This window comes from Musa acuminata, chromosome BXJ2-5, assembly GCF_036884655.1.
Source record: "Musa acuminata AAA Group cultivar baxijiao chromosome BXJ2-5, Cavendish_Baxijiao_AAA, whole genome shotgun sequence".
Taxonomy (NCBI): Eukaryota; Viridiplantae; Streptophyta; class Magnoliopsida; order Zingiberales; family Musaceae; genus Musa; species Musa acuminata.
In genome coordinates this window covers 20,584,503-20,728,681 of record NC_088342.1, presented here as the reverse complement: position 1 = coordinate 20,728,681, position 144,179 = coordinate 20,584,503, and the positions used below count along the sequence as shown (strand labels likewise).

General features: G+C 37.9%; 5 protein-coding genes and 1 long non-coding RNA gene across 9 annotated transcripts; 5 read left to right on the top strand and 1 right to left on the bottom strand.

Moving 5' to 3' along the window:
• The first annotated feature begins 69,652 nt into the window (after window positions 1-69,652).
• LOC103972946 (cullin-3A) lies at window positions 69,653-78,052 on the top strand. Of its 2 annotated transcripts, XM_065109036.1 has the most exons (3): window positions 69,708-70,053; window positions 72,586-72,630; window positions 75,926-78,052. In XM_065109036.1, the coding sequence occupies exons 1-3, from the start codon at window positions 69,893-69,895 to the stop codon at window positions 77,964-77,966; spliced, it is 2,247 nt and encodes a 748-aa protein (XP_064965108.1). In that variant the 5' UTR covers window positions 69,708-69,892; the 3' UTR covers window positions 77,967-78,052. The 2 variants fall into 2 exon arrangements, with proteins under 2 accessions (XP_009385642.2, XP_064965108.1); XM_009387367.3 differs by lacking the exon at window positions 72,586-72,630 and having other exon boundaries at window positions 69,653-70,053.
• An 851-nt stretch (window positions 78,053-78,903) lies between these two features.
• LOC135582684 (uncharacterized) lies at window positions 78,904-86,792 on the top strand. 3 transcript variants are annotated; one of them, XM_065109033.1, is made up of 8 exons: window positions 78,904-78,972; window positions 79,037-79,360; window positions 80,787-80,868; window positions 81,451-81,596; window positions 82,944-83,057; window positions 84,444-84,575; window positions 85,027-85,140; window positions 86,455-86,792. In XM_065109033.1, exons 1-8 carry the CDS (start codon window positions 78,919-78,921, stop codon window positions 86,482-86,484), a joined length of 996 nt encoding a protein of 331 aa, XP_064965105.1. In that variant the 5' UTR covers window positions 78,904-78,918; the 3' UTR covers window positions 86,485-86,792. The 3 variants fall into 3 exon arrangements, with proteins under 3 accessions (XP_064965105.1, XP_064965104.1, XP_064965106.1); XM_065109032.1 differs by having other exon boundaries at window positions 81,448-81,596; XM_065109034.1 differs by having other exon boundaries at window positions 81,448-81,596; window positions 85,007-85,140.
• A 1,465-nt stretch (window positions 86,793-88,257) lies between these two features.
• On the bottom strand, window positions 88,258-89,894 carry LOC135612575 (myb-related protein 306-like). The gene is made up of 3 exons (XM_065109035.1): window positions 89,224-89,894; window positions 89,014-89,143; window positions 88,258-88,937 (listed from the first exon to the last, which is right to left on the bottom strand). The coding sequence occupies exons 1-3, from the start codon at window positions 89,354-89,356 to the stop codon at window positions 88,418-88,420; spliced, it is 783 nt and encodes a 260-aa protein (XP_064965107.1). The 5' UTR covers window positions 89,357-89,894; the 3' UTR covers window positions 88,258-88,417.
• On the top strand, window positions 89,723-90,097 carry LOC135612576 (uncharacterized). The gene is made up of 2 exons (XR_010487005.1): window positions 89,723-89,862; window positions 89,945-90,097. It is a non-coding gene; the product is annotated as an uncharacterized LOC135612576 (long non-coding RNA).
• A 7,975-nt stretch (window positions 90,098-98,072) lies between these two features.
• Window positions 98,073-99,088, top strand: LOC103972949 (non-specific lipid transfer protein GPI-anchored 23). Its single transcript, XM_018821222.2, has 3 exons — window positions 98,073-98,447; window positions 98,529-98,555; window positions 98,662-99,088. Exons 1-3 carry the CDS (start codon window positions 98,105-98,107, stop codon window positions 98,967-98,969), a joined length of 678 nt encoding a protein of 225 aa, XP_018676767.2. The 5' UTR covers window positions 98,073-98,104; the 3' UTR covers window positions 98,970-99,088.
• A 7,994-nt stretch (window positions 99,089-107,082) lies between these two features.
• Window positions 107,083-108,870, top strand: LOC103972948 (pentatricopeptide repeat-containing protein At2g29760, chloroplastic-like). Its single transcript, XM_009387369.3, has one exon. The coding sequence runs from the start codon at window positions 107,083-107,085 to the stop codon at window positions 108,868-108,870; it is 1,788 nt and encodes a 595-aa protein (XP_009385644.2).
• The last annotated feature ends 35,309 nt before the right edge of the window (window positions 108,871-144,179 follow it).

Sequence of the window (144,179 nt, the reverse complement as noted above, 5' to 3'; positions counted from 1 at the left end):
TACTTTTTCTATCTATCCTATATCTGCCAAAGTCGACATCTGCATAAGCTATTAAATCAAATTTTTTAAATTTTGGATAACATAATCCTAAATTTGGAGTTCCTTTAAGATACCTAAATATTCTTTTAACACTCTTAAGATGAGATAATTTAGGATTAGATTGAAACCTAGCGCAAAGTCCTACACTAAACATAATATCCGGTATAGTTGCGATGAGGTAGAGTAGACTACCTATCATTTCCCTATATGTTTTTTGATCGAAATTTTCACTATTTTCATCCATATCTAACTTAGTCGAAGTACTCATAGGGGTGTTTGTTGCTTTTGAATTATCCATGTTAAATCATTTTAACAATTCTAATGTATATTTAGATTGGTTAAGAAATATACCATCACTAAGTTGTTTGATTTGTAATCCCAAAAAGAAAGTTAATTCACCCATTAAACTCATTTCAAATTCATGACTCATACATTTGGCAAATGATTCACATAGTGATTCATCCGAAGAGCCAAAAATAATATCGTCAACATAAATTTGCACAATAAGAAAATTATTTTCAAAATGTTTGATAAACAATGTAGCATCAACCTTGCCTTTGGTAAAATTATTTAAAATAAGAAAGGAACTAAGCCTTTCATACCAAGCTCTAGGAGCTTGTTTCAAGCCATAGAGAGCCTTAGTCAATTTGAATACATGATTAGGAAGAAGAGAATTTTCAAATCCGGGAGGTTGTTCGACATACACTTCTTCGGAAATAAAACTATTCAAGAAAGCACTTTTGACATCCATTTGAAATAGTTTAAAATTATTACTACTAGCATAGGCAAGGAGCATCCTTATGGCTTCTAATCGAGCCACGGGAGCAAAGGTTTCTTCGTAATCGATACCTTCTTCTTGGTTGAAACCTTTGGCCACTAATCTAACCTTGTTTCTAACCATGATACCATTTTTGTCTTGCTTGTTTCTAAAGACCCATTTAGTACCAATGACTAAATGGTCACTAGGTCTAGGAACAAGCTTCCAAACCTTATTCCTCTCAAATTGATTCGATTCCTCTTGCATTGCAATAACCCAAAAATCATCTTTTAAGGCCTCGTCAATACATTTAGGTTCGATTTGAGAAAGGAGGGCGGTGTTAGCACAAAAATTCTTGAAAGAGGAACGGGTTTGAACCCCTTTTGATGTATCTCCTATAATTAGCTCCTTTGGATGAGCATCTATATACTTCCATTCCTTGGGTAAGGAAATTTCGGAAGAAGGTGCATCCAAGTTGCTATTTTGAGGAGGGGGTTCATTTAAATTCAAATTATCAAAACAAAGATCATCATCAAAATCATTTTTCTTTAAATTAGAAATTTCATTAAAAACTACATGAATAGACTCTTCTATTACTAAGGTTCTTTTGTTAAAAACCCGAAAAGCCTTAGAAACGGAAGAGTAACCAAGAAAGATACCTTCATCGGATTTAGCATCAAATTTTCCTAAGGCATCCCTTTCATTCAAAATAAATCATTTACAACCAAAAACTTTAAAATAGGAAATATTTGGTTTTTTGTTATTCCATAATTCATAGGGAGTTTTTGATAGGGATGGTCTTATTAGGACTCTATTCATGATGTAGCAAGTCGTATTTACGGCTTCGGCCCAAAAATACTTAGGTAAACTATCTTTATTTAACATCGTTCTTGCCATTTCTTGTAGGTTTCTATTTTTTCTTTCAACTACTTCATTTTGTTGGGGATTACTCGGAGTGGAGAAGTTGTGATTGTATCCATTAACTTCACAAAAATTTTGAAAGTCATGGTTTTGAAATTCACCACCGTGATCACTCCGAATTGATGAAATCATGAAACCTTTTTCGTTTTGAGTGAATTTACAAAATTTAGAGAAACACTTGAAACAATCACTTTTGTGAGTTAAGAAATATGTCCAAGTGTATCTAGTATAGTCATCCACAATTACAAACGCATATTTGCTTCCTCTAGACTTGTCGTGTCAATTGGTCCAAATAAGTCCAAATGAATCAATTGTAATAGTCTAGTGGTGCTAATTTGAGTTTTTGGTTTGAAACTAGTTTTTATTTGTTTACCTAGTTGACATGCATCGCATACTTTGTCCTTAATAAACTTTATATTTGGAATTCCTCGCACTAATTCTCTAGATGAGATCTTAGATATTAGTTTCATGCTTGCATGGCCGAGTCTCCTATGCCAAAGCCAAGCATCATCATTTAAAGCGAAGAAGCACATTTCATTACTTAGTTCATCAAGGTTGATGGTGTAGACATTATTTTGTTTTAATGCAATCATAGTTATGTTATGGTTTGGTTTTTCAATAATACACACATTTGATTCAAATCTAACGATATAACCTTTATCGCATAATTGACTAACACTCAAGAGATTATGTTTCAATCCATCAACTAGTAAGACATCATCAATAGAAAATTTTAATTTGTTACCTATGGTTCCCTTGCCAATGATTTTGCCTTGGTTGTTGTCTCCGAAGGTGACGTACCCTTCTTCTTTGCTAGTGAGCATAGAGAAATGAGATGGATCTCCAGTCATATGTCTTGAGCATCAACTATCTAGATACCATCTCTTGCTCCTAGCTTGTGATGGTGTATGTTTCTACAAGAAGGGATTATTTTTAGGTACCCATTTTCTTTTGGGTGCCTTAAAAACTGATTTAACTTGTTCATCATATTGCATAGAATTGATCATAGTTCCTTTAGGAACCCAAATTAGTTTGTTCGGACTAATTTTCTTGAATGGACATTTATAAGTTTTATGTCTATATTTGCAACAAAAGTTACAATTGCTTTGGTGTCGAATATGTAAGATAGGGCCTTTAATGAAGGTGGTTGGATTTTGGTGAAGACTTCTCACAAATCCGATTCCACTTCTTTTAGGAACGTGACCCTTATTTGTAAGGATCATGTCCAAAGACTTGCTACCAACCTCGAATTTCTTCAAGGTGTCCTTAAGTAGCAAGTTCTCCTTTTGGAGAGTTTCTAGATCATGGCATTTTGTACATGGAGCTAAACTATCATGATATTCAATCTTTAATTTATTGACATTACAAGTGAGACATTACAAGTGAGGATAATCGTTCTTGTAGTGTCCCGGTTTTTTGCACTCATAGCAAATCACTTGGTCCTTCTTGTGTTCAAATTTATTTTTTGTATTATTTTTAAATTTGTTCTTTCTTTAAATATTTTTAAATTTTTGAGTCAAAAGTGTAATGTCATTGTCACTGTCCTCATCACTTGAAGTTCCTTTCAAGTGATCTTCTTGTGATGTGAGTGCCATGTCCTTCCTGTTCTTTGGAAGGGGGTTCTCGAGCTCGTCATGAGCTTGACATGTCATTTCGTAGGTCATTAGAGACCCAATAAGTTCTTCAAGAGGGAATGTTTTAAGGTCTTTGGCCTCTTGAATGGCCGTAACTTTTGGATCCCAACTTTTAGGGAGGGATCTTAAGATTTTAGTTACTAGTTCAAAGTTAGTAAAATCTTTACCAAGAGCTTTGAGTCCATTGATGACATCCGTGAACCGGGTGTACATGTCTCCGATGGAGTCACTTGGTTTCATTTAGAAAAGTTCGTAAGAGTGCACAAGGATGTTGATTTTGGACTCTTTCACTCGGCTAGTGCCTTCATGAGTGACCTCAAGAGTTCTCCAAATATCAAAAGCCGAATCACAAATTGAAACACGATTAAATTCATTTTTGTCTAGTGCACAAAACAAGGCATTCATAGCCTTTGCGTTTAAAGCAAAAACCTTTTTCTCCGATTCATTCCATTCGCTCATCGGAAGAGAAGATTTTTGAAATCCGTTTTCAACAATAGTCCAAAGCTCAAAATCCATGGAAATGAGGAAGATCCTCATACGAGCCTTCCAATAAGTGTAATACGACCCATTAAACATGGGTGGACGTGTGATAGAATGACCCTCATGTATGCCGGAGTAAGCCATCTCTCTTGGGTATCAAACCAAATATAAGAGTGAGCCTAGCTCTGATACCAATTATTAGGATCGGAGCGGCACTAAGTGGGGGGGTGAATTAGTGCAGCGGATTAAAACGTCGGTTTTGATCAATCTTTCATACGAAAAAAATCAAACTCGGAAGTGCTTAACTTGAAAGTGTATTCGTAAAGTTGTGCAGCAAAGGTAATGAGAAAATAAAGCACGTAAGAAGGTTTGCAGTAATGTAAATAGCAATAATGAAATGCAAACCAGAGATCACGCCGATTTTAAAGTGGTTCGGTCAAATGACCTACATCCACTTGCGAGGCCCTCTTCGATGAGGCTCCCACCTTCCACCAGCAAATCTCTCGAAAGGGAAGAGCAAATACCCCTCTTACAACTTTTTACAAGTAGTTCACTCTCTTACAGATTTTCAGCAAGAAAGAAGGAGGTGAACACTAGCAAATTGAAAACAAAACTTGCTAAGACTTTTCTAAGACCTTTCTCTCAATCAATTGCTTCTCTAAAAGTTGTTATCTCAGCTAAGATTTGAGGGGTATTTATAGGCCTCAAGAGGATTCAAATTTGGGCTCCAAAATTTGAATTCTCTTTGGTTCCCGATGCTGGCGGTGCCACCGCCTGTCAGTGTCTGACACTGACAGTGGACTAGCGGTGCCACCGCCTGGCTCTCGGGTGCTGGGCGGTGCCACCACCCAACCAAGCGGTGCCACCGCCTAGCTCTCGGGTGCTGGGCGGTGCCACCGCCAGACCCTTCGGTTCACAGGTTAGGCTTTAATTTCAGCCCAAACCAAGTCTAATTTTGGGCCCAGTTCGCCCCTAACCATGATATAGGATTATCTCTTAATACTAATCCTAATTACATGTGAACTACATAACTAAAAACATCCTAAGCAAGTTTTCAACTGTGAACGTCGAGTCTTGTTCCGGCGAGCTTTTCGACGAACTTCTTCCGACGAACTCCCATCAAGCTCCTGATCTTATAATGACTTTAACGAGTAGCCGAGCCTTCTTGGTGATCTCCGCGAACCTCCGACGATCTCTTTGGTGAACTTTCAAAATTTTCGACAGGTTCCCGATTTCTTCTCGGTTGGTTCCGGCAGCATCTCCGACGATTCTTCGGTCTCTTAAACGTCCATCGAACTTAACTCCGGTGTTCTTGCTTTGTGTTTTCTAGTTATCGTAGTTAATCCTACACACTTAACTCAATAATATGGATTATATCAATTAACCCATCAATTGATTTTATCATCAAAATCTGAGATTCAACAAAAGACAGTGCCCCGGGTTGTTTGGGTGATGGTATTGCTAGTAGTGAATGCTGCCAACGGTGGTACCGCTCCTATCAGGGGGTGGTACCACCTAGTGTCAGACCAATGGCGGTAGTACTACCAAGTAATGGCGGTGGTACCACCAGTACCTCAAAATCTAGGGATGTGACACTTTTTTGCTCTTATTTTAAAGCTATTGGGGCCTATAAAAACCCCACCCTTTTCTGCATGAAAGGGTAAGAAAGTGTTAAAACATTCTTGAATTGTTAGGGTGTTTAAGTATTATAAAAGTGAGAGAGAGTCCTCCCCTCTCTCTCTTAGCTTTGTAAACATCCAAGAAAGAGAAGTGAGGCTTGTAAGGGTTATCTCCTAAACCCAGGAAAAGGAGAAACCGCTGTAAAGAGGTGTTTGTTTGGTCTTCACCTATTGAAGGAAAGCCTTTAGTGGACTTCGGTGACCTCGACGGAGGAGGAATCCGAAAGTGGATGTAGGTCACATCGACCGAACCACTCTAAATTCTGGTGTGTTTTTCATTTGTGCAATTTACATTACTGCAAACCTCTTTAATCTTCCTCTTGCACTTTTACGAAAGATTTCAAATTCAATTTCTCTCCAAAACAGATTGTATCGAAATAATTTTCGTTGGAATCGATTTTAATCAAAACAAAGACTTTTGAAAATTGGGAAAGTTTTCCACTGCACTAATTCACCCCCCCCCCCCCCCTCTTAGTGCCGCTCTTGATCCTAATAAAGATTTTTAAAATCCATTTTTAATGACACTAGGTAGTACCACCGCTTGGAAGACTGTGTCTGGGTGGTACCACCACCTGACACTACCACTGGACAGTACCACCACCCAGTCTGGCAGTACTACCGCCTGACACAATCTCAGAGACTATGCCATGATAGTACCACTTGTTGGGTCACTATTTAGGCCTTGCACTTGGCCCAACATAGCCCAAACTTGGACCCAATTGACCCCTAAATGAGTTGGCCCAATTCCAACCCAATTATGTGCTAACTGTTAGGATCAAGAGCACTAAGGGGGGGTGAATTAATGCAACGAAAAACTTTTGACGATTTAAACTACATTCGTACGATAAAAGAGATTTTGGTAAGAAAGCTGATTCATAGATCACTTTAACATGTGATCAAGCGAGATGCAGTTAAAGCAAATATATAGAGGCAGTTTGCAGTTTAAGATAGACAACAGAATATAATAGCAAACTGGAATACGACGTTCGTACGTTAAAAGCGATTTTGGTATGAAAGCCGATTCGTAAATCACTTCAACTTGTGATCAAGCGAGATGCAATTAAAGCAAAGATATAAAGGCAGTTTTCAGTTATGATGGAAGTTAGAATGTAAGCGCAAACTGAAATATGATGTTCGTACGATAAAACTGATTTCCATATTAACGCGGATTTAAAAAATACTTAACTATGAAACACGTTCGTAAATAAGCATAAGGCAGTAAGCTACTGAGGAGCTTTGTAGTAAAGATAAGATGCTCAAAGTAAATGCAAACCGAGATTTAGAGTGGTTCGGTCAATCTTGACCTACATCCACTTTTGGCTTCCTCCACCGACGAGGTCACCGACGTCCACTAGAGGCCTTCCTTCAATAGGCGAAAGCCAACCACCCTTTTACAGTTTCACTCTTTTTGATGGGCTTAGGAGACAACCCTTATAGAATTTCTCTCCTCTCTTGAAAGCTCAAAACTTGGAAGAAAAGAGGGAGGAGAACTTCTAGCCTTTACAACACTTTTGAACTCTAAAAATCATAGAGTAAGATTGCATTTTCGGTGCCTTTTGTTTTCCTTTCATGCAAGAAAGGGTGGGGTTTATATCGGCCCTAAACTGGTTTAAATTTGGAGCTAAAAAGTGTCTTTTCTTGGATTTCTAGGGTCCTGGCGGTACTACCTCCTGACTGGGCAGTACAACCGCTTGGCAGCTTGGAGACTGAGCCTATGGGTGGTGCCACCACTTGACAGGGGTAGTTACACCGCCCAGTCTTGCTCGGAGATTGGGCCCAGGCGATTCCACCGCCTGGCCTGGGCGGTTGCACCGTCTAGCTTTCCTAGGAGACCATCTCATGGGCGATGTCACCGCCTAGCATGAATTCTGGTCCGAATGGGTTGATCCATTTGGCCCAATTTGGGTCTATCAAGGGCCCAATTGCCTCCATATTAAGTTAATGGGATCACCTCCCATTCCTAACTTAATCTACATGCTAACTACGATATTTCTTAAGACATTTACTGCAACTTGCTCCGGTGCGTCAATCGCTTCTTCCGGCGAGCTTCCGGCGAACTTTCGGCAAACTCCTGGACTTGCGACGATCCACTTGGTGAGTTCTAACGAGCTTCTTTGGCAAGCTCTTGGACTTCTCGGATTTGTTCACGCAGAACCTCCGACGACCGTCCAGACTTCCGTCGAACTCTCTAACTCCCAACGTGATCATGGTCTTGACTCCGGTGCAACTCCTGCTGCATGTCTTACTTCCATCGTAGTTAATCTTGCACATGTAAAACAAAATTTCGATCGAGACAATTAATCCTAAGCAATTAACCAAGTTGTCAGGCATGTCATTGGTCCCTCGACGCTTCGTCTGATTATTCGGCGCATCGTCCTCTCCTGCGGCCTATTGCCCAATCGGCCAGTTGACTCTGCAACTCTGATATCCTTGGCACAATACCCGCTCTTCTTGGCCCAATGCCCGAGTCCACGGCCAGAAGCCTTCTGTCGATACGTCCACCGATCCATCGGCCCGACGTCCAATCTTCTGACATGTTCCTCCGGCACAATATGATTTTTCCTGCTTTAATTGTCTCATCCTGATCGAAGCATCCTACGTCACTCGAAACGCAGATTAAAACATAAACACAATTATCAATTGGTTTCATCATCAAAATACGAGATTCAACAATCTCCCCCTTTTTTATGATGACAACCACTTGATGACAGGGTTAACCTTAACTCCCGGAGTTTAAACAAACTCCCCCTATCAATATACTATATTGATAGAACCTTGAATTCAAACTGAATTCAAGTCATTGCAATATTCATCATGAATACTTGCAACACGTCATCATGAACTTATGCATAAACTTATACATAACATGTCATGTCATCAACATACTTCTCCCCCTTTGTCATCAACAAAAAGGAGAAGTACAACTATTCTTGTGTTTGTAATATAAGTTCAACTCATTGCATGAAAAACATAATATCAGGTTTTATCATCATGCAATCTAACAATTAAAGATGTGCAAGTTTAGCATGTTTGCTTTTCATAAGATAGCAACTGTTTGCTTCTCTTTAGACTACAAGCTAGCAATTTTTACGATATGCAAGTTTTACTAAATACAAGCTAGCAAAGATTTCGAAAGCTAATGCAAGATAGCTTTCTTGTGTAAGCTCATGATTCTTGCTTCCTTTGCAATATTTGAGCTCGCAATTTTGCTTTCATTGCAAAGAGCAAGTTTAGCATGTTTTAGCATCTTGAGATAGGCAAGATAAAACATTTTTGCATTTTCTTGAGATTTCAAGATAGCAAGCTCTACATCTTGCAATCTAGCAATGTTACAACATTTTAGAACATGCAAGCTAGCAATTTAGAGATGTTCAAGAAAGCAATTCTTGCCTCTTGAAATATACAAGTTTGCTAGATGTGCACGTTAGCATGTTTTGCTTCTTCTTGAGATTTCAAACTAGCAATTATCGGTAATGTTCAAGATAGCAATTTCTTCTCTTTTGAGAAGTGCAATTTTTGCTTTCATCTTGAATTGTGCAAGCTAGCTAGTTTGTCTCTTTTCATGATGTCAACGCTAGAAATTCTTGCTCCCCCTTTGTCATTGTCAAAAAGAAGGGAAGACCCTTATATCAATTTTCATATTATGACAAAGGTAAGTATCAATCTTATTTGTGCATCATTAAGCGATTTTGGTAAGAAAGCCGATTCGTAGATCACTTTAACTTGTGATCAAGCGAGATGTAGTTAAAGTAAATATATAGAGAAAGTTTGCAGTTTAAGATAGACAACAGAATGTAATGGCAAACTAAAATACGACGTTCGTACGATAAAAGCGATTTCGGTATGAAAACCGATTCGTAAATCACTTTAACTTGTGATCAAGAGAGATGCAGTTAAAGCAAAGATATAAAGGCAGTTTGCAGTTATGATGGAAATCAAAATGTAAGCGCAAACTGAAATATGATGTTCATAAGATAAAACTAATTTCCATCTTAACGCCGATTCGGAAAATACTTAACTATGAAACACATTCGTAAATGAGCAGAAGGCAGTAAGCTATTGAGGAGGTTTGCAGTAAAGATAAGATGCTCAAAGTAAATGCAAACCGAGATTTAGAGTGGTTCGATCAATCTTGACCTACATCCACTTTTGGCTTCCTCCACCGACGAGGTCACCAACGTCCACTAGAGGCCTTCCTTCAATAGGCGAAGGCCAACCACCCTTTTACAGTTTCACTCCTTTTGACGAGCTTAGGAGACAACCCTTATAGAATTTCTCTCTTCTCTTGAAAGCTCAAAACTTGGAAGAAAAGAGGGAGAACTTCTAGCCTTTACAACACTTTTGAACCCTAAAAATTCACATAGTAAGATTGGATTTTCGGTGCCTTTTGTTTTCCTTTCATGCAGGAAAGTGTGGGGTTTATATAGGCCCCAAACTAGTTTAAATTTGGAGCTCAAAAGTGTCTTTTCCCGGATTTCCGGGGTCCTGGTGGTACTACCTCCTGACTGGGGCGGCACAACCGCTTGGTAGCTCGGAGACTGAGCCTCTAGGCGGTGCCACCACCTGACAGGGGCGGTTGCACCACCCAGTCTCCCTTAGAGACTGAGCCCAGGCGGTGCCACCTCCTGACTGGGGCGGTTGCACCGGTGCGTCAATATTTCTTAAGACATTTACTGCAACTTGCTCCGGTGCATCAATCGCTTCTTCCGGCGAGCTTCCAGCGAACTTCCAACAAACTCCTAGACTTGCGACAATTCACTTGGTGAGTTCTGACTAGCTTCTTTGGCAAGCTCCTGGACTTCTCGGATTTGTTCCCGTAGAACCTCCGACGACCGTCCGGACTTCCGTCGAACTCTCAAACTCCCAACGTGATCATGGTCTTGACTCCGGTGCAACTCCTGCTGCATGTCTTACTTCCATCATAGTTAATCCTGCACATGTAAGACAAAACTTCGATCGTGACAATTAATCCTAAGTAATTAACCAAGTTGTCCGGCATGTCATTGGTCCCTCGACGCTTCATCCGATTATTCGGCGCATCGTCCTCTCCTACGACCTATTGCCCAATCGGCCAGTTAACTCCGCAACTCTGATATCTGTGGCACAATACCCGCTCTTCTTAGCCAGATGCCCGAGTCCACGGCCCGAAGCCTTCTGTCGATACATTAACCGATCCATCGGCCAGACGTCCAATCTTTTGACATTTCCTCCGGCACAACATGATTTTTTCTGCTTTAATTGTCTCATCCTGATCGAAGCATCCTGCGTCACTCAAAACATAGATTAAAACATAAACACAATTATCAATTGGTTTCCTCATCAAAATACGAGATTCAACACTAACTACGAATTTTTAAGACATTTACTAAGATAAATAAGTCCGTAAGTCTAGGTTTCTTCCGGCGAGCTTTCGGCGATCTTCCGGCAAACTTCCGACGATCTCTCGGTAATGTTCCAGCGGACTCTCGGCAAGCTCCTGAACTTCATGATAATCTTCTTGATGAGTTTCGATGAGCTTCTTTGGCAAGTTCTTGGACTTCTCGGTCAATTCTGGTAGAACTTTCGACGAACATTTGGACTTCCGATGAACTCTCAAACTCCCAACGAAATCTCATTCTTGACTCCGAGACTTTATTTTGCTTTATGCATTGCTATCGTAGTTAATCCTACACACTTAAAACCCACTTTGATCTAGACAATTATTATAAAGCTAATCAAGTGTTATCCGAAATGTCATTGGTTTATCGATGCTTCGTCCGATTATTCGACGCATCGTTCTCTCCTGTGGCCTATTGCCCAATCGGTCAGTTGACCTCCGTAACTCTGATATCCTTGGTGCAATTTCTACTCTTCTTGGCCCAATGCATGAACCCATGGCCTGAAGCTTTCTATCGATACGTTGACCGATCCTTCGGCTCGACGTCCAATCTTCTAACATATTTTTCTCCGGCCTAACATGATTCTTCCTGCTTTAATTATCTCTCCCTAATCGAAACTTCCTGCATCACTCAAAACGTAAATCAAATCATAAACACTATCAATTGGTTTCATCATCAAAATCTGAGATTCAATAATTATGTGGTGCAAACACTTATTTACGGAAACATCATATCAGGTTATTGAAGTTCTACTTTCGTAAGAGGAGAAAATTCATATGGAAAAATTCATATGGCTCATCAAACATACCATAGATCCATGATTCAAATCTTTTCTTTAGTGAAGAAATAATAGTAAATGATCTCAAAGAAGAGGACTTAATTTAGAAAATCCTGAGAGAAAATTTTAAAGAGGAACTCATCTATCAGAAAAATTTAACATACCTAATTCTCTTCTTATAAAATCAAATTATTCTTTAATCAAAGTGTTTTATAAAAATATCAGCTAATTGATATTTTGTATCAATAAATTCTAGAGATATGTCATGGTTATTAACATGATATCTTATAAAATGATGCCTAATATCAATATGTTTAGTTCTAGAGCGTTGAATAGAATTTTTTGTTAAGCATATTGCACTAGTGTTATCACATTTTATAGGTATGTTTTTCAGGTGAATTCCATAATCCTCTAAATTGTTTTTCATCTATATAACTTGAGCACAACATACACCTGCTACTATATACTCAGCTTCGGTTGTAGATAATATAACGGAGTTTTGTTTCTTGGAAGACCAAGAGACAAGTGTGTGTCCTAAAAGTTGACATATTATGGATGTGTTTTTTCTATCTATTTGACAGCCAACAAAATCGGCATTGGCATAACCAAGTAATTTAAAGTTTTTAGATTCTGGATACCATAATCCTAGTTTAGGAGTTCCCTTTAGGTATCTAAAAATCCTTTTAACAGCTTTTAAGTGAGATTGCTTGAGGTTAGATTGAAACCTAGCATATAGTCCAACACTAAACATAATATCTGGTCTTATTATTGTAAGGTACAGTAAACTACCTATCATAGCCCTATAGGTTTTCTGATTAAAACATTCTCCATTAGTGTCCATATCTAATTTTCTGGAAGTGCTCATTGGTGTATTAATAACTTTACCACTATCCATCTTGAATCGTTTGAGCAAATCTAATACATATTTGGTTTGACTAAGAAAAATTTTATCACTTAATTGCTTGATTTGTAATTCTAAGAAAAAGATTAATTCGCTCATTAAGCTTATTTCAAACTCTTGACTCATACTTTTGGCAAACGATTCACACAAAGATTCACTTGAAGAACCGAAAATGATATCATCAACATAAACTAGGACAATAAGAAAATCATTTTCAAAATGTTTAATAAACAATGTAGTATCAACCTTGCCTTTCATAAAATTATTTTGAATAAAGAAATAACTAAGCCTCTCATACCAAGCTCTAGGGGCTTGTCTTAATCCATAGAGAGCTTTAATCAACTTAAACACAATTCAGAAAATTATCATTCTCAAATCTGGGAAGTTGTTCAATATAAACTTCTTTGGAAATAAAGCTATTAAGAAAAGCGCTTTTGACATCCATTTGAAATACTTAAAATTATTACTACTAGCATAGGCAAGGAGCCTCCTTATGGCTTCTACTATTGCCACAAGAGTGAAAGTTTCTTCATAATCGATACCTTCTTCTTGGTTGAAACCCTTGGCCACTAGTCTAGCTTTGTTTCTAACCACAACACTAAATTCATCTTGCTTGTTTCTAAAGATCCATTTAGTACCAATAACTAAATGGTCACTAGGTCTCGGAACAAGCTCCTGTTGAATCATGTAATTTGATGATGAAACCACTTGATATATGTTTATGATTTAATCTACATTTTGAGTGATGCAGGATGCTTCGATCAGGATGAGACAATTAAAGCAGGAAAAATCATGTTGTGCTGGAGGAAAATATCAGAAGATTGGACGTCGGGCCGGTGGATCGGTCGAAGTATCCACAGAAGGCTTCGGGTCGTGGACTCGGGTATCGGACCAAGAAGAGCGGGTATTGCGCCAAGGATATCAGAGTTGCGGAGTCAACTGGCCAATTGGGCAATAGGCCGCAGGAGAGGACGATGTGCCGAAGAATCGGACGAAGCGTCGAGGGACCAATGACATGCCGGACAACTTGGTAAATTGCTTAGGATTAATTATCTCGATCGAAGTTTTGTTTTACATGTGCAGGATTAACTACGATGGATGTAAGACATGCAGCAAGAGTTGCTCCGAAGTCAAGACTATGATACCGTTGGGAGTTCGAGAGTTTGACGGAAGTCCGGACGGTCGTCGGAGGTTCTACGGGAACAAATCCGAGAAGTTTAGGAATTTGCCAAAAAAAGCTCATCGAAACTCGCCAAGTGGATCGTCGCAAGTCCAGGAGTTTGCCGGAAGTCCGCAGGAGCATCACCGAGGGTTCATTGGATGATCGACGGAAGTTCATCGGAAGCTCGCCGGAAGAAGCGATTGACGCACCGGAGCAAGTTGCAGTAAATGTCTTAAGAAATATCGTAGTTAGCACTATGATTAAGTTAGAAATGGGAGGTGATCCCATTAACTTAATCTTGGGTCAATTGGGCCCTTGACAGACCCAAATTGGGCCGAATGGATCAGCCCATTCGGACCTAGATTTCTTGGCCAGTGGTGGCACCGCTTGGGTCGGCAGTGGCATCGCCCAGAGATCAGTCTCCGAGCAAGACTGGGCGGTGCAACCGCCCTTGACAGGCGGTGGAACTGCTTGTGCTCGGTCTCCGAGCTCTGCCAAGCGGTGCAACCGCCCCAATTAGGCTGTGGCACCGCTTGGGCTCAGTCTCCGAGTGAGACTAGGCGGTGCAACCGCCCTTGTCAGGCGGTGTCACCGCCTAGAGGCTCAGTATCCGAGCTCTGCCAAGCGGTGCAACCGTCCCTGACAGGAGGTGGCACCACCCAGAGGCTCAGTCTCCGAGCTATGCCAAGCGGTGCAACCACCCCAGTCAGGCAGTGCAACCGCTAAACCCCGGAATTCCAGGAGATGACAGTTTTGAGCTCGCAATTCAAACTGGTTTGGGGACTATAAATACCCCACCCTTTCAGCAATGAAAGGGCAACCCAAACCACCGAATGCTTGATCTTTCTCTGTGATTTTGGAGCTCAAAAGTGTTGTAAAGTCTAGAAGTTCTCCCTCTTTTCTTCCAAGTTTTGATCTTTCAAGAGATGAGAGAAATTCTGTAAGGGTTGTCTCCTAAGCCCGTCAAAAGGAGTGAAACTGTAAAAGGGTAGTTGGCCTTCGCCTATTGAAGGAAGGCCTCTAGTGGGCGTCGGTGACCTCATCGGAGAAGGAAACCGAAAGTGGATGTAGGTCAAGTTTGACCGAACCACTCTAAAATCTGGTTTGCACTTCCTTTGTGCTATTTATCTTAACTACAAACTGCCTTCCTTACTTTACTTCAAATACGTTTCCGTAAGCTTTCAAAGTTATTATTTGCACGAAATGACTTTTTCGTCGAAATCAGATTTCAACATACAAACACAGTTTTAATAATCAAAAGTTTTCCGCTACACTAATTCACCCCCTCTTAGTGCTCTTGATCCTAACAATTAGTATCAAAGCCCGGTATTTCTCATTTCAGATTTACACCCGAGAGAAATGGCTCTTCTTGGCTTTAAAGAGGGTTTATCGGTTGTTCGTCCACCGTTGTTTAACGGATTGGACTACACTTATTGGAAAACTCGAATGAGAGTTTTCTTGATTTCTATGAATTTCGATTTATGGAATATTGTTGAGAAAAATTTTCAACTTCCCTCTAAATCGATGAAAGAATGGTCGGATTTGGAGAAGAAGTATTTTTCTTTAAACGCAAAGGCTATGAATGTCTTATTTTGCGCTTTGGACAAAAATGAGTTCAATCAGATTTCTACGTGCAAAACGGCTTTTGATATTTGGCAAACACTTGAAATCATGCACGAGGGAACTAGTAGAGTCAAAGACTCGAAAGCTAACATTTTATTGCGTGATTTTGTGGTTTTTCGAATTAAGTCGAGCGAAACCATTGTTGACATGTACACTCGTTTTATGGATGTCGTCAATGGTTTAAAAGCTCTTGGCAAAGGTTTCTCAAATTTTGAACTTGTTAGTAAAGTTTTACGATCACTTTCTAATGCTTGGGAATCAAAAATAATGGCAATACAAGAAACAAAAAATTTAAATATTTTTTCACTTGTAGAACTAATTGGTTCGTTGATGACATATGAAATGGTGCACAATGCACATGAAGAACAAAACAACCTTCCAAAGAACATGAAGGATTTGGGACATAGAACATTTGAAGACCACTCGAGCATAAGCTCAAGTAATGATGAACAAGAACTATAAATGAAATTTAAAAAATTTAAGAAAAAAAAATTTAAGAACAAAAAGAACGGAACTACTTGCTTTGAACGCAAGAAGAAGAACACAAAGTGGGATAAATGGAGCTCCTCTGAAGACGATGAGAAAATCAAGAAAGGCAATGTGGCAAACTACGCCTTAACGACATTCAACGATGAGGTAATCGAAACCCCCTTAATTTATTTTGAAATTACTTGATATTTTCCATGATGCATTTTCCTTTTTAGAATAATTATTTTTCTTGAAAATTACATATTAAAAAAAATTGAAAATGCAAGAATATGATCATGCTCATAATTTTGAAAATAATAATGAAAATTATATGTTTTATGTTAATGGAATAAAATGTTAGATTTAAATCTAATGATCATATGTATGTTTTTCTTAAGAAGAAAAAATGTGTATCTTGATTATTTTCGATTTTGATTAAAACCATGCTTGATGTCTTAATAAAAATATTAAGAAGTTTAATATCATGCTATATGTGGTTAAGAAGTAATAACATGTATCACGTTGATTTCCATTGTTATTTCTCGATTTTGATTAAATAAAATCATGTTTGATTTGAAGAAATGCATAATGATATAATATTAAATATTTTGATTAACAATTTTATGCATGAGATTTTAAGTTATACATGATGATAAGCATGTGTTATTTTCATGAGCGTATTTGAAAAACTATGGCAAAAATGTGCCCGAATGCATGAACTTGTTAAGATTATTTTTCGGACTTTCTTGATTCAATGATTAAATCACTTAATTGCCATGATGATTTTACACTATTACATGCCTTAATAACATGTTGGAAATTATGTGTTTTGGATACAAAAATTTCCATGATCATGAGCATGTTTTATCTTCATGATTGAACTTGAAAATCTATAGCGAAACCTTGTCTAAATGCATGAAAGTATTAAATTTCATTTTCGGATCTTCTTGATCCTAACAATCGGATTTTCTCGATACATTATTTTCTTTCGGACTTAATAAACAAATGTCATATCGAGTTTGATTCATATCACTGATTTTTGAAATATGGAATCAACTAGCAAATCAATCTCTCATAGACTTATCATGTGAAAAATATCTTTCAAGAAATGGATTTGATGATTCCTTCTTATATCTTTAGAGAAATAGTTTTACATGCAAGGATTTGATTCACACACATATCTTGATCCTTGTAAAAATGAAGTGTGCTTTAATATCTTATCAATTTTAATTTCATTCGAGTAAGCTCACAAGTGACTTTCCTCCATACAAAAAGATAATAACAAATAAAGAGGAAGAAGTAATGAAAGCTATCTCCATGTCATGTTTTTCTTGAGATGTTTGTATAATTGATATCCTATCACTCATTGTTGAAAAATGGCATAAACCTAGTTATGGCATGAATCATCACCGCTCTTATGTTTAAAATTTGTTTATATCATTCTCCTTTTTGTTGATAACAAAGGGGGAGAAATATATGAATTGATACTATTAGTGCTATATTTGAATTTGAATTATGTTAAGATATCAAAAACTTGCATCGTAATTTTACTTGCTGATATCTTGCCATATGATGAAATGCTATGATTTGTTGCTAAAATGATGCATGCAATACTTATGCCTTTTATTATGATGTATGTGATGTATTGCATATAATGTGAATCATGATTAAAATTGCCTTAATTTGAATTCAAGGTTTATCTCAATTATGAAATTTTGAAATAAGAATGATTACTCACCTTTGTCATAATCTGAAAATTGATATAAGGGTCTTCCCTTCTTTTGGACAATGACAAAGGGGGAGCAAGAATTTCTAGCGTGAACATCATGAAAAGAGGCAAACTAGCTAGCTTGCACAATTCAAGACGAAAGCAAAAATTCCACTTCTCGAAAGAGAAGAAATTGCTATCTTGAACTGTTGAATCTCGTATTTTGATGATGAAACCACTTGATATATGTTTATGATTTAATCTATGTATTGAGTGACGCAGGATGCTTCGATCAGGATGAGACAATTAAAGCAGAAAAAATCATGTTGTGCTGGAGGAACATGTCAGAAGATTGGACGTCGGGCCGGTGGATCGGTCGACGTATCGACAGAAGGCTTCGGGCCGTGGACTCGGGCATCGGGCCAAGAAGAGGTGGTATTGTGCCACGGATATCGGAGTTTCAAAGTTAACTGGCCGATTGGGCAATAGATTAATTGCTTAGGATTAATTGTCTCGATCGAAGTTTTGTTTTACATGTGCAGGATTAACTATGATGGAAGTAAGACATGCAGCAGGAGTTACGTCGGAGTCAAGATTATGATCACGTTGGGAGTTCGAGAGTTCGTCGGAAGTCCGGACGGTCATCGAAGGTTCTGCAGGAACAAATCCGAGAAGTCCAGGAGCTTACCAAAAGAAGCTTGTCGGAACTCGCCAAGTGGATCGTCGCAAGTCCAGGAGTTTGCCGGAAGTCCATAGGAGCATCACCGAGGGTTCATCGGATGATCGACGAAAGTTTGCCGGAAGCTCGCCGGAAGAAGCGATTGACGCACTAGAGCAAGTTGTAGTAAATGTCTTAAGAAATGTCGTAGTTAGCATGTAGATTAAGTTAGGAATGGGAGGTGATCCTATTAACTTAATATGGGGGCAATTGAGCCCTTGATAGACCCAAATTGGGCCGAATAGATCAACCCATTCGGACCAGAATTCCTGCCAGGTGGTGGCACCGCCAGGGTCGGCGGTGACACTGCCTAGGAGAGGGTCTCCCAGGAAAGCTAGGCGGTGCAACCGCCCCAGGCAGGAGGTGGCACCGCTTGGGCTCAGTCTCCAAGCGAGACTAGGCGGTGCAACCGCCTGAGCTTGGTCTCCGAGCTCTGCCAAGCGGTGGCACCGCCAGGGCTCAATCTCCGAGCGAGACTGGGCGGTGCAACCGCCCCTGTCAGGTGGTGGCACCACCCAGAGGCTCAGTCTCCGAGCTGCCAAGCGGTTGTACCGCCCCAGTCATGCGGTAGTACTGCTAGAACCCTAGAAATCCTAGAGATGATAGTTTTGAGCTTCAAATTCAAACTGGTTTGGGGCCTATAAATACCCCTCTCATCCCTGGTTAATTTACACAAGCATAGAGAGATTAAAAGAGAGAAAACGCTGCTGCAATCTCTAGAATTTCCCTCCTCTAGCTTAAGTGTTAGAATTCTGTTTAAGAGAGGAGAGTGAGTGCTTGTAAGGGTTGTCTCCTAAACCCAGTAAAAGGAGAAGAGGGGTGTAAGAAGGAGGTTGATCTTCGCCTAGTAAAGGAAGATCGTTAGTGGATGCCGGTGGCCTCGACGGAAGAGGAATCGGAGGAGTGGATGTAGGTCATGATTGATCGAACCACTATAAACTCTCGTCTTCTCTGGGTTACATTTTGTTTCCTGCTATTACCTTACTGCAAACCCCTTCAATAGCTTACTACCTTCAATACATTTACGTATGCTTTCAAGCTAAGTTTCCGAAATCAGTTTTACGTCGGAAACGGTTTTTATAGTACGAGAAATTTAACGAAGTTGACGTTTTTATCCACTGCACTAATTTACCCCACCTCCACCCCCCCCCCCCTCTTAGTGCTCTTGATCCTAACATGAACATCACCGATAATTGCTAGCTTGAAATCTCAAGAAAATGCAAAAATGTTCTATCTCAAGATGCTAAACATGCTAAACTTGCACTTTGCAACGAAAGCAAAATTGCGAGCTCAAACATTGCAAAGGAAGCAAGAATCATGAGCTTACACAAGAAAGCTATCTTGCATTAGCTTTCAAAATCTTTGCTAGCTTGTATTTAGTAAAACTTGCATATCGTAAAAATTGCTAGCTTGTAGTCTAAAGAGAAGCAAACAGTTGCTATCTCATGAAAAGCAAATATGCTAAACTTGCACATCTTTAATTGCTAGATTACATGATGATAAAACCTGATATTATGTTTTTCATGCAATAAGTTGAACCTATATTCCAAACACAAGAATAGTTGGACTTCTTTTTGTTGATGACAAAGGGGAGAAGTACGATGTTATGCATAAGTTCATGATGACATGTTGCAAGTATTCATGATGAATACTGCAATGACTAGAATTCAGTTTAAACTCTGGAGTTAAGGTTAACTTAGTCATCAAGTGATTGTCATCATCAAAAAGGGGGAGATTGTTGAATCTCGTATTTTGATGATGAAACCACTTGATATATGTTTATGATTTAATCTGTATTTTGAGTGACGCAGGATGCTTCGATCCAGATGAGACAATTAAAGTAGGAAAAATCATGTTGTGCTGGAGGAACATGTCAGAAGATTGGACGTCGGGCCGGTGGATCGGTCGATATATCGACAGAAGGCTTTGGGTCGTGGACTCGGGCATCGGGCCAAGAAGAGCGGGTATTGCGCCAAGCATATCGGAGTTGCGGAGTCAACTGGCCGATTGGGCAATAGGCCACAGGAGAGGACGATGCGCCAAAGAATCGGATGAAGCATCGAGGGACCAATGACATGCCGGACAACTTGGTTAATTGCTTATGATTAATTGTCTCGATCGAAGTTTTGTTTTACATGTGCAGGATTAACTACAATGGATGTAAGACATGCAGCAGGAGTTGCTCCGAAGTCAAGACTATGATCACGTCGAGAGTTCGAGAGTTCGACAGAAGTCTGGACGGTCGTCGGAGGTTCTACGGGAACAAATCCGAGAAGTCCAGGAGTTTGCCAAAAGAAGCTCGTCGGAACTCGCCAAGTGGATCGTTGCAAGTCCAGGAGTTTGCCGGAAGTCCATAGGAGCATCACCGAGGGTTCATTGGATGATCGACGGAAGTTCGCCGGAAGAAGCGATTGATGCACCGGAGCAAGTTGTAGTAAACTTAATCTTCCAGTAAACTTAATCGTCTTAAGAAATATCGTAGTTAGCACTATGATGAAGTTAGAAATAGGAGGTGATCCCATTAACTTAATCTTGGGACAATTGGGCCCTTGACAGACCCAAATTGGGCCGAATGGATCAGCCCATTCAGACCCAGATTTCTTGGCCAACGGTGGCACCGCTTGGGTTGGCGGTGGCACCGCCCAGAGCTCAGTCTCCGAGCAAGACTAGGTGGTGCAACCGCCCCTGACAGGCAGTGGAACTGCCTAAGCTCAGTCTCTGAGCTCTACCAAGCGGTGCAACCGCCCCAGTCAAGCGGTGGCACCGCCTGGGCTCAGTCTCCGAGCGAGACTGGGTGGTGCAACCGCCCTTGTCAAGCGGTGGCACCACCCAGAGGCTCAGTCTCTGAGCTCTGCCAAGCGGTGCAACCGCCCCTGACAGGAGGTGGCACCGCCCAAAGGCTCAGTCTCCGAGCTCTGCCAAGCGGTGCAACCGCCCCAGTTAGGCGGTGCAACCGCCAGACCCCAGAATTCTGGGAGATGACAGTTTTGAGCTTGGAATTCAAACTGGTTTGGGGCCTATAAATACCCCACCCTTTCAACAATGAAAGGGCAACCCAAACCACTGAAAGCTTGATCTTTCTCTATGATTTTAGAGCTCAAAAGTGTTGTAAAGTCTAAAAGTTCTCCTCCCTCTTTTCTTCCAAGTTTTGATCTTTCAAGAGAGGAGAGAAATTATGTAAGGGTTGTCTCCTAAGCCCGTCAAAAGGAGTAAAACTGTAAAAGGATGGTTGGCCTTCGCCTATTGAAGGAAGGCCTCTATTGGACGTTAGTGACCTGTCGGAGGAGAAAGCTGAAAGTGGATGTAGGTCACGTTTGACCGAACCACTCTAAAATCTAGTTTGCATTTCCTTTGTGCTATTTATCTTAACTGCAAACTGCCTTCCTTACTTTACTTCAAATACGTTTCCATAAGCTTTCAAAGTTATTATCTGCATTTAATGACTTTTATGTCGAAATCGGATTAATCGTTGAAAGTTTTCCGCTGCACTAATTCACCCCTCTTAGTGCTCTTGATCCTAACAGCTCCCACACCTCATTTCTCTCAAATTGGTTCAACTCTTCTTGCATTGCGATAACCCATGAATCATCTTTCAAGGCCTCGTCAATGCATTTAGGTTTAATTAGAGAAAGAAAAGTGGCGTTGGCACAAAAAATTTTAAGAGAAGAACGAGTTTGAACCTCTTTTGATGTGTCTCCTATGATTAGCTCCTTAGGATGAGCATCTACGTACTTGCATTCCTTGGGTAAGGATGTTTCGGAAGAAGATGTATCCAAGTTGCTAGATGGTGGAGAGGGTAGGGTTCATTTAAATTTAAAGCATCAAAATTAATATCATCTTCAAACTCATTTTTCTTAAATTTAGAGACTTCATTAAAGAAAACATGAATAGACTCTTTTATGACCAAGATTATTTTATTAAAGACACGAAAGGCTTTTGAAATAGAAGAATAACTAAGAAAAATGCCTTCATCGGATTTTGCATCAAACTTTCCTAAGATATATTTTTCATTCAAGATAAAACATTTACAATCGAAAACTTTAAAGTACAAAACATTAGGCTTTTTGTCATTCCACAATTCATAAGAAGTTTTGAAAAGTAATGGTCTTATTAGAATCATATTCATGATATAACATGTTGTATTAATGGCTTCGGCCCAAAAATATTTGGGTATGCTATGTTCGTTAAATATGGTTCTTATCATTTCTTATAAATTTTTATTTTTTCTTTCTACTACTCCATTTTATTGAGGGTTTCTCAGAGCAAAGAAATTATGGTTGTATCTATTAGATTAACAAAAATTTTGGAAATCACCATTTTGAAATTCGCCACCATGATCACTACGAATTGATGAAATCATAAAGCCTTTTTCATTTTGAACAAGTTTACAAAACTTAGAAAAATACCTAAAGCAATCACTTTTGTGTGCCAAGAAGTATGTCCAAGTGTATCTTCTATAATTGTCCATAATTACAAAGGCGTATTTGCTACCTCCTAAGCTTGATGTATTAATTGGTCCAAACAAATCCATATGGATCAATTACAATGGTCTAGAGGTGCTTATTTGATTCTTTGGTTTGAAACCACCTTTTATTTATTTTTCTAGTTGACATGCATCACACACATTATCTTTAACAAACTTAATGTTAGGAATACCTCTTACAAGTTCTTTGGATGAGATTTGAGAGGTTAGTTTCATGCTAGCATGACCTACTCTCCTATGCCAAAGCCAAGCATCGTCATTCAAAATCGAAAAACACATTTCATGACAAAGATCATCAATGTCAATAGTATATATATTAGTTTGTTTTAGGGCAATCATAGAGGTATTTTTGTGTGGTTGTTCAATAATGCAAGCATTGGATTCAAATCTAATGACATATCCTTGATCACCTAATTGACTAATGCTCAAAAGATTATGCTTTAAGCCATCAACCAACAACACATCTTTAATAAAAAAGTTGGATTTGTTACCTATAGTTCATTTGCCAATGATTTTACCTGAGTTGTCATCTCCGAAGGTGACATACCCTTCGTCTAGGCTAGTGAGTTAAGAGAATTAAGATGGATCTCCGGTCATATACCTTAAGCATCCATTATCAAGGTACCATCTCTTACTCCTAGCTTGTGATGGTAAATATTTCTACAAAAAAGGATGATTTTTAGGTACCCATTTGACCTTGGGTGCCTCAAAAATCGATCGACTCAACTTATCAGTTTGCATGGAGTTCTTTACGGTTCCTTTAAGAACCCAAATCAATTTGTGTGGACTATATCTCTTAAACGAACATTTATATGCAACATGTCCAAATTTGTAACAAAAGTTGCATTTGTTTCGGGGTGAAACATACAAAGTTGGGCCTTTAACAAAGATGGTTGGATTTTTATGAGTGTTACTCACAAAGTTGATTCCATCTCTTCTATGAACATGATTCTTACTTGAAAGGATCATGTTTAAGGATTTGCTACCTATTTTAAATTTTTCTAAGGTTTTATGTAGTTGTAAATTCTCCTTTTTAAGCGTTTCTAATTCATCACATTTTGTACAAGGAGCTAAAATATCATCATGCTCAATTTTTAATCTATCAAAATCACTAACAAGATAAGCATGCTCTTTTTTCAATAGTTTATACTTTTTACTAACTAATTTAGATTCATCAAATAAATCATGAAAAAGCACTTAATAATTCATCAAAAGATAAATGAGCTTCGATTGAGTTACATACCTCGTCACTATATGCCATCAATGCGTAGTTAGCAATTTGCTCTTTGTTGGTTGGCTCCTCATCTTTGGATGCACTTAAGTCGTCCCAAGTTGCTTTAAGCACTTTCTTCTTCTTTGGTTACTTCTTCTTTACTTGGAGATATTCACTTTTGAAGTGCCCCGGCCTCTTCCATTTGTAGTAAATGATTTGGTCTTTTTTGAGTTTATTTTTATTTTTATTTTTATTTTTTTCTTATGAATTTTTTAAATTTTCTTGTTAGAAGGGCCAAGTCGTCATCATCATCATCATCATCATCATCATCATCATCATCATCACTTGAGTTTTCTCTCAAGTGATCTTCTTGAGTTCTAAATGTCAAATCCTTCCTGTTCTTTAGAAGGTTGTTCTCATGTTCTTCATGTGCATTGCATGTCATTTCGTAGGTTATCAAAGACCTGATAAGTTCTTCGAGTGGAAAGTTGTTCAAATCTTTTATTTCTTAAATAGTAGTTACTTTAGGATCCCAACTCTTTAGAAGGGATCTTAGTATCTTGTTAATAAGTTCAATATTAGAAAAACTTTTACTAAGGGCTTTTAGACCATTGACGACATCCATAAACTGGGTGTACATGTCTCCAATGGTCTTGCTTGGTTTTATGCGAAACAATTAATAACTATGAACTGAAAGATTATTTTTTTGACTCCTTAACCCTACTTGTGCCTTCATGTGTGATTTCAAGTGTATATCAAATGTTATAAGTCATTTTGCAAATAGAAACTCGATTGAATTCATTTTTATCCAAATCATAAAACAAAGTATTCATAGCTTTGGCAATCAAAGAGAAAGTCTTCTTCTCCAAGTCATTCCATTCATTCATTAGAAGAGAAGACTTTTGAAATCCATTTTCAATGATATTCTGTAACTTGAAATCCATAGAAATTAAGAAGATCTTTATTCTAGTTTTCTAATACGTGTAATATGTCCCATTGAATATAGGAGGACGTGTGATAGAATGACCCTCTTGATTGTTGGTAAAAGCCATCTCTCTTAGGTTTTAAACTAAATTGAGAGTAATCGTGCTCTGACATCAATTGTTAGGATCAAGAGTGACACTAAGAGAGGGGGTGAATTAGTGCAACGAAAAAAATCATTGATTTTGTAAGATATTCATTCGTTGAAAATCAATCTCGAAAAGTGCTTAACTTTAGAGTAAATAAACTAGTCATTAACTTAGAAAGTAATAACAATAATAAAAAGCAGAATGGAAATGAGCACACCGGAATTTATAGTGGTTCAGTCGTTGTGACCTACATCTACTTTTGATTCCCCCTCTGTCAATGTCACTGGCGTCCACTAATGGTCTTCCTTCAATGGGCGAAGACCAACCACCCTCTTTACAACACTTTCTCCTTTTCACGGGTTTCGGAGATAACCCTTATAAGCCTCACACATCTCTTGAATGATCACAAGACTTAGAAAGAGAGGAGGAGGACTCTTAGCACTTTTACAACACTTTTAACGCCCCAAGACTTCAAGATATTATTCACACTTTTGTGCCCTTTCGTGTAGAAAAGGGTGAGGTATTTATAAGCCTCAATAGCTTCAAAAATTAGAGTCAAAAAGTGTCACATCTCTGGTTTCCAAGGTACTAGCGGTACCACCACCATTATTGGGCGGTACCACCGCCTACAGACTGACATTAGGTGGTATCACCACTCAGTCTAGGCAGTACGATAGGCTGACAAAGCTCGAAGACCGAGCTCTGGCAGTACCATTGCTTGACAGGGCAGTACCACCGCCTGGCAGCATTAACTACCAATGGTACCACCACCCAGACCACCTAGGAGGGAGGGTCTTAGTTGGTGCCACCACTGGTCATGACTCCAAGGGGTTGAATGGACCTTCCAACCGGCCCAATTCAGCCATGTTAAGGGCCCAATCAGCCTCTAATTGAGTTAATGGGATTACCTCCCAATCCTAACTCAATATAAAGTCTAACTATGATAATTTAATATATTAACTAAGTAATTATGGTCTAGTATGTCAATTGTTCTTCCGACAAACTTCTCGGTGAACTTCCGGTGAGCTTCCGGTGAAATTCTCGGCAAACTCTTGGTGAACTCTCGAGGGACTCTCGATGAACTCTCAACGAACTCCTGGCGAACTCTTGGTGGACTCCCGATGAACTCTCAATAAACTCCCGATGAACTCTCGGTGAGCTCCTGATGAACTCTCGGCAAACCACCGGCATATAGTTTGAATCTTCGATGTATTGTCCGATATTTGACTCCGGCCCAACATCTTCCTTTATGCCTTCATTGCTATCGTAGTTAATCCTACAACACTTATCTCAATATATGGATTAGTTTAATAATTTACCAATTGATTTCATCATTAAAATCTGAGATTCAATAGGTACCACCGTCGAGCTTTCTAGAAATGTACACTCCATACTTTTCAGCTCATATGCGGTTCCACCACTTGGCCTGCGGTGCCATCGTCTAGCCCAACTTTAGGTAACTAAATGGACCTCCCAATAGGCCTAAATCAACCTTGATTTAGGTCCAATGGGCCCTTAATTGAGTTGGCATTGTTACACCTAAAACCAACTCAATTACAATCTAAACTACTTTGATCAATACACTATTACAAGCATAAATCATATATTGTCCGGCATGTCATTAGTTCATCCAGTGCTTCATCCGATCCTTCAGTGCATCATCCTCTCTTTTGGCGTATTGCCCGATCCATCATTATGTTAACCTCCCGCAACATCCGATCTTTTTGTTGCAATGTCTAATCCTTTTGGCCCGATGCCTAAACTCATGGCATGAAGTCTATCCTTTGGCATGTCAACCAATCTTTGACATAATCCACTCTAACACAATGTCTAATTTTTTTCCTATTTTAATAGATTTGTCTTTCCATGATCGAAGTTAGTTCTGTTAGGAATGAGTCAGCACTAAGAGAGGGGGAGGGGGGGGGGGTTGAATTAATGCAAAAATCATGTCGATTCAAAAATCTTTCGTTCAATTAAAACCGATCTCGAAAGATGTTAACTTGAAAGCATATGAGAGCGTAGTGAGAGTAAGAAATCAATTTGCAATATAAAGTAGATTGCAGTAAAGGTAAATAGCAAAACAGAAATGCAAACCAATTTATAGTAGTTCGGTCGTCGTGACCTACATCCAATCCACCGATTCCTCTTCTGTCGAGGCCACCAACATCCAATAATGATCTTCCTTTGATGGGCGAAGATCAACCACCCTTACAACTCAATTCTCCTTTTGATAGGTTCAAGAGGGAACCTTTATAACCCCCTTACTCCTCTCTCAAACTATAATAACACTTAGAGCTTTGAGAGGAGTTTCTCACAAGATTACAACAATGTTTTTCTTCTATTTTGCTCTCAATTCTTATGTGTGTTAACCAGGGATGAGAGGGGTATTTATAGGCCTCAAGTTTATTCAAACTGGGAGCCTAAAAATGTCTCATCCCAGGTTTCCAGGGTACGGGCGGTACCACTACCTGCACTGGGCAGTACAATCACCTATAGCCTGATATTGGGCGGTACCATTGTCCAGTTTGGTGGTACCACCACCTGACAGTCTCTCAGATAGTATGTCTGGGCGATACCATCACCCAAACTAGTGATACCATCGCCTGACACAGTCTTGGAGATTGTGCCATGATGATTTCACCTGTTTGGTCACTATTTGGGCCTTTCACTTGGCCCAACACAGCCTAAACTTGGGCCCAACTGATCCCTAATTGAGTTGGCCCAATTTCAACCCAATTATGTGCTAACTACGAACTTTAAGGCATACACTAAGCTAAATGAGTCTAGTAAGTCTGGGTTTCTTCCAGCGATCTTCCGACGAACATCCAACGATCTCTCGGCAATGTTCCAGCAGACTCTCGGTAAGCTCCTGGACTTCACGATGATCTACTTGATGAGTTTTGATGAGCTTCTTTGGCAAGCTCTTGGACTTCATGGTCAATTTCGGTAGAACTTCCAATGAACGTCCGGACTTCCGACGAACTCTCGAACTCCCAAAAAAATCTCGTTCTTGACTCTGGGACTTCATTTTGCTTTATGCCTTGATCGCTATTTACTTCAATCTAGACAATTATTACAAAGCTTGAATCATGTTGTCCGGCATGTTATTGGTTCATCGACGCTTCATCCGATTCTTCGGCGCATCGTCCTCTCTCATGGCCTATTGCCCAATCGGCCAGTTGACCTCCGCAACTCCGATTTCCTTGGCATAGTTTTTTCTCTTCTTGGCCCGATGCCCGAACTCATGGCCCAAAGCCTTCTACCGATACGTCAACTGATCCTCCGACTCGACATACAATCTTCTAACTACTAGTCATAGGTGCCCAACAAGCCAATCATGTAAGTGATGGCACGTGTGACTTGACACGGAATCTTTTTACATATTATATTTTGACATTTATCACTTTATATTAACTATTGCATATATGCATGTATATATTGTGATGTCCTTGGATCTGTGCAATGAGAATCGGATCATGATGAGATCACGATAATGAGACCGATTCACCTTTAAACACAAATCCTAAACAATCCTAGTCATAGGTTACTCGAGAGGGACATCAAGATAACCGGATAGACTGGTGTATTGTATACCCATCCATATGATGGATGCAATTGGGCTCATAGTTGCTCGTGTGGGGATACTAGGGATACAGTACAGGTGCTCATTGGAGAATGAGTTCACTGATTGATCCGCTTACGAAATGCTGGATGGTTGATGATGCCTCATTGTCAGACAGTGATTCCGTAGTCCTAGTAGTGTATCTGATCCTTAGACTTGAGACACCAAGGATGTCCTGTATAAGTGCTCCACTCTTTGATACCAAACTTATAGGTTTGAATGTCCCAGATCTAGTACAGCTGGTCATTAAGAGTGACAGTCAACCTTACGAGGGCTATTGAGTGTCGATAGAGGATTATCTACTCTCAGCATCATGAGAGAAATATTCCATGTGTTCTTGCTCAAACAAATCCCTAGTCAGAGTCATTTGGATTGAGAGAGAAAGAGTTCTCCGGGAGAATCCGATTAGAGCGAGACTCGAGTAGAAGCCGTATGTGTTTGACATCACCATGCCCGATATACGATCTTTGGGATATTAGATGTATAAGGGACTATAGATACATAATAACTGAGGACAGATAAGTACAATGGATTGGATTCCTCTATATCATCTGGGGACTATGGCACAATAGCCTAGTACGTCCGTAATCGATAAGTCGAGTGAATTATTATGGAGATAATAATTCATTGAGTCAGAAGGAGTTCTGATAGGTATGACTCACGGCCAGCTCGATATTAAGCCTAGAGAGTCACAAACATATGGTAGGCATTACGATGAGTAAAGGTTCAGATATGAGATATCCGCCGGAGCCCTTGTCTTGTTGGATATCCAATAAGTCGTTGAATTATTGGATCTTATAAATAAGATCCAATAAGAGCTCATAAGAGATTATTTGATAGAGATCCACTAATCTAAGAGGCTTGGGTAGTTGGATGGAGATCCAATACCCAATTGGGGAGGATCCATTAGGGTTTGACAGGGGACCTCTATAAATAGGAGGGATTCAGTGGTTCATAGGCTAGAGCATTTGCTTGTCTCTCCTATTCTCCTCCCCCTCTCCACCTCAGAGCAGGCATGGAGTCTTGAGGAGCATCGTCGCAGCCTTGCTGTGTGGATCACTGCTAGAGAGGAGGACGCTTGACCTCCGTTAATCTCTCATAGAGATCTGTAAGGAAATAAGGATATACGATCTCCTTATGTAACACAAAATATTCTATACGCGATTTGTTTCACGGGTTTTTGCGCACTAATCTTCGCACGACAACGAACATCCTTTTGGGAAATTAAGGATTTTGGTTTCTTGTCGCTGCGCATGTGATGTCGCCCCAAAAATTTCCCAACAGTGGTATCATAGCCAGGTTGTTCGTGCGAATGATTGGTTTTAAACTGTATGTGTTGTATTTAGGAAGAATTTTGATGTCAAATTATTGACGCAATAGACGAGGAAGGGCAGCAACTGTTGCTACCCTTGCCGTGCTCAAAGATGGTTGCTTGCTTGCTGCCATCTTCGTGCAGGCAGGCCGCCTACAGTGGTGGCTCGCAAGGGCGGCGCCGCAAGGCAATGGCGCCTACAACCGCTTCTCCCGCGGGGTGAGGCACCGTAGGGCAGCGGTCGCTGCTCCAGCGGGCAAACCCCCCCCCCCCCAAGGAGCAGTCGCACGGTGGGGCAGCACCGCCTGCGGGCGCTGCCCAACAGGCCGAACCGCCTGTGGAGGCGACGGCGCCCGCGGGGGCACCCACCTACAGGGGCAACGCTGCCATTGGGCTTGCCGCCCGCAAGCGAGGGCAACGCCCTGCCCTCTGTCGTACAACCTGCCGCCGGTAGGGTGGCGGCGGTGGCAGCAGTAGAGGAAAAGGGAGAGGGGCTTAGGGTTTTGGGAAAAAAGATAGTTTTGCCCCCTCGAAATTTAAGAAATCCTAGTTCTGTCCTTTTATCCAAATTACATAAATACCCCTCAAAATTCAAAACTTCTCCACATGTCCTTGATTTCAAAAATATTAATTATTTAAAAGGTTTAATTAATTATTATTTTTATTATTATCTAGTAGTTCTATATGATGATGATTTATACATATGATGTATGATGGGTGGACGGATGATCATGGACCGTGTGATGTGTGTACTTGTGATTATTATTATTGGGGCCTGCGAGCCTCCAATATATTTTTCGTTTATTATCGGGCCTGTATGCCTATGATTAAGTTGTAATCACATGAGTAGGCGTAGCGAGAATGTGGATGTGATAGTGGGACCCACGAGATGGACGATCGCAATGCATGGAGATGCATCGAGATGTCGACGGAACCGACGAGGATGAGATGGATGATCACAGGGCATGGAGATGTACCGTTACACACATAGATCTTGATGTGAGTGATTAGGCCTACTAGCTCGGGCCTGATCATATTAGGTTGTGGTCCATGATCATTTTATGTGATTGCATATACACATACTAGATATATATATATATATTTGCATGCGATGTAGATATATATTAAATATGTATATATGTGACATGTCATATTAGGAGAACAAATCATAGAAATCTCTCTCTCGATAATATTAAGTCGGTAAACGTGAGGCAATTAGATTGACCCACGTGGCCTTCCATCGTTATAGGTAGGAATCGATTCCCGGTATAGGTTGAGTTGGTTGAGTCCCTCGAGGCTCACCTATATCGCGATTCGCTATCTTGCTTACGACATAGAGATGTCACCGATGACCTGAGAACATGGTATGCTTGGTCAAGTCCCTCGAGGGTATATCATCAAATCAAACTCGTCTTGTAACGAATGTGTTGACTTAATTGAGCATCATGGTTGGTCGAGTCCCTCGAGACCATGGTGATTCAAAGGTTGAACAGGACGGGAATCACAAGGAGTTGTGATTGGCAAGAGTTGCCTACCTTTTGGGCTTAGTGTGATTGGTCGAGTCCCTCGAGGTTACACTAAGACATTGATTGGATCCTGATCCTCACTAGAAGTTTGCTGAAGACTTCTGTTTCACATGTTGAGGGTGTCGCATGACTCACAAGTAAAATAGTGGGAGCATATTAAGATAGAAGTTCATATCTTGATTATTTATTTCTTGTAAAATCTGCATGTTATTCATTTCTGCTGTATCTTTATTTTAGAAAATATCGCATTTAAATCCCTTACATGGCATGCTTGATGTCAACTGCCTCACTGGTCCAAATTATACGGATTGACTCCGTAACTTGAGAATTGTTCTCATGGTTAAGAAAATTGCATACGTCCTTGATATAGTGATGCATACGCCCGAGGAAGGGGCAAGCGAGATCGCTTGCTACGTGAAGTACATTGATGACTCCACTCTTGCTCAGTTCTACATGTTGGGCTTTATGACTCCTGAGTTACAAAGACAACATGAAAATATGGATGTCAGATCCATTCTCCTATATGTCCGCAAATTGTTTGAGGAACAGGGAATGATTCAGTGATATGAGATATCCAAGAGCCTCTTCCGTGCTAGGATGACTGAAGGGACACTGGTTCAGAACCATGTCCTAAAGATGATTGAGTGGATAGAGAAACTCACAAGTCTAGGAATGGTCCTAGAGGATAACTTGTGTGTGGACATTGTGCTTCATTCCCTACCAGATTCCTTTTCATAGTTCATAATAAATTTTAATATGAACAAGCTTGAGGTGACTCTCTCAAAGCTCCTTAATATGTTGAGGGAGGCAGAGCGTACTATCAAGAAAGAGAAGCTAGTTCTCTACACTAGTGAGACCAAAAAGAAAAGGAAAGCAGAAAAGTCCCTTAAGAAGGGTAAGGGCAAAGGCAGACCAAGTAAAGCAAAGGTTGTTAAGAAAGACCCAACAAAGGACAAAGGCCAATGCTTCCACTATGGCAAAGATGGGCACTGGAAGAGGAACTACAAAGAGTGCCTAGCAGAGAGGGTGAAACAAAAGCTTGGAGAACCTTAAGGTACATTAATGATTAGTCTTTGTTTTGTCAGACTCTTATGATAACACATGAGTATTGGATACTAGTAGTGCTTATCATATATGCAATTCGTTGCAGGTTCTGGCAAAGCCTAGGAGACTAGAGAGAAGCGAGATGGACCTCAAGATAGGCAATGGAGCAAAAGTTACTATAGTAGCTGTTGGCGAGGTTGCCCTACATCTGCCTAGTGGAGCTTTTATTGCATTAGATACATGTTATTTTGTTCCTTCTATTATCAAAAACACTATCTCCATTTCATATTTGATAGTTAGTAGATATAAATTAGTTTTTGAGAACAATGGTTGTTCGATATTATTAGATGATGAGATTATCACGAAAGAAACATTGTATAATGGTTTGTTTATACTAGACACTACTCCATATATCATGAATGTAGATGTGTCCAAGAGGAAATAAGATGAGGTGAACAGTGCATACCTGTGATATTGTAGGCTAGGTCACATCCATGAGGGAAGGATTCAAAAGTTGTTAAAGGATGGATATCTAGATCCATTCGACTCTGAGTCATATGCAACTTATGAGCCTTGCCTTCGTGGAAAATTAACTAACTCTCCATTTAGTGGAATTGGAGAAAGAGCCACTGAGCTGTTGGAACTCATACATAGTGATGTATGTGGACCCATGTCAACTCATGTCATTGGTGGTTACTCCTACTTCATTACATTTACTAATGATTTCTCAAGGTATGAATATGTGTACTTAATGAAGTACAAGTCCGAGGCCTTTGAGAAATTTAAAGAGTATAAGAATGAAGTGGAGAACCAGACTGGAATGAGTATTAAGACTCTTCGATCAGATCGAGGAGATGAGTACTTAGGTATAGAATTTACTTAGTTCCTCAAGGACCATGGGATATTATCCCAATGGATACCTCCTTATACATCTCAGCTCAATGGTGTGTCTGAAAGGAGAAATCGTATATTGTTAGACATGGTACGATCCATGATGAGTTTCGCTGACCTACCCATCTCATTCTGGGGATATGCCCTAGAGACCGCAGCTTACCTTCTAAACAAAGTTCCAACTAAGTCGGTAGTGTCTACACCATATAAGATATGGAAAGGGAAGAAGCCCAATCTTAAGATTATTAAGATTTGGGGCTACCCTGCCCACGTTAAAAGACACAACCCCGATAAGTTGGAATCAAGGATGGAGCGGTGCAAGTTCGTGGGATACCCCAAGGAAACTTATGGGTATTATTTCTATCATCTCGAGAACCAAAGGTTTTTGTAGCCAAGAGAGCAGTGTTCTTTGAGAAGGAACACATTCTTGGTGGAGACAGTGGGAGCATGATAAAGTTGAGCGAGGTTGGAGAACCTAGCTCAAGCACCACTCTACAGCCCGAGTCTCTTCAGGTACCTAATACACAAGTTCCAACTTTACGTAAGTCCGGCAGAGTATCTCATCCTCCTGAGAGATATATGGGATATATTAAAGGAGAGGATGTTGAGGATATTAATCCTCAGACCTATGAGAATGCCATTATGAGTATAGATTTCGGGAAGTGGCAAGAAGCCATGAATTCTAAGATGGATTCTATGTACACCAATAAGGTTTGAAACCTAGTTAATGCGCCCGAAGGTATTATACCCATCGGTTGCAAGTGGATCTTTAAGAAAAAGATCGGAGTAAATGGAAAGGTAGAGACCTATAAAGCAAGGCTAGTGACTAAGGGGTATCGTCAAAGGCAAGGTGTTGACTTTGATGAAACCTTCTCACCCGTAGTAATGCTAAAATCCATCCGAATTCTATTTGTTGTTGTAGCACACTATGATTATGAGATCTGATAGATGGATGTGAATACCGCATTCCTCAATGGGAACCTCGAGGAGGAGGTGTATATGATACAACCTGAGGGATTCATGTCCAAGAATTGCCCATATAAGGTGTGCAGGTTGCTTAGATCTATTTATGGACTAAAGCAAGCTTCCCGAAGTTGGAACATAAGATTTGATGAGGCAATAAGATCTTATGACTTCGTTAAGAACGAAGATGAGCCATGTATGTACAGGAAGGTAAGTAGGAGCGCTATCACCTTTTTGGTGTTATATGTGGATGACATCCTGATCATTAGGAATGACGTAGGAATGCTATCCATAGTAAAGGCTTGGTTATCTAAACACTTCTCCATGGACTTAGGGAAACCATCCTATATCTTGGGGATTCAGATCTATAGAGATAGATCCAAGAGGATGCTTAGCTTGTCCTAGTCCAAGTATATAGAAACCATTGTCAAAAGGTTTGGCATGGAAAATTCCAAGAGAGGTCTCATACCGATGAGACATAGGATATCGCTTTCTAGAAGTATGTCCCCAAAGACTCCTGAAGAAAGGACAAACATAGATATGATACCTTATGCCTCAGCAATAGGATCTATCATGTATGTCATGCTATGTACTAGGACTGATATAGCGCATGCTCTGAGTGTCACGCGTAGGTTTCAGGCGGATCTAGGCTTGGAACACTGGAAAGCAGTAAAGTGTATCCTTTAAGTACTTGAGAAGGACTAAGGATTTTTTACTAGTATATGGAGGTAGTAGCCTTAGGGTTGAAGGCTACACTAACTCAAGTTTTCAGTCTGATGTCGATGATAGCAAGTCAAATTCGAGGTATGTATACACCTTGAATGGAGGAGCAGTATGCTGGAAGAGTTCTAAGCAAGATATTAATGCTGACTCGACCACATATGCGGAGTATAATGCTGCAACAGAGGCAGCAAAGGAGGGAGTTTGGGTGAAGAAGTTCATCACAGATCTAGGAGTCATGCTAAGTAGCAAGGAGCTGATTCATTATATTGTGACAACTACAGAGAGATTACTCAAATAAGGAAACCCGGGTCTCATCAAAAATGTTCTGAGGATATTCTAACTTATTAGAGGGATCATGACCTGAGAAGATGTAGTAGTGAAAAGAGTTCTATCCGAAGATAACATTGTAGATCCATTGACAAAGTCGTTATCTCATATTATCTTTAAGTGTCATAGGGGTCTGATGGGGATCAGACACATAGGTGATTAGCTTTAGGTCAAGTGAGAGATTATTAGTCATAGGTGCCCAATAAGTCAATCACGTGAGTGATAGCACGTGTGACTTGACACGGAATCTTTTTGCTTATTATATTTTGGCATTTATCACTTTATATTGACTATTGCATATATGCATGTATATATTGTGATGTCCTTGGATCTATACAATGGGAATTAGATCATGATGAGATCATGATAATGAGACTGATTCGCCTTTAAACATAAATCCTAAATAATCCTGGTCATAGGTTACTCAAGAGGGACATCGAGATAACCAGATAAACTGGTGTGGTGTATACCCATCCATATGATGGATGCAGTTGGTCTCATAGCTACTCGTATGGGGACACTAAGGATACAGTACAAGTGCTCATTGGAGAATGAGTTCATTGATTGATCCACTTACGGAATGTTGGATGGTTGATGATGCCTTATTGTCAGACATCAATTTCGTAGTCCTAGTGGTATATTTGGTCCTTAGACTTGAGACACCAAAGATATCTTGTATCAGTGTTCCACTCTTTAATACCAGACTTATAGGTTTAAATGTCCTAGATCTAGTACAACTGGTCATTGGGAATGGTAGTCGACCTTACGAGGGCTATTGAGTGTTAATAGAGGATCATCCACTCTCGATGTCATGAGAGAAATATTTCATGTGTTCTTGCTCAGACAAATCCCTGGCCAGGGTCATTCGGATTGAGAGAGAAAGAGTTCTCCAAGAGAATCCGATTAGAGCGAGACTCGAGTAAAAACCATATGGGTTTGAGAGCACCATGCCCAATATACGGTCTCTAGAATATTAGATAGATGAAAGACTATAGGTACATGGTAACTAAGGACAGATAGGTCCAATGGATTGGATTTCGTTGTATCGTCTAGGGACTACGGTGTAATGACCTAGTACGTCCGTAGTCGATGAGTCGAGTGAATTATTATAGAGATAATAATTCACTGAGTCAGAAGGAGTTCTGATAAGTATAACTCACGGCCAGCTTGATATTGGGCCTAGAGGGTCACACACATATGGTAGGCGTTACGATGAGTAGAGGTTCGGATATTAGATATCCGCTAGAGCCCCTGTCTTATTGGATATCCAATAAGCCCTTGAATTATTGGATCCTATAGATGAGATCCAATAAGAGCCCATAAGAGATTATTGGATAGAGATCCACTAATCTAAGAGGCTTTGGTAGTTGGATGTAGATCCAATACCTAATAGGGGAGGATCCATTAAGGTTTGACAAGGGACCTCTATAAATAGGACGGATTCAGTGGTTCATAGGCTAGAGCTTTTGCTTACCTCTCCTATTCTCCTCCCCCTCTCCACAGTAAGCTTGGAGTCTTGAGGAGCGTCGTCGCAGCCCTACTATGTGGATCACCGCTAGAGAGGAGGACGCTTGACCTCCTTTACCCTCTCCTAGAGATCTACAAGGAAACAGGGATATACGATCTCCCTAGGTAACACAATCTATTCTATACGCAATTTGTTTCACGGATTTTTACGCATCAATCTTCGCACAATGACGAACATCCTTTTGGGAAATTGGGGATTTTGTTTTCTTGTTCTTTCGCTGCGCATGTGATGTCGCCCCCAAGATTTCCCAACTCTAACATGTTCCACTTTGGCCCAACATGATTCTTCTTGCTTTAATTGTCTTTCCCTGATCGAAACTTCCTATGTCACTCAAAACGCAGATTAAATCATAAACACTATTAATTAGTTTTATTATCAAAATCCGAGATTCAATAATCTCCCCCTTTTTTATGACGACAACTAATTGATGACGGAGTTAACTTTAACTCCCCCTATCAATGTGCCATATTGATAGAACTCTTGGATTCAAAAATCTAAGCAACATGTCATGATAAAATCATGTATAACATCATACTTCTCCCCCTTTGTCATCAACAAAAAAGAGATATTCAACTATCAAGTGTTTAGACATACAAGTTTAAATCGTTACATAATAAACATAATCTTATGTTTTATCAACATTCAAGCTAGCAATAATTTTGAGTTTTGCATGTTTATAAATTTTGTTAGATGTGCAAGTTAGCATGTTTTGCTTTTTGAGATAGCAATATTTCTCCCCCCTTTATCATTGTCAAAAAGAAGGGAATAACAATATAATGGTGCAATTCGTTTCCCTTTATTTCAATTTACAAATTATGATAAAGATAAAGTGTCATTTTTATTTCAATATGTCATAATTGAGATAAACCTTGAATTGAAATCAAGGCAATTTTAATCATGATTCACATCATATGCAAGACATCATATACATCATCGTAATAAAATCATAAGTATTGCATACATCATTTCAATTCATAAATATTTCACATCATGATAGTATCAAATATCAAGAAATCAAGATGATGATCCATAAAAAAAATATCATAAATTATAATCAAGAGAAAAATCATCATTCATTTTCAACTCATTCAATTTGTCAAATCAACATTTCTTGAGTATGCATGATATCAAAACATGGTTTCAAATTTTTAACATATAACATGCATAATTTCAAACAATTACAAACCATTATCAAGGTCATAGTTTGTTTGCATAAGTCTCTTATTTAGTAAATGATAAGAAGAAATAATCGAAGATAAAAAAATTTTGATTCGCATAAAAGATAGCTAAAATAGAGAAATCAAAAAGAAAGTTCATGATTCGGTTGAAAATTTTTCATTCAAATTCAAAACATCAAAGTCACTTTTCATAAAATTCAATGAAGGCAACGTAAATAGATAGATTCACATGAGAACTCGATTCATGCATAATGTCTCAATTTTTCATGAATGCCATAAGACATGATTTATTTCAACAAATCTCTTATTTCATAAATGGATAAAAGAAATATAAGAGATCAAATGATAAAATATCTTGATTTATGCATAAGAAATCTCAAGTTATAAATCTTGAAAAATTAAGATAAAGCTCATTTAAATTTAAATCATCAAATCAAGATCAATAAATCATAAAAATCATCATATATAACTTCAAAATCTAATAAAATCATCAATCATGGTATCAAAACATTTAATATTTTCATTACATCATTATGCATCATTAAATCATCAAGCATGATTTTATTAAATATGAAGCATTTTTAATCACAATCGAAAATCATCAATTTAGATACACATTATTTTTTCTTAAAAACATACATAGGATTAATCATTAGATTTAAATCTAACATTTTGTTCCTTTATCATAAAACATGTAATTTTTATTATTATTTTCAAAATTAGCTAGAAAAAGAAAAGCATGGTCCCCTTTTATTTATTTATTTTTTTATATTTTATATACTAATTTAAAAACAACATATGAAATACATCAAATAATTTCAAAATAAATTAAGGGGGTTTCGGGTGAGTCATTTACCTCATTGTCAAGAGCTGTTAAGGCAAAGTTCGTCGTTTTGTCTTCATCGGTTTGCTCCTCATCATCATATGAGCTCGATTCATCATAAAGTGCTTCCTTCTTCTTGTGTTCATAGTAAGTAGTTGCATTCTTTTTATGTTTATTTTTGTTATTTGATTCTTATTTTAAAAACTTTTTAAGCTTTATTGTGAGAAGTACAAGTTCATCATCACTTGAGCTTTCGCTCAAGTGGTCCCTTTTTGTTCTAAGTGCAAAATACTTCATGTTCTTTAGAAAGTTATTCTCGAGTTGTTCATATGCATTGCACATCATTTCATAGGTCATCAAAGACCCTATAAGTTCTTCAATTGGAAAATGGTTCAAATCTTTTTATTCTTGTATTGCTGATACTTTTGAATCCCAATTTTTAGAAGAAGATCATAAAACTTTATTAACAAGTTTAAGATTCGAAAAACTTTTACCAAGTCCTTCTAGACTATTGACGACATTTGTAAAATGGGTATACATGTCTCCAATAGTCTCTCTTGGTTCCATAAGAAACAACTCAAAATTATGCATCAAAATATTAACTTTAGAATCTTTAACCCTACTTGTGCCTTCGTGTGTGATTTCAAGAGTATGCCAAATATCAAAAACCGTTTTGCAAGTAGAAATCCGATTGAATTCATTTTTGTCTAAGGCGTAAAATAAAACGTTCATAGCTCTAGCATTTAAAGAAAAAGTTTTCTTCTCCAAATAATTCCATTCTTTCATTGGAGTTGAAGACTTTTGAAATCTATTTTCAACGATATTCCATAAGTTTAAATCCATAGAAAGCAAGAAAACTCTCATTCGAGTTTTCCAATAAGTGTAGTCCGTCCCATTAAACATGGGAGGACGAACGATAGAAAACCCTCTTGAAAGCCAAAAAGAGCCATTTCTCTTTGTTGTTAAGCCAAACGAGAAAAAACGTGGCTCTGATACCAATTGTTAGGAACGAGTCTGCACTAAGAGAGGGGAGGGGGTGAATTAGTGCGGCGGATAAAATCACGTCGGTTTGAAAATCATTCATTCAATTAAAACCGATCTTGAAAGATGTTAACTTGAAAGCGTATGAGAGCATAGTGAGAGTAAGAAATCAGTTTGCAATATAAAGTAGATTGCAGGTAAATAGCAAAACAGAAATGCAAACTGATTTATAGCGATTCGGTCATCATTATCTACATCCACTCCATCGATTCCTCTTCCGTCAAGGCCACCGGCATCCGCTAATAATCTTCCTTCAATGGGCGAAGATCAACCACCCTTACAACTTGATTCTACTTTTGACAGGTTCATGAGAGAACATTTACAACCCCCTTACTCCTCTCTCAAACTACACTAACACTTAGAGCTTTGAAAGAATTTTATCACAAGATTACAATAGTGTTTTTCTTCTATTTCGCTCTCAATTCTTATGTGTGTTAACCAGGGATGAGAGGGGTATTTATAGCCTTAAGTTGACTCAAACTTAGAGTCTAAAAATGTCTCATTCGGGTTTTCGGGATATGAGCAGTACCACAGCTTGCACTGGGCAGTACCACCGCCAACATTAGGCGGTACCATTGCCTGCATCCTGACATTGGGCAGTACCATTACCCAGTCTGGTGGCACCACCGCCTGACAATCTCTTAGAGACTGTGTCTGGGCAGTACCATTGCCTAGACTGACGGTACCACCGCCTGACATAGTCTCGGAGACTGTGCCATGATGGTTTCCTTATTTGGCCACTATTTGGGCCTTTCACTTGGCCCAACGTAGCCTAAACTTGGGCCCAACTGACCTCTAATTTAGTTGACCCAATTCCAACCCAATTATGTGTCACGCCCCACCCGAATTATCACATTCAGGAGGTATGACCCTGTCTAAAATCAAAAATATTATAATTTCATCATCAATTCAATCCAGGATCCAATCTAACAATTTGAGGATACTAAGAATCATTCAAAATCAACATTCACAATTCATAAACCTGTATGTTACATAAATCATAATCCACTTCACTCAAAGATTCACAAAATCTAAAGGCAACTCAGCTAAACATCAACCACAACACAAATCCATAGTCGTAGAAGTATATACAATCACAAAAAGATAATTATTTACCATGAGTTCTTATCCTTATACAACTTAAACTTATCATTCCATACACATGAGCGGTCCTTTAAAATTTTACAACACATAAGTATCAACAGATTCCTTAACATTACATCAGAAGTAAAGTATACTATACAACAAAAACTTATCATCCAACAAAGATTAGCTCAAAAATCTTCTAGCCTTTCACTGCTTTAACCCAATTCTAGCTTTTCAGTGCGTGACAAGCTACCCTGAAAAATTTATATAACAACGGGGTGAGCATAAAGAGCTCAGCAAGCATCTAACATATCCATGGCGGTAGGAGAAGTTCAAGCAGGCTTAGTATCAAGATACAAAAGTAGAAATACAAGTGTTCATTTAAAATCATCTCATTTGATATGAAATCACAAAGGTTTACCTCATTCAAAAACAAGCATTAGACATAACAATAGGAGAAAGGAAATTGGAGCATTGCATTGGCAAAAGAAGCATTTAGGCATGTATCAAATGACACATGAAGCATTTAGGTACATATCAAAGGCATAAGAGTGTTTGGGAGCATAACAATGACATACGAAACACTTCAAGGTATAACAAGTGAACCGAATAATAAACACAAGCTTGTATATCATTTTTTATGTAGCATGCATTCCATTTTTATCCAAAGCATAATATGAACTCATAAACAAAGCTTTAGATATCATATCAATAAACATAGATGGTGCTGTGGGACTACATACATAATGTGATTCATCCATTTCTGGATGACCACCAAGCATAAGTCTCCCACGTCTGGGAGCTCCATCCACCCATGTCTGAGTGAAGTCAATGGGGCCGGCAGAGCAATCGCGGGCTCTAAGCATAACTCCCTTTACCATTTCTGGCAAAGGTTCACAATATCCCACGAGACACCAAAGTACAAAAGGGTAGTATGAACAATAACATTGACACATATCAGAAGCACATGCGGAACAACGAAGATATGCATGTGCCTTTATCAAACAAGGAAATGCAAACAAAGCATTACATAATAAATTTCAGTTATACAATAATTTCAGGATGAACAATACAAGAACTTCAAAGGACTAATATAAAGCTCAATTGAAGAAGAATTTAGCAGAAATCATATTTCCAATAGGATGATAATTGAATAGGCAAAACCCAACAAAGTTTTCAATTCTGATAGAATTTGAATGGTACATTTCCTGAATTGTTTGAGTAACCAAGCATACTCCAAATCACTAAAAATAGATGTCATTGGAAAGCTGTATCAATCTATTTTCGGATGAACTCAGATTTATAATTTTTTGAGTTCTTAACAGGAAGTTACAACAAATAGAGTAAAGGAAGGTCAGAATTGATCATCTCTGTTTTGCAGAATTGATAGAGTCAATTTAAATAGATGTTTCAGAAGGCAAACGTACTTCAAAATTACTAAATTATTTGTCAAAAGAAAGATATGCGAATCTAGTTTCAAAAGAACTAAGCTTTGTATAATTCAGAATTTTCTCTAGAGAGTTATGAGCAATTTAGTAACGGAAGGTCAGATATTTCAGTCCCTATTTTGCAGAATCTGTAGGGTTAATTGAAATAGAAGTCTTAGTAGGCATTTAAACTCCAAATCATTCAATATTAGTATTAAAATAAAGATATTTGAGTCTACTTTCAAATGGATTGCCTAAATCAGAGTTTAGTGCTAAAAGTTAGATCCAAAACAATGTATAGAAGTCAGATTACCGAAAAAAATTCAGATTCATGGCTTTGTATCAAAAGGAAAGAACGGTTTGGTACTAAGCTGAAATCTTTTGAATTATGAAGAATTAAAAGGAAAACAGAGATTAGGAATTCTGTAGGAAGAGGTTAGGATACTTGCCTTAGATGAGTTTGATTCCCAAATATAGGGAGTTGATGCAAAACCTCAAACAAAGTTTCCTCTTCTTCTTCTTCTTCTTCTTCTTCTTCTCTTCTTCTTCTCCTCAAACTAACGTTGGCTGAAAACTTTCTTTTTAATGGTGCCTTAAATTACTTAGGTTTGGCTCATGCTAAAATAGTGAGGTGGCAAGCATGCATGGGGGTTTAGGTGTCAACTTTAGAATAAATGCTAAGTGGCTCATCCTTGTTAATGACACATGTCCTCCATTTTATTTTATTTTATTTTTTATTTACTCAATTCTGAATATTCTATAAATCATCTCAAACATTTAATATTTACTCTTAGGTCCTTAGCCATAAACTTTAATATAATATTATTTAATAAAAAAATTATTAAATAATCCTCATATTTACAAACAAGCATTTACTAATTTTTTTTTTATAAATGGGGGATGTTACATTGTGTGCTAACTATAAATTTTAAGGCATACACTAAGCTAAATGAGTCTGGTAAGTCTAGGTTTCTTTCAACGAGCTTTCGGCGATCTTCTGGTGAACTTCGGACGATCTCTCGGCAATGTTCCAACGGACTCTCGGCAAGCTCTTGGACTTCACGACGATCTTCTTAGCGAGTTCCGATGAGCTTCTTTGGCAAGCTCTTGGACTTCTCAGTCAATTCGGGTAGAACTTCCGATGAATGCTCAGACTGTTAAAATAAAGAGATAAATGAGTTGTAGAAGAAGAAGTTGAATTTTATTGACATATCCTCCGTCTTTATATACAGGTTAGAAGGAGAAGTTTCCTCAACGGGTTAGAGGATTTCCCTCAACAGAGTAGAGAGATTTCCTCAACAGTTAGGGAAATCTCATCTACTTATCATGCCCCCGCAAGATGGTGCTCCTATCAAGGAGGCCAATCTTGGACTGATGTAATGCAAACAGCTTACGAGCTATAGGCTTCGTAAGTGAGTCGGCCAATTGATCAGCTGTATGAACATGAGAAACACGGAGTTGACGGCGGACAACTTGATCACGTACAAAGTGGAAGTCAATAGCAATATGTTTCATGCGGGAGTGGAATACCGGATTAGCGCATAGATAGGTAGCTCCAATATTATCACAATATATTGTAGGAGTGGAATCGATGTTGAGTTCCTGGAGAAGATTCGTGATCCAATTGAGTTCTGCAGTGGTAGCGGCAATGGCACGATATTCAGCTTCAGTTGTAGACCGGGCGACTGTCTTTTGCTTCTTAGAACTCCAACTGATTGGATGAGCACCAAGGAAGATAATATACCCCGATGTGGATGTTCTATCATCAAGGTTGCCCGCCCAATCAGCATCGGCAAATGCATGAAGACGAAGTGGAGAGTGTTTACGAAAAAAGAGTCCATGATTTAGAGTCCCTTTAAGATATCGTAGAAGTCTCTTAACCGCAGACCAGTGTAGAGTAGATGGTTGCTGCATAAACTGTGATAATTTGTTCACAGCAAATGAGATGTCTGGACGCGTGAGAGCTAAGTATTGTAAAGAGCCAACAACTTGGCGGTATTGAGTGGGTTCCGTAGCAGGACTTCCATCTGATAATTTGAGAGAACCGCTAGTAGAGATGGGGGTTGTAACTGCATTTGCATCCTGCATGTTTGTCTTTAATAACAAATCTTGAATGTACTTGCGTTGTGATAAAAGGAGACCGGAAGATGTGAAGGTAGCTTCGACGCCCAAAAAGTAGCTCAAGGGTCCGAGATCCTTAAGCGAGAATCGAGCTGCCAGCTGTTTGACGAACGCTTGGATGCTGGCGGGATTGTTGCCTGTGACAATAATATCATCCACATATACCAGAATATACACTGTGTTTCCATGATGATGTCGCAGAAACAACGAAGTGTCAGATTTGGAGTTAAGAAAGCCGACAGAAGTCAAAAATGAGCTAAGTTGAGTGTACCAAGCTCTCGGAGCCTGACGAAGTCCATAAATGGCTTTTCGAAGTTTGCAAACATGCTGTGGATACTGAGGATGAGTAAAACCGGGGGGTTGTTGCATAAAAACATCTTCAGATAGAGATCCCTGTAGAAAAGCATTATTAACATCCAATTGTCGTAATTGCCAGCCTTTAGTGGTAGCCAGACTCAAGATAAGCCGGATTGTAGTGGGTTTAACAACAGGACTAAACGTCTCAGTGAAATCAACTCCAGGTCGTTGATGGAACCCTTTGGCGACCAGGCGTGCCTTATATCGAGCAACTGAGCCATCTGGGTTCCGCTTAATTCTAAAGACCCACTTACACCCGATGATGTTTTGTGAAGGATGAAAAGGAATTAGATCCCATGTTGAATTATGGAGGAGGGCATTATATTCCTCGCTCATGGCAATACGCCAATGCAGAGATTTTTGGGCTTGAGTGAAGGTGGTGGGTTCAATGTTGGGGGATGAGGAATTCATGACAGCTTGTAGGTTAAGTACTTGACGAGGTTTAAAAATTCCATGCTTAGAGCGAGTGGTCATAGGATGATTGGAGATGACAGGATTAGGAGGTAATGTTGGGTGAGGATCAGTGGCACAAGCCGGGTCAAGTGGAGACACGTCAGGGGCACTTGGGCGAGAAGGAGGTAAAGAGGATGGTTGTGTTTCGGAACATATTGCCCCATCAATTGGAGAAGAGTGGAGTGGAGTAGGAACAGAGGAAACGGGCAAGTGTTGAACTGGAGTGATATAGTGCGGATCAGGAGGGGAGGAAGTAGACGAAGACATGGGAGGCTCGTCCGATTGATCCGAAGGTATACTCCAGTGAGATAGTGAAGTGGTCCGTATGGCAGGATATGGAAGGGTTTGGAAAGGAAAGTTAGACTCAACAAAGATAACGTGACGTGATACAAAGATTTTGTGAGTGTGGAGATTATAGCAGCGGAAAGCATTATGGTCAAGTGAGTAACCAATAAAGACGCAAGGAGAAGATCGGGATGTTAACTTATGAGAGGCATAGGGACGTAACCAAGGATAACATAAACAACCGAACACGCAGAGTTTACGAAGGTTAGGGGGTTTGTGGAACAGTGTGTCAAAGGGGGACTGGTGTTGTAGAACTGGTGTAGGCATCCGATTAATTAGGTAGACAGCAGTTTGAAAGGCTGCTGTCCAGAAAGTTGAAGGCATGGAAGCCTGATGTAAAAGTGTGAGTCCAGTTTCTACTATATGCCGATGTTTGCGTTCGGCAGAACCAACTAGTTGAGGAGTATGTGGAGGAGACTTGAGGTGTTGAATGCCACAAGCTGAGAGATGAGACGCCAGGGCTTGATATTCACCGCCACCATCAGAGTAGACTGTTTTAATGGTAGACTGAAAATAGTTTTCGACCAACTTCTGGAAAGTGGAAAAAACGCGAGAAACATCAGATTTATGAGAAAGAGGATATATCCATGTGTACTTCGAGAAGTGATCTACAAAAATAACATAAAATCGAAACTTATCAAAAGATAAGATTGGAGCAGGACCCCAAACATCAGTATATATAATTTCAAAAGGTTTAGAGGAGGAAATTGAAGATGAACCAAAAGGCTGCCGATGACTCTTATTACTAAGACAAGCATCACAATGCATCATAGAATTAGGGGACTTAAAAAAAGGAAGAGAGTGACAAGATAATAATTTCTGCTGAATAAAGGGTGAGGGATGGCCAAGCCGACGATGCCACACATCAACTGGAGCCGCAACAGAAGAATGAACAGTGGGCTGGGTCATTCGAGAGGCTGACGGCCATTCATAAATGTTGTCTTTATTCGGGCCTTGGACCAATGATGCCCCCGTGCTCAAATCCTTAACAAGAAATGAATCAGGAAAGAATTCAATGGAAGTATTGTTATGTTTGCAAAATTGAGAAACAGAAATGAGGTTGCGTGTAATATGAGGGGCGCATAAAACTGTTAGGATCGGAGCGGCACTAAGAGGGGGGGGTGAATTAGTGCAGCGGATTAAAACTTCGATTTTAATCAAAATCTTTCGTACGTTAAGAACGAAACTTGAGAAATTTAACTTGAAGGCGTGTTCTTAAAGTTGCGCAGCAAGAGCAATAAGGAACTAAAGCAGTAAGAAGATTTGCAGTAATGTAAATGACAATAATAAAAAGCAAACCAGAGATTACGCCGATTTTTAGAGTGGTTCGGTCAAATGACCTACTCCACTTGCGAGGCCCCTCTTCGATGAGGCTCCCACCTTCCACTAGCAAGTCTCTTGAAATGGAAGGGTAAACACCCCTCTTACAACCTTTTACAAGCAGCTCAACCTCTTACAAATTTTCAATAAGAAAGAAGGAGGAGAACTCTCTAGCAAATTGAAAACAAGACTTGCTAAGACTTTCTAAGACTTTTCTCTCAATCAAAATGCTTCTCAAAAGTTGTAACCTCAGCTGAGATTTGAGGGGTATTTATAGGCCTCAAGAGGATTCAAATTTTGGGCTCCAAAATTTGAATTCTCTTAGGGTTCCCGGTGCTGGTGGTTCCACCGCCCAGCCAGGCGGTGCCACCGCCCAGCGCTCGGGTGCTGGACGGTGCAACCGCCCAGCCAAGGAGGTGTCACCGCCCAGCACTCGGGTGCTGGGCGGTGCCACCGCCCAGCCAGGCGGTTCCACCGCCTGGCTTTCCGATTCATTGGTTTGGCTTATTTTTCGCCCAAACCAAATTTGACTTTGGGCCCAGTTGGCCCCTAACCAGGATATAGGATTATCTCTTAATCCTAATCCTAATTACAGGTGAACTACATAAAAAAAAACATCCTAAGCAAGTTTTTTAACCGCGAACGTCGAGTCTTGTTCCGGCGAGCTTTCCGACGAACTTCTTCCGACGGACTCCCTGCAAGCTCCCAATCTTTGTGATGACTTTAACGAGTAGCCGAGCCTTCTTGGTGATCTCCGCGAGCCTCCGACGATTTCTTCGGCGAACTTCCGACACGTTCCCGATTTCTTCTCGGACGGTTCCGGCAGCATCTCCGATGATTCTTCGGTCTCTTAAACGTCCATCGAGCTCGACTCCGGTATCCTTGCTTTATGTTTTCTGGTTATCGTAGTTAATCCTGCACACTTAACTCAATAATATGGATTAGATCAAATAACCCATCAATTGATTTTATCATCAAAATCCGAGATTCAACAATCTCCCCCTTTTTGATGATGACAATCAATTGATGACGGAGTTAAACGTAACTCCCCCTATCTATATGCCATATTATGAGAAGATAAAACACTTGAATTTCATCATTGAATTCAAGTATAAACCTATAAGCTCTAACCGTAGAACTTATCGTTATTCTCATTAAGCATAATGTAAATGCGAAACTTTGATGAAAATCATAAGTTAAATGATACGGGACGAGTTTTGCCACGATAGAAGATAAAGATTTTCAATATAAATTTCATGATATCAATCTTGTGATATTTTCAGGGATTTGCAAGTTATATAAGACATTCATATCACAAATTCATATTAGCCATGCTATCGTTCTGGTGTAAGTCATCACTTCTCCCCCTTTGTCATCAACAAAAAGAGACAAGCCAGCTAATTGATGATCATAGAAAAAGGTTTAGCATTTATCAAAGTTCTTCATTCAAATTTTCCAGAAATAGTTTGTCCAAAAGACATCATCATCTATGCAGATTAAGACAGTAGTTATCTAAAGGAAAGATCAGTTATCGTACAATCGATGACAAACATGAACTTGTTTTTGAACAGCAAACAGGACAGAATAAAAAGATACATCAATTTAATCCTTAGGAGGTAATCCACAGTGCTGATACATGATATCTATTTTTTCATTCATCTGTCGTAGTGTCTTCAAAATTTCAACTTGTTGATTCTGAATTTGTTCTTGCTGTGATTTGATCTGAGATAGCTCCGCCATAATGATATCTTCAGAGGAGGAAACAGGAGCTGAAGGTGCTGCTCCAAAGGGACTAGGAGGAGGAGATTCATTTCCCATAAGAATTGGTGTTTCGGGTTGTTCTATTTGTGTAGGAATTGGATCCGTTCTTCTAGGCTGCCTAACCCATATGCCATTGCTAAAAGTGCACCTAAGTTTTTTTAGCAGGTTTTTATTTATTATGTTATATCGATCATTTTGAATAGATTCTTCATTGGGTGGAATGCAAATGTCATAGGCATGAAGAATTCTAGTGATTAACCTCCCATATGGCAATATAGTATCCTTAGTCATAATTTCCTGCATGTGTTGGCGAATCAAGTACCCGAAACAATTATGCTGACCGGTCATAATCCAATACATGGTTCCTATCTCTAACTGACTTACTTCGTCAAGATGAAATTGTTTGGGGAATATGATGCTCGTGATAATGTGATGAAGAATTTTAGAGTTGAAAGGCATTAAGTGTTCACAGCTCTTGGGTAGGAAGTCAAGGTTTGGATTTGCAAAAATTGTTTTCACGGCTTCGGAATAGGTTGCTCCTATTTTTTTGACGTCCCATTTACCTTTAAAATAGCAGCCCCTATCTTTTTCAGTTATGCCAATTAGCTCACAAATGGTGCTGTCAAAAATTCTAATGGGTGTTCCTAGAATGTAAGTGCTTAGGCTATCATTGTCTTCATATAGGTTGGTATAGAATAATCTCACTAACCGTGGATAGATTGGTTCATCTATTTGTAGTAGAGGTAGAGCTTCTAGTTGAGCAAACCATTTAATTGGATCTAAGTCTTCTAGTTCATCCAAATCAATGTATTTTCCCTTATGGACACATCGTATTTCAAATTTTGGAAAGCTAAGGGCTACCTCTTTTGATCTAAAAAGGTCATGGTTATATGAATCTCCTTGAATCCTTATTCCTTTTGATCTCTTTGGAGCCATTTTCTAGACAGGATGATGATACCAATTGTTAAAAATAAGCAAGAGAAAGAGAAAAGAAAGGAGGGATTTCAAGAGTTACCTCGTGGAGATTATGTTGAGAGATGGAAGGCTTGGACCACCAAGAATCCTTCTCCAATGTGTCTAAGAGTTAGAATGAGGGTTAGAAGAAATTGGGAGTGGGTTTTGAGAACTCTCTCTTCGGGTTGGGGGCGGTGTCACCGCCGGCCCTAACCCTTTGGGTTAATAAGGGTTGCTCGGTCGGTGCCACCGCCAAACCGAGCGGTGTCACCGCCTGGCGCCCGAGCGCTCAGGCGGTGCAACCGCCAAATCTGGCGGTGCCACCGCTGGCATCCCGTGGAGGAAAAAAATTTTCTTCCTCACCCTCCCCTTTTTTGTTTGCTTCCCTCAAGATAATAGATTATACTTTAATGGATCATTTTGAATTGAAGAAGAAATCAAATCCATAAAGGAAAGGAAAAGAACGAGTCATTTTTCGTGAAGCTCATTTTAGGGACAATTTAACATGCCTAATTCCCTTCTAATGAATTCAAATTGATCTTCGTTCAGAGCTTTTGTGAATATATCTGCTAATTGATGCTTTGTGTCAATGAATTCTAGAACAACATTATTGTTAAGGACATGATCGCGTATGAAATGATGCCTAACGTCGATGTGCTTAGTTCTAGAATGCTGAATTGGATTTTTAGTAAGACATATGGCACTAGTATTATCACATTTTATGGGAATATTTTTAAAGTGAATTCCATAGTCTTCTAATGTATTCTTCATCCAAATGACTTGTGCACAACATGCACTTGCAGCTATGTATTCGGCTTCTGCCGTAGATAGTGCAACTGAATTTTGTTTCTTGGAAGTCCAAGAAACAAGTGCATGTCCTAAAAATTGGCATGTTCCGGATGTACTTTTTCTATCTATTCTGCATCCGCCAAAATCGGCATCCGCATAGGCTATTAAATCAAAATTTTCAGATTTTGGATACCACAATCCTAAATTTGAAGTTCCTTTAAGATACCTAAATATTCTTTTAACACTTTTAAGATGAGATAATTTAGGATTAGATTGAAACCTAGCGCAAAGTCCTACACTAAACATAATATCCGGTCTAGTCGCAGTGAGGTAGAGTAGACTACCTATCATTCCCCTATATGTTTTTTGATCGAAACTTTCACCATTTTCATCCATATCTAACTTAGTCGCAGTACTCATAGGGGTGTTTATTGCTTTTGAATTATCCATGTTAAATCGTTTTAACAATTCTAATGTGTATTTAGATTGGTTAATAAATATACCATCCTTAAGTTGTTTGATTTGTAATCCTAAAAAGAAAGTTAATTCACCCATTAAACTCATTTCAAATTCAAGACTCATACATCTGGCAAATGATTCACATAGTGATTCATCCGAAGAGCCAAACACAATATCATCAACATAAATTTGTACAATAAGAAAATTATTTTCAAAATGTTTAATAAACAATGTAGTATCAACCTTGCCTTTGGTAAAATTATTTAAAATAAGAAAGGAACTAAGCCTTTCATACCAAGCTCTAGGAGCTTGTTTTAAGCCATAGAGAGCTTTAGTCAATTTGAATACATGATTAGGAAGAAGAGAATTTTCAAATCCGGGAGGTTGTTCGACAAATACTTCTTCGGAAATAAAACCATTCAAGAAAGCACTTTTAACATCCATTTGAAATAGTTTAAAATTATTACTACTAGCATAGGCAAGGAGCATCCTTATGGCTTCTAATCGAGCCACGGGAGCGAAGGTTTCTTCGTAATCGATACCTTCTTCTTGGTTGAAACCTTTGGCCACTAATCTAGCCTTGTTTCTAACCACAATACTATTTTCGTCTTGCTTGTTTCTAAAGACCCACTTAGTACCTATGACTAAGTGGTCACTTGGTCTAGGAACAAGCTTCCATACCTCATTCCTCTCAAATTGGTTCAATTCTTCTTGCATTGCAATGATCCAAAAATCATCTTTTAAGGCTTCGTCAATGCATTTAGGTTCAATTTGAGAAAGGAAGGCGGCGTTAGCATAAAAATTTTTGAAAGAAGAACGAGTTTGAACCCCTTTTGATGTATCTCCTATAATTTGCTCTTTTGGATGAGCATCTACATACTTCCATTCTTTTGGTAAAGAAATTTCGGAAGAAGATGCATTCAAATGGCTATTTTGAGGAGAGGGTTCATTTAAATTCAAATTATCAAAACCAAGATCATCATCAAAATCATTTTTCTTTAAATCGGAAATTTCATTAAAAACTACATGAATAGACTCTTCAATTACTAAAGTTCTTTTATTAAAAACCCGAAAAGCTTTAGAAACGGAAGAGTAACCAAGAAAGATGCCTTCATCGGATTTAGCATCAAATTTTCCTAAAGCATCCCTTTCATTTAAAATAAAGCATTTACAACCAAAAACTTTAAAATAGGAGATGTTTGGTTTTTTGTTATTCCATAATTCATAGGGAGTTTTGGATAAGGATGGTCTTATTAGGACTCTATTCATGATGTAGCAAGCCGTATTTACAGCTTCGGCCCAAAAGTACTTAGGTAAACTTTGTTCATTCAACATAGTTCTTGCCATTTCTTGTAGGTTTCTATTTTTCCTTTCAACTACTCCATTTTGTTGAGGATTTCTTGGAGTTGAGAAGTTGTGATTGTACCCATTACTTTCGCAAAAATTTTGAAATTCACGGTTTTGGAATTCACCACCGTGATCACTCCGAATTGATGAAATCATGAAGCCTTTTTCGTTTTGAGTGAGTTTACAAAATTTAGAGAAACACTTGAAGCAATCACTTTTGTGAGCTAAGAAATAGGTCCAAGTATATCTAGAGTAGTCATCCACAATCACAAAAGCATATTTGCTTCCACCTAGACTTGTTGTATCAATTGGTCCAAATAAGTCCAAATGGATCAATTGTAATGGTCTAGTAGTGCTAATTTGATTTTTTGGTTTGAAGCTTGTTTTTATTTGTTTGCCTAGTTGACATGCATCGCATACTTTGTCCTTAATAAACTTTAAATTTGGAATTCCTCGTACTAATTCTTGAGATGAGATCTTAGATATTGTTTTCATGCTTGCATGGCCTAATCTCCTATGCCAAAGCCAAGCATCATCATTTACGACGGAGAAGCACATTTCATTACTTAGTTCATCAAGATTGATGGTATAGACATTATTTTGTTTTAAAGCAATCATAGTCATGTTATGATTTGGTTTTTCAATAATGCACATATTTGATTCAAATCTAACGATGTAACCTTTATCGCATAGTTGACTAATACTCAAGAGATTATGTTTCAATCCATCAACTAGTAAGACATCATCAATGGAAAAATTAAATTTGTTACCAATAGTTCCCTTGCCAATGATTTTGCCCTTGTTGTTGTCTCCGAAGGTAACGTACCCTTCTTCTTTGCTAGTGAGCATAGAGAAATGAGATGGATCTCCAGTCATATGTCTTGAGCATCCACTATCGAGATACCATCTCTTGCTCCTAGCTTGTGGGTTTGTCTACAAAAGAGGATGATTTTTAGGTACCCATTTGATTTTGGGTGCCTCAAAAATTGACCCACTAACTTTGTTATTTATGATTGAATTCTTTATAGTTCCTTTAGGAACCCATATTAATTTTTGTGAACTAATCTTCCTAAATGGGCATTTGTAGGCAATATGTCCGGATTTGCAACAAAAGTTGCATTTCATATAAGAGGAAACATGTAATGTAGGTCCTTTTATGAAAGTGGTAGGATTTTGATGCAATCCTTTTACAAATCCAATTCCATTTCTATTTGCGATGTGACCCTTGTGTGCAAGGATCATATCTAATCCTTTGCTACCAACCTTAAACTTGTTTAAGGTTTCCTTAAGAAGCAAATTTTCATTTTTTATTGCTTCTAAGTGCTCACACTTAGAGCATGGAGGAGTTTGAATATTATCAAACTTATCTTGTAGCAAAGCATGCTCTTTCTTTAAGATACTTAACTTCTTGCTAACAGTTCTACATTCATCAAATAATTCATGAAAAGCGATAGAGAGTTCTTCAAAAGATAAATCTTCATTAAGTAAATCACATACCTCTTCTCCTAAAGCCATTAGCGCGTAATGAGCAACTTGCTCGGTGTTGAACTCCTCTTCTTCGGATGTGCTTGAATCATCCCACGTTGCCTTGAACGCCTTCTTCTTTGATGTCCTCTTTTTGGCTTGAGGACAATCGTTCTTGTAGTGTCCCGGTTTTTTGCATTCATAGCAAATCACTTGGTCCTTCTTTTGTTCAAATTTATTTTTTGTATTATTTTTAAATCTGTTCTTTCTTAAATATTTTTTAAACTTTTGAGTCAAAAGTGCAATGTCATTGTCACTGTCCTCATCACTTGATGTTCCTTTCAAGTGGTCTTCTTGTGATTTGAGTGCCATATCCTTCCTGTTCTTTGGAAGGGGGTTCTCGAGCTCATCATGAGCTTGACATGTCATTTCGTAGGTCATTAGAGACCCAATGAGTTCTTCAAGAGGGAATGCTTTAAGGTCTTTGGCCTCTTGAATGGCCGTAACTTTTGGATCCCAACTTTTAGGGAGGGATCTTAAGATTTTAGTTACTAGTTCAAAGTTAGTAAAATCTTTACCAAGAGCTTTGAGTCCATTGATGACATCCGTAAACCGGGTATACATGTCTCCAATGGACTCACTTGGTTTCATTCGGAAAAGTTCGTAAGAGTGCACAAGGATGTTGATTTTGGACTCTTTCACTCGGCTAGTGCCTTCATGAGTGACCTCAAGAGTTCTCCAAATATCAAAAGCCGAATCACACATTGAAACACGATTAAATTCGTTTTTGTCTAGTGCACAAAACAAGGCATTCATAGCCTTTGCATTTAAAGCAAAAACCTTCTTCTCCGATTCATTCCATTCGCTCATCGGAAGAGAAGATTTTTGAAATCCATTCTCGACAATAGACCAAAGCTCAAAGTCCATAGAAATGAGGAAGATTCTCATGCGAGTCTTCCAATATGTGTAATCCGACCCATTAAACAAAGGTGGTCGTGCAATAGAATGGCCCTCTTGCATGCCGGAGTAAGTCATCTCTCTTGGGTATTAAACCAAATATGAGAGATAACCTTGCTCTGATACCACTTGTTAGGATCGGAGCGGCACTAAGAGGGGGGGGTGAATTAGTGCAGCGGATTAAAACTTCGATTTTAATCAAAATCTTTCGTACGTTAAGAACGAAACTTGAGAAATTTAACTTGAAGGCGTGTTCTTAAAGTTGCGCAGCAAGAGCAATAAGGAACTAAAGCAGTAAGAAGATTTGCAGTAATGTAAATGACAATAATAAAAAGCAAACCAGAGATTACGCCGATTTTTAGAGTGGTTCGGTCAAATGACCTACTCCACTTGCGAGGCCCCTCTTCGATGAGGCTCCCACCTTCCACTAGCAAGTCTCTTGAAATGGAAGGGTAAACACCCCTCTTACAACCTTTTACAAGCAGCTCAACCTCTTACAAATTTTCAATAAGAAAGAAGGAGGAGAACTCTCTAGCAAATTGAAAACAAGACTTGCTAAGACTTTCTAAGACTTTTCTCTCAATCAAAATGCTTCTCAAAAGTTGTAACCTCAGCTGAGATTTGAGGGGTATTTATAGGCCTCAAGAGGATTCAAATTTTGGGCTCCAAAATTTGAATTCTCTTAGGGTTCCCGGTGCTGGTGGTTCCACCGCCCAGCCAGGCGGTGCCACCGCCCAGCGCTCGGGTGCTGGACGGTGCAACCGCCCAGCCAAGGAGGTGTCACCGCCCAGCACTCGGGTGCTGGGCGGTGCCACCGCCCAGCCAGGCGGTTCCACCGCCTGGCTTTCCGATTCATTGGTTTGGCTTATTTTTCGCCCAAACCAAATTTGACTTTGGGCCCAGTTGGCCCCTAACCAGGATATAGGATTATCTCTTAATCCTAATCCTAATTACAGGTGAACTACATAAAAAAAAACATCCTAAGCAAGTTTTTTAACCGCGAACGTCGAGTCTTGTTCCGGCGAGCTTTCCGACGAACTTCTTCCGACGGACTCCCTGCAAGCTCCCAATCTTTGTGATGACTTTAACGAGTAGCCGAGCCTTCTTGGTGATCTCCGCGAGCCTCCGACGATTTCTTCGGCGAACTTCCGACACGTTCCCGATTTCTTCTCGGACGGTTCCGGCAGCATCTCCGATGATTCTTCGGTCTCTTAAACGTCCATCGAGCTCGACTCCGGTATCCTTGCTTTATGTTTTCTGGTTATCGTAGTTAATCCTGCACACTTAACTCAATAATATGGATTAGATCAAATAACCCATCAATTGATTTTATCATCAAAATCCGAGATTCAACAAAAACATCATCGAGAGTAAATGTATTAGAGTCAGAATTAAGCGTTGTGGAACCAGTATGAGTTATAGAAAGTCCTTTACCATCACCGATGATGATATCTTCATTGCCGCCATAGGGATTGTGAAGAGACAAATTCTGAAGATCAGCGGTGATGTGATGAGAGGCACCAGAGTCGACAATCCAATTGGACTGGCTAGGTGTCGGAGTAGTTAGGAGATTTGCCTGTGGCCAGTGTGACGGAGTAGGGAGGCGGAGACGAGACCGGCAAACTTTAGCGGAATGGCCGACTTTGTCACACAGTTGGCAAACGACCCGTCTCTGATGGCTCGGTAGGGCAGGACGCCAAGACGGATGATGGCTGGAGTCGCCACTTTGCGAGAAGGGATGACTAGGAGGATAGGAGGGGTGTTGCATGGAACTCACAGAATCAAGAGGCGTAGTAGCCAAACCTTGGGTGATGTTCGGTGAGTACCGAGCGTTCTTCCGTTTAGACTTGTGACTGACTTGAGCTGTGACAGTTGATCCAGGCAGTTTGTCCGCACGCTTCAAAGACATCTCGTAGTCAGTCAACTTATCATAGAGATCTTCAAAAGAGATTGGCGAGTCGCGTGCCCGAATTGCAGCAGCCAATTCTTTGTAGTCGGTGTCGAGACCATTGAGGGTATGAATGACAACCTCTTCATCACATAGGGAATGACCTATCAAGGCCAAGTCATCGATGATAACCTTGATAAGTTGTAAATAATCAGAGATAGTACTTCCCTCTTGTTTTGTCTCCATAAGCTTGGATAGAAGACTGAGCTTGCGAGTACGCGAATGATTTGCCAGGGTGGTTTGCAGTTTAGACCATGCATCGGCAGCTGTCACACATGAAGATATCAAGGGAGCAACGGATCCAGCAACTGAAGCTTGAATGGCTTGGAGAATGAGACGATCTTGACGTAGCCATAGTTTGTGAGCTGGATTGGGTACTGGATTAGGATCACCGGGGATGTTGAGCATGGCCGGAGGACAACTGAAAGAACCATCAACGTAACCTAACAAATCATATCCAAATAAAAGATTAGAGAATTGAGCTCGCCAGGACGCATAGTTGCCACCCTTTGATAACTTAAAGGGGATTAGCGTGGCGGCATTGATGGAGATAAGCCCTGTAGAAGAACAAGAAGTGGGAGTCCCTACAGGAACTGAAACATCAGAAGAAGTGAACGAAGACATTTTCCTTCTTTTTTTTCTTTTTTTTTTTGTAGAAGAAGGCAGCGAACCTTGTGTGATACTCAGGTCACACAAGGTGGAGAATGAGGGAGGGGGCTGCTGCTATAGATTGCTTGCTGTGGATTGCTGCTTGCTGCAGCAGATTGTAGAGGCTGCAGTTCGCCGGAAAATGACCGCAAAAATCTGCAGCAGTACTCAAGGAAACTGCAGTGAGAGAAATCTGTAGCAATTAGGTGTATAGAGAAAAGCGGCAATGAAAGCTGCTGCGATAGAGGAAGGAAGATGCAGCGGTTGCGGCAAGGAGGAAGACGCGAGAAAGACACCGTCGTTCGCCGTTGTCGCTATGGAGGAGGAAGACACCGCCGTTGAGGAGGCGCCGTTGTGTAGAGGGAAACGGCAACGAAAGCTGCTGTGGTAGAGGAAGATGCAGCAGTTGCGACAGCTACTGGCCGGAGAAGTGCAGGAGGCGGCTGCTGCGATAGAGGAAGATGCAGCAGTTGCGACTGCTACTGGCCGGAGAAGTGCAGGAGGCGGCTGATGTCTTCTCTGGTGCTGCTCAACGTGGGGCTGAAGGACCACGTTGTCCTTCCGGCGAAGAAGAAGGAAGAGGAAGGTGCAGCAAATAGAAGAGGGAGCAAGGCCGGCGAAGAAAGGCAAGACCGGTTAGCACTGGCTCTGAATCCGTGTCTTGGTGCTTCTTCAATGACTCCGCTTGAGGCAGCGTGTTTCTTCAATGACTCCGCTTGAGGCAGCGTGCTACTGTGGCCGCTTGGCTAACACATGGCGATGCTGCTGTCGCCAAGAGGAGCTGCTCTGATACCATGTTAAAATAAAGAGATAAATGAGTTGTAGAAGAAGAAGTTGAATTTTATTGACATATCCTCCGTCTTTATATACAGGTTAGAAGGAGAAGTTTCCTCAACGGGTTAGAGGATTTCCCTCAACAGAGTAGAGAGATTTCCTCAACAGTTAGGGAAATCTCATCTACTTATCACAGACTTCCGACGAACTCTCGAACTCCCAATGGAATCTCGTTCTTGACTCCGGGACTTCATTTTGCTTTATGCCTTGATTGCATCATAGTTAATCCTACACAAATAAAATCTACTTCGATCTAGATAATTATTACAAAGCTTGAATCATGTTGTCCAGCATGTCATTGGTTCATCGATGCTTCGTTCGATTCTTTGGCGTATTGTCCTCTCTTGCGGCCTATTGCCCAATCGGCCAGTTGACCTCCATAATTCTAATTTTCTTAGTGCAATTTCTGCTCTTCTTGGCCCGAAGCCTTCTATCGATACGTCAACCGATCCTCCAGCTTGACATCCAATCTTCTGACATGTTCCACTCCAGCCCAACATGATTCTTCCTGCTTTAATTATCTCTTACTGATCGAAGCTTCCTACATTACTTAAATCGTAGATTAAATCATATACACTTTTAATTGATTTCATTATCAAAATCCGAGATTCAACAAGTCCTACGTCACTCAAACGTTTATTACATCATAACTTCATCAATTGATTTAATAATCAAAATTTGACATTCAATAGTTATGTCATTTTCTATTGATTTTAATTTATTTATTTATTTAAGTGATTCCTACTACGCCACTTAAATGTTTTGACAATTTTTATAAAAGAATATAATTAATTTTTATTTCTTTAAAGTAAATTCTGAAAAAAAAAAATCTCTTTCTTCAAAAGGATCCTTTATTTGTTATAATCCTCGAAGTATCTTTTTGATAATATAACTCGAGAAGTACGTAATTATACCCCATGAATTCATCTAATCCTTTATGTATAAAATTTACAGTATCAATTGCATAATAGGCTTGCAGTGTTTTTTTTGGTACTTCAACCAAATATAATATGTCTTTTCAATATATTGTAACTGTTGCAAATAGACGAAGAAGCCAATAAAAACTAAATCATTTAAAATTAGGGTTTCGAATATGTATCCTTATTAATTTATGAATAAGAATAGAGAAAGATTTAAAAATATATAGATTTTTAAGTCAATTATAATTTTTTTGACACCTCCATCAAGATACTATAAGTTTAATAAAAAACACTATAACTAAAGAATTAGACTGCATACATATTACTCCACTTATCTTGTTACTAAATATTTTAGGGATCACAATAAATAGGGGTGCCCTTTAGGAAATATGAAAAAAGGCACACCCAAAAAAAAGCCCCCTAAAAGATACGTTTTTTTCAAGAATTTATCTTTTTTTTTTCATTTATCACCCTCTAATTATAAACTTTTGATTTTTGTTAAGACATCTGATTAGTTATTACATTATTGTATAAATAATAGGGCTATATTTGAGTCCATACGTGACCGTCATATATGTTATTTAATATAATATTTTTAAAAAATAAAATATTTTTTTTTATTATTTTCTTAATCAATGTAACTCGTCTTCAAAATTTCTTTTATATCCGTAGAAGTTTAGAAAGCCTTCTATAATAATATTCAAGTGATTTTTAGTATAAAGGATGACAAATTCACCTCGTAAAATTTTAAAAAATAATTTAATACTTTGAAGAATTGAAATAAATTATAAAAAAAAAGATAATTTAGACTTAAGTTATATTTAGTGTTCCCTAAAAAATTAATTTTTTAAAGAAAAACTAGAATGTGAGTTATACTATTTTTTGATATGGTTATAGTGTTTTTTAATGTGACCAAAAAACAATATAACCTTACTATGTAACTCAAGCCGCCATTTTTTTTATTTTTCTTAAAATAAGATCTTTAGTAATATTGAAGTGGTTTTTGCCCCAAGAGGGTTATAAATTAACCTTGAATTGGGCAAAATTTAAAAATATCATAATTTAATGATTTTAAGGTCTAGAATAAATAAAATTATCTATTTCAAAAGCTTAGAAATATAATGATCATTTATAATTTTAAAGTTATTTATTTTTTAAAATTTAAGAATTTTTAGATAAAGTGGAATGTAAATTAATTATTTTAGATAGACCAAAACACAATGAATCGTATTTAAGGGCAATAGGCTCAGGTATCCAAAAAAATTTTATATCCTCAAAACTTCAGTGGACTCTTCTATAATAAAATATAAGTGATTTTTATTCCAAAGGGTTGTAAATTAAATTTAAATGAGTAAAATTTAAAATGATATAATTTTCATGCTTTTAAGAGTTAACATAAATAAAAAAATGCCAATTTTAAAGACTTAAAAATAGAAAAAAAAAAAAAAAAAAAAAAAAAAGTCATTTACGTCTTTGCAAGTTATTTATACGGTTTCTTAAAAATTTAATTTTTTTAAAAAAGGTGGAACGTAAGTTATCCTCTTTTTAATTGGGGCTAAACATTTTTCTAATAAGACCCATAAACAATAATTCCATTAAAAAAAAAACGTGACTCAAGTCTCCTTTTTTTTTTTGTATGCTTAAAATTTAGAAGATATTGTATAATAATATTCAAATGGCTTTTGTCTCAAATTTGGACTACATAATTTCATGCTTTCAATGGATGAAACAAATATATAATATATATTTAAAAGTTTAAAAATTAAAAAAATGTTATTCTGACCTTTTTAAGTTATTTCTATGTTTTTTAATTTCAAAAATTTTAAAATTAATATTTAATAGTTATTGAATTGTTTAATCACTTTAATGTTTGTTTATCTAAAATATATAAATAAAACCATTATACTATTTTTTCTTAATATTCAATAATATGATTTTGTTCTATTTGTTTGGAACGAGTTAGCACTCAGAGAGGGGGGGGGGGGTGAATTAGTGCAGTGGAAAAATCACCAGTTTTAAAATTTCTTTATATGATGAAAAACTGATTCCGACGAAAACCGTTTTGTAAAGAGAAATTTAACTTGAAAGCGTATAGAAGAGTATATTGAGAAGGTAAAGCAAGTAAGGCAATTTGCAATATAAATAAAGAGTTTAAAGTAAATGCAAACTATGTTTTATAGTGGTTCAGTCGTCGTGACCTACATCCACTCCGTCGATTCTCTTTCCGTCGAGGCCACCGGCATCCACTAATGATCTTCCTTCAATGAGTGAAGATCAACTACCCTTACAACTCGATTCTCGTTTTAACGAGTTTAGGAGAGACCATTTACACTCTATTTTTACAAAGCTTCCCCCACACTCTCCCATAGTCTCTAAACTTTAAAAGAGTATAACTAAAGCTTTGCCTAAATCAGAATTTAGGCCAAAAGTTAGATCTGAAACAGTGCATGGAGGTCAGATTACCGAAAAATTATAGATTCATAGCTTTGTATCGAAATGAAAGAAATGTTTGGTGCTAAGCTAAAATCTTTCGAATTATGAAGAATTAAAATAAAAATAGAGATTAAAATTTATATAGGAAGGGATTAGAACACTTGCCTTAGAAGAGTTTGATTCTCAAATGTGGGAAAATTGATGCAAAACCTCAAGCAACACTTCTTCTTCTTCTTCTTCTCAAACCCACGCTGGTTGTAGCTAAGTTTTCCTCCTTTAGTTAAGATTTCATTTAGTTTCTTCTCTAATTATATTAGGTTTAGTTAATACAAGGCTTGCAAAGTGGCAAGCATGCATGAAAGAAACCTATGTGTCATCCTTAGAGCAAACATAGGTGGCACCAACCTTAGGTTCGCTAGTGACACATGTCCACCCTTTTTTTTTTCTTTAACTTAAATCTAAATCTTTCATAAATCATATCAAATTTCTAATATTTACTCTTAGGTCCCTAGCCATAAACTTTTAATATAATATCATTTAATATAAAAAATATTAAATAATCCTCATATTTATAAACAAGTATTTACTAAATTTTTAAAAATGAGGGATGTTATAGGTACCATCGCCTAATAGTCTCGGAGATTGAGTCTGAGCGGTACCACCACATAGACTAGCAATACCACTACCTGACATAGTCTCGGAGATTGTGCCATGTCGGTTTCACCTATTAGGTTATTGTTTAGGCCTTTTTACTTAGCCCAACATAGCCTAAACTTGTCCCAATTAGCCCCTAATTGATTTGGCTCAATTCCAACCCAATTATGTGCTAACTATGAATTTTAAGACATTTACTAAGCTAAATAAGTCCGTTAGTCTAGGTTTCTTCCAGCGAGCTTCTAGTGATCGTCCGATGATCTCTCGGCAATGTTCTAGCGGACTCCCGACAAGCTCTTGGACTTCACGATGATCTTCTTGGCGAGTTCTGATGAGCTTCTCTAGCAAGCTCTTGGACTTCTCGGTCAATTCCGACAGAACTTCCGACGAACATATGCACTTCCGACGAACTCTCGAACTCCCAACGAAGTCTCATTCTTGACAACGGGACTTCATTTTGCTTTATGCCTTACTATTATAGTTAATCATGCATACTTAAAACCTACTTCGATCTTAGACAATTATTATAAGGCTTAATTCAAATGTTGTCCGGCATGTCATTAGTTCATCAACGCTTCGTCCGATTCTTCGGTGCATCGTCCTATGTTGCAGCTTATTGCCTAATCGGCAAGTTGACCTCTGCAACTCCGATTTCCTAGGTGCAATTTTCGCTCTTCTTGGTTTGATGCCCAAACCCATAGCCCGAGGCCTTTTGTCGATACGTCGACCGATCCTTCGGCTCAACGTCTAATCTTCTGATATATTTCTCTCCGGCCTAACATGATTCTTCCTGCTTTAATTGTCTCTCCTTGATTAAAGCTTCCTACGTCACTCAAAATGTAGATCAAATCATAAATACTATCAATTGGTTTCATCATCAAAATTCGAGATTCAACAATCTCCCCCTTTTTTATGATGACAACCAATTGATGATGGAGTTAACCTTAACTCCCTCTATCAATATGCCATATTGATAGAACCTTATATTCAAATTGAATTCAAGTGAAAGCAATATTTCATCATGAATATTTATAACATGTGATTATAAAATCATGTATAATCAAATTTTTCAATATATCATTCACGTTATCATCATATCTTCTCCCTCTTTGTCATCAACAAAAAGGAGAAGTGCAAATAGCATTTGTTTTTAAAACGTAATTTCAAATTATTGCATAATAAACATAGTCTTAAGTTTTATCATCATGCAAGCTAGTAAATTTCTTCTCTTTTGAGAAGTATAATTTTTTTGCTTTCTTTGCAAAGTTTGAGGTAGCAATTTTTGCTTGTCTAGCAAGTATTTCACTATGCAATTTGCAAGCTAGCAAATTTAGTAAGTTTTACATAATTTTGGAATATGTAAGCTAGCAAATTTTACAAATATAAAAGTTGACAAAATTTTTACATCTTTTGAGATGAGCAAGCTTTTTGCTTCTCTTTATGATGTACAAACTAGCAACTTTTTCTTTCTTCTTGAAGTATGCAAGCTAGCTAGCAAGCTAGCAATTTGGCAAGTGTTACTTCACTTTAAAGTATGAAGGCTAGCAAGTTTTTGAAAAAAGAATGCAAGATAGCAATGCATCATTTTAGAATATGTAAACTAGTAAATTTTACTCCCTCTTTGTCATTGTCAAATAGAAGGGAAGAATACAAAGTTATAATTCTTTTTCCCTTTATAACAATTTTGAAATTATGACAAAGGTAAAGTATCAATCTTATTTGTGCATCATTATAGTTTCAAATTAAAATATGCATAATTTTAAAACCTTACATATCATCCTTACTTTATGCATAACACCAAAAATAAATCATCACTATGGGCATATTATACATGATACTCAAATATTCATGATACATCATTTTAGCATCAAATCATAGTATTACATGCATCATTCTAAATCATAAATAATTCAAATCATAATGGTATCAAAATGTCAAATTACATTACATCCTACCATGCATGATCATAGCTTCTCATTTGTATGCATCAACATAAATGAGTATTTCATGCATAATTTCATATCATCACATAAAGAATATCAAGAGAATTTTGGTGATGAAATATACTTCATGAATACAAGGAATTATAAAAATCATATCATGAAAGATAAGATTATGTGAATACCAAAAGACATTATTCATATAAAAAATTTTCTATTAACAAAAATGCAAGAATCATATGAAAATAAAGAGTAAGAAACCTTGATTCATAAAAGAAAATCTCAAGTTAAGAAATCAAGAGAAGGTTCATGATTTGATTGGAAAAATCTCATTTAGATTCAAATCATCAAAATCATAAGAGATTCAAAATTGCATTAATTGATTTATCAATAGTGATTTTCTTTCTCCCTTTCGTCATTGTAAACTAGAATGAAGAAGGGAAGAATTGCATAACAAAACTCAAGTCATAAATTCTCAAGATGTCAAGTAGCATATTATGGTTTGTTAGGATAAGTCTTCTTTTTTTGTGAATAGAAAAAAGAAACAAGGAGAAAATGATCTTAATTCTTAGAAAGATTTTAAGTATCAAATATCAAGAAATCAAGATTAGATAAAGACATTCCTATAGCAAAAGGCGTCATAAGAGAACACATAAAGGATCTCGATTCATGTATAATATCTCTCAATTCATTATCAATCATAAAAATTATAATTTCAAGAAATCATGATTCATTTGGATAGTAGATAGCAAAAAGAAACATCGAAGATAAAAGATCTTGATTTATATAGGGTAAATCTCAAGCTATAAATATTGAGAAATCAAGATAAACATCATGGTTAGATGAAACTCATCTAAATTTAAATCAACAAATCATCAAAATCACTTTAAGATATTCAAAATGGCATAAATAACTTTATCAATCTCTTAGTGAAAAATTGATAAAGTAGCGAAATTTTTTAAGGTGAAAGCTTTCCTCTTTTTAGTGTTTCAATTCATATGATTGATTTCATATAATCATGCCCAAATTTTTATGCCAAATAAAAATAAGCATCAATATTTAAAACGAAAAAGAATTTTCATTACGGCAAAGATCCATAAATCACAAGAATCATCATGCATAATTTTGAAAGATAAACTAATTAAGCATGATCATTATGCATCATTGATTAAAATCAAAAAATAAATTTCATTATCGAAATCATCAGGATCAATAAACCATAAAGTATCCAAAAATCATCATTACTTCAAATCCTCATGGATAATATAAAATCATCAAGAATGATACAAAATCTTTTAACATTTTCATTACGTCTTACATTATTATGTCATTAAAATATCAATCGTGATTTCATTGAACAAAAGTATTTTCAATCAAAAATATTTTATTTTTTATATTAATGTATTTTTGTTTTTTAGTGAATCTTAGTGCTAAGAGTTATCATGCAATTGTCATGCTCAAAATTTTCAAGATAACTAGAAAAAGAAACATGAAATAATTTTTTTTTAATTTTTTTTACTAACTAAGTTAAAAATAACTCATGAAAAGCATTATATAATTTCAAAATAAAGTAAAGAAGTTTCGTTTGAGTTGTTTACCTCATTGTCGAGAGTCACAAAGGCGAAGTTTATCGTTTCGTCTTCATTGGTTGGCTCCTCTTCTTCGGATACACTCGTTTCATCCCAAGTCACTTTAAGTGCTCTCTTCTTCTTTGGTAACTTCTTTTTAAGTTCATTTTTATTTTTTAATTCTTGTTTAATGAAATTTTTAAGTTTTATAGTGAGAAGTTCAAGTTCATCATCATTTGAGCTTTCGCTCGAGTGGTCTTCATTTATTCTAAGTGTCAAATCCTTTATGTTCTTTGGAATGTAGTTCTTAAGCTCTTCATGAGCATTGCAAGTCATCTCATAGGTTATTAACGACCCGATAAGTTCTTTAAGTTAAAAAGTATTCAAATCCTTGGCATCTTGAATGGTCATTACTTTAGAGTCCCAAGTTTTAGAAAGAGATCGTAAAATTTTATTAACAAGTTCAAAATTTGAAAAACTTTTACCAAGAGCTTTTAGACTATTGACGACATTCGTAAAACGGGTGTATATGTCTCCAATAGTCTTATTTGGTTTCATTCGAAATAGTTAAAAATCATGCATCAAAATATTTATTTTAAAGTCTTTAACTCTACTAGTGCCTTCGTGTGTGATTTCAAGAGTGTGCTAAATGTCAAAAGTCATTTCGCAAGTAGAAACTCGATTGAATTCATTTTTGTCTGAGGCACAAAATTGAGCATTCATAGCTCTAGCATTTAAAGAAAAAGTTTTTTGCTCTAAATCATTCTATTCGTTCATTGGAGTTGAAGATTTTTAAAATCCATTTTCAATGATATTCCATAAGTTTAAATCCATAGAAAGTAAGAAAACTCTCATTCGATTTTTTCAATAAGTGTAGTTCATCCCATTGAACATAGGAGGATGAACGATTGAAAAGCCCTCTTGAAATCCAAAAAGTGTCATTTCTCTTGGGTGTTAAACCAAATAAGAAATAACATAGCTCTAATACCAACTGTTAGAAATGAGTCGACACTAAGAGGGGAGGGGGTGAATTAGTGTAGCGGAAAAATTACCGGTTTTGAAATTTCTTCGTACGATGAAAAATCGATTCCTACAAAAACCATTTCGTAAAGATAAATTTATCTTGAAAGCATATGGAAGAGTGTATTGAGAGGGTAAAGCAAGTAAGGCAGTTTGCAATGTAAGTAAAGAGCTTAAAGTATATGTAAACCGAGTTTTATAGTGGTTCGATCGTCATGACCTAGATCCACTCCGTCGATTCCCCTTCCATTGAGGCCACTGGCATCCACTAATGATCTTCCTTCAATGGATGAAGATCAATTACCCTTACAACTCGATTCTTCTTTTAACAGGTTTAGGAGAGAACCTTTATACCCCCTTTTTATAAAGCTTCCCTCACACTCTCCCTTAGAATGATCTCTAAATTTTAGAAGGAGGGACTCTATACTTTATAAGGGTTTTCAACTATAGAAACATAGAGTTTTTGTTTATTTTTCTTCTTGCTTCATGTAGGAATAGCTGGGGTATTTATAGACCCCAAATGACTTCAAAACTTGGAGTCAAAATTCAAATCCCCAAAATTTCGGGGTACGGGCAATACCATCGCCTTCACTGGGCGATACCACTGCCTATAGCCTAACACTGGACGATACCACTGCCTGACAATCTCGAAGACTGAATTTGGATGGTACCATTGCCCAGACTGGCAGTACCATCGCCCGACATAGTCTCGGAGACTATGCCATGTCGGTTCCACTTGTTGGGTCATTATTTGGTCCTTTTCACTTGGCTCAACACATTCCAAACTTAGCTCAATTGGCCCCTAACTTAGTTAGCCTAATTCTAACCTAATTATGTGCTAACTATGAATTTTAAGATATTTACTAAGCTAAATAAGTCCGTAAGTCTAGGTTTTTTTCGGTGAGCTTCTAGCGATCTTCCGGCGAACTTCCGATGATCTCTCGGCAATGTTCCAACGGACTCCCGGCAAGCTCTTGGACTTCACGATGATCTTCTTAGTGAGTTCCGACAAGCTTCTATAGTAAGCTCCTAGACTTCTCGATCAATTTCGATAGAACTTTCGACGAACGTCCGGACTTCCGACGAACTCTCGAACTCCCAATGAAGTCTCATTCTTGACTATGGGACTTCATTTTGCTTTATGCCTTACTATCGTAGTTAATTCTACACACTTAAAACCTACTTCGATCTTAGACAATTATTATAAGGCTTAATTCAAATGTTGTGGCATGTCATTGGCTCATCGATGCTTCCTCCGATTCTTCGGTGCATCGTCCTATTTTGCGACTTATTGCCCAAACGGCTAGTTGACCTTTGGAACTCCAATTTCCTTTGCGTAATTTATGCTCTTCTTGGCCTGATGCCCGAACCCATGGCCCGAGACCTTTTGTCGATACGTCGACCGATCCTTTGGCTCGACGTCCAATCTTTTGACCTATTTCTCTCCGGCCCAACATGATTCTTCCTATTTTAATTGTCTCTCCCTGATCGAAGCTTCCTGCGTCACTCAGAATGCAGATCAAATCATAAACACTATCAATTGGTTTCATCATCAAAATCCGAGATTCAATGCTATTTATTTAATGCTACTTTATTTTTAGTTTTGAGATTAATTTTATTCTTAATATTTTAATTTTTATTATACTTTATTTAATTTTATTGATTATTTTAATTTAAGATCGGTTTTCGGTCGAGTCAAACCTGTGCAATATCATGGTTTATTTGGATTTGACTTAAAATAAAGAAAAAGAGAAAGGGGATAAATTAGTCATTGATTGTATTTTTGTCTACCTAAAAAAGGTTGGGGTCTAAGGGGAAAAAAAAAAAAAGGATATTCTCCAAGAAAAATCAAAATATTAAAAATAGAAACTTTTCTGAAAATTTTGCCTTTAAGATTATCCGATCAAGGGGGATCGATAATTATATGTCCTAAACATAAAATAATATTTTTTTTCATGTATTCTAATCAAATTGTTCTTGGATTATTTTGATTTTTAATGACTAGAGAAATGAGCCAAAGAACCTTCTATCATTTTCGTGCATGATTGTTAGAGGTTTTACCGAGTTATCTCCGTTTGTTAATAAAGTATTTTGTTTAGTTATGCTTCTACAAATATGATGTTTACATTTTAGTATAATAATCATGATAATTTATCCATAACTCTTTTTTTTCCCATGCATTTCATGTAGGATTGTACGAACATTATACATTATTGCTAATAGTTTGCATGTATATGTCAAAAGAGTGTACAGCTTAAGCAAAACAGATAGTATCATTATTCAGTCAGTCCATTTCTGTCATTTGTCTTACGAGAGTTTGATGTTTATTTTAATTTTCTTTTACATTTGACATTTTTGTTGGTGTTAATTCGAGTTTGTCCTTAGGCAAATAGAGGTCATTATTGTTTATTCGTACCTTCGTTTATTTATTTATCAGAATTTTTTTTAAAAAATTAATTTAAAAAAAGTTTCTCGTATATTACCTCTTACATTTAGCACATCATGTTGTCCTGGGGCTCTCACTCTTCTTTTGTCTCCTTTATTCACCCCTAATTACTTCTATACCTATAAACCCTCCCTCACTCCTCTCACCCTTATTTGTCTCACATAATTATCCTCATTCCTCTCACATTTTCCTTTAATACTATCATTGTCCCCTTTGCCTAGGTCGATGATGGGGTTGATGGAAACGATAAGCAAAGGAGCAAAGGATGGAGTCTTATATAACCAAGGACAAATAAATTAGAAAAGTAATAATCCCAATTACTTGAATTTTATTGCACTATTATAGTTTATTTTCTCGTATTTCCATCCAATTCAACCTACATATTATATTATTTTGGTTATTTGTTCATTTCCGGGCCAAGAAGCAACCTTCGACTTGACTTAAACATGACAACACAAGAAAGAAAGGAACAACGTGAAGCAATTGCCAACACTTCTCTTCGCCTTCTCTCGCGCTTCTCGATTTCTCCCTTTTGTTTCATCCTCACCACCCGACAAAAAAAGCCGCCGTTTTGCCTCCCCTCTATCTCTTCCCCGAATCCATATCTCGTTCTTGGAACCCTAATACCCTCCCCGCCCTCGTTCTCCAACGATGAGCGCTCAGAGGAAGCGGAACTTCAAGATCGAGGCGTTCAAGCATCGGGTGGATCTCGACCCCAAGTATGCCGAGAAGACATGGAAGGTGCTTGAGCACGCCATCCACGAGATCTACAACCACAACGCCAGCGGCCTTAGCTTTGAAGAGCTCTACAGGTACCTGGCTCGAGTGTATCATCCTTGTTTTTCATTGTTCACCTTGAAGTCCCGTTTTGGTCTGTCAGACGTATCATCGAGCATGTCTCTGATGGTGTGTACTGAGTCAGATTTTACTTTGTTATATTTTCGTGCTGGCTATTAGTTATTGGTATTATTCCTTTATCGGCTTGAGGATATCAAGAAGGTGTCGTATTTGCTTGCTATAGCATTGTATAACATTGCACTGCTTTCCCTTTCTGTAAATTTTGAAAGGTAAAATGAAGGTTTATTTTAACACTGCAAGAATAGCTGCCTTACTACCATTGGTAAATAAGGATGCCACCTTTTCAATAAGCTTGCAACACTTCACAAGCAAGACAATATGAGCGAATTGAGAGTCAAACATGATCCCTGACAAATATGTTCGGAGCAAATGTACTTTGATTTCCATCCTCATGTCTGAGTTTCTTCATCTCGAGAAGACTTTTTTTGGGAACCAAAATGTGTTCCCTGGTTTGCAGTAGTTTGTCAACCTTATCAATAACAATGGCTTGCACCTACCTCTTTGCTTCCTCCTTGTTGTTGAGGTTCTCGTCTAACTTAACTGCTTGCTTATTATTAGAGAAATGAAATCATGTGATAGCGTCTTCCTGTGGCTGTTTTAACCTAGGATGACAAGTACCTAAGCTATATGGCTTTGAAAACTCATTGCAAGGAGTCTGTGCATGTTGATAGTGCAACATGTTGTTGTGCCTTTGTACTCCAACGAAAAGCAGTAGATAGAGAAGACATATATCGAACTGCTTCCTTGTACATTTTGGGATTTCGCCCATTAAGACTTGCCATATCCAATTAACTAAGAGTATTTGGATGAAGGATTAAATGCAACCTGTACTGGTAAGTATGAACCATTATTTATCCGTTGGACAGCCAATCGGAACGTGGACAAGATGATTTTGCCTATTTCGGTCCGGTATGGTTTGTACAGCTTGGTAACCATACTATACCATCTTATTGAGTGATAAGAAGACAAATACTAGTATTCTTATCCTTTTTAAAAAAAAATTAGATAGTTATCCCGATTATATTTTTCTTTTTCTTTTTCTTCTTATTCTTTTCTTTTTCTCTTTTTGTTCATCCTCTCTCCCCTTCCTCTTCCTCCAGCTCGCCACATTGCTGTCTCCTCTCTGCAGTGTCACTTTTGTCTCCTATTGGTGCGCATCACCACTTCCTCATCCTCTGTCGCCTCCACCTCTTCCACCTCCTCCCCTCCCGTTCACTCTCTCTCTCTCTCTCTCTCTCTCTCTCTCTCTCTCTCTCTCTCTTTCTCTCTCTCTCTCACTGATTCAGCTGGTAGCGAACCATTTTGAATGTAGATATGTCAAACTGCATCGGTATTATGCTGGTCTGACTGCTGACTGGTATTAGCATCGGAGCAAGATTTTAATCCTTACTCGCATGTTTGTTGATCAGTGTCGCTAGTACTTTCCATGCATGTCTCACAAAGCCCAATTTCATCTTACATAAGAGACTACCATGAAGGCTTTTGATAGAGGAAACTTCTAAGAAGTTTCATTCTACAAGTTCAGTGTTAAATTTTGTCAGTTTATCAACTATTAATTTCTTAACAGTACTCAGTATAGCTTTTCTGAAATCTGAAAAATCTGTTACCATCTTTCTGCGTCTCAGTGCCCAATGGATAGGGTCTTGATTAACATTTACAATTGAATATTGTTGTCATAACTGACTTTGTGAATTATCTCTACCTCTTTTCTAGCAAGCAGTAAGCATCCACATACATGAAAACATTCAAAATGCTTTTATTCTTTTGTTTCCTGTAAACATATTATACTCGTAGGAACACTTACTAACCTCACTTTCTTGGAGATAGACAAATATTCCATGCTCGAGTGCTTTTTTTCATGTCATAACATATAATGCCTTCATTGATTAATAAATCTTATTATTTAACATAAAAAAATTTCTAGCTGTTACATTTCTACATATACACTTTCTAGATATTTCATTGATAAATGCTATTATGTTCATTTGATGTCTTTTGACTTTAATGTCTTGGAAAAGTTAGTAAACGTTACAAGTGAAGAAGAAGATGGTTGTCAGTAATTTTTGTAGCAGCATATTTACTCATATAAGTTACTGCAAGAGCCTCATTTTGTACCTCCTCAATCTTGCAATCTACTTTCTGGCTTTTGTATATTGTGACTTCACCCAAATTGTAGATGTTGAGATACCTGTGGAGTCGTCATTGATCAATTAATGTAGAAATTAAATGCTAATGTTGAGCATTTATGTTTTCTTGACTTCAAATTTGTTATATTTGAACCCATTCTTTCTGCCTTGTTCTTTGTTCAATTTCATATGACTTTGTCGTTTGACAATACACCCACCTAATCACCACTTTGTCAAATCATTGAGTTGTTTGCATTTGTAAGCCTTTTCCTTCTTATTATTCACCTTGGTCTTTAAATTTCTTTATTTTCTTTTTAGGTTTGGTGGTTATAATATAATCACAATTATTTTTTTTTTCAGTGATTTAAAAGGGTGCTCCAGCGCTCTCCTAAGTACTCGAGCGAGGTAAGGCGAGGCCCGAGCGCCTCGTTTAAGGGCCAGGTGGGGCGCTTAAATGAGGCACCGCCTGGGCGCTTCGGACGAGTGCCCGACTGATATAAGGCGATCGAACCAGACTTAAATATGGTTCAGTTAAATTTTTGTTAGTTGGTTCGATTGAATGAACTAATGCATGCAGTTATAGCAGCACACAACCCCGACTCCCAACTTTATGCACACATCTCTCTTTATTTTTGCCATCGAAGATTTCACCCTTTGAGTTTGTCGCTGATGATTTCTTCCTCTGCTTCCCTACTACTATTAGTAGTAAATATACTATTAACAGTAGATTATTAATTACTATACAAAATAATCTTTATTTATTAGATTAATAATATATTATTTAGATTTTAACATTGCTAATCTTTGTTTATTTAAAATTATTATTAGGGTTTTAGGATAAATGACAAGTATATAAAGCAATTTAATAGATTCTTCAACGAATTCAAAAAAGGATCATGCATAGAAATATAATTATCTAAAGGATCCTAAAAAAGCCTAATGTAGTTATTTATATCTTTTGTGATAAGACTACTAGAGGTGGTATTTTTCATGTAAAGCAGCATCTAGTAGGAAATTTCAAGAATGTAGCAGCCTGTAAGAAGTGACCACTTGAGGTAAAAGAAGAGCTGCTGGCTCATATGAATGAAAAAAGATGCAAAAGAATGGATCTTATGATATTTTACTGGAGAATAATGTTGAACATATCAGGGATGATGAAGAAGATTATTTTGAGAGTGTCAACCCAAGTGGGAAAAAAGTACGTGACAAAAATTGTAAAGAAGCTATGGTTACTAAGAAGGGTAAAAAGAGACTGATGGAGGAGGCTCAAAATTAAGATAAATAAATTAAGTGATGCTTGTGATAAAGAAATAAGGGGAAGAACAATTTAGCACATTGCTCGCTTCTTCTATTAGGCTAGCATTCCCCTTAGTACAACTCGTTTAGACAGTTTTAAGGTGATGATTGAAGTTATTGAAAGATATGATGGGGGATTAAAACCTCTAAGTTATTATGAGATGTGGGTTTCATTGTAGAAAAAAGAGTTGGATTATATAAATAACTTACTAAAGAGCCACAAAGAATCATGAGTAAAACATAGTTGCTCTTTTATGATAGATGTTTGGACTGACAGAAGACGTATGAGTTTAATTAATTTTATGGTTAATAATTCTTTAGGAACCATGTTTGTGAAGTCAATAGATACATCATCCTTTGTGAAATCTAGAGAAAAGATATATGATTTACTTAACAAGTTCGTGGAAGAAATTGGTGAACAAGATATATGATTTACTTAACAAGTTCGTCTAAGTTATAACCGACAAAGGAAGCAACTATGTATTAGATGGTAAGATTCATCTTTTGAATTTTTTAATTACTTTGTCTTTAATTAAATGGAAGATGTATTAAACTCCTAAGTCTTATTATTTTTATTATCTTTTGTCTCAGGTAAATTACTTGAAACAAAAAGATAACACTTATATTGAACTTCATGTGTGGTATATTATATTGATTTAATGTTGGAGGATATTGGAAAGATTTCTGAAATCAAGAAAACTTTAGAAAGGACAATCTTTGTTGTTGGATTTCTCTATAATTATGCTGGGGCTATGAATATGATGAGATAATTCATAGGCAATAAGGAATTGGTGAGATATGGTGTCACCCGATTTGCTACTTCCTCTTGACATTACAGAGTATGCATCGTCAAAAACATAACCTGAGAAACATGTTTACCTTGAAGAAATGGGTGATAAGCAAATGGGCAAAAGAAGCAAAAGGCAAGAGGGCTAGTGATATCATTAATGTCATCCTTTCGGAATCTTATATTTTATATATTAAAGGTAATGAGCCCTCTTGTTCGAGTCATTCAGTTGGCGGAAAATAAAATTGAGCCTGAAATAAGATATATTTTTGAGGCTATAGATAGAGCAAATGAGATGATTCAAAAGTCTTTTAATGGAAATGAAAAAAATATGAGAAAATATTTATAATTATCGACGAAAGATGAAATTGTCAACTTGATTATCCCTTACATGTAGTAGGATATTATTTGAACCCAGAATTCTTTTATAAGAACACATCCGTTGGGTTTGATGGAGAAGTTCTGAATGAGTTATATCAGTGCACTGTAGATTATCCCTTTCGGTGTAAGATAAGATTATTCATAAATTATCTTTATATAAGAATACTGATGGCTTTTTTGGAATTCCAATGGTAATTTGATCAAGGACAATTATATCCCCAGGTATTAATAATTTGATATAATTAATTTCGTTTATAGTATGTTACTATGTTATTGCTAATAATAAAATAAATTTTGCAACCGAATGGTGGAGTTTATTTGGAAATTTCACCCCTAACTTGCAGCAATTTGCTATCTAAATACTTAGTTTGACATGTAATGCTATGGGTTGTGTGCGAAACTGGAGTATCTTTGAGCATGCATTGATCACAGAATATTTTAATTTATTTTTTTAGATAGATGTATTAATATATTTTTACATTATATGACATGACAGATTCACTAAAAGAGAAGAAATCGGTTAGAGGATCAACAAGTACACGATCTTGTTTATATAAAGTATAATCAAGCTTTCAAGGCTCGTCATGATTTGCGAAATAGAATTGATCCAATCTCATTACAAGACATTGATGATGCAAATGAGTAGTTAGTGAGAGATAGGTACGAACTTGCAAGATGTTGAAGATGAGTTTGTATTTAAAGATGATAGTTTGACATGGGGAGATGTAGTAAGAGCTTCAAGTGCTGAAGAATTACAAACATATACAAGACGACAAAGAGAAAAATGAGTGCAACAACATCAAGTTCGGTTCTTGTTATTGCTGAAGAGAATGAAACATATTTTGATAAAAAAGAAGAAGGACAAGAGGAAGAGAATAAATTCATTTAAGGTGAATTGTTTAAAAATGACGACGATGTTGATTATGATGATGAATGACTTTGATGTAAAACTTTATTGTTTGGAATTTTGAGTCTATTGACATTTTTGTTATTACGAGATGGATAATGTGACTTGGTACTTTAAATCTTTTTAATTTAATATCATATTTTTATTTAAATAATTATATTTATTAATTATATTATATATTTTTATATTTTAATATTTTAGAGCGCATCTGCGCTTAGCGCCTCGACCATTTTGGGACCTTGGCGCCTGTTGACACCTAACACTTTTTAAATTATTATTATTTTTTTCATCCAACTGCTTTTTTTAATTTGAGCTTCTTATGAATATAGGAATGCTTACAATATGGTGCTCCACAAACATGGAGAAAAATTGTACTCTGGACTTGTGACCACCATGACATGGCACCTAAAGGAAATATCACAATCAATTGAGGCTGTTCAGGGTGATCTATTTCTTGACGAACTGAACAGAAAATGGGGAGAACACACCAAGGCATTGCAAATGATCCGAGATATACTGATGTACATGGATAGGACATTCATTACCAGTTCCCGTAAGACGCCAGTATATGAACTAGGACTGAATCTGTGGAGAGATAATATCATTCGTTCCAGCAAAATTCAGGACAGGCAACTTAATACAATTCTTGAGCTTATACATAAAGAGCGCACGGGTGAAGTTATTAATCGAGGATTGATGAGGAATATAACAAAGATGCTAATGGATCTGGGATCTTCAGTGTATCAAGAAGATTTTGAGAAGCCCTTTCTGGACGTTTCAGCTAGTTTTTATAGTGGCGAGTCCCAGCAGTTCATTGAGTGCTGCAATTGTGGTGAGTACTTAAAAAAAGCTGAGAGACGGCTCAATGAAGAGATGGAGAGGGTTTCTCAATACTTGGATACTAAAACTGAACCAAAAATTACTTGTGTTGTAGAGAAGGAGATGATTGCTAACCACATGAAACAATTGGTCCATATGGAGAACTCTGGCCTTGTTAATATGCTTGTAGATGATAGGTATGAAGACTTAATCAGAATGTACAATTTGTTCCAGCGAGTTACTGAAGGCCTTCGGTTGATAAGAGATCTCATGACTTCACATCTTCGAGAAACTGGGAAGCAGTTAGTAACAGATCCAGAGAGATTTAAGGATCCTGTGGACTTTGTTCAGCGACTTCTGAATGAAAAGGATAAGTATGATAAGATCATCGCCGCAGCATTTAATAATGACAAGTCTTTCCAAAATGCCTTAAATTCTTCTTTTGAATATTTCATCAATCTCAATAGCCGATCTCCAGAGTTTATTTCCCTATATGTCAATGACAAACTCCATAAAAATTTGAAAGGTGTCAGTGAAGAGGATGTAGAGATTGTTCTCGACAAAGTGATGATGCTCTTTAGGTACTTACAAGAGAAGGACATCTTTGAGAAATATTACAAGCAACACCTGGCAAAGTGGCTCCTTTCTGGGAAGATAGTTTCAGATGATGCCAAGAGAAATCTGATAGTGAAGCTCAAGACCGAATGTGGCTATCAGTTTACCTCTAAACTCGAAGGCATGTTTACAGATATGAAGACCTCCCAGGATACCATGCAAGGATTTTATGCCAGTCAAGGTTTCGAAGCTGGGGAAGGTCCTACCCTGGTCGTGCAGGTTCTCACAACTGGATCGTGGCCAACCCAACCTAGTGCTGCATGTAACCTTCCAGCTGAAATTCTTGGTGTATGTGACAAGTTTCGAGCATATTATCTTGGAACCCATAGTGGCCGGCGGTTGACATGGCAAACCAACATGGGAACAGCTGACCTGAAGGCCACTTTTGCTAAGGGTCAGAAGCATGAGCTGAATGTTTCTACCTATCAGATGTGCATTCTCATGCTGTTCAATTCAGTAGACCGGCTGAGCTGTAAAGAAATTGAACAGGCAACTGCAATACCATCACAAGATCTCAAGCGATGCCTTCAGTCTCTTGCTTGTGTTCTGGGCAAGAATGTTCTCCGTAAGGTTCCAATGAGCAAGGACATAGCCGAGGATGATATCTTCTCCATCAACGACAAGTTCATGAGCAAGTTCTTCAAGATCAAGATTGGCACAGTCACCGCGCAGAAGGAATCAGAGCCAGAGAAGCAGGAGACTCGCCAGCAGGTGGAGGAAGACAGGAAACCTCAGATCGAGGCAGCAATAATCAGGGTCATGAAGGCCCGACGGGTTACGGGTTACAACAGCATTGTGATGGAGGTGACCAAGCAGTTGCAGCCACGTTTCCTGCCGAACCCTGTCGTGATTAAGAAGAGGATCGAGTTTCTGATTGAGCGGGAATTCTTGGAGAGGGACGAGGGTGACAGGAAGTTGTATCGTTATCTCGCCTAGACTTAGATGTGGACTCCATCGAGTATCTAATTGAAATTTCCCATGTCTATATGATTGCTTGTTAATTATGATCTTATTTTCATTCACTTTTGTATTTTTCTTAATTAGTTGCAAAATGTTTATACCCACTAAATTCAGCTCCAATTCTATCTTTTTTTTTAATGAACTACTTTTCTTTGGAAATTATTTTTGATAAAAAGTAATACTCCTTTTTTTGAGTTTTTTCGTCTATTAGTGGGCAGGAGATTTCTCTCTGTTTCTTTCATTCTTCTTAGGGCTATTTTTCTAAAAAATATCTATATTTGAGATATTTTTCAAAAAGTAGCGTATCCCTAATTTAAAAACTATCTAAATTACTTTTACCTGTTTTAATATTTAGGCCTATTATAGTATTTTTTATCTTTTGCAGTATTTTAGTTGTCACAATATTATAAATGAGTAAATGAAATCAAAACACGCTAGAATCATTTGATATATTATGCATATTATGATTTAAATATATATTTATTATAATTTAAGACAAACATCACTCAAATACAAATTAAATATTAACTTGTTATAGTGTTTTGACCACTATAATAAGAATACTGTAAAATCTATTTAAAAATGTTATAAATAATCAAAATAAATTTTTTACCTCAATTAAATCAATTATAAAACTAAAAACATGATATCTTAGTGGTCTTCAAGTAATAACAAATAAAAGACACAATATGATATCATTTATATTTTTTATGTTTATAGTATTTTCGGCATCTCAATAAAACCTGTAAATATTATTTAAAAAATACTATAAATGAGTTAAATAATAATATTATAATAATTAAAAATTAATAAAAAAATGAGCAAATTACAAATATTACGAATACTATACAAGTTATTGAGCCTACCACGGCACAAATATTGCCGACGCCCTGTCTATCTTTCTCTCTCTCTCTCTCTCTCTCTCCATATGGCGACAGAGCTCGACGAACTCCTAGGGTTTCTGTCCGCCCCTTCCCTCCAAGTAATCTCTCTCTCTCTCTCTCTCTCTCTCTCTCTCGTTATCTAATAACGGATTGGTTCTCCAGGTGAAGAAGGCGGCGGTCGACATCGTCCGAGGGCTTACTGGCTCTGATGATGGCCTCGGCCCCCTCGGCGCCCGCGCCGACATCGCCCTGCCTCCGCTCGCTCGCCTCATCCGCGACGCTCCCGAGCTCGCGGCACCGGCTGCCGAAGCCCTCATTAACCTCTCCCAGGATCCTGCTATCGCCGAGAAGCTCATCGCCCTCGGGACGGTTCCGACAGCGTTGGACGTTCTTTACAAGCACGGCGATCCCAATCTCTCACGCCTCCTTGTTATGCTCCTTGCCAATCTCACCCAGGTCGATTCCGGCGCTAGTGCCCTCCTTCAGGTCCATCTCGAACCAAGTCATCCTTGTTTATTTGGAACAAGAATATCCATCTTTTTTAAGCAATATGGCTTGGGTTGGCGGTGATTGGTTTGGTTTTGTATTAGAGATAAGTAGCACCTCGTGGCTCTCAATAGTGGATGGAGCTCTCGGTATGCTTTTGTGCAACGATTGGTGAGTTTGACTGTTGGAGTGTAATGAAAAGGCTATTTTTAAGTGGATACGCAAATGTTGCTTGCTTCTTGACCATGAAAACTAAGATGTCTACAGAAATCAATTCCTGTGATAAATCTGGGGGAGTTCATCAGTTTTTAACATACTTTATGTTGTATTTATGTATAATATAAAGAATATTATCTGATTTCAATACTTTCGTTTCTTTTTATTATTATATATATGTAATGTCAAGAAAAAAAGAAGAATAATGGTATGGGAAATATTTTCAATTGATGAGGTGTGTCCAATTAATAATCATAAATAGACATTGAATGAATCAATGTTATGTATAATGTGAAATGTTAATTATCTTCTTCTAATATTCTCTCTTTATTATCCAAAAGTTGGCTTAAATTAGTGAATAAGATTGGATTGCAGACACTGTTAGTCACATGTTAAACAACTATCCTGGGGATATAATTTCCATGTAGCCTTCTGCTACTTACGTGGGGAAATTGCTATTTTAAAGATAGTTTTTTGGAAAAGCTTGCTTAATATCTTGATTTTTATGTCTTCTAATTCCTTCTAATTTCATATCCTATAAGATGGTAAAATCTTACCATAACAAGTAGCTATTGTGTACCTTTCTTCCAGTAACTCTGCCTCGGAGAGTGTTTTCTTTTACATAAATTATAATACAAATAACAAAGTCATAATGGCGATTCGTACATCAAGAATGTCGTCAGATGTTGTTGAGATGGAGAGCTTAGGTGGTCACGTGGGTTGTTGAACAATAAAAACATTGTTTTGACATGTAAAATAAGAGAGATGTGTAGGGGTTAATTATTGGGGTATTTGTTCCTTATTGGTACACAAAGAGGCAAGGGAGAAAAGGAGACAAATTAAAATAATAAGTGGGATGGGGATATCAAGTGCAAGGCATATAAGCTAAATTCTTTGATTATGAAGAAATCTATTCTGGTGAATAGAACAAACTGGTGCCAAATGGCTCCATCTATTTGTTTTCTGATTGTGATTTTGTACAATTTGACACTTCTCATCTGAATTTATTTTTGCTTATCACTTGAATAATCTTATCATTATTTTGATAAAGAATTCTCATACTATAGTCCACCATATATGCATGACTTTATCCTAATGTTTATTATAATATCAAGGGGAGATGTTATTGCCATGAAATTTTTTCCTTGTTGCATTATTTACTATAGTAGTTTGGATATATATGGCACTTTATACATACTAAACTTTTCAGATTGCAGATGATAAGATGGAGGGTTTGTATATCTCAAAGCTTGTCAGATCATTCTGTAGGTCATCTTCTGGTGAATCAAAAGGTAATTTCTTTCTCTAATGTCATATTTGATGCAGCAAACATTTCTTTACTTCCTTTCATTTTCAATCTTGCTGGTGATCTTGATCATCGGTCGGGTTTTTCGTTTGATGGATAGAATATGCAGCACCTCAGTTCTCTGTAAATTTTTTGAGTCTTTAATTAAGACTTCAGCTTTTTGTGGTGTTCTATTTCTGATAAATGGAACTGGACAATTTTAGTCAGACTCTACTGATTAAATTGTGTTGTGCACAAATCTCATTTTCCTAGTGAATTTGGAGTGAGAAACTGGAAAATTGTCTTAATTTTTCTTGAAGATATAGAAGAATCTATTGTCCTGTTTGTATGGAGGTTTTAATGCTGACTTATGAAGTTCAAATCAACTTTTGTCCTGAAAATTTCTCATCTTAAGTCATGATTTTAAAGTTTTTCTTTCACCTTTTATGTATTGCATTATGGACAACTTTAGTAAGTTATCTTGGCTGCTTGGCCATAATAAGCTGTATTGGTTGCTTTCATGTTATGTGTGCCATTCTTGGTGCAAATCAAAGTTACAGTGGACACCTCTTTGTACTTTCTGCAGCAGAAGATACCTTTGAACATGTTGCTTCAGTACTTGTAAATATATCAAAGGTGGAGTCTGGAAGAAAAATTCTTTTGGAACCCAAGCGAGGTCTTCTTAAGCAGGCCATCTGTCAGTTGGATTCTACGAATCCACTGAGAAAAAAAGGAGTATGTATGAGGATTGTATTATTCTTAAAAATTAAATTAAATCTCCTTTGTGTAGTTTGTCTTTTCATCTTCATTTGGTATTAGTGTTATTTTTTGAAAAAATTAGCACTAAGTCTATGATCCAAAAGTATGCAACAAAATCTTGGAAAATAGCTGCTGCTTCCTGTATCTTGCAGATGCTGCTGAACCTGATTCTCTTAACTACATCCTCATTTATGATACTTGTTTATATTGTTTATACCTCTGTTCTTGTTCAGAAAGTTCAGTAACTATAAATTTGTATCTTAACAGTGCTATTAATTTATAGCACTACGAATTGACAATATTGAACCTTTAATCTGGTGGTGCCAATTATTCCTGGGAATCATAAGACATGCAAAAAAAAAAAAAAAAAAATGCTCATGCATTTGCAAGATAACAAATAACAGAACAACACGTATATGTTCCTAGATTTTCTCTGCATTACCCAATTAACAGAATTATGCTAGAAATTTATCTAAGGTGTTTCTAAATAGTATTCAAGAATCTGATGTTTGAGGTTTTGTGAGTATTCTTCGTTGTAATTTAGGTGAGTATAAGTGTAGCTGTCATGTTGTGCAGGGGGTATGTGATGGTATGATATAGTTTCATTGTTGGTTGGAACATTCTTGTGCCAGTTGGCGCATGCCAAAATTTAACTTATTCATGTTGTGGAACTTCTGTCAAAATTACTCTTGTGCCAATTTGTAATGATTCATTTCATCCTGTGCCTGTATGTGGTGATAGGGATAACAGTCTTTGAGTGGGAGTAACCTCTTTTATTGTAAAGCTTAGTTTATGAAGAAATCTTTTCTTTTATGATGAGAGTTAAGAAAGGAAAAGTATTATAGAACATTTGTTTTTTCCTTCTTTGGCTGAAATTTTCTGAATGTTTTGGTCTTTGGAGTACATTTTGATAAGAATAATGCAGTCAGTTGTATCAAGACTGATCCCGGTTGTTTACTTTTACTAATCCATCAAAATAAGATTCAATTAATTGATACATGTACCAATCTGACTTTGCATTTGTTTCTAGAGATTTTTGTTGAATCATGTGATGAGGGTGTTCACACTTTGAATCAAATTCTTATAGAAAATTTAAAAAGAAAAGGACAATTTCTATCATTTTGAATAATCTGACTTAAGATGGTGATAGGCATATATTTGTGAGGTTGCATATATATTTTTGGTTACTGTCTTACTTGATCTATTCTTTTCTTTTCGGATAGTTGGTTAATGAGTCATATCTGTTTAGTTTTAATAAGTCTTTGCCTTTTTCATTTGGATATTTGTATGTGGAAGAATAAAAAATATGTAAAAAATGTGCAGGTTTCAGGAACCATTCGCAATTGTTGCTTTGAAGCTGACAACCAATTACAAAATTTGCTTTCAGTAGCAGAGTTCCTTTGGCCTGCTCTACTTCTGCCTGTAGCTGGCAATAAGGTAGATGTTAAACCTAGATTGTTGATGATATATGGTTCTCATGTGGAAGCTGAACCTTCTTTTAAACTTTCTTTTCATGTTATGGTCTTCCAAAGTTCCAAGTATCTTTATGCTGAATTTTTGCTCAGTAGAGTTGCTGCTTTAGCTTTAGCAGGCTAAAAGAAGTTGACTTGGTGATATTCTCCAAATGTTGATGTCCACTAGAGGGAAAAATTACCTTTGTTATTGTAAGAGCTAATTAATTTTGTCACATCATAAACTACCAGATGTTATCCTCAGTTAAAACCCTTCGAGCATGATGCCAGTAGATCTCCTTGGCTTTTTTCTTGTGATATAAGTTGTATGATATGTGTAGATGCAGATTGTGTAAGACATGTTAGTTTGACTAGCAAGATGAAAACCTAAATTAGTCGCTCTTCTAGCCAATAATGATTAACCTTTTGAATTTAAAACAAAAGCTTTGAATCTGCCAATGCATATGATTGGAAATGAATATCAGTACTTTGTTTGGACTAATCATGCGCACCTTGTTTAATTAAGGTTTGCGATGTTGGTCTTTAGTTTTAGATTAACATTGGACTTTTAGATCCGACTTGGATGTGATTGGCTTGAATCAGCTGAATTGGACCATTAGTGGGGTCAAAATCAACTCGGATGGGTCTCAACACCAGTTGGAATCTGCTCAATCAGTTGATATCACTTTGTACCCAGCAGAATCTATTGAGAATTTCTCGGCATACACTGAAAAGAGCCTGGAACAGGGAGATGGAATTGGAATGAACAGGATTATCGCAATCACTTGGATTGGTGCTTGTCCTGGATCTCCTAAATCTACCTGAACCTGTCACATCCAGCTAAACATGTGGGCTAACTCCATCCAGCTCGATGAGGTTCACACTAAATCAGTCAATTTTTCAAACCGTGTTTAGATGCATATGAGATTTATGTACTGAATAGAAAATTCCTTATTTGTTAATGAAATTTTAACTTTTCTGGTTGATGTTTAAATGGTCCTGTCATATCTGCCATAAAAAAATAATGAGTTTATCGCAGTAGACACTGCAGCATGCTCATCTTGTTCCAATGCCTTCCATTCAGGGTTATCGGTTTTCTAGTTTAATGTTTGCTTTTAGGTGCTACAGAATATTGATTGTTTACTAAGTGTTTTAGTTTTCTTTTAGTAAGTGACTTTAAACTTTCTGGTGAACAACTCTTTTCTGCTTCTAATTGAGAAGTTTCTTCAAAATTTCATGTATTTAAATTCAATTCTCTTTAACTAACTTCGAATAGCTCTGTTTTGTAAATTTAACAGACTTGTCTCATGGACCTCACAGTACTAAATATGTTGCTGTTTTGTACCTGTTGTTATTGATTGATCAAGTACAGGTTTACAGTGAGCAAGATATATCAAAAATGCCTCTCGAGCTTGGAAATGCACTTTCTCATGAACGAGAACCAGTTGATGATCCTGAAATTCGTAAACAGTCATTGGAAGCTCTCTACTTGATCTCTTTGCAAGTAAGACCTCTACCAATGACTAATGATTTGTGTTCCAAACTTTTGTCGTGAAATATTACACGTTTGATTTTGATATTGTCACCTATTTTAAGAGGTGTATGTCGCAGAATGCTACAATTTTCAAAACCGAACACAACTTGTAACTACGCTTCCATACTTCTATTAGTTCAATTGAGTTATTCTATTAAGTAGAACATAGTCTGGTATGCTTAGATTACAAATTGATATGCGGCAAAAAGTGCCTTGGTGGCATCCTTAAAATATCAGAATCCATAGAACCAAACTGCATACTAATAATGCAGTAACAATACATTGTATTGATGGACAAAATTAGTGTAATAAAGAAATACAACAGACTGGAATTGAAGAAAGCTTTAAGTAACTTTGTGTGGACATATATCAATAAAATATATTTTAAAATTTATATCCAGATTTGTTATTATTTCTCCAGGAAGCCGGAAGAAGAGCACTGTGGTCTGTTAATGGGCCACGAATACTGCAAGTTGGGTATGAAGACGAAGACGATCCTAAAGTAATGGAAGCTTATGAATTGATTGGCTCTCTGGTACTATTTCTGACTTATTTGTTGAAAATAAACAATTTTGCTTTCAAAGTTTTTCTTTCCTATGTATTATTGTTTCTTTTGGCATCTCATTCTGGAAACAATGGGAAAATTGCATCAAGGTGATTGTCAAAGATAGTGTGTTTTGATTGTGTTCATTGAAAGTAAAATCAGAATTTGTTAAATATACATTTTTTCTCATCCTTCAGTAAACAAACTTGAGTTTCCACATGTCGATGTTTACAATTCATGGCCTACCTAAAGAATTGAGCTTGAACAGAATGGTGTTTTCGACTGAACTTCAGGTTCCGTACATCATCACCTATGCCCTGGACTTTGGCCCTAGTGGTTCTGTCGAAACTCAGATTTCCTCTGGTTAACAGACCCAAACTGACAAAGGATCAGTGTTATGTCCCCATGTGGCCCTCATCCCACAATTGTTGTATAACAAGAAGTTATAATGTGCAACTATTTGGGGTCAGCTACATATGTCTTTCGCCATCAGCTACAAAATAATTTATGATTAAATTAACAGTATTTAAATATTTATTATAGTTTTTAGTAAAATCTGTTTAAGCATTCTTTTACATTCTCCTTGCAATTGTCCCACAATTGTTATATATGAGAAAAATATTCTATATTTATAAGATCATGTATCTAAGAAAATTTATTTATAGCTAGCTTTTCAACTGAGATCATGGACTCATCACAAATGAAAGCAAAACAATTTGGATCAAGTTCATGTGTGGCTGTGGGTGCTGTTACAAGTTTTTAGTATGGACTGATGATGGAATGATCATGGTGAGTGGATGAAAAACTGGGGATATAAAAGTAGTATGTTATATCTGCTTAGGAAGCATCCCTATTGAGTGTGCATGGTTAACAATATGGGTAATAATAGTTGCCTAGCTCTTCCAGACGAGATATTGGGCTGTAACAATATACAATTTTCCACAGCTTGGTTCACTATATCTCTTCATATATATATATATATATATATATATATATATATATATATATATAAAAGAGATATATTTGACAAGTTTCACCATGTTCCCTGCAAAGTTGTTGTTCATTGTTAATATTTATTTAAATGGGTTCAGCTTTTCGTTCATGTTGGAACTTTTTCTCTTCATTTTAAGGGGCATTTACTTTTGTTTTGATTCATGATAGTGGTATTGCTACAGAAGGCTGGCAATATTTAATTGCTTGAATCGTGTGTGCGACCTTTTATAATACAGTGCCATTTGGTTTTTGGGTCCCTCGTGAGAATATGATTTTCTTTAATCCTGACCCCTATTCTGTTTGTGCCGACAGCTGGTGAGTAACGTTGAAGCTGAACAATGATCATCCTCATAATCAACATAAGTTGGAGACTTCACTTGTCCACAAGTTCTGTTAATTAGATCTGATATCAGATTCATAATGTGGTTCCTATGGGAAGATGATGATACAGTAGGAAGTTTGGTTTTTACTCCAAATAGCTCGCTCATTGTATTAGTGGAAGATAACACACCATTGGTAGTTTCCTGTAGCTATTTATCTTTAAAATGTCTCATTAAATAATGAAATATTTCTTTTACAACCATTTTGATGACATAATTCTACACTAGTATCTACAAATTGCCTATATATTTATCTGCTGTGTTAAGACATGTTTCTTTGTGAATCTGTCTGATTTATTTATTCTGTGGGACATAAGCTGGTGTTTTTTTTTTGGCTCTATGCCGTTTGACATATAAATAGAAGGCAACTTTTGTAGATAATGGTATGTTCTAAAGCTAGGCCCTGCTTATCTAGCCCTAAAAGCCGATCTCCAAAGTGAACCTAAATCATAATCCACAATGTTCAAACCCAAGTTAATGGTGGTAGAACTATCTAGCCCCATAAATTGATTAAAGTCTTCTCTCATGTCTGATGTTGGATTAAACTCTAGGATTACACTCTTAGCTCTTGTTTTATGCTGTTCAAAGGTATGTTATCTCTTCTTTGAACAACTGCAAGGCCCAAGTCTGCTTAAAAACCGTGGAAGAAGGATATCATTAGTTAGAGTCAGTTGTAATTTGAACCATGAATTTTTTTTTTTTTGTAATGAATTGCCAAGGGAACCATTCACAAGCTGCATGTGGAGGAAGTGTAATCCAAATTATACTGCTTGAGCTGGACCAGTTGGAACTGTTGTCATTAATACTTCCTTATCACTGCAGCCTCTACTGAAACATTCAATTCAATGGGGCCATTGATTAGCTTTCTTCATTTTGAACAGTAGTACTTGGACCCCTAAAGAAACTAATAAATTTCCATGTGAAAGTGGTTTCAGTGGATGTTCTCAATCTAATATATCGTGGAGCTTAGCATTTTCTTTGTTCCCACACTAGCGTACACACAGAACCCAGTTGTATGACTGCTTTAGCTGGGCACTTTGTTATATTTGCTAAAAGGATTGATTGAGATGCACTTCCTATCCCTTCTGCCATGAGCTCAGACCAGTCTTATCCATTCATTTCTCGAGAGAAAGTTGCCTTTCTTAGAGCTCAGATCAGAGCAAAGAAACTTCTTTTCTTCTGAGATGTTGAAAGTTCGATCACAGCTGGATCAAGAAGGGCTGCATTTAATTGCACTTTTTTGGTATGGGTGCATGGAGTGCATGAGAGTATTTTCAGTCCTTTTCTTTGTACAGCACATTTCTGCAAGCACGGATATACCTCTCCACCATCTGGTCAAGTATCGGGAATACTGTGTGGCAGTAAAGCACTGTCTGCAGAACATTTATTTGTTTCGCTTCGTTTTCTATCTCCAGTATGGCAGTATCACTAATGTGAATGTTGTGAACTTGGGAACATAACGAAGGCATTACAGTAAACCAAACGCTATCGCACTTGGAAGATGCTTTTATCCGGATTTAACTGACTCCACTTGGAGTTGTTGAAGAGTCTTAATCGAAACCTCAACTGGTTTGAAAAATGTTTCATCTTCTGAGCTGATGACTTCATGGATCAATACGTACGACAATGTCTTCGTTTTGACTTTTGTCTCTGGGTAAACTGGTGATTGCAGATCATGGAGAAACTAAACTATTTTGGATTCATTACTCCCTCATTCTTCCAATGCACAGCCTCAAGAACCAAGATGATCTCTCCATTTAAGATGATTGATCACAGGAAACAGTCTTCTGCCATAGAATACAATACCTTCTTCTCCCATACCATTGGAGACAGTATACTTTACAATCGAGCTACCTCATATACAGTTTTTGGGCTGCATGAGCACCTACAACAGATCACCACCAGCATCGTCCGTTGCCATGGTTCTCTGACCCTTGCGCAACAGTCTCATCAAACAACCACGACTCCAACAGCGAAAATGGCGTTTGATAAGATGATGGCTGCCGTGACACGACGGAGTTCGATGTGCTGGCCGTTCCTTGGCTCGATGAGGCCGAATCGGCCTGTGTCGTCGTCGACGCCCCGTCGGCTGCGCCGGTAGCCCCGGCTGGATTCCCGGTCCGGCCTTCGAGAAGCCGGGAGATGTTCTCGGCGCTCGACGCGTACGCCGTCCTGCTCGAGTCATCCGACGCGCAATCCGCTGGCTTCTCGATCAACAGGGCCTCGCACAGAGCTCGCCTTGCCTTGTGGATGTCAGTCTGCAGACTCCTCTCCCACTTCCCCCGGGAGATGGATGGCTTCGGGCCGTTCCCGTCGGCTTCGACCTTCCTGAGCTTCTTCTTCAGGTGGGTGTTCCAGTGATTCTTGATATCGTTGTCTGTTCTTTGAGGGAGATAAGAGGCAATGGCTGCCCATCTGCATGGAGCAACACAACAAAGCAGCTAAACTTCAAATCAGGTCAGTATAAGAGACTGTAAGCATAGTGTTCGACCTATTGCCTAGAAGAGCTTGGAGGTGGATTATGATTCTGTTTTCCTGATCGGTGAAGTTGCCGCGCTTGATCCCTGGCCTAAGGTAGTTTGTCCAGCGGAGCCTGCAGCTCTTGCTACATCGCATTAACCCTGGAAGACAGAGAACACAAGGACATGTCAGTAGTTGAACCAAACTATACTGGATGAACACCATAAGCATCCTAGATCACCAGTATTGGCAGGAACAGCCCTCCAGTTTCCAGGACCATGCTCTTGGATGTAGGAGACCAGGCTTATGTCCTCCTCCGGTGTCCAAGGGCCTTTCTTCACGCCAACCTCTTCGCTGCATGTTGGTGTACTCATCTCTTTCTATGCCTTCTCCTCCTTGGCTCCTCGTCTTCCAGAATTGGGAGGCATAGACAAGGGTCACATGGTGTTTCTTCTCCAACCATTGGACACATATTTATGCACAAGATAGCTGCCGTCGTGACCCGCTGACCCAACTTGGCTGCACGGAGAGTCCAAGTGCATTTACTCTGAGGCGCTCTACAAAGTCAGATTGCCGGAGGGAAGCTTCCTATCCTCTCTCTCTCTCTCATACACACCATTTACTACAACTATCATGTGTTTAGCTAGGGATGTCTGTGACAGTTGACTCCAACAGATCGGTGAGGTGAGATGAAGACGAAGAAGAAGAGTGCAGCTTATCTGCCATGACCGAGTCTATGCTCGGACAAGATAGAAGCCATGAACTGGTCAACAGCACGAGCTTCGTGGTTGATAGCGGCTCCGGTAACCTCGCTGTCTTCAACAGTCAGGGACAGGTACGTTGCACCTGGAGGAGAGGTGGCGAAGTCCGAGGGGAAGGGGTACGTGCCTGCTCTTTTTCCGCTAGATAACGTGACAGCGTTGTCAGAGTATCAACCTTCTTCTTCTTCTTGCTGCGTACAGCTACTCTGTGTTACACTTGGGGCCTTGCAACTTGAGCCAGTCTCCCGATAAAATATTGGTGCTATAGTGATTTATCAAATCCATTTGTAGGATAGGATTTGAAATTTCATTAGATAAATTTTAAAAGATGTCAATCAGATAAATTTCAGATGATGTTAATTAGATTGTTTGATAAGGACTTTACAAAAGAAAAGAGATAAAATGTTATTTATTTATTTTACATATAATAATGAAGTTTTAGATGATAAGGACTTTACAAAAGAAAATGTATAAAAGATAAACTCAGATAGGTAATGAATTAATTAGTTATTTAACCCTTTTAAAAATGTATAATTATATGGAAAATTAAATTTCTAAAACAAAAGCTCTAGATTTTCTTTTAGGACATGCAAAATCACTCCTTATTAAACCCTAGAACTGTGAATTATTGTTGTCAGGAATGCAAATTTTAAGCATAATTTCTTGCCTAGGAAAATGAAAAGAAAATTGATGGAAAAATATTCATCTATGAGATAGAGATCGAGATAATATTATCAAGAATTTAATAGGATCAAGTGACTTATGTTTTGGGTGGTACTAGTTTCCCATTCCATATATATATTTGGTCACAACATGAACTAGATAGTCCAAGTCAAATTTGCAATTTGTTTTCTATTTTTAAAATTTTTACAAAAAAGGTAAATGAGGAAGATGAAATTTAAACCCTGGACGTTATGATGAATTATTAATACATCTATAAACTAAGTTAGCTGACATCTTCATTGTCGTTTATTTTTAGTTACATATAAAGAGAAAAATATATTATATGTGAGATAGATTTTGAGATACTATCATGAATAATCTTATGTTGTTAAGAATTAAAAATATTTGAATGATGTATATTGGAGTTAGACCATACTTTAAATGAGTAAGCTTCATGGTATCCAATCTCAAACTCTAGTAATTAAAATCTCAACAAGAACTCTCCCAAATTAATAACCTACTAATTAGAATAATTCTTTTTTAGAGAATTTGAACTCTTATATAGGTCATAAACTTATTTCTTGTTAAGAGTATTTTTGTGTTTCTTCTTCATAAAAATAGAGACTTTTGATACAAGAAGTTTAACCAATTGAAAGATATCCTCATCTTCAAAATAGTCGTGTTTGTTTTGGTTCATAATAAGTGTCTTTCTTTGGAACTTAATAACTTTAGTGTCTAGATTATATTAATTTCCAAGCACCATATATGATAACAAAGTAAACTTCAACAAGTCCGATTGAGTTTTATGATGAGGATGCATTAATTGAGAGAGAGAGAGAGAGAGAGGTATGAAAATTCAAGCTGGGTAGGACCTGATCACTGAATGCCGTCCATGTCAGAATCAAGTGGTCATTTTTCTCGGGCATCAGACTCGATCAACTTATCAGTTGGGGGTGAATAAATTACTCAAGTTCAAGTCAAAAGGCATTAGCAATGTCAACTTTTGGACTAACAAAGATTGAAACAAGAACTAACTAAATATAGCTTCCAACAAGGTGCAATTAACTGATATGGTATGATCACACTTACAATCCTTTTGTGCAATTTGGGAAAACATAATACTGAGGAGATCTTTTAGAGTATACTTAACCTCAAGATTCTATTTTGAAGTTCGTGTCGATTTATTCCACCATCACAGAGAATTATAAAACTTCAATTGTATGATTACAAACAATGGCAAGCCATATAGCTTTCCAAGTAGCTAGGACAAAATACATGAGTTTCATATATATAAAAGTATTCTTAATTAAATTATGAACATTTAAATTTAAATTTTTAACTTTTAATATATATATATATATATATATATATAATAATAATAATTATTATTATTATTATTATTATTATTATTTATTTATGTAATTTTATGAGAATGCATGAAATTTATGTTCTTGAGACAGACGATATAGTTTTACATTTAATGTCAATTGATTTATATTTTTAAATCGATATTTTACATTCAGATTTGAGATGATATTGATGGTGTTAACTGATGATTTTTATTTTTATTTTTCCTCCTCTCAAGAACAGATAATTTAGTGTGTCATATCATCGCTATCTGTGGTGACTACAAGACAATGAATGATGTTCCCCTTAGAGTCAAACATCAACTTGAACCCCATCCAATCCAATGGTGGCTGCATTAAAATTGATGTCAAAACTTTAATGAACGAAGAGACAAATTTGACCACCCACTCAGGTATTGTCAGATTCAGAATTCAATTCATGACATTTTGTGACAAGACGTACGTCATTTTTGACGATTACTTGGACTATGGTTGCCATCCAATTCCAAAGGGATCTTTCCAAGCGTCGTATATGTCCTTGCAAATGTGGATTTACCTCTATCAATTTTTGTATGGGCGATTTCCTTAAAAATGTCTAATGTTGTATGTAATTTACTATTCTTCATTTTTTTTTTTTACTATTATTATTTTAAAAAATAATACTATTTATGATTCTTATATTATCGATTATCATTATTATTTTCTTTTCCATAACTCTATTTTTATCTAATTATCATCAATGTTGCTCTGATGATGATGATGATGATAATTATTATTATTATTTTTATAAAAAAATAAATTGATAATAATAATAATAATAACAACAAGAAGAAGAAGAAGAAGAAAAAGATATTGAGAAAAAAAAAAAAAAAAAAAGGAGGAAGAAGGATATTTATTGTTACTTTTATATATTTATTATTATAAATTGATATATTAATATTATTTATTCTTTTATTTTTTTATTTTTTTTTCTGAATCTGTCCAACATTTGAGTTGATTGAAGATGTTAATTCAATCGAGTGAGTTGAAAATGAGGAAAAGCAAAAAAGATAATTAATCCAACCATTATTAATATTCATCTATAAATAATTAAATATTTTAAAGTTTTATATTTTCATAAGATATCTTTGGTAATCCAACCCTTTTGCCCAAAGCATGCACCGGAGAGCATTTTTCTTACATGGTTGGTTATAAAGAGACATTATGCTTTACCTGATACGAATTGACATGAAAAAATGTTTTTAAATCAAAATAAAAAAATATTCTATCAAATAAAATTATGCAAAAAAAAAAAAACGAACATCATTTATGAAAAATCAAACACCAATAATGAATCATATTTGGTAGCGGAGCTCCACTTTTGACTGAAAAATATTTATTGGCCCTTATATGGCCAGTTAGTTAATTGCTTTAAATTGTTTTATTCGATCGCTTATATGGTCACGAAAGAGTGCGACTTTCATTTGTACATTACTATCATCATATCATGTTTTCTTTCTTTTATTACCACACTGTAAATTAAATCTTTTTTAATGGTGTTATACAAAGAGGAATAAGTAAATTATTGCACAAGAAGATATAATGAATATAATTACAACCTCTTAAGGTGTCATATATGATAAATATTATATTTTGAAAATAATTTTTTTTGTGTGTGTGTAAAGTACAACTAAAAAAATAAGATACCTGAGGGAGTGGGATTTTTCTTAAAGAAGAAAATAGAGTTAAACTAGTTATTGACTCAATAAATTAAATAATGAAAAATAGCAGCAGTAGCAAATTCTAATTTCATCCACCTAAAAATAAGGGAGGTTTTTCGGTGGGCATCAAAGTTTTGTTTAGAGACAAAAGTAGATGTCGACAACATGAATGTGTGTTACTACTTCAATTCAATACAAATCAAGCAGATGCCAGCAGCAACTGATGGTGAAGATAAACTTGTTTCAAATCTTGGACTCAGTTTGGCTTAATTCTGATCTTTAAATCAGACAAGCATTTATTGGCCTGAAAAGGGAGTGCCATCCGATCCGATGACTACTAACTTCACATCGCATCAACCTTATTTTATTCCATAAGAAACTCTCAATCTTTTATCTTATAATTATTTTCAAAGCATATTGTCTGTCTGTCATTTCACGACAAATGACACCTATCCACCATGGTGGTTGAAAGAACATTAAATATCCTAGAAAAAAAAAAAAAAAGAGTATAAATTTGCAGTGTTTAGCCCAGGGATGGTAACCTTCAATAATTCTTAGAGAAGATAATACACGAGGCATTAATCAGAATTTTTATTCTTACTGTCTATCATAATAATTCACAAAAAAAGAATTTATTATTTTGTTTTCGATGTCATGACTAAAATAATAATAATAATAATAATAATAATAATAATAATAATCCAAATATATCTTATTTTTTGTTATGTTGCAAGATGCATATTTGTTTTGTGACACAAGTGTATTCCCAAAATAGAATATCAAAATAGTTCTTGGATTTCTTAATCATAGGAAGGGGGTTGTGATTTACTCTTGATACAATTTCTTGATCCCCTAATAAGCTAAGCATTTATATTTGTTGCGTGGTGCATCTATCTAATCCGTCACCTAATTTCTGAAAACTAAATCTAGTCATTTGCATTGTTTGACTTTTTTTTTATTTATATTTATTTTCTTTGTCTTCGATTAAAATAACAAAAACAAAAACATCAACAAATTAAGAAGAGGAAAATTTGGATCACTTCTCCATTCCTCCACATGTTAGTCCACGTAGCTTTCCACTTGGCAAACAATATAAAGCTTGTGGCGTCAAACTCTCACCACGTTGACGTCTAAAAAGTTGATTAGTTAGTAGTAGTGGGCTTCATTAAAATGATTCTTCTTCATGATGTACGCTTTCAAGTTCATAAGTCGACGACAACAGACTAATTTATGAAGTATATGAGTGTTATTATTGAGGAACTATATGAACTCGAAGGAAAAGCGATTAAGGGCACACCATGTCATCTCTCCACTCTCCCCATTTGAAATGCCAAGGAAGAAAGAGAATGAGTAGATGGATACATCGGAAGATTATGCTGCTGCCTTCTAATTGGGACATACGATCGATGTGGAGTTAACTAATTAATCCAATAATTCTAAAAGGTTCCTCGGAGCACAAGCATCATGATGATGCTGTATCTGTACCCATCAAAATCTAATCTAATCTAATCTAATCTAATGCACGAGGTTTTCATTAATTGGGAGTTTTTCTTTGACGCAAACCATAGTCAATCGGTTTAATGGTTTGTAGGATTGACCCTTAAAAGATGTTTAGAATTTGAATGGAATTTAAAGAAGAAATATATGTAAATGCAAACGATCGCATATAGTGAAGAGCCTTTACATGTCCCGTGTTTAGTGGTTTATCATGTTAATTTCCCGATCCAAAATGATGGGAAAATTATGACAACGGGTTTTCTAGAGATGTTGCGGTACAATTAAGTCAACGGGTTATTAGTACTTGATGGAAAAAGTCATCGTACAAAGTGGACCCTCAATTAATTGTACTTTCTAAAAAAATAGGGTTGCACTTAATGCACAAACAAGTGCGTGCTCGATATATTATCTTTTTATATAGTCATCTAAATTAGTATGACTAATTATATATCTCGGACACCTTATTTGTGGTTGACATGAAGAGACCCAATTTGCATGTTGTTGGGAGATCAATTGCATTGCTTTGGCTTGGCATGAATGCAATGCATGAGATGACAAATATCTTGTGCTAGCATCTGCTCAGAAATATGCCTCGTTGTTCATTGTGTAAATTATGCATGCACTGAGCATCACAGGCAGTCTTAATGCATTTGCAAATCTGATGGTTCTATTGGATCGATCATATACACCCATAGCTAAAGTTTCACAACTAGAATGACACTGAAGAAATACTCTACTCATCCAAGTAGTCATATGATAAGCTTTTAATCCTGAAGTTGACACGCTCGAGAATAATGAATGTTGATCATGTCAAACCATTCATAGCATGGACCCTTCAACTTAGGTTTCAGGATGGCAGTTCATGTCAAGAATTTTGTCACCTGGTTAACAGGTTCTGGGTGACAAGAGTGCCACAGGTCTGTCTCCATTAGAGTTTCCCGTGCATGGTGACAACAACTATTCATTTGTTGCCTCTATCAAGTTTGTGTCGGCCTGACTTCTTTCGGTCTTTCCCTTCATCAGAGTTTCCCGTGCATGGTGACAACAACTATTCATTTGTTGCCTCTATCAAGTTTGTGTCGGCCTGACTTCTTTCGGTCTTTCCCTTCATCAGAGTTTCCCGTGCATGGTGACAACAACTATTCATTTGTTGCCTCTATCAAGTTTGTGTCGGCCTAACTTCTTTCGGTCTTTCCCTTCATCAGAGTTTCCCGTGCATGGTGACAACAACTATTCATTTGTTGCCTCTATCAAGTTTGTGTCGGCCTAACTTCTTTCGGTCTTTCCCTCACCTTCGGTTTGATCAGCGAAGGATGAAAAGTTGTGTCATCTTCCTAAAGGCATCATGATGACCCTTGTAGAAGCTTGTTTATAAACATGACAAGCGATTCCCATGAAGGACAAAAACAAAACATTGGTAAGACAGTTTACCATCCGGTAATGTACACTCGAGTCTCTTGTACCCGAATCAAAGTTGAAAAGTATGCACACGCACTTGGTCTCTTGGGCAACCTAACACATTATACATGAACAAATAGCTTACACCCTTCCCGCATATTACAAGAACCAATCGAAAATATGGAGATCTCCCAACATGATATCGATGTAATCTCATCTCGAATTTGGTGAGGTCACTACTAAGGATTAGCAGCATTGATCTTGATGGATGAATATTAATTCTGAGTTGATGTTTTGATGGAAGGCATCTTTTCTATCATTATAAATTTAGGATTTGATCCTCTCTCCACCCAAACCGACAAATGTAGGATGCTGCTCAGTTGATTTTTATTGATTTGATTAGAAAGATAATCTTTTTTATTTTTAATGCAAGACAATAAATATTGATATTCATTGATTTCCTTCTGAAGTAGATGAGTCTGTGAGTCATATTATGATCCTCAATTATATTATGATATTATATTTTTATTTTACTTATATAATTTTATGAGTAATTTGATATTTATGCATTATGACGCTTGTTAGTCACCAAAGTGGTCAAACATTAAAACTACACAAAAATCAATTATATAAAATTTATAATTCATTACCGATCATTAGTGATGCTTATTAATAAAAGTGACATGATGGTACCATTTGTAATCTTTATTGATGATGTTGATAGATTATAAGAACTTTTGGGATTATCGAAAGTTTGATCAATTATTCTTATAACTAATAAATATAAATATGATAATTGATATATTTACTAAGATTTACTTTTGTTTATCCAACTATAGCAAAATACCTGATTTGAGTATATTCAATTGTCAAATAGAGTGAGACATAAAGAAACATAATTATGGTTGACTATTTTAGTTTCGTCCAAAGGAGAATTTTGATATGCATTTATAATTTATCTACAATATTAAATTTGAATTATGTGTAACATTTACACTCAAAGCATTAATGTAATAGTATTTTATAATATTGTATCCCTTAATTCATAAAGAATAAATATTAAAAAGATCTCAAAGGAAATAGAGACCCTATATTATATATTATATATATATATATATATATATATATATATATATATATATTTATATATATATATATAGTAGATAATCTTTTGGTTTTAATGTAAGACAATATTTAAAATATTGGTCGTGTTACTTGTAATAAATATTTAACGAAAATTAATGTTACTCAAAGTTTTAACTCAAAACCAAATTTTATTTAGCTGAAAGAGATTGACCATTATATATAATTTTTCAGATTTTATAACATTGCAAAACAGAAACATTTCTTCCCACAATCGATTTATCACTAAGCTCAAAACCTTAGCCATTTGCATTACCCAAAAACAGCAACATGTTAAAGAAAACATCGAGAGAAGACGAGTGATTGCCATCAACTGCTACACACATCAATGGTTGACCAACCACAACAACTAATGGTGGAAACACAAAGTGATAACATTCCCTGACGTGCATCAAACGTCACTATTAAACCGCGGACTCGTTAGGTATTTGGGGCACCCAATACGTATCCACATCCAAACTGACCTTAGATCTCGCAACTGTTTCATTGGATCACAAGTCAGCTGCGAGAAATCTTAGAACTGATTCCAAGCTGCTCCATTCTCCTCATCCCTTCTTCTCCCTTCTCTCTCTCTATATATATTCTTGTCATCTGCATGCGCATGTAGTAAAGCAATGGCGAGGATAGTGGTATTGGCCACTGGTTTCATGGCCATATGCGCCTTGTCGTTCTCCCCCGCGGGCGCCGCCTCGCTCTCCCCCGCTCCGCCACCCTCTGATTGCTCGGACATCGTGTCCGCCCTGATGGATTGCTTTTCGTACGTCACCAACGACAGCACCACTCCTTGTCCCAGCAGGTCGTGCTGCGCAGGCGTCGCCGACGTCGTCACGGAGAGCCCGGAGTGCATCTGCCAGACGCTGCAGGAGGCTAACGATCTCGGTGTCGCCGTGAACATGACCCGGGCGCTCGATCTCCCCGCCGCTTGCTCCGTCAAGGCGCCCAAGATCCACTGCGACGGTGAGCTGTGAATGCGTTTGTAGATATTGCCATCTTCACATCTGCAGACCTCAATTGTTTTGTTTGGGATTGAAATTGCAGCTTCTAGTCCTTCGGCTGCACCTCCATGTAAGTGATGATCGCGAAGATGCTAATCGAGTATTCGCTATAATGTCTTGTTGGTGTCCATGATTCAGCGAACGATGTGATCCTAATCCTTCTCGATCAAATGCAGCACCCCCACGGCCATCTCCAGGCCCATCGCCATCCCCGCGGCCATCTCCAGTGCCATCACCGACCCCGCGGCCATCTCCAGTGCCATCACCATCCCCACGGCCATCTCCAGTTCTATCGCCGCCGCCAACTACACCGCCAGCTACTCCATCTCCAACACCGGCAACTCCGCTGCCGAACTCGGCTGTTACTCCATCACCGACTCCTGCTTCAGCACCCATGTCATCCGAAGCACCGAGGCTGGCTTCTGTTGTGGTGGCCATTGCAGGCCTTGCTTCTGCTATTTTCTATCAGATTCATTTCTGTTAATTTAGATCAGTATGATGGCAAATGCATTCTGAGCTTGTTAGGAGGTGTCTAGTTTTAGTTTCCATCAGGAATTAATTGTCCTCTTTTTCCTTCTTTATAATAACAATTCAGGATTATTCTTCCAGTAAAATAATCAACCCTGTTAATTTTAGTTCCTCTGTTTTCTAAGGAATTCAGGAATTTTGTTTTGTTTTTAGATCCATAATTAAAAACTGGAGACCCTAATCGTGTAGGGTTAGTGTATTTTGAAGAAATGATTTCAAGGATAACTTTGTAGATCACTTAAGATCCACTTGTAAAGTTTTTATTGGCCAAGGATGTTGTTACCGTGAAACTTTTCATTGAGGTTAAAACTTGTTTGTTTAACTCGCTTTAGTCCGATCTTTGTTACTACGCCTAAACCAATCGTCGGGTTGGGCCCCGCAAACTTACCCTGACACCGATGCCAACTACATTCCTTGGTGCCTCTTCCGCAGATCCCGTTGCTATCCCGTGACATACCACCACCCCACCTGTAGCCCTGCAATCGAATCTAAACTTCCGACATGTCAGCATTCTCTACCTTTACAGGCTTGACGATAACCACTATATATATATATATTTTTTGATATGGAGATTTTGTTTATATTTTATATGGTATAATTGGCACGTAATACGGAAATGGGCTTGGAAAAGAATAGTAAGCCTTTATCTTCAACAGCTAAGTCACAAAATCTTTGATTATCTAGCACTAATATGTATTACTCCCCGTAAGGGGGTTACTATTTATTGTTGGGCGATTGGTCATGGAAAAAATATTTTTTTGAAAATTTCCCGAATTATACCCCTTTTTAAAATTCTTAAACCACCACTCTCGATTTTTAATATTTCAAAAATATCCCTTAAAAAAGCTGTCATTTTTAACTGCATTTTAAAAACACTGTATATATATCTTTATTTATTTATTTAAACTACTATATAGTATTTTGTTTTAAAAACACTATACAGTGTTTTTGATGGCACAGTGTTTTTGAAACAAAAATACTATACAATACTTAAAAAAAAAAACACTATATTATCTTTTTATAAAAATATAAAAAGATTGGGATTGGATTGGAATCAGACATGGTTATATAAATGTGTGTCCTCTATGCATGCCAATTGTCCTTCATTTTTCAATAATTAGTTGGTTATTGGCCCGGTAATATGTGATGTTTGGATATCTGAAATCAAGTATAGAACTATTATACTAATTTATCTTAACCAAGGAAAAGTATTATGTGATTGGTTTTTTGAAGTTGTTTGTTTTCCATCTTTCTCATTTTTCCTTTAATCATATCCTTCCTCTTTATGAAATATCATTTGTAGGTTAGAGTTAGTTCCTTCATTATTTGCAGTTGATATATATTCTTCATGGTATATTGTCTTCAATTCCTATCAGAAGCCATTTTCATTGCACATCTGGTTCATATTCATGTCACTTATGATTAGTGTCTATTCATATACATTGAGAGTTCATTATGCCCATAGTCTGGAGACCACTTTTTAGAGCGTTGATGCTTTGTATGTTGATTATATATATTCCAACGGCAATATAGAAAATAAAATTAGCTATATATTGGGTATCTTGAGACCACTTTTTACTGTGTTGATGCTTCCTATATTATTATACACAATATAGAATATAAAAACTAGCTAAATATTGGATATCTTTCATAATTTTAAATGCTTGAACCAAGGCCACCCACTTTTCAAATTCACAAGGATGTGGTACCATCATTCTAGTAGACTCATATGTTGAGAATGCTCGTGGTTGAAAATGTTTAGTGTTTGTATTGTTTCAGTAGTAGAGGATGGTGGTTAGATTATTTCAAGTCAATCACGTAGAATGATGATGTGGGGGAGTCAGAGTAAGAGAGAGATGGCAAGGGATGAGTTGTGAACATGATAATAAGTCATAAAATGATTGGTAGGAAATAATGACAAATAACCTTGACAGGAACAGTTGGCAGAAGTATAAGGTGTTGAATTTTGTGCAGGGTGTTCTGTTGATTAAATAATAAACAAAAAGGATTAGCAAAGTGCATGGAGTTGAACCGTGGTGAAGTTGTAAGCATTATTTTGTGTTACTATTGTGCGGAAAGATTATGTCAGTCTAAAAATCTTCGTTTGATTAAAATTGATTTCGACAAAAACCATTTCGGAGAGATATTAACATTGAAATCGTATTCGTAAGCGTAATGGAAGTAAAGCAAGTAAGTAGTTTACAGTGAAGGTAAATAGCAAGAATAGAAATACAAACCAAGTTTTTATAGTGGTTCAATCGCCGTGACCTACATCCACTCCACCGATTCTCCTTCCGTCGAGGCCATCGGTATCCACTAACGATCTTCCTTTAATAGGTGAAGATCAACCTTCTTCTTACAACTCTATTCTCCTTTTGCAGGCTCAAGAGAGAACCTTTACACCTTTTTTTTACAAAGCTTCTCTCACACTCTTCCTTAGAATGATCTCTAAACTTTAGAAGGAGGGACTTTATACTTTATAAGGGTTTTCAACTCTAGAAATATAGAGTTTTTGTTCACTTTTCTTTCTTCTCCATGCAGAAATAGCTAGGTATTTATAGATCCCAAATGACTTCAAAAATGAAACCAAAATTCAAATCCCTTAAAATTTTAAGGTACAGACGGTACCACTGCCTACAGCCTGACACTGGGTGGTACTACCGCCTAGAAGACTAGGTCTGGGCAATACCATTGCCCAGACTGGTGGTACCACCTCCTGACATAGTCTCGGAGACTATGCCACGATGGTTTCACTTGTTTGGTCATTGTTTGAGCCTTTCTCTTGGTCCAACACAGCCCAAACTTGGGCCCAACTATCCTCTAATTAGGTTGGCTCAATTCTACAATTTTGTGCTAACTATGAATTTTAAGATATTTACTAAGTTAAATAAGTTCGTAAGTCACCGGTGAACTTCCGATGATCTCTTGACAATGTTCCAATAGACTCCCAGCAAGCTCCTGGACTTCTCGACGATCTTCTTGGCAGTTTCCGATGAGCTTCTTCAGTAAGCTCCTAGACTTCTCGATTAATTCCTATAGAACTTCCGACAAACGTCCGGACTTCCGACGAACTCTCGAACTCCCAACAAAATCATGTCCTTGACTCCGAGACTTTATTTTGCTTTATGCCTTGCTATCGTAATTAATCCTGCACACATAAAACCTACTTTGAACTAGACAATTAATACTAAGCTAATCAGATGTTGTCCGACATGTCATTGGTTCATCGATGCCTCGTCCGATTGTTCGATGCCTTATCCGATTGTTCGACGCATCATCCTCTCTTATGGCCTATTGCCCAATTGGCCATTTAACCTTTGTAACTCCGATTTCCTTAGCGTAATATCCACTCTTCTTGGCCCGATGCCCGAACTCATGGCCCGAAGTCTTCTGTCGATACATCGACCGATCCTTCGGCTCAATGTTCAATCTTCTGACATATTTTTCTTTAGCCCAAGATGATTCTTCCTGCTTTAATTATCTCTCCTTGATCGAAGCATCCTACGTCACTCAAAACACAGATTCAATCATACACACTATCAATTGGTTTCATCATCAAAATTCGAGATTCAACAATCTCCTCTTTTTTGATGATGACAACCAATTGATGACGAAGTTAACCTGAACTCCCCCTATCAATATATAATATTGATGACGAAGTTAACCTTAACTCCCCCTATCAATATGTAATATTGATAGAACTCTTGGATTCAAAAATCCAAACAATATGTTATCATAAACTTATGCATAATATCATCATATTTCTCCCCCTTTGTTATCAACAAAAAGGAGAAGTTCAACTATCAAGTATTTAGGACATATTACAGTTCAAATCATTGCATTATAAATATAATCTTCAGTTTTATCATCATGCAAGCTAGCAAAAATTTGAGTTTTGCAAGTTTGTAAATTTTGTTATATGTACAAGTTTAGCATGTATTGTTTCTTGATATAGGCAAGATAGCACTATTGCTTCTCTTGAGATTGAAAGCTAGCAAGTCTTGGTGATCTTCAAGATAGCAAGTTCTTTCTTCTCTTTTGAGAAGCGCAAGCTAGCAATTTTGCTTCCTTTGCAATATTTAAGCTAGCAATTCTAACAAGTTTTATATCAAGCAAGCTAACAAATTTTGCACCATACAAGCTAGCAAATTTTACAAGTGTTACTTCTCTTTGAGTATCAAAAGACATGATTCATTTTGACAAATCTCCTCTTAAATAATTAAAAGAAAGTCTTAGGAGATCAAATAATAATGGATATTCAAAAGAAATTTTAAGTCATGAATTTCGAAAAAGATATTCTCTTTAGTAAATCTCAAAAAGAAACATAGGAAAAAAAATTTCAATTCATGCATAACAAATTTTATGATTCAAATTCAAATCGTAACTAATTCCAAGGAATCAAAATCATTCAAATTCAAATAATCAAAATTATCAAAATCTTTTCAAGAAAATTCAATGAAGGCAACGTAAATAGATTCTCATGAGAACTAGATTCAGGCATAATGTCTCAAATTTTCATGAATGCCATAAAACATGATTTATTTCAATAAATTTCTTCTTTAATAAGTGGATAAAAGGATCAAATGATATAATATCTTGATTCATACATAAGAAATCTCAAGTTATAAATTTTGAAAAATCAAGATAAAGCTCATTTAAATTTAAATCATCAAATCAAGATCATTTTCAAGAGATTACATAAGATCGATTCATCAATAAGAATCACTTGTTGAAAAATCGAAAAGCTTAAGAGGTAATTTCAAGAAAAATATGCATTCTACCTTTTTGTTTTAATCTAAGTGATTTGATTCCATACAAGCATGTTTTTGTCATTTTATGCCAAACAAAAATATGCATCATCGTTTAAAATGAAAAAGAACTTTCATTACGGCAAAGATCGATAATCCATAAATCATAAGAATAATCATGCATAATTTTTAAAGACAAACTCATTAAGCATGATCTCAAATCATCATTATATTATTTTATTAAAACATCAAGCATGGTTTCATTGAACATAAGGCATCTTCAATCAAAATCAAAAAACAATATGGAACTCAACATGATTGCATATTATTACTTTTTAAAAACATACATATGATTATTCTTATTAGGTGTACAAGCATTAGATTTATATCTAATATTTTGTTATATTTTCATAAAACATACAATTATCATTAACATTTTTAAAATTACTAGCATGATCCTCTTTTATTTATTAATTAATTTTTTTTATAAACTAATCAAGAAAAGCACTATGTAATTTCATGGTAAAGAAAAAGAGATTTGATTAAGTTGCTTACCTTGTTGACGAAAGCTGTCAAAGAATAGTTTGCCATCTTGCCCTTGTTGGTTTGCTCCTCATCTTCGGATGAGCTTGTTTCGACCCAAAGTACTTCTTTTTTCTTGCGTTCATAGCAAGTAGTTGCATTCTTTTTATGTTTATTTTTATTCTTTGATTCTTATTTTAAGAATTTTTTAAGCTTTAAGAGTTTAAGGTCATCATCATCATCACTTGAGTCATCACTCAAGTGGTATTCTATTGTTCGAAGTGCCAAATCCTTCTTATTCTTTGGAAAGTTGTTCTCAAGCTCTTTATAAGTATTGAAAGTCATTTCATATATCAATAATAAACTAATATGTTCTTCGAGAGGAAAGTTGTTTAAATTCTTAGCCTATTGAATGGTCGTTACTTTCGGATCCCAACTCTTTGGAAGGGATTTTAATATCTTATTAATAAGTTCAAAATTTGAAAAATATTTGCCAAGAGCTTTTAAACTATTAACGACATCCGTAAAGCGAGTGTACATGTTAACAATAGTTTCGCTCGGCTTTATTCGAAACAACTCGAAATCATGCATCAAAAGATTAATCTTTGAAACTTTTAATTTACTAGTGTCTTCGTGTGTGGTTTCAAGAATGTGCCAAATATCGAAAGTCGTTTCGCAAGTGGAAACCCGATTGAATTTATTTTTGTCTAAGGAGCAAAACAAGGCACTCATAGCCTTTGCATTTAAAGAGAAAGTCTTCTTCTCCAACTCATTCTAATTGTTCATTGGAAGGGAAGACTTTTGAAAACTAAATTCGATTGTATACCATAAATTCAAATCCAAAGGAAATAAGAAAACTCTCATTCGAGTTTTCCAATATGTGTAGTCTGTCTTATTAAACAAGGGAGGACGAATGAGAGAGTGACCCACTTGAAAGCCGAAAAGAGCAATTTCTCTTGGGTGTTAAACCAAATGAGAAACGAATGTGGATCTGATTCCAACTATTAGGAACGAATCGACACTAAGAGGGGGGGGGGGGGGAGGGGGATGAATTAGTGCAATAGAAAGATTACGTCAGTTTAAAAATCTTTGTTCAATTAAAATCGATTTCGACGAAAATCATTTCAGAGAGATGTTAACTTTGAAATTGTATTCGTAAGCGTAATGGAAGTAAAGCAAGTAAGTAGGTTGCAATGAAGGTAAATATCAAGACTAGAAATATAAACCAAGTTTTTATAGTGGTTCGGTCGCCGTGACCTACATCCACTCCACCGATTCCCCTTCCGTCGAGGCCACCGACATCCACTAATGATATTCCTTTAATAGATAAAGATCAACCTCCTTCTTACAACTCTATTATCCTTTTATAGGCTCAGGAGAGAACCTTTACACCCCCTTTTTACAAATCTTCCCTCACACTCTCCCTTAGAATGGTCTCTAAACTTTAGGAGGAGGGACTCTATACTTTACAAGGGTTTTCAACTCTAGAAACATAGAGTTTTTGTTCACTTTTCTTTCTTCTCCATGCAAGAATAGCTAGGGTATTTATAGACCCCAAATGGCTTAAAAAATGAAGCCAAAATTTAAATCCCCTAAAATTTCAAGGTATGGGTGGTACCATTGCCTACAATGGGCGGTACCACTGCCTGCAGCCTAACACTGGGTGGTACCACTGCCCAGTCTGGTGGTACCACTGTCTAGAAGGCTGTGTTTGGGTGGTATCACCGCTTGACATAGTCTCAGAGATTGTGCCATGATGGTTTCACATATTTGGCCATTGTTTGGGCCTTTCTCTTAGCCCAACATAGCCCAAACTTAGCCATTTACTAACTTAAATAAGTTCGTAAGTCTAGGTTTCTTTCTGATGAGCTTTCAGCGATCTTCCGGTAAACTTTTGATGATCTCTCGGCAATATTCCAGTAGAGTCCTAGCAAGCTTCTGGACTTCGCGATGATCTTCTAGGTGAGTTCCGATGAACTTCTTCAGCAAGCTCCTGGACTTCTCGATTAATTCCGACAGAACTTCCGATGAACGTTTGGACTTCCGACAAAATCTCGAACTCCCAACGAAATTACGTCCTTGATTCCGAGACTTTATTTTACTTTATGCCTTGCTATTGTAGTTAATCCTGCATACATAAAACCTACTTTGATCTAGATAATTAATATTAAGCTAATCAGATGTTGTCCGACATGTCATTGATTTATCGATGCCTTGTCTGATTGTTCGACATATCATCCTCTCTTGCGGCCTATGCCCAATCGGTCAGTTGACCTCCACAACTCTGATTTTCTTGGCGCAATATCCGCTCTTCTTGGCCCGAAGCCTGAACTCATGGCCAGAAGCCTTTTGTTGATACGTCGATCGATCCTTCAGCTCAACATCCAATCTTCTTATATGTTTTTCTCCGGCCCAACATGATTCTTCATGCTTATGAAGTTTGAGAAAGAATACTAGTTTACCTCTAACCTATTCGGGCTTCATGTACTTATGGCACCTTCCAACTGAACTGGTTCTCTATTAGTTTTACGTCACATTTGCTTATCATCTACGAGACTATATAGCATTTGCTGTGTTGCTTTCCCTTCTGATTGCCGAACTGTTGCTTGGTCATACTGTCCACCAATCAAATCACTATTCAGTGCATCAGAGTTGGTCTTATAGAGGTGGAATAGTAATTAATTAATGGTAATACTCATAATTGTATCCTCTTCTTCGATTGTGTGCGGTTTTGGGCAAAGTTTATCATCTCTCAGCCAAAAAGAGGACTGATAGTTACCCTCAAGGAACACAACCAGCATGTTCATTGCATCCACCAAAGTTGTTCCCAGACTAACAGAACCTTCATCACTCAGGGCCTGTCTTCTTACAATTCCAGCATTCCAATCTACTCAACAACCTTCTCCCCATGGCCCCAGCCACTACATTTTGCTCCTAGACCAGTGCACTACTCTCCCCCAACTCAAACAAATTCAAGCTCCCCTTGCTACCACAGGCCTCCATTCTAACCCTTTCCTCTTGGGCAAGCTAATAGAGACCCTCACAATTAGACTCCACCACCACCAGCACACACTTCCCTACGCCTTGCTCCTCTTCTCTCACTCCCAGCAACCTCCCAATCTCTTCGCCTGGAACACCCTCATCAGAGGCCTCTCACTCAGTCCCGCACCTCATCATGCCCTTCTTCTGTTTGCTACAATGCTCCAAACACCTTTCGCGGTGCCCGACACTTACAGCTACGCCTTCGCGCTCAGAGCGGCCGCTCGCTTGCAGTCTCACCGGGCCACGAAAGCTATCCATTGCCTTGTTATAGCGAGTGGGTGCCAGTCTAGCAACCACGCTATCAACTCTTTGATGCATGCGTACGCTTCCTGCTGCGACGTGGCCTCCATGAGAAAGCTGTTCGACACGGTTCCCTCCTGGGATGTTGTTGCATGGAACGTGATGATCAGTGGCTACGTTCACAACAGCCTCCCGAACGATGCCCTGAAGCTATTGGGCAGGATGTCATCGGCGAGTGTCGCCCCGACCGATGTCACCGTGATCACTGCCCTTTCTGCGTGCTCCCAAATGAAGGATCTTTGCTTGGGAAAGCAGATGCATGGGTGTGTTCACAAAAGGACCATGCAATTTGAAAAGGAGATCAAATTGTGCACTGCTCTCGTCGACATGTACGCCAGATGTGGTCGCTTAGAGCCGGCGAAACAAGTGTTTGACGAGATGAGAGCTAAAGATGTTGGCGTTTGGAATGCTCTTTTAGGTGGGTATGTTCATAATGGCTGCTTCATCAAAGCTCTGCAATTTTACGTGGAACTGCAGGAATCGGGGCTTACGCCCGACGAGCCAACGCTGGTCAGTGCGCTGAGCGCTTGCGGCCACGCAGGCATGCTTGATCTTGGCAAAAGCATCCACTTCTACATCGAAGAAAGATTCCCTCGTTTCGATGTGGTTCTGGGTACAGCTCTAATCGAAATGTACTCCAAATGTGGGTGCATCGAGGGGTCGCAAGAAGTGTTCGACAAGATGGCGAAGAAAGATGCCGTGGCTTGGAGTTCGATGATCCGTTGTCTTGCGGTGCACGGGCACACCAGACACGCACTGGCGCTGTTTGTTTCGATGCAGGGGTCGGACGTGAGGCCGGACGGTGTCACCTTCGTGGCTGTTCTGTGTGCATGTAGCCATGCCGGGTTGGTCGAAGAGGGGCTGGGCTACTTCAAGTCCATGCAGCGAGACTTCGGCATCGTCCCTCGAGTCGAGCACTATGGTTGCGTGATCGACCTTTTGAGCAGGGCCGGCAGACCAAGGGAAGCTCTCCAGTTGATGTGCTCCATCGAGGGGAAGGTGAACGCAGTAGTTTGGAGGAGTCTTCTCAGCGCTTGCAGGGTGAACTTGGACGTCGAACTTGCGGAGATTGTAGTGCGGAACTTGATGGAGCTGCGGTCGGATCACTGTGGGGACTACGTACTCCTGTCGAACACGTACGCGGCGAAGAGGATGTGGGATGATGCGAGGAGAGTGAGGAGGGAGATGAAGGAACGACAGATAAGGAAGAACCCCGCATTTAGTTTAATTGGCTCAAGCTGCTGATACATGCTAAAATAATTATGAGAATTAGGCTATATTTTACTTTAATTGGCTCAATTATGTTTCATTTGATTAAGCCTAATAATCTTACTCAATTGGCATGGCCCGGTTCAGTCTTTTATTTTAATTGGGTCAATTATGGACTAGTTTAGTTTGATTATGCCTAATAATATTGCTCGCGTGGCCCGGTTCAATCTTTTATTTTAATTGGCTCAATTATAGACTAGTTTCGTTTGATTATGCCAAATAATCTTAGCCCAACTTGCTTAGGTCGGTTCTCGCTTGAATATGGTTGAAAATGGTCCGCTGGCACCTGTATTTAACCATAGTCGAACCGAGCCCTAACTCGTTCATCAAGCGCAAGAGCCAGGAGGGAGATATGCTCTTTCTTCCACTGTGCCAAGAACAACACGCTCACCGTCTGGTTTGCCAACAATGGCGAGAGACTCGGCACTTATTATGGTCATAATGGCATCTAGTCTTGGTATACCCTTCGTTATCTCCTCTGCGGGGTTTTATCTCTTTTGTTTCTCTTTTTTCGTATTTATTTTGATTTTTCAATGACTTTTTGAATTATGTGGCCAAAGTTACCTTTATTTATTTATTTTTTATTCTCGTATATATTAAGATTTAAATTTCGTTATCCTTCTTTTTTTTTCACTTAATTGTTTCATCGTGTTGTTTCTTTAATTTTGATAGGGCATATTTTGGCATTGCCCATGTGAACCCAAGCAAGTAGGAACGACGATGTAGATGTGGAACCCCAAGTACGATGTGACATGCAGCACACACGTGACAGGGAATCGTTTGTCACCCCCTCCGTATGAACGACATCATCACAGTACAGCCGTCCAGGAAAGCTCAAGGCGGCGTTGTACGATGCCGATTCGTGCAGATCGATTGGTGCTTGTACAAAAGCTTAAGTCAGTCGCCCGAGGAGCCGGTCGTAGTTAATTGACCCCGTACGACCAATTAATCCTCGGAGGTATAAAAGCTAATCCTCTTGAACACTCAACTCTCTCTCATTTCACCAAAAGCTAACTTAAACTTCGGAGGGATCGAGTTGGGAAATCCCCCTCCTGACCTCGACCTGTGTGCAGGAGTTCAGCGATGGAGAAGCAGGCCACTCGCCAAGAGAGAATACTGCACTTGGGGGACGAGGCTCGAACCCGACTCGACCCGACGCTTGCCCTCACCACCCGAGCATCCACGTGGGCAACCTTATACATCCGGGACTGGACTAAGCCGTGCTGACACCTCGACCATGGTATAAAGATTTACCAATATTTTGACGCTAGAAATAGGGCCCGATGTCGCAAGGACACCCCAACCGAGCAACCCGAGAGAGCGCCCTAGAGAAGAGCCATCCCCGACTCACCTGACCTTTGGGTTTGGAGGGCAACTCTCACTTCCTCCAAGCATAGAAGGGAATATCTCGGCCACGACCCCGAGTCACTATTGGCGGCTATTCAATGATCTCGGGTTGTCGCCTCCCGAGACCATCATGGGGCAACCTGCTATCTTAGCCGAGACGTTCCTCAACTTCACTCACCAAGTGCAAGCGTTAGTTGGGATGTTGCAGACCATCGCACCCCTTGTACCCCAGCTAGCTCAACAGATGATTCGCCCCCCACGGTCATCGCCTGTGATCCAACCTACACTCATCCCTACACCTCATAATGCCACCTCGGTCGACCAGGCACCTCTGGCTCCAAATGCCCACTCCCCAATCGGGGAGCAATTGAGACACCCGAGGCCAATGATAGAGCGCTATGTCCCTGTGCCCAGATGCGCTGCCTCGACTTTTCCCGAAGCCAACACCCTATCGCCTGACTCGGTGGACGACTCACTCCGGGCCCAATTGCGATTGGCGAATCGACACTTGGACGAGGTTCAAAGGAAAATGCATAAATCCAAGGAGGAGCTCAGGGAAAGTACCTTAATTGGGTCTCCCTTTGCCCAAGAAATTCAGGACAAGCCTATCTCTCTCAACTTTCACCTCCCGATGCTAGAGGCCTATGATGGTGGCTTCGATCCAGCAGACCATGTTGCCACCTTTTGGGCCCAGATGGCCCTATATGGCACTTCTGACGCCTTGATGTGTCGGGCATTTCCTACCACCCTCCGAGGCCCGGCTCGGATGTGGTACAACCGATTGAGGCCGTCATCGGTCTTGTCTTTTGATTAGCTTGCAAGGGAACTCAAGCTTCACTTCTTAGCCAATGTGCGACCTAGACCGTCCATGACCATGCTCCTCGGGCTAAGGCAGAAGGAGGATGAATCTCTTGTTGAATCTCGGATTTTGATGATGAAGTCAATTATAATTTGTTTGATCTAATCTATATGTTGAGAAAAGTGTGCAGGATTAACTATAATGGCAGTAAGACATAAAGCAGGTGTTGTGCCGGAGTCAAGATCGAGATCTCATTGGGAGTTCGAGAGTTCGACGGAAGTCCGAACATTGTCGGAAGTTTTGCGGGAACAAACCGAGAAGTCCAGGAGCTTGCCATAGAAGCTTGTCGGAACTTGCCAAGAAGATCGTCGTAAAGTCTAGGAGCTTGCCAGGAGTCCGCTGGAACATTGCCAAGAGTTCATTGGATGTTCGTCGGAAGTACGCCGAAAGCTTGCCGAAAGAGCAATTGACACACTAGAACAAGAAGCACATTAAATTGTGTCTTAATTATCGTAGTTAGAGCATAAATTAAGTTAGGATTAGGAGATAATCCCACTAACTTAATTATGGGCCAAATGGGCTCTTAACAGGGCTGAATTGGGCTGAATTGAGCATCCAATTTAGCCCCTAAAAACATGGCCAGCGGTGGCACCGCTTGGAAGGCAGTGCCCCTGGTTTTCTGGGCGGTGGTACCACCGGCAACAGTGCTGCCAGCCGTGGTACCACCCCTGTTCAGTAGTAGTACTGCCCATAGTCAAATCAACAGTAGTAGTACCGCCCAATAACGACGGTGGTACCACTAGTACCCCGGATTCCGAGGATGTGACACTTTTTAGCTCCAATTTTGAAGCCATTGGGGCCTATAAAAATCCCACCCTTTTCTGCATGAAAGGGCACGAAAGTATTGGCTTAATCTTGAATTTTTGAGTCATAAAAGTGTTGTAAAAGTTAGAGTTCTCCTCCTTCATCTCTTAGCCTTGTGACCATTCAAGAAAGAGGAGTGAGACTTGTAAGGGTTCATCTCCTAAACCTGGGAAAAGGAGAAAGTGCTGTAAAGAGGTGTTCGGTCTGCACCTATTAAAGGAAGGCCTTTAGTGGACGCCGGTGACCTCATCAGAGGAGGAATCCGAAAGTGGATGTATGTCACATTGACTGAACCACTCTAAAACTCGGTTTGCATTTACTTTAAGCAATTTACTTTTATAGCAAACTACCTCTCCTCCTTACTATGCTTTTACTACGCCTACATACACTTTCAAGTAAACACCTTCCGAGATCAGCTTTAATTTTACGAAAGCTTTCAAGTTTAAATTCTCTTCAAAATGGATTGAATTGAAACCATTTTCATCAGAATCAGTTTTAATCGAAACAAGTCTTTTGAAATTACGAAAGTTTTCTGCTGCACTAATTCACCCCCCCTCTTAGTGCCGCTCTTGATCCTAACATCTCTCTCCCTCTTCGCTGCCCGCTTTGCTACTGAGATCCGAGGGGTTCCAGATGCTCACCCCTCTTTGGTTATGCAGGAGTTCTTAATGGGCTTACGACCTTCAAGGTTCTTTTGGTCGCTGGTCGAGAGACCACTAGTGACCGTTCCCGAGATGCTCCGAGATCAGCTTTTACTACGCCTACATACTCTTTCAAGTAAACACCTTCCGAGATCAGCTTTAATTTTACGAAAGCTTTCAAGTTTAAATTCTCTTCAAAACGAATTGAATCGAAACCATTTTCGTTGGAATCAGTTTTAATCGAAACAAGTCTTTATAAATTGTGAAAGTTTTCCGCTGCACTAATTCACCCCCTCTCTTATTGTCGCTCTTGATCCTAACATCTCTCTCCCTCTTCGCCGCCCACTTTGCTACTGAGATCCGAGGGGTTCCAGATGCTCACCCCTCTTTGGTTATGGAGGCGTTCTTAATGGGCTTACGACCTTCAAGGTTCGTTTGGTCGCTGGTCGAGAGACCACTAGTGACCGTTCTCGAGATGCTCCAACGGGCCAACCAGTATGTTGCTACAAAGGCACTATTGGTAAGAAAGTGCGATGAGTCACAAAAGAGGTCCCGGCCAAGAGCTACCCTACCCATGTGAGCAGATCAGGGAAAGAAGAAGGTCTGCCACGGCAAGGCCAGAAGAAGAGCCCAAGATGTGCAGATAAAAAAAAAAAGAGGAGATGTTTCCCAAGATGTTCAGCCAATGCCCGGGCTACGTTACTTGGCTAATCTAGTCCCTAGTGCCCGAGTAGTGTTGCTCGGCTAGTCTTGTGCAATCAGTCTTTACTCAATTGATTCAACATCTGAGCAGTTACTCGACCAAACATGGGCCCAAGTAGTATTGCTTGGCCAAGCCAATGCTCGAGCTCCGTTGCTAGGCCGATCCAGTCCCTAGTGCCCGAGTAGTGTTGCTCAGCCAGTCATGTGCAATCAGTCTCTGCTCAGTTCATTCTGCTAGTCATATGTGCCCTGTAAGCCAATCACGTGAGTGATGACACGTGTAACTTGACACATAGTCTTTTTGCTTATTATATTTTAGCATTTATCACTTTATATTGCTTGTTGCATGTATGCATATATATATGTTGAATCTCGGATTTTGATGATGAAATCAATTGATGGGTTAATTGATCTAATCCATATTATTGAGTTAAGTATGCAGGATTAACTACGATAACTTGAAGACATAAAGTAAGTCAACCGGAGTCAAGTTTGATGGGTATTCGAGAGTCCGCTGAGTGTCTGAAGATTCGTCGGAAGTGTTGCCAGAACCAACCGAGAAGAAATCGGGGACTTGCCAAAGTTTTCGGAAGTACGTCGAAGAGATCGTCGGAGGTTCGCGGAGATCACCGAGAAGGTTTGGTTACTTGCCAAAGACTCACTGAACTCGCCACAAGACTGGGAGCCTGCTGGGAGTCCGTCGGAAGAAATCCGAGGGTGTATCAGAAGTCCACCGAAAGTTCGTCGAAAAGCTCGCCGGAAGGAAACTCAATGTTGCCGGTTAAAAACTTGCTTAGGATTATGTCGTAATTTCATAGTTTGTATGTAATTAGGGTTAGAATTAAAGATTAATCTTATAACCTGGTTAGGGGCCAATTGGGCCCAAGTTCGGATTGGTTTGGGCTAAGTTTGGAGCCCAACCAGTGAGCTGAAATAGTCTAAGCGGTGGCACCACCCAGAGCCTGAAGGATCAGGCAGTGGTACCACCGGACTGGGCAGTGGCACCACGTAGAACCCGAGAGGTCTGGCGGTGGCACCGCTAGTACACTGTCAGTGTCAAGCACTGACAAACGGTGGCACTGCCACTGACAGGCAGTGGCACCACCAGCATAGGGAAACCCAAAAGCAATTCAAATTTGGAGCCCAAATTTGAATCCTATTGGAGCCTATAAATACCCCTCAATTCTTAGCAGAGAATACAACTTTTTTGAGAAGTCAGATATTGAGAAAAAAGCCTTAGCAAAGTCTTTAGCAAGTCTTGTTTTCAATAGCTTAAGTGTTTACCTCCCTCTTTCTCTTTGAAAAATCTGTAAGAGTGTGAACCACTTGTAAAAGGTTGTAAGAGGGGTATTTGTCCTTCCCCTTCAAAGTGGGAGCCTCATTGAAGAAGGTTTCGCAAGTGGATGTAGGTCATTTTGACCGAACCACTTTAAATTGGTGTGTTCCTTGAATGTGTGTGTATTTACTTTTCTGAAACCGTTATTTACATAGCAGCAAGCTTTCGGTTTTCATCTTCTCACTTTACTCGAGCTACTTTCTCCAAGTCATTGATGAATTGAAATCTCTACGCATTTACGAAATCATTTTCAAATTTACAAGTTTTAATCCATTGCACTAATTCACCCCCCCCCCCTAGTGCCGCTCTGATCCTAACAATTAGTATCAAAGCAAAGCTCACTCTTATATTTGGTTTAATACTCAAGAGAGATGGCTTACTCCGGCATGCAATAGGGTCACTCTATTACACGTCTGCCTATGTTTAATGGGTCGGATTACACGTATTGGAAGACTCGTATGAGGATCTTCCTTATTTCCATGGATTTTGAGCTTTGGAATATTGTCGAAAATGGATTTCAAAAATCTTCTCTTCCGATGAGCAAATGGGATGAACCGGAGAAGAAGGTTTTTGCTTTAAACGCAAAGGCTATGAATGCTTTGTTTTGTGCACTTGACAAAAATGAATTTAATCGCGTTTCGATTTGCGATTCGGCTTTTGATATTTGGAGAACTCTTAAGGTTACTCATGAAGGCACTAGCCAAGTGAAAGAGTCCAAAATCAACATTCTTGTGCATTCTTACGAACTTTTCTAGATAAAACCAAGTGAGTCCATCAGAGACATGTACACCCGTTTCACGGATGTCATCAATGGACTCAAAGCTCTTGGTAAAGGTTTTTCTAACTTTGAACTAGTAACTAAAATTTTGAGATCCCTTCCAAAGAGTTGGGATCCAAAAGTTACGGCCATTCAAGAGGCCAAGGACCTTAAAACATTTCCTCTCGAAGAACTTATTGGGTCTCTTATGACTTACAAAATGACGTGCCATACTCATGAAGAGCTCGAGAACCCTCTTCCAAAGAACAGGAAGGATATGATACTTAGAACACAGGAAGACCACTTGAAAGGAACATCAAGTGATGAGGACAGTGACAATGACATTGCACTTTTAACTCGAAAATTTAAAAAATTTATAAGAAAGAACAAATTTAAAAATGACACAAAAAATAAACTTGAACATAAAAGGACTAAGTAATATGCTACGAATGCAAGAGGCCGGGGCACTTCAAAAATGAATGCCCCCAAGCCAAGAAGAAGCAACCGAAGAAGAAGAAAGCTTTAAAAGCGACTTGGGATGAACTCAAGTGATTCCGAGAATGAAGAAGCTAGCAACAAAGAGGAGGCAAACTTCGCGCTAATGGCTTTAGGAGGAGAGGTATGTGATTTAATTAATGAAGATTTATCTTTCGATGAACTTTCTATCACTTTTCATTTATTATTTGATGAGTGTAGAACTATTAATAAGAAGTTCAATCTATTAAAGAAAGAGCATGCCTTACTACAAAATAAGCTTGATAATCTTCAAACTCCTCCATGCACTAAGTGTGAACACTTAGAAGCAATAAAATATGAGAATTTGCTGCTTAAGGAGACCTTAAACAAGTTTAAGATCGGTAACAAAGGCTTGGACATGATCCTTGCAAATAAGGGTCACGTCGTAAATAGAAGTGGAATTGGTTTTGTGAGAGGATCTCACCAAAATCGTACCACCTTCATTAAAGGACCCACATTACATGTTTCACCTCATTTGAAATATAACTTTTGTTGTAAATCCGGACATGTTGTTTATAAATATCCATTTAAGAAAATTAGTCCACATAAGTTGATATGGGTTCCTAAAGGAACTATAAATAATTCAATGATGAATGACAAAATTAGTAGATCAATTTTTGAGGCACCCAAAATCAAATGGGTACCTAAAAACCATTCTCTTTTGTAGACAAACTCACAAGCTAGGAGCAAGAGATGGTATCTTGATAGTGGATGCTCAAGGCACATGACCGGAGATCCATCTCATTTCTCTATACTCACTAGCAAAGAAGAAGGGTATGTCACCTTCGGAGATAACAACAAAGGTAAAATCATTGGCAAGGGAACCATAGGTAACAAATCAAGTTTTTCAATTGATGATGTGTTGCTAGTTGATGAATTGAAACATAATTTCTTAAGCATTAGTCAATTATGCGATAAAGGTTACATCGTTAGATTTGAATCTAATGTGTGCATTATTAAAAAACCAAACAATAACATATCAATAATTATTTTAAAACAAAATAATGTCTGCACCATCAACCTTGATGAACTTAATAATGAAATATGCTTTTCCGCTTTAAATGATGATGCTTGGCTTTGGCATAGGAGATTAGGCCATGCAAGTATGAAACTAATATATAAGATTTCATCTAGAGAGTTAGTACGAGGGATTCCCAATATGAAGTTTGTTAAGGACAAAGTGTGTGATGCTTGTCAACTAGGAAAACAAATAAAAACTAGTTTCAAACCAAAAAAATCAAATTAGCACCACTAGACCATTACGATTGATCAATTTGGATTTATTTGACCAATTGATACAACGAGTGTAGGAGGAAGCAAATATGCATTAGTAATTATAGATGACTATAGTAGATACACTTGGGCCTATTTCTTGACTGACAAAAGTGATTGTTTCAAATGTTTCTTTAAATTTTGTAAACTTACTCAAAACGAAAAAGGCTTCATGATTTCATCAATTCGGAGTGATCACGATAGTGAATTTCAAAATCATGACTTCCAAAGTTTTTGTGAATCTAATGGATATAATCACAACTTCTCCACTCCGAGAAATCCTCAACAAAATGGGGTAATTGAAAGAAATAATAGAAATTTACGAGAAATGGCAAGAACTATGTTAAATGAACATAGTCTACCTAAGTATTTTTAGGCCGAAGCCATTAATACGGCTTGCTATGTCATGAATAAGGTTCTATCAAAAACTCCCTATGAATTATGGAATAACAAAAAACCAAATGTTTCTTATTTTAAAGTTTTTGGATGCAAATGCTTTATTTTGAATGAAAAGGATGCCTTAGGAAAATTTGATGCTAAATCCGATAAAGACATCTTTCTTGGTTACTCTTCCGTTTCTAAGGCTTTTCGTGTTTTTAATAAAAGAACCTTAGTTATAGAAGAGTCTATTCATATAGTTTTTAATGAAAATTTTGAGTTAAAGAAAAATGATTTTGATGATAATCTTGATTTTGATAATTTGAATTTAAATGAACCCCCTCCTTAAAATAGCAACTTGGATGTATCTTCTTCCGAAATTTCGTTACCCAAGAAATGGAAGTATATAGATACTCATCCAAAGGAGCTAATTATAGGATATACATCAAAAGGGGTTCAAACTCGTTCTTCCTTCAAGAATTTTTGTGCTAACACTGCCTTCCTTTCTCAAATTGAACCTAAATACATTGACGAAGCCTTGAAAGATAATTCATAGGTTATTGCAATGCAAGAGGAATTGAACTAATTTGAGAGGAATGAGGTGTGGAAGCTTGTTCCTAGACCTAGTGACCATTTAGTCATTGGTACTAAATGAGTCTTTAGAAATAAGCAAGATAAATGCGGTATCGTGGTTAGAAACAAGGCTAGACTAGTGGCCAAAGGTTTCAACCAAGAAGAAGGTATCTGTTGAATCTCGGATTTTGATGATAAAATCAATTGATGGGTTATTTGATCTAATCCATATTATTGAGTTAAGTGTGCAGGATTAACTACGATAACCAGAAAACACAAAGCGAGAATACCGGAGTCAAGTTCGATGGACGTTTAAGAGACCGAAGAATCATCGGAGATGCTGCCGGAACCGTCCGAGAAGAAATCGGGAACGTGTCGGAAGTTCGCCGAAGAAATCGTCGGAGGCTCGCGGAGATCACCAAGAAGGCTCGGCTACTCGTTAAAGTCATCACAAAGATTGGGAGCTTGCAGGGAGTCCGTCGGAAGAAGTTCGTCGGAAAGCTCGCCGGAACAAGACTCGACGTTCGCGGTTAAAAAACTTGCTTAGGATGTTTTTTTATGTAGTTCACCTGTAATTAGGATTAGGATTAAGAGATAATCCTATATCCTGGTTAGGGGCCAACTGGGCCCAAAGTCAAATTTGGTTTGGGCGAAAAATAAGCCAAACCAATGAATCGGAAAGCCAGGCGGTGGAACCGCCTGGCTGGGCGGTGACACCTCCTTGGCTGGGCGGTTGCACCGTCCAGCACCCGAGCGCTGGGCGGTGGCACCGCCTGGCTGGGCGGTGGAACCGCCAGCACCGGGAACCCTAAGAGAATTCAAATTTTGGAGCCCAAAATTTGAATCCTCTTGAGGCCTATAAATACCCCTCAAATCTCAGCTGAGGTTACAACTTTTGAGAAGCATTTTGATTGAGAGAAAAGTCTTAGAAAGTCTTAGCAAGTCTTGTTTTCAATTTGCTAGAGAGTTCTCCTCCTTCTTTCTTATTGAAAATTTGTAAGAGGTTGAGCTGCTTGTAAAAGGTTGTAAGAGGGGTGTTTACCCTTCCATTTCAAGAGACTTGCTAGTGGAAGGTGGGAGCCTCATCGAAGAGGGGCCTCGCAAGTGGAGTAGGTCATTTGACCGAACCACTCTAAAAATCGGCGTAATCTCTGGTTTGCTTTTTATTATTGTCATTTACATTACTGCAAATCTTCTTACTGCTTTAGTTCCTTATTACTCTTGCTGCGCAACTTTAAGAATACGCCTTCAAGTTAAATTTCTCAAGTTTCATTCTTAACGTACGAAAGATTTTGTTAAAATCGAAGTTTTAATCCGCTGCACTAATTCACCCCCCCCTCTTAGTGCCGCTCCGATCCTAACAAGTGGTATCAGAGCAAGGTTATCTCTCATATTTGGTTTAATACCCAAGAGAGATGGCTTACTCCGGCATGCAAGAGGGCCATTCTATTGCACGACCACCTTTGTTTAATGGGTCGGATTACACATATTGGAAGACTCGCATGAGAATCTTCCTCATTTCTATGGACTTTGAGCTTTGGTCTATTGTCGAGAATGGATTTCAAAAATCTTCTCTTCCGATGAGCGAATGGAATGAATCGGAGAAGAAGGTTTTTGCTTTAAATGCAAAGGCTATGAATGCCTTGTTTTGTGCACTAGACAAAAACGAATTTAATCGTGTTTCAATGTGTGATTCGGCTTTTGATATTTGGAGAACTCTTGAGGTCACTCATGAAGGCACTAGCCGAGTGAAAGAGTCCAAAATCAACATCCTTGTGCACTCTTACGAACTTTTCCGAATGAAACCAAGTGAGTCCATCGGAGACATGTACACCCGGTTTACGGATGTCATCAATGGACTCAAAGCTCTTGGTAAAGATTTTACTAACTTTGAACTAGTAACTAAAATCTTAAGATCCCTCCCTAAAAGTTGGGATCCAAAAGTTACGGCCATTCAAGAGGCCAAAGACCTTAAAGCATTCCCTCTTGAAGAACTCATTGGGTCTCTAATGACCTACGAAATGACATGTCAAGCTCATGACGAGCTCGAGAACCCCCTTCCAAAGAACAGGAAGGATATGGCACTCAAATCACAAGAAGACCACTTGAAAGGAACATCAAGTGATGAGGACAGTGACAATGACATTGCACTTTTGACTCAAAAGTTTAAAAAATATTTAAGAAAGAACAGATTTAAAAATAATACAAAAAATAAATTTGAACAAAAGAAGGACCAAGTGATTTGCTATGAATGCAAAAAACCGGGACACTACAAGAACGATTGTCCTCAAGCCAAAAAGAGGACATCAAAGAAGAAGGCGTTCAAGGCAACGTGGGATGATTCAAGCGCATCCGAAGAAGAGGAGTCCAACACCGAGCAAGTTGCTCATTACGCGCTAATGGCTTTAGGAGAAGAGGTATGTGATTTACTTAATGAAGATTTATCTTTTGAAGAACTCTCTATCGCTTTTCATGAATTATTTGATGAATGTAGAACTGTTAGCAAGAAGTTAAGTATCTTAAAGAAAGAGCATGCTTTGCTACAAGATAAGTTTGATAATATTCAAACTCCTCCATGCTCTAAGTGTGAGCATTTAGAAGCAATAAAAAATGAAAATTTGCTTCTTAAAGAAACCTTAAACAAGTTTAAGGTTGGTAGCAAAGGATTAGATATGATCCTTGCACACAAGGGTCACATCGCAAATAGAAATGGAATTGGATTTGTAAAAGGATTACATCAAAATCCTACCACTTTCATAAAAGGACCTACATTACATGTTTCCTCTTATATGCAATGCAACTTCTGTTGCAAATCCGGACATATTGCCTACAAATGTCCTTTTAGGAAAATGAGTTCACAAAAATTAATATGGGTTCCTAAAGGAACTATAAAGGATTCGATAATAAATAACAAAGTTAGTGGGTCAATTTTTGAGGCACCCAAAATCAAATGGGTACCTAAAAATCATCCTCTTTTGTAGAAAAACCCACAAGCTAGGAGCAAGAGATGGTATCTCGATAGTGGATGCTCAAGACATATGACTGGAGATCCATCTCATTTCTCTATGCTCACTAGCAAAGAAGAAGGGTACGTCACCTTCGGAGACAACAACAAAGGCAAAATCATTGGCAAGGGAACTATTGGTAACAAATTTAGTTTTTCCATTGATGATGTTTTACTAGTTGATGGATTGAAACACAATCTCTTAATTATAAGTCAACTATGCGATAAAGGTTATATCGTTAGGTTTGAATCAAATATGTGCATTATTGAAAAACCAAATCATAACATGACTATGATTGCTTTAAAACAAAATAATGTCTATACCATCAATCTTGATGAACTAAGTAATGAAATGTGCTTCTCCGTCGTAAATGATGATGCTTGGCTTTGGCATAGGAGATTAGGCCATGCAAGCATGAAAACAATATCTAAGATCTCATCTCAAGAATTAGTACGAGGAATTCCAAATTTAAAGTTTATTAAGGACAAAGTATGCGATGCATGTCAACTAGGCAAACAAATAAAAACAAGCTTCAAACCAAAAAATCAAATTAGCACTACTAGACCATTACAATTGATCCATTTGGACTTATTTGGACCAATTGATACAACAAGTCTAGGTGGAAGCAAATATGCTTTTGTGATTGTGGATGACTACTCTAGATACACTTGGACCTATTTCTTAGCTCACAAAAGTGATTGCTTCAAGTGTTTCTCTAAATTTTGTAAACTCACTCAAAACGAAAAAGGCTTCATGATTTCATCAATTCGGAGTGATCACGGTGGTGAATTCCAAAACCGTGACTTTCAAAATTTTTACGAAAGTAATGGGTACAATCACAACTTCTCAACTCCAAGAAATCCTCAACAAAATGGAGTAGTTGAAAGGAAAAATAGAAACCTACAAGAAATGGCAAGAACTATGTTGAATGAACAAAGTTTACCTAAGTACTTTTGGGCCGAAGCTGTAAATACGGCTTGCTACATCATGAATAGAGTCCTAATAAGACCATCCTTATCTAAAACTCCCTATGAATTATGGAATAACAAAAAACCAAACATCTCCTATTTTAAAGTTTTTGGTTGTAAATGCTTTATTTTAAATGAAAGGGATGCTTTAGGAAAATTTGATGCTAAATCCGATGAAGGCATCTTTCTTGGTTACTCTTCCGTTTCTAAAGCTTTTCGGGTTTTTAATAAAAGAACTTTAGTAATTGAAGAGTCTATTCATGTAGTTTTTAATGAAATTTCCGATTTAAAGAAAAATGATTTTGATGATGATCTTGGTTTTGATAATTTGAATTTAAATGAACCCTCTCCTCAAAATAGCCATTTGAATGCATCTTCTTCCGAAATTTCTTTACCAAAAGAATGGAAGTATGTAGATGCTCATCCAAAAGAGCAAATTATAGGAGATACATCAAAAGGGGTTCAAACTCGTTCTTCTTTCAAAAATTTTTGTGCTAACGCCGCCTTCCTTTCTCAAATTGAACCTAAATGCATTGACGAAGCCTTAAAAGATGATTTTTGGATCATTGCAATGCAAGAAGAATTGAACCAATTTGAGAGGAATGAGGTATGGAAGCTTGTTCCTAGACCAAGTGACCACTTAGTCATAGGTACTAAGTGGGTCTTTAGAAACAAGCAAGACGAAAATGGTATTGTGGTTAGAAACAAGGCTAGATTAGTGGCCAAAGGTTTCAACCAAGAAGAAGGTATCGATTACGAAGAAACCTTCGCTCCCGTGGCTCGATTAGAAGCCATAAGGATGCTCCTTGCCTATGCTAGTAGTAATAATTTTAAACTATTTCAAATGGATGTTAAAAGTGCTTTCTTGAATGGTTTTATTTCCGAAGAAGTATTTGTCGAACAACCTCCCGGATTTGAAAATTCTCTTCTTCCTAATCATGTATTCAAATTGACTAAAGCTCTCTATGGCTTAAAACAAGCTCCTAGAGCTTGGTATGAAAGGCTTAGTTCCTTTCTTATTTTAAATAATTTTACCAAAGGCAAGGTTGATACTACATTGTTTATTAAACATTTTGAAAATAATTTTCTTATTGTGCAAATTTATGTTGACGATATTGTGTTTGGCTCTTCGGATGAATCACTATGTGAATCATTTGCCAAATGTATGAGTCTTGAATTTGAAATGAGTTTAATGGGTGAATTAACTTTCTTTTTGGGATTACAAATCAAACAACTTAGTGATGGTATATTTCTTAACCAATCCAAATATACATTAGAATTGTTAAAACGATTTAACGTGGATAATTCAAAAGCAATAAACACCCCTATGAGTACTGCGACTAAGTTAGATATGGATGAAAATGGTGAAAGTTTCGATCAAAAAACATATAGGGGAATGATAGGTAGTCTACTCTACCTCACTGCGACTAGACCGGATATTATGTTTAGTGTAGGACTTTGCGCTAGGTTTCAATCTAATCCTAAATTATCTCATCTTAAGAGTGTTAAAAGAATATTTAGGTATCTTAAAGGAACTTCAAATTTAGGATTGTGGTATCCAAAATCTGAAAATTTTGATTTAATAGCCTATGCGGATGCCGATTTTGGCGGATGCAGAATAGATAGAAAAAGTACATCCGGAACATGCCAATTTTTAGGACATGCACTTGTTTCTTGGACTTCCAAGAAACAAAATTCAGTTGCACTATCTACGGCAGAAGCCGAATACATAGCTGCAAGTGCATGTTGTGCACAAGTCATTTGGATGAAAAATACATTAGAAGACTATGGAATTCACTTTAAAAATATTCCCATAAAATGTGATAATACTAGTGCCATATGTCTTACTAAAAATCCAATTCAGCATTCTAGAACTAAGCACATCGACGTTAGGCATCATTTCATACGCGATCATGTCCTTAACAATAATATTGTTCTAGAATTCATTGACACAAAGCATTAATTAGCGGATATATTCACAAAAGCCTTGAATGAAGACCAATTTGAATTCATTAGAAGGGAATTAGGTATGTTAAATTGTCCCTAAACAATAAACTTGTTTGATTGGATTTTCCGTAAAGTTTTTCATCTTCTTTCCATCTCTCATTCCATATGACATGTTGTGAAATCTCGAAATCGACTTTGATGACTTGATAATGAATTTCAAGTTAGCGATTTGATTTAAATAAGTTTTATCTAAATCATAATCTTGATCTTGCAAAATTGGAATCACAAATAATATCTTTTGGCATTCATGAATTGATACTTACAAATATGAAAGTATTGGCATTCATGACTTGAATTTGATTGAAACATTGTATGCTTAAATTAATCATTCTCCTATGTTTCAAAAATTCTTTAAATGCCTTATGTGATGATTAAAAAGTAATGTTGAGATTTTCATGAATTTGACGATTTGAATGAGTTTGTATTCGAATTATGATCTTGACTTCGTGAAATTACTACTTGAATTTTTTTATCCCAATCTCTCTCTTATACATCTACAATTTCTGTTATTCATAGGAAGAAGAGATTAGATAATATGAATGCATGCTGAATTTTCCTCTAAAATGAACTCTGCGTAAATATTTTTGCATACTTAATTTTCAATGATAAAATCGTTGTATGACAAAATATGTGCTTCAAGTCTCATTTTCCTTTTTGTTGATGACAAAGGGGGAGAAAAGTGATGACTTATATCATTCTTAATAGCATGACAAAATATGAATTGCAAAATCCTTGAGAAAAGTGATCGATCGATGATTATCTTATATGCCTTGCAAAATCCTTGAAAATATTGTAAGATTGATTGATCATATTGAATGCATGTCTAAAATGTATAATCATGCAATTCAAGTTGAAAATCTTTATCTCTTGTCATAGTAAAATTTGTCTCTTATCTTTCGACTTGAAAAAGATTTTCATCAAAGTTTCGCATTTACATTATGCTTAATGAGAATAACGATAAGTTCTACGGTTAGAGCTTATAGGTTTATACTTGAATTCAATGATGAAATTCAAGTGTTTTATCTTCTCATAATATGGCATATAGATAGGGGGAGTTACGTTTAACTCCGTCATCAATTGATTGTCATCATCAAAAAGGGGGAGATTGTTGAATCTCGGATTTTGATGATAAAATCAATTGATGGGTTATTTGATCTAATCCATATTATTGAGTTAAGTGTGCAGGATTAACTACGATAACCAGAAAACACAAAGCGAGAATACCGGAGTCAAGTTCGATGGACGTTTAAGAGTCCGAAGAATCGTCGGAGATGCTGCCAGAACCAACCGAGAAGAAATCGGGAACCTGTCGGAATTTTCGGAAGTTCGCCGAAGAGATCGTCGGAGGTTCACGGAGATCACCGAGAAGGCTCGGCTACTCATTAAAGTCATCACAAGTTCGGGAGCTTGCTAGAAGCCCGTCGGCAGAAAGTTCGTCGGAAAGCTCGCCAGAACAAGACTCGACGTTCGCGGTTGAAAATTTGCTTAGGATGTGTTTTGGTTATGTAGTCCACTTGTAATTAGGATTAGGATTAAGAGATAATCCTATATCCTGGTTAGGGGCCAACTGGGCCCAAAGTCAGAGTTGGTTTAGGCTAAAAATTAAGCTAAACCAGCGAACTAGAGAGCCAAGATTGAAGCCCAACTAGTGGCTGAAAACACTGTAGTCGGGCTGAAAACACTATAGGCGGTGGCACCGCCTGGCTGGGCGGTGACACCTCCTTGGCTGGGCGGTTGCACCGTCCAGCACCCGAGCGCTGGGCGGTGGAACCGCCAGCACCGGGAACCCTAAGAGAATTCAAATTTTGGAGCCCAAAATTTGAATCCTCTTGAGGCCTATAAATACCCCTCAAATCTCAGCTGAGGTTACAACTTTTGAGAAGCATTTTGATTGAGAGAAAAGTCTTAGAAAGTCTTAGCAAGTCTTGTTTTCAATTTGCTAGAGAGTTCTCCTCCTTCTTTCTTATTGAAAATTTGTAAGAGGTTGAGCTGCTTGTAAAAGGTTGTAAGAGGGGTGTTTACCCTTCCATTTCAAGAGACTTGCTAGTGGAAGGTGGGAGCCTCATCGAAGAGGGGCCTCGCAAGTGGAGTAGGTCATTTGACCGAACCACTCTAAAAATCGGCGTAATCTCTGGTTTGCTTTTTATTATTGTCATTTACATTACTGCAAATCTTCTTACTGCTTTAGTTCCTTATTACTCTTGCTGCGCAACTTTAAGAATACGCCTTCAAGTTAAATTTCTCAAGTTTCATTCTTAACGTACGAAAGATTTTGTTAAAATCGAAGTTTTAATCCGCTGCACTAATTCACCCCCCCCTCTTAGTGCCGCTCCGATCCTAACAGTATCGACTACGAAGAAACTTTCGCTCCTATGGCAAGATTAGAGGCCATTAGGATGCTGCTTGCCTATGCTAGTAGTAATGATTTTAAACTATTTTAAATGGATGTCAAAAGTGCTTTCTTGAATGGTTTTATATCTGAGGAAGTGTATGTTGAACAACCTCTTGGATTTGAAAATTCTCTTTTTCCTAATCATGTATTTAAATTGACTAACGCTTTTTATGGCTTAAAACAAGCTCCTAGAGCTTGGTATAAAAGACTTAATTCCTTTCTTATTTTAAATAATTTTACAAAAGGCAAGGTTCATACTACATTGTTTATCAAATATTTTAAAAATAATTTTCTTATTGTTCAAATTTATGTTGATGATATTATTTTTGGTTCTTCGGATGAATCTCTATGTGAATCATTTGCCAAATGTATGAGTCATGAATTTGAAATGAGCCTAATAGGAGAATTAACCTTCTTTTTAGGATTGTAAATTAAACAACTTAGTAATGGTATATTTCTTAATCAATCTTAGTATACATTAGAATTGTTAAAATGATTTAACATGGATGGTTCAAAAGCTATAATCACTCCTATGAGTACTTCCACTAAGTTAGACATGGATGAAAGTGGTGAAAGCTTTGATAAAAAAACATATAGGGGAATGATTGGTAGTTTACTTTATCTCACCGTAACTAGACCGGATATCATATTTAGTGTAGGACTTTGTGCTAGGTTTCAAGCTAATCCTAAATTGTCTCATCTTAAAAGTGTTAAAAGAATCCTTAGATATATTAAAGGAACTCCTAATTTAGGATTGTGGTATCCAAAATCCGATAATTTTGATTTAATAGCTTATGCAGAAACCGATTTTGGCGGATGTAGGATAGATAGAAAAAGCACATCCGGAACATGTCAATTTTTAGGACATGCACTTGTTTCTTGGACTTCCAAGAAACAAAATTCGGTTGCACTATCTACGGCGGAAGCCGAATACATAGCTGCAAGTGCATGCTATGCACATGTTGTTTGGATGAAAAATATGTTGGAAGATTATGGAATTTACTTAAAAAATATTCCCATAAAATGTGATAATACAAGTGCTATTTGTCTAACCAAAAAATTCAATTCAACACTCTAGAACTAAGCATATTGACATTAGGCATCATTTTATACGAGATCATGTCAATAATAATAATGTCATTCTAGAATTTATTGATACAAAGCATCAATTAGCGGATATTTTCATAAAAGCCTTAAATGAAGATTAATTTGACTTTATTAGAAGGGAATTAGGCATATTGAATTGCCCTTGTGAATGAGCTTGATTGTATATATTTTTCAAAAATTTTTCATCCTCTTTTCGATTTTCGTGGATTTGATTTTTTATTATTGTAAACCTCTATGCTACCTTGACATGCGTTTGACATTATCCTAGTATATGATGTTGGATGTTTCTTTCCAAAATTTTGTCAATATTTTGATGGCTCCTTCATGTTATTTTGGATGATTTGATGTCTTCCTTGAATGATCAATATTAATGCCAAGTTGAAGCTTTGTCAATTTTGCCGTCTCCTTTTCAAGATTTTTTTTCTTATGAGATAATTTTATGTATGGCTTCAATGATCACGAGTTTTATGCTTAAAACCTCATCTCCTTTTTGTTGATGACAAAGGGAGAGAAGAATGTGCAAAAGATTGATGACTTGTGCAAAATATGAATTACAAAAGCTAATACGTTGTGTAATGCAAATGTCTTATATGCATCGATAGCATGACTTATATGAATTGCAAAAGCTTGTGTAATGCAAATGTCTTATATGCATTGATAGCATGACTTATATGTATTGCAAAAGCTTGTGTAATGCAAATGTCTTATATGCATCACAAATGTGATAGCATAACTTATATGAATTGCAAAAGCTAATATGTTGTGTAATGCAAATGTCTTATATGCATCGCAAAAATGTCTTATATGCATCGTAAAACTTTTTGAGAATATCGCAATATGAAAGTTTTTAGATTGGTTGTCATTTCATCTCATGATCATATGAAATCATGCCATACATTTTATATCATGAGATTTATGTTGAAAGTTCATATCTCTTGTCGAAATGATAATTGTCTTTTATCATTCGACTTGAAAATAATTTTCATAGCTTGAAATTATGAGAAATACAAAGTTTCATATTTGCTCAAGCTTATAGAAAATAACAATAAGTTCAACGGATAGAACTTATCGGTTTAGGCTTGAATTCAAAGAGATTGAATTCAAGAGTTTTTATCTTCTCATTATATGGCATGTAGATAGGGAGAGTTATGTTTAACTCCGTCATAAATTGATTGTCATCATCAAAAAGGGGGAGATTGTTGAATCTCGGATTTTGATGATGAAATCAATTGATGGGTTAATTGATCTAATCCATATTATTGAGTTAAGTGTGCAGGATTAACTACGATAGCTTGAAGACATAAAGCAAGTCTACCGGAGTCAAGTTTGATGGGTGTTCGAGAGTCCGCCGAGAGTCCAAAGATTCATCGGAAGTGCTGTCGGAACCAACCGAGAAGAAATCAGGGACTTGCCGAAGTTTTCGGAAGTCCGCCGGAGAGATCATCGGAGGTTCGCGGAGATCACCAAGAAGATTCGGCTACTTGCCAAAGACTCGCTGAACTCGCCACAAGACCGGGAGCCTATTGGGAGTCCGTCGGAAGAAATCCGAGGGTGTATCGGAAGCCCGTCGGAAATTCACCGAAAAGCTCATCGAAAGGAAACTCGACGTTGCAGGTTAAAAACTTGCTTAGGACTATGTCTTAATTTCATAGTTCGTATATAATTAGGGTTAGGATTAAAGATTAATCCTATAACCCGGTTAGGGGCTAATTGGGCCAAAGTTTGGACTGGTTTGGGCCAAGTTTGGAGCCCAACTAGTGAGCTGAAATAGTCTAGGCGGTGGCACCGCCCAGAGCCCGAAGGATCAGGCGGTGGTACCACTGGACTGGGCGGTGGCACCGCCCAGCACCCCAAAGATTGGGCGGTGGCACCGCCCAGAACCCGAGAGGTCTGGCGGTGTCACCGCTAGTACATTGTCAGTGTCAGACACTAACAGGTGGTGGCACCACCACTGACAGGCGGTGGCATTGCCAGCACTAGGAAACCCAAAAGCAATTCAAATTTGGAGCCCAAATTTGAATCCTATTGGGGCCTATAAATGCCCCTCAATTCTCAGCAGAGAATATAACTTTTTTGAGAAGCTACCGCTCCGATCCTAACACTATATATATTATGATGTCCTTGGATCTGTGCAATGGGAATCAGATCATGATAATGAGATCGATTCACGTTTAAACACAGATCCTAAATAATCCCGGTCATAGGTTACTCGAGAGGGACATCGAGATAACCAGACAAACTGGTGTGATGTATACCCGTCCAGATGATGGATGCAGTTGGTCTCATAGTTGCTCGTGTGGGGATACTAGGGATACAATACAGGTGCTTATTGGGGAATGAGTTCACTGATTGATCCGCTTACGGAATGCTGAATGGTTGATGATGCCTTATTGTCAGACAACGATTCCGTAGTCCTAATGGTGTATCTGGTCCTTAGAATTGAGACACCAAGGATGTCCTATATGAGTGCTCCACTCTTTGATACCGGACTTATAGGTTTAGATGTCCCAGATCTAGCACAGTCGGTTATCGAGAGTGATAGTCAATCTTACAAGGGCTATTGAGTATCGATAGAGGATCATTCACTCTCGATGTCATGAGAGAAATGTCCCATGTATTCTTGCTCAGACAAATCCTTGGCCAGGGTCATTCAGACTGAGAGAGAAAGAGTTCTCTAGGAGAATCTGATTAGAGCGAGACTCGAGTAGAAACCGTATGGGTCTGACAGCACCATGCCTAGTATACGATCTTTGGGATGATAGATGGACGAGGGACTATAGGTACATAGTAACTAAGAATAGACATGTCCAATGGATTGTTGAATCTCGAATTTTGATAATAAAACCAATTGATAAGTGTTTATGAATTGATCTACATTTTGAGTGATGTAGGATGCTTCGATCAGTATGAGATAATTAAAGCAAGAAGAATCATGTTGGGCTGATGGAACATGTCAGAAGATTGGACGTCTAGCCGAAGGATCAGATGACGTATTGACATAAGGCTTTAGGCCATGGATTTGGGCATCAGGCTAAGAAGAGCGAAAATTACACCAAGGATATCAGAGTTGCAGAGGTCAACTGACCGATTGGGCAATAGGCCACAAGAGAGGACGATGCATCGAAGAATCGGAGGAAGCGTCGATGGAACAATGACATGCCAGACAACATGATTCATGCTTAATTGTCTAGATCAAAGTGTGTTTTTACATGTGCAGGATTAACTATGATAGCAAGGCATAAAGCAAAATGAAGTCCCGGAGTCAAGAATACGATTTCGTTGGGAGTTCGAGAGTTCATCGGAAGTTCGGACGTTCGTCGGAAGTTCTATCAGAATTGATCGAGAAGTCCCAGAGCTTGCCAAAGAAGCTCATCAAAACTTGCCAAGAAGATCATCATGAAGTCCAGGAGCTTATCGGGAGTCCACTGGAACATTGCCGAGAGATCGTCAGAAGTTCGCCGGAAGCTCGTCGGAAGAAACCTGGACTTATGGACTTTGTTTAGCTTAGTAAATGTCTTAAAATTTATAGTTAGCACATAATAGGGATTATAATTAGGTCAACCCAATTAGGGGATAGTTGGGCCAAGTTTGGGCTATGTTGGGCCAAGAGAAGGCCCAAACAGGTGAAACCATTGTGGCATAGTCTCCGAGACTATGTCAAGCAGTGGTATCACCAGTCTGGACGATGGTACTACCTAGGCTCCATCTTCAAGACTGTCTGGCTGCAGTGTTAGACTCAGTCTTCAAAATTTGTACCATCCAGTGTTAGGTTACAGGCGGTGGTACCACCCAGTGCAGGCGGTGGTACCACCCAGTGCAGGCGGTGGTACCACCCAGTGCAGGCGGTGGTACCGCCAGTACCTTGAAATTTTGGGGGTTTAAATTTTGGGCTCCAAATTTGAATCCATTTGGGGTCTATAAATACCCCAGCTTTTTCTACATGGATAAGAAAGAAATATTAAGCAAAACCTTATGATTCTAAAGTTGTAAACCTTAGAAAGTTAAGTTCTCTCCTCCCAAAGCTTAGAGAGAGTTCTAAGGGAGGTGTGAGAGGGATACCTTATAAAAGAGGGTTGTAAAAGGTTGTCTCATAAACCTGTGAAAAGAAGAAGAAGGGTGTAAAAGGGTAGTTGGTCTTCACCCATTGAAAGAAGACTGATAGTGGATGCCGGTGGCCTCGATGGAAAAGGAATCAGTGAAGTAGATGTAGGTCACGATGATCGAACCACTATAAAAATATGGTTTACATTTCTCTTGTGCAATTTACTTTACTGCAAACCACTTTACTTGCTTTACATTCACTATGCTCTTCCGTATGCTTTCAAAGTTAACACCTTTACGAAATGATTTTTCGTCAGAAACGGATTTAATCGCAATAAAGTTTTGAACCGACGTAATTTTTACCAGTGCACTAATTCACCCCCCCCCTCTTAGTGCCGACTCTTTTCGTAACATGGATTGGGTTCCTTTGTATCGTTTGGGGATTGCGGTGTAGTGGCCTAGTACGTCCGTAGTTGATAAGTCGAGTGAATTATTATGGAGATAATAATTCACTGAGCCAGAAGGAGTTCTAATAAGTATGACTCACGACCAACTCGATATTGGGTCTAGAGGGTCACACACATATGGTAGGCATTGCGATGAGTAGAGGTTTGGATATGAGATATCCGCCGGAGCCCCTATCTTATTGGATATCCAATAAGCCCCTGAATTATTTCTATGAATGAGATCCAATAAGAGCCTATGAGAGATTAATGGATAGAGATCCACTAATCTAAGAGGCTTGGGTAGTTGGATGGAGATTCAATACCCAATAGGGCAGGATCCATTAGGGTTCAGTTGATAGGGGACCTCTATACTTAAGGATATACTTTACTGCTTTCCAATAGCCAATAGAATTCAGATGGATTTTAGCATGGCTACGGGTGAGAAGGTTTCATCATAGTCAATACCTTATCTTTGACGATACCTTTTAGCCACTAGCATTGCTTTATAGGTCTCTACCTTTCCATCTACTCCGATCTTTTTTCTAAAGATCTATTTGCAACCGATGGGTACAATACCCTCGAGTGCATCAATTAGGTTCCGTATGCTTTGAGTGTCACGAGTAGGTATCAGGCAGATCCAGGCTTGGAGCATTGGAAAGTAGTAAATTGTATCCTTATGTACTTGAGAAGGACTAAAGATCTTTTACTAGTATAGAGAGGTAGTAGCCTTTGGGATGAAGGCTACACAAACTCAAGTTTTCAGTCCGATGTCGATGATAGCAAGTCAAATTTGGGTTATGTGTACACCTTGAATGAAGGAGCAGTATGCTGGAAGAGTTACAAGCAAAATACTACTATTTGCTCGATCATAAAGGCGGAGTATATTGCTACAACAAAAGCAGCAAAAGAGGGAGTCTGGATGAAAAGTTTATCATAGATCTAGGAGTCATGCCAGCTAGCGAGGAGCCAATTTTCTTATATTACGACAACAACGGGGTGATTGCTCAAGCAAAGGAACCCAGGTCTCATCAGAAATCTAAGCATATTTTGAGGAGGTTCCACCTGATCAGAGAGATCATGACCCGAGGAGATGTAGCAGTGGAAAGAGTTCCATTCAAAGATAACATTGCGGATCAACAAACAAAGCCGTTGTCTCATATTGTCTTTGAGCATCACAGGAGTTTGATAGAGATCAGACACATAGGTGATTGGCTTTAGGTCAAGTGGGAGATTGCTAGTCATGGGTGTTGAATCTCATATTTTGATGATAAAATAAATTGGTGAATTATTTGATCTAATCTATATATTGAGAAAAGTGTGCATGATTAACTTGTTAGGATCAAAAGCGCACTAAGAGAGGGGGGTGAATTAGTGCAGCGGAAAACTTTCACGATTTCAAAAACCTTGTTTCGATTAAAGCCGATTCAACTCAATTCGTTTTGGAAGGAATTTGAACTTTAAGTCTAAAGTGAAAATGTAAGAGAAGACTAAGGTGATTTGCAGCAGTGTAAATCACAAAAATGTAGATTTCGTAAAGTCTTCAGAGAAATCCGATCTCGAAAGATGTTTTACGTTAAAGTGAATGTAGACGTATTTAAAGCACAGTAAGGAGGAGAGGCAATTTGCTATAAAGGAAAGATGCTCAAAGTAAATGCAAACCGAGATTTTAGAGTGGTTTGGTCAACATGACCTACATCCACTATCGGCTTCCTCCTCCGATGAGGTCACCGGCGTCCACTAGAGGCCTTCCTTCAATAAACGAAAGCCAACCACCCTTTTACAGCTTTTCTCCTTTTGACAGGCTTAGGAGACAACCCTTATAAGTTTCACTCCTCTCTTGAATAATCTCAACACTTAGAAGAAAGAAGGAGGAGAACTCTAGCTTGTACAACACTTTAAGGCCTCAAAGACTCAAGATTAAGCAAGTTTTTCATTGCCCTTTCATTTAGGAAAGGGTGGGGTTTTTATAGATCACAATGAGTTCAAAAATGGAGCCTAAAAGTGTCCATTCTCAGATTTTCGGGGTCCTGACGGTACCACCGCCATTATTGGGCAGTACTATCGCCTATCATCGGACACTGAGCGGTACTACCGCCTGACAGCGCTCGAAGACCAAGCTTAGGCGGTACCACCACTGGTAACAATAACTACCGACAGTACCATTGCTTGATAGGGGTGGTACTACTGCCTAGAATCCCTAGGAGACCGAGTCTCCTAGGCGGTGCCACCGCCGGCTAGGAATTCTGGGTCCGAATGGGCTGTTCCATTTGGCCCAATTTCGATCTGTTAAGGGCCTAGTTGGCCCCTAATTAAGTTAATGGGATTACCTCCATCCCTAACTTAATCTATACTCTAATTATGACAATTACGACATGATTACTACATTCTGTGTTTCGGTGCGTCAATCGCTTCTTCCGGCGAGCTTCCGACGTACTTCCGGCGAACATCCGACGAACCCTCGGCGATGTTCCGGTGGACTCCCGGCAAGCCCCTAGACTTCGCGACGATCTTCTTGGTGAGTTCCGATGAGCTTCTATAGCAAGCTCCTAGACTTCTCGGCTGGTTTACGTAGAACTTCCGACGAACATCCGGACTTCCGACGAACTCTCGTACTCCCAACGTGATCTTGATCTTAACTCCGGCACAACACCTACTGCATGTCTTACTGCCATCGTAGTTAATCCTGCACACTTTTCTCAACATATAGATTAGATTAACAAATGACAATTGACTTCATCATCAAAATCTGAGATTCAACAATCTCCCCCTTTTTGATGATGATAATCAATTGATGATGGAGTTAACCTTAACTCCCTCTATCTATATGCCATACTTGAGAAAAGTCATTCTTAAATTCAAAGCCTTTGAATTCAAGAGACATATTGATAAGTTAAGTTCATTTAAACTTATGAATACACCCATCATGATTCCTATCATGATGTAACTTTCTGAAAATGATGTCAAGGCATGACATCCATTTTCAAGTCTTATATTTCAAATATGAAGGATAACAGTCATAGCCATTCATTCTATCACAAGATATCAATTTGTAATATTTCAAATTAAGCTCTAGATATCTTATCATAATGCAAACATTTCAAGTATAAAATTGCATACATTTATCATCAATTTACCACATATTTCTCCCCCTTTGTCATAAAAAAAAAGGAGAGCGATTTAACAATATATGTAATTGCAGTAAAAATTAATGTCATTTTTCAACTTGTAAAGAAATTCATACCAATTATTTTTCAAGCATTCATGACATGATATCATTCATTAACTTCTTTCCTTTTACTTATCATCAAAACTTTGCATGAAGAAGGAAAGAAGGAAGGTAAAAACCATTGAGAACCAACTTTAAATAAAGTTAAAAACGATAAGAGATTAAATCATGCTTCATTTTTCACAAGGATCAAGATATACATATGAAATTAAATCCTTGCAAGTGTTCATCTAAAAAAAAATCTTCCTTCATCAAGAAGGAATTCATGTGAAAGATTCATTATATCAAATCCATTTCTCAATAAAAATAACAAAAGATAAGTCCATGAGAGATTCATTCATCAATTAATTCCATGTATCAAAAATCATTTAGTGATGGAGCATGGATACGAAATAAATTCGATATGGCTCATGAAAGCTCCATTAAAAAAATATAATAAATCCAAAAGAAAAATACAACAAAATCATACATTTAGACAATGTTTTGTTATAGCCTTTCAATTACATTCATGAAGGTAAACACGTTTATCATCAAGGAAATTTTTAGCATAAGGCACAAAATTTCTAACATTAAAGTAAACATGTTATTGAAGCACATAATCTTATGTAGAATTCGTATAATGAAATTTTCAGCACCGAATCAAGAAAGTCCGAAAACGAAATAAATTCATGTATTTGGACAAATCAACATTCCTAATTCTCTTCTAATAAAATTAAATTGTTCTTCACTTAAAGGCTTTGTAAAAATATCAGCCAATTGATGTTTTGTATCAATAAACTCTAGGATCACATCATGATTAGTGACATGATCTCATATAAAGTGATGCATAATATCAATATGTTTTGTTCTAGAGTGTTGAATGAGATTCTTTGTTAGACATATTACACTTGTGTTATCACATTTAATGGGGATATTTTTAAGATGAATCTTATAATCCTCTAAAGTGTTTTTTGTTGAATCTCGGATTTTGATGATGAAGTCAATTGTCATTTGTTGTCTAATCTATGTGTTGAGATAAGTGTGCAGGATTAACTATGATGAAAGTTAGACATGCAGTAGGAGTTATGCCGGAGTCAAGACAATGATCACGTTGGGAGTTCGAGAGTTCGACGGAAGTTCGGACAGTCGTCCGAGGTTCTGCGGGAACAAATCCGAGAAGTCCATAAGCTTGCCAAAAGAAGCTTGTCGGAACTCGCCAAGTGGATCATCGCAAGTCCAGGAGTTTGCCGAAAGTCCGTAGGAGCATCACCGAGGGTTCATCGGATGATTGACGGAAGTTCGCCGGAAACTCGCCGGAAGAAGCGATTGACACACCGGAGCAAGCTGCAGAAATTGTCTTAGGATTTATCGTAGTTAGCACAATGGTTAAGTTGGAAATGGGAGGTGATCCCATTAACTTAATCTTGGGGCAATTGGGCCCCTGAAAAACCCAAATTGGGCCGAATGGATCTACCCATTCGGACCCTGATTGCTGTGGGAGGTGCAACCGCCCAAGCCAGGAGGTAGCACCGCCTGGGCTAAGTCTCCCAGGGAGATTGGGCGGTGCAACCGCCCTAGCCAGGAGGTAGCACCGCCTGGGCTCAGTCTCCGAGCGAGACTAGGCGGTGCAACCTCTCCTGACAGGAGGTAGCACCGCCTGAGCTCAGTCTTTGAGCTCTCGCAGGCGGTGCAACCGCCCCAGTCAGGAGGTGCAACTGCCTGAGCTCGGTCTTCGAGCTCTGGTAGAGAGGTGCAACCGCCCCTGACAGAGGTGGCACCGCCCAGAGGCTCAGTCTTCGAGCTCTGCCAGGCGGTGCAACCGCCCCAGTCAGGAGGTGCAACCGCCTGATCCCGGAATTCCGGGAATTGACAGTTTTAAGCTCCAAATTTGAACTGGGTTGGGGCCTATAAATACCCCACCCATTTAGCACTGAAAGAAAAAAACTAACACTCGAAATCTTGATCTTTTTCTGTGTTTCTTAGAGCTCAAAATTGTTGTAAAGGCCAAAAGTTCTCCTCCCTCTGTTCTTCAAAGTTTTGAGTTGTAAAGAGAGGAGAGAAAATTTCTGTAAGGGTTGTCTCCTAAGCCCGTCAAAAGGATTGAAACTGTAAAAGGGTGGTTGGCCTTCGCCTATTGAAGGAAGGCCTCTAGTTGACGTCGGTGACCTCGTCGGTGGAGGAAGCCAAAAGTGGAGTAGGTCAAGATTGACCGAACCACTCTAAATCTCAGTTTGCATTTACTTTGAGCATTTTATCTTTACTGCAAACCTCCTAAATAGCTACTGCCTTCTACGCTTTTACGAACGAGTTTCTAAGTTCAGAACTTTCCGAATATGCGTTTAGACGTAAATCAGCTTTTTCGTACGATAATTACACTTCAGTTTACGTTTACGTTTTGATTTCAATCATAACTGCAAACTGCCTTCTACACATTTATAAAACGTATCTCAAAGTACAGTATCCTCAAAATTGGCATTTAGACGTAAACCGATTTTATCGTACGAACGTCGCATTTCAGTTTGCGCTTGCATTCTGATTTTTATCATAAACTGCAAACTGCCTTCGTAGATTTACTTTAATGTCATCTCGCTTAAGTTAAAGTAATCTTAGAATCGGCTTTTACATCGAAATCGTTTTTATCAAACGAACGCAGCTTTCGATTTTAATAGTGAAAGATTTTCGCTGCACTAATTCATCCCCCCCCTCTTAGTGCTCTTGATCCAAACATTTTTCATCCACACAACTTGTGCAGAACATGCACTAGCTGCAATGTACTCAGCTTTGGTTGTAGATAGTGCAACCGAGTTTTGTTTCTTGGATGACCAAGAAACAAGTGCATGTCTCAAAAATTGACATGTTCCTGATGTGTTTTTTCTATCTAGTCTACATCCAACAAAATCCTCATCAGCATAAGCAATTAGCTCAAAATTCTTGGATTTTGGATACTATAATCTTAGATTTGTGATACCTTTAAGATATCTAAGTATCCTCTTAACTGCTTTAAGATGAGATATCTTATGATTAAATTGAAACCTAGCACAAAGACCTACACTAAACATGATATGCGGTCTTGTTGCGTTGAGGTATAGTAGACTTCCTATCATACCCCTATAAGCTTTTTGATCAAAGCTTTCTCAACTTTCATTAATTTCTAACTTAGTGGAGGTGCTCATAGGAGTGTTTATAGCTTTTGAGCTATCCATATTAAACCTTTTTAGCAAATCTAAAGCATATTTTATTTGACTAATAAAGATGCCATCACTTAGTTGCTTAATTTGTAAGCCTAAAAAAAAGTTAATTCTCACATCAAACTCATTTCAAATTCAAGACTCATACTCTTAGCAAATGATTCACAAAGAGATTCATTCGTGGAACCGAAGATAATATCATCAACATAAATTTGAACAATAAGAAAATTATTTTTAAAATTTTTGATAAATAATGTAGTATCAACCTTGCCTTTAGAGAAATTATTTTCAATACGAAATGAATTAAGTCTCTCATACTAAGCCCTTGGGGTTTGTTTTAAATCATAGAGAGCTTTAGTCAATTTAAATACATGATTAGGGAGACTATTATTCTCAAATCTAGGAGGTTGTTCAACATAAACTTCTTCGGAAATAAAGCCATTAAGAAAAGTACTTTTAATATCCATTTGAAACAACTTAAAATTATTGCTACTAGCATAGGCAAGGAGCATCCTTATGGCTTCTAATCGAGCCACAAGAGCGAAGATTTCTTTGTAATCAATACATTCTTCTTAGGTGAAACCTTTGGCCACTAATCTAGCCTTGTTTCTAACCATGATACTAGATTCATCTTGCTTGTTTCTAAAGACCCATTTAGTGCCAATAACTAAATGGTCATTTGGCCTAGGAACAAGCTTCCACACCTCATTTCTCTCAAATTGATTTAACTCATTTTGCATTGCAATAATCCATGAATCATCTTTCATGGCTTCGTCAATACATTTAGGTTCAATTTGGGAGAGAAAAGCTACGTTAGTAGAAAAATTTTTAAGAGAAGAACGTATTTGAACCCCTTTAGATGTGTCTCCTAAGATCAGCTCCTTAGGATGAGTATCTACATACTTTCAATCTTTGGGTAATGATGTTTCGGAAGTGGATGCATCCAAGTTGCTAGTTGGAAAAGGGGTTTCATTTAAATTCAAAGTATCAAAATTAACATCATCATCAAAATCATTTTTCTTAATTTCGGAAACCTCATTAAAAACAACATAAATGGATTCTTATATAATCAAGGTTCTTTTATTAAAGATATAAAATACTTTAGAAATCGAAGAATAGCTAAGAAAAATTTCTTCATCGGATTTAGCATCAAATTTTCCTAAGGCATCTTTTTCATTTAAGATAAGACACTTACACCCAAAAACTTTAAAATATGAAACATTGGGTTTTTTGTTGTTCCACAACTCATAAGGAGTTTTGGTGAGTAAGGGTTTTACTAGAACTCTATTCATGACATAGCATGCCTTGTTTACGGCTTCAGCCCAAAAATATTTGGGTAGGCTATGTTTATTCAACATGGTTCTTGCCATTTCTTGCAAATTTCTATTTTTTCTTTCTACTACTTTATTTTGTTGAGGATTTCTTGGAGTAGAAAAGTTATGGTTGTATCCATTGGATTCACAAAATTCTTGAAAATCATGGTTTTGAAATTCACCACCGTGATCACTTCGAATTGACGAAATCATAGAACCCTTTTCATTTTGAACAAGTTTATAAAACTTGGTGAAATATCTAAGGCATTCACTTTTATGTGTCAAGAAATAAGTCCATGTGTATCTACTATAATCATCTACAATGATAAAAGCGTATTTGCTACCTCCTAGGCTTGATGTAGAAATTGGTCCGAATAAGTCCATATGGATCAATTACAAAGGTCTAAAGGTGCTTATTTGATTCTTAGGTTTGAAGCTACCTTTTATTTGTTTTCCTAATTGACAAGCATCGCACACATTATCTTTAATGAACTTGATATGAGGAATTCCTCTTACAAGTTCTTTGGATGAAATTTGGGTGATTAGTTTTATACTAGCATGACCTAATCTCCTATGCCAAAGCCAAGCATCGTCATTCAAAACCGAAAAATACATTTCATTGCAAAGATCATTGATGTCAATGGTGTATAGGTTATTTTGTTTTAATGCAATCATAGATGTGTTTTTGTGTGATTTTTCAATAATGCAAGCATTAGATTCAAATTTAATAATATATCTTTTATCACACAATTGACTAATGCTCAAGAGGTTATGTTTTAAACCATCAACTAATAAAACATCTTCAATAAAGAAGTTGGATTTGTTACCTATGGTTACTTTGCCAATGATTTTACCCTTGTTGTTGTCTCCGAAGGTGACATATCTTTCATCTATGCTAGTGAGCTTAGAAAATTGAGATGGATCTCCGGTCATAAACCTTAAGCATCCACTATCAAGGTACCATCTCTTGCTCCTAGCTTGTGATGGTATATATTTCTACAAAAGAGGATGATTTTTAGGTACCAATTTGATCTTGGGTGCCTCAAAAATCGATCTAAATTGCTTATCATGTTGCATGGAGTTCTTTATGGTTCCTTTAGGAACCCAAATCAATTTGTTTGGACTAACCTTCTTGAATGGACAATGATAAGCTCTATGTCCATGTTTGCAACAAAAGTTGCATTTGTTTTGGTGCGAAATATGCAAGATAGGGCCTTTAATGAAGGTGGTTGGATTTTGGTGAGAGCTTCTCACAAATCCGATTCCACTTCTTTTATGAACGTGACCCTTATTGGTAAGGATCATGTTCAAGAACTTGCTACCAACCTCAAATTTCTCCAAGGTATCCTTGAGTAGCAAGTTCTCCTTTTGAATTATTTCTAATTCATGGTATTTTATACATAGAGCTAAACTATCATTATGCTTAATTTTTAATTTATCGAAATTACTAACAAGAGAATCATGCTCCTTTTTTAATAATTTATATTTTCTACTAATTATTTTACATTCATCAAATAAATCATGGAAAGCATTTAATAATTCATCAAATGATAAATTTGCATCAATTGAACTTAAAACCTCCTCTCCAATGGCCATTAGTGCATAATGAGTAACTTGCTCAGTGTTGGGCTCCTCTTCTTCGGATGCGCTTGAGTCATCCCATGTTACTTTGAGCGCTTTCTTCTTTGGTGTTCTCTTCTTGGCTTGGGGACATTTACTTTTATTGTGTCCCGACTTCTTGCTTTCGTAGCAAATTACTTAGTCTTTCTTGTGTTCAAATTTATTTTTAGTGTCATTTTTAAATTTATTTATTTTAATAAATTTTTTGAATTTCCTTGTTAAAAGTGCCAAGTCATCGTCAAAGTCCTTATCACTTGAGTTTTCTCTCAAGTAGTCTTCTTGAGTTCTAAGTGTCATATCCTTCTTGTTCTTTGGAAGGGTGTCCTCATGCTCTTCATGAGCTTTGCATATCATTTCGTAGGTTATTAGTGACCCAATTAAAATCTTCAAGAGGAAAGTTGTTTAAATATTTGGCTTCTTGAATGGCCATGACTTTAGGGTCATAACTCTTTGGAAGGGATCTTAAAACTTTATTAACGAGTTTGAAATTCGAAAAACCTTTACCGAGTCCTTTTAGACCATTGACGACATCCGTAAAATGGGTGTACATGTCTTCTATGATCTCACTCGGTTTCATTCGAAATAGTTTATAAGAATGTACTAAAAGGTTGATTTTTGACTCTTTCACTCTACTTGTGCCTTGATGAGTCACTTCGAGTGTGTGCCAAATATCAAAAGCCGTTTAACAAATCGAAACACGATTAAACTCTTTTTTATCTAGTGAACAAAACAAGGCATTCATAGCCTTGGCATTTAATGTGAAAGTCTTCTTCTCCAACTCACTCCAATTATTCATTGGAAAAGAAGACTTTTGAAAACCATTTTCAACAACGTTCCAAAGCTCAAAATCTATAGAAATAAGGAAGATCCTCATTCGAGTCTTCCAATAGGTGTAATCCGTCCCATTGAATATGGGCAGACGTGTAACTAAGTGACCTTCTTGGTTCCCAGCAAATGCCATCTCTCTTGGGTTTTAATCCAACTGAGAGTGAACCTTGCTTTGATACGAATTGTTAGGATCAAGAGCGCACTAAGAGGGGGGGGGGGTGAATTAGTGCAGTGAAAAACTTTCATAATTTTAAAAACCTTGTTTCGATTAAAGCCGATTCAACTTAATTCGTTTCGGAAGGAATTTGAGCTTGAAGTCTAAAGTGAAAATGTAAGAGAAGACTAAGGTGATTTGCAGTAGTGTAAATCACAAAAACATAGATTTCGTAAAGTCTTCGTAGAAAGCTGATCTCGGAAGATGTTTTATGTTAAAGCAAATGTAGACATATTTAAAGCATAGTAAGGAGGAGAGGCAGTTTGCTATAAAGGAAAGATGCTCAAAGTAAATACAAACTGAGATTTTAGAGTGGTTCGGTCAACGTAACCTACATCCACTATCGGCTTCCTCCTCCAATAAGGTCACCGGCATCCACTTGAGATCTTCCTTCAATAGGTGAAGGCCAACCACCCTTTTATAGCTTTTCTCCTTTTTGACGGGCTTAGGAGACAACCCTTATAAGTTTCACTCCTCTCTTGAATGATCTCAACACTTAGAAGAAAGAAGGAGGAGAACTCTAGCTTTTACAACACTTTAAGGCCTCAAAGACTCCAGATTAAAGCAAGTTTTTCATTGTTCTTTTATGCAGGAAAGGGTGGCATTTTTATAGACCTCAATAAGTTCAAAAATGGAGCCTAAAAGTGTCCATTCCTAGATTTCCGGGGTTCTGGCGGTAGTACCGATACCACCGCCATTATTGGGTGGTACTACCACCTATCATAAGACACTAAGCGGTACTATCGCTCAGTCTGGGCGGTACTACCACCTGATAGTGCTTGAAGATCGAGCTCAAGCCGTACCACTACTTGACAAGGGCGATACCACCACTGGCAGCAATAACTGCCGGCGGTACCACCATTTGACAAGGGCGGTACTACCACCCAGAATCCTTGGGAGACCGAGTCTCCTGGGCGGTGCCACTGTCGGCCAAGAATTTTGGGTCCGAATGGGCTGTTCCATTCGGCCCAATTTTGGTCTGTTAACGGCCTAGTTGGCCCCTAATTAAGTTAGTGGGATTATCTCCCAACCATAACTTAATCTATACTCTAACTATGACAATTATGACATGATTACTGCAATTCTGTATTCCGGTGCGTCAATCGCTTCTTCCGATGAGCTTCCGGCGTACTTTCGGCGAACATCCGACGAACCCTCGGCGATGCTCCGACGGACTCCCGGCAAGCTCCTGGACTTCGCGACGATCTTCTTGGCGAGTTCCGATGAGCTTCTATGCCAAGCTCCTGGACTTCTCGGCTGGTTCCCGTAGAACTTCCGACGAATGTCCGGACTTCCGACGAACTCTTATACTCCCAACATGATCTTAATCTTGACTCCGGCACAACACCTGCTGTATGTCTTACTGCCATCGTAGTTAATCCTGCACACACTTTTCTTAACATATAGATTAGATCAATAAATAACAATTGACTTCATCATCAAAATCCAAGATTCAATATAACTATGATAGCAGTAAGGCATAAAACAAATGTTGGGCTGGAGTCAAGATCAAGATTTCGTTGGGAGTTCGAGAGTTCGTCAGAAGTCCGGATGTTCGTCGGAAGTCCGGATGTTCATCGGAAGTTCTGTCGGAATTGACCGAGAAGTCCAGGAGCTTGCTAAAGAAGCCCATTGGAACTCACCAAGAATATCATCGTAAAGTCCAGGAGCTTGCTAAGAGTCCGCTAGAACTTTGCCAAGAGATTATCGGAAGTTTACTGGAAGCTCGCCGGAAGAACAATTGACATACTGGACCAAGATTACTT

Bases quoted from the DNA above. Each gene is read 5' to 3' on its own strand.
- LOC103972948 (XM_009387369.3), top strand. From the start codon at position 107,083: ATGTTCATTGCATCCACCAAAGTTGTTCCCAGACTAACAGAACCTTCA.
- LOC103972946 (XM_065109036.1), top strand. From the start codon at position 69,893: ATGAGCGCTCAGAGGAAGCGGAACTTCAAGATCGAGGCGTTCAAGCAT. The intron at 70,054-72,585 runs GTACCTGGCTCG...TTTTTTTTTCAG, and splicing joins AGCTTTGAAGAGCTCTACAG to TGATTTAAAAGGGTGCTCCA. The intron at 72,631-75,925 runs GTAAGGCGAGGC...TTATGAATATAG, and splicing joins CTCCTAAGTACTCGAGCGAG to GAATGCTTACAATATGGTGC.
- LOC103972949 (XM_018821222.2), top strand. From the start codon at position 98,105: ATGGCGAGGATAGTGGTATTGGCCACTGGTTTCATGGCCATATGCGCC. The intron at 98,448-98,528 runs GTGAGCTGTGAA...TTGAAATTGCAG, and splicing joins GCCCAAGATCCACTGCGACG to CTTCTAGTCCTTCGGCTGCA. The intron at 98,556-98,661 runs GTAAGTGATGAT...GATCAAATGCAG, and splicing joins TCCTTCGGCTGCACCTCCAT to CACCCCCACGGCCATCTCCA.
- LOC135582684 (XM_065109032.1), top strand. From the start codon at position 78,919: ATGGCGACAGAGCTCGACGAACTCCTAGGGTTTCTGTCCGCCCCTTCC. The intron at 80,869-81,447 runs GTAATTTCTTTC...TACTTTCTGCAG, and splicing joins ATCTTCTGGTGAATCAAAAG to CAGAAGATACCTTTGAACAT. The intron at 81,597-82,943 runs GTATGTATGAGG...AAAAATGTGCAG, and splicing joins ATCCACTGAGAAAAAAAGGA to GTTTCAGGAACCATTCGCAA.
- LOC135612575 (XM_065109035.1), bottom strand. From the start codon at position 89,356: ATGAGTACACCAACATGCAGCGAAGAGGTTGGCGTGAAGAAAGGCCCT. The intron at 89,144-89,223 runs GTGATCTAGGAT...TCTGTCTTCCAG, and splicing joins GGCTGTTCCTGCCAATACTG to GGTTAATGCGATGTAGCAAG. The intron at 88,938-89,013 runs GTCGAACACTAT...TGCTCCATGCAG, and splicing joins CAAGCTCTTCTAGGCAATAG to ATGGGCAGCCATTGCCTCTT.